This window comes from Taudactylus pleione, unplaced genomic scaffold, assembly GCF_031769625.1.
Source record: "Taudactylus pleione unplaced genomic scaffold, aTauple2 ptg000329l, whole genome shotgun sequence".
NCBI lineage: Eukaryota > Metazoa > Chordata > Amphibia > Anura > Myobatrachidae > Taudactylus > Taudactylus pleione.
In genome coordinates, this window is record NW_028284730.1 from 13247331 (window position 1) to 13391509 (window position 144179).

A 144179-nucleotide genomic window follows, 5' to 3' on the forward strand; every position below is an offset into this window, starting at 1 on the left:
CTTTACAATATTCTGGTATAATTCAGCATTCATTGTCCCATCAATGATGGCAAGTCATCCTGTGCCAGATGCAACAAAACAGGCCCAAACCATGATACCACCACCACTGTGTTTTACAGATGGTATGAGGTTTTTATGCTGGAATGCAGTGTTCTTCTTTCTCCAAACATAACGCTTCTCATTTAAACCAAAAAGCTCTATTTTGTCCTCATCTGTCCACAAAACATTGCTCTAATAAGTCTTCTGGCTTGTCCAGGAGATCTTTAGACCACTTATTGCCCACCCCTGCACTAGACGATGAGTGTACCCAGCGACGCCAGATGCGTCTGGACAACTTATCGGGCGGTTATACACACTGCACAATCTGGTGTACAACCGCCCGATATGTCGTTCCAACCCCGCAGCCAGAACCATGGTGTTATTTGTCAGTTCTGAGGATGCGACAAACGACACATGGGACAGTGGGCCTGATTCAGAGCCGGACGCTATTTGCGGACGGTCGTTCTGAAAAAGGGGCCGGATATTTAAATTAAGCGCTCGCTCTTTGCGGTCTGTTGACGCCTCTACACCTGCCTCTTGAGAAAGCCGCCAAGTGCGGAGAAACGCGTTGAGGATACGGCTGTGTTATCCGGTGGTGTGACTCCATCCATTACTGCATGCTGCAGTGTGAGATCTTTTGCCTGTTTATCCTTTCCTCCTCAGCGGCTAACAGACTGGCTGACACATAGCGGCTTGCCGGGATCCACTTCAGCAGCGAAGATGGTCTTCATCACGGGATCACTGCCTAAGAAAGTTCAGTCCCTGTTCCTTCTACCTCTCAAGGAAGCCTGACGGCTACGGACGTTGTAGACTGCAGACTGCCGGAGCGGTATAGAGAGAGGGCACTTGTTTCATTCTGCCTGGGACATTGCTAGTGACCACGGAGGCTGCTTATTACATAGCAATACCAGAGTGGCTTTGCTCACTATAGTACTGTGAGTACCGCTGAGCTTTTGTATATATCCACTATCAATATTGCCCCAGTATTGGGTGGCTATCAGTATTCATTCCATCTTGAACTCCAGCTCACCTGCATTGTTTTGACATCTACGTTGTTACAATTATCAGCTTGTGGCCCATCTGTTACATAGTATCATAACTATTGGGAACGATACCTTTACCGCTGGATCTTGAGCTTATACTGTGCACAGTTTTCTTGCTCTGGAAAGTGACTTTGGCACCCTTAATATAGGGGATTGGAGATCTTTATTCACCGGCTGTTATATTTATATTTTATTGTTATAGATGGTCTCTAGGAATTCTATGTAGGGACTATTCATATTATATGTGTTTATTAATTAATAATTATTTTTTTATATTGCAATTTTTATCTGCTGTCACATATCAGCGCCGTCTATCTATTTTCGTTTCTAGGTGTTGATGCCTCTATGTCTGAACGAGCGAACGAAACATGCGCTCGCTATTTTGAAAAAAACGCCCCCTGGCCGCTCGCATCATACGTCATGTCCGCTATATATTAGATTAATCGAGTACATCGAACGGCGTCTGAGCTGCTCGCTATTTTTGTGGTAGCATTTTCCTACCGCAATCATGCGAGCAGTTCAACCAAGTGACGTGGTCAATGACGCTGCTTTGTTAATTATGCACACCCTTAAAACGCCCGTTTTGACCGTTTGGCACGCCTGCGTTCGGATCTCCACTCCCCGTTTTCAAGCACCTTCCCCTGTTACCACCCACAAACGCCTCATCCTGTCACTCAAATTAGCAGACATTCGCTATTTTGCGAGCACACGATTTCCGACCGCACTGACTGGTTCGCGCATGCGTATTACAACCCATACGCATGCGCAGATGTGCGAACATCGCTCGGAGCGGCCGCTTACGAGCGGCTCTGAATCAGGCCCAGAGTATGTGATAGTGCTTACACACTGGACAATGTGGATGATTTGTTGTTCCGATTCGTCCCAAAACGATAACTTGTCCAATATATCATCTAGTGCGTACCCAGCTTTAGACTCTAAAGACCACCTCCCCAGATGGCCTAACATTTCTTCATTACAAAAAATATATTGAGGTTTTGCCGCTGCTCTACTCAATTTTTTTAAACAAAATTTTACAAGTTGCCCTTCTTGACCAGGCAACAATATTAGCTCACATTATGGTGATCCCCAAGCCCTGTAGGGACCCCACTTCATGTACTAATTATCGTCTCATTTGCCTTTTTAAACACTGATCTGAATGTTTATGCAAACTGCTAGCTACGTCCCCACCTGATTTACCCTGACCATCAGGCCTTATATAATATGAGATGGACCATTGACCTGATCCACTTCATTCCTCATTAAAAATGCTCCACAGCGGTCATGGTGTTAGATGTTTTTGATTGTAGTTAATCTCCTAGCCATTCATGGTTAGAGTGCTCAGATCGATGGGTTTTAAAGGGAAATTCCTCACCGTGATCTTGGCCTTATATCACTCCCTTATTGCAAAAGTGTCGGTCAAAGGAGCTACTTAATCACCCTTTAAAATCTTGTATGGTACACGTCAAGGTTGTGCCTCTTGCTCATTATCGTTTTGCTAAATTAACTCATTGTCTCCAAAATTCTATTTCACCCTAACACGTGGTATCAGGGAAGGCGGCATGGAACACAAAATAGCCTTATATGCAGACAATGTCCTCTTGAAATTCTGATCTGACCACATCCACCCCTCCCCAAGAAATTGAATCCTGTGGCTATGAAATCAAATGACCCCCCCCCCCAAATGAAAGTTTTCAATGCTTCCTCACTGACACCATGATGTCAAAGATTCCCTGGTCAAAGGCATTGAAACTATCACCAACTTTTTCAGGATAATTTCCCACGACTACTCTGTAAAGGTAAAGCTGATTTAGATAAATGGAAGCCCTTATAAATATCCTGGTTCGATAATTGTTGTTAAGATGGACATCTTGCCACACTAGTTGTATGTGTTCAAGAGCCACCTAATAAGGACCCTACGTTACATCTACAGCCCTAACCGTCGCTTTACATTTGGCAAAATAAGTGGCCTAGAATCCGACTCCAAATGTGTCAGTATCACCAACTACAAACACCTAAACCTGCGGCACAGCTCGCCCAGTGCATACAGTAGCATAGTGCCCATCATACCAGGGTCTGGTCGTTAATGGGGGTTGAGAACATCAGGATGTGGTCAGCATTCTCTCAACTCTGGATTCCCGAACCAAACATCCCTCCTCTTTCCAAAGTCGTTTGGAATAGGGCGAATGTACAATTTAGATAGTTTCCCTTTCCTGGTTCTATTGTTCCCTTATCTATACTAATATTATAACAATGGGCCTGATTCAGCATGGATCACAATTGCAACAGTGTATGCAGATCGGCCGATTGTTGCGTACTGCACATGCACTGCGATTATGGATGCACTGTGGAATCCATCGCAGAGTGAGTGGGGGGTGGTGACTTGGGAGTGATTGCAGGAACGCAGGCGTGGCTGTTTATTTGAACGTCATTGCATGGGCGTGCATAAATTAGCCACTGCGATTGCCTACGCAGCTTGTGTACTCACTGTGTGCGACGAGACTTGCAAATTCTGAGACAGGTCAGACCCGCTGTCATTGTGCATGACGGCCCGATGTATACGAAGGACTGCGAGGTATTTCGGATGTGATAAACCAGTAGTGGGCGTCTCTATACTGGCTGAGCGGTGGCAGACATTAGCATATTTTCGCAGCTTGATTGAGTGCGATTATGCAGCTGCGATCCATGCTGAATCAGGACCAATGTGTCTGTCTGTTTTATTGAACAAAATGTCATGAAAACTGCATCATTTTGTAGCACTTTGTTTCATCGCGATCTGCCAAGTTAAAGCTGAGCAATAACAAAAACAACATTTATTGACATCATCAATGCAAGAGATAGGTGTGACACCATGTATGTGGCCGGTAAGGGGTGGGGAATGAGGTCCTTTGGGCCTGCGTACACTCGAATAGGATAGGCTCATAGCAGTCTGTGGACAGGGCACACAGTGACATTGGGGTGAGTGATGGGTGAATAGGATAGGCTACATAGCAGTCTGTGGACAGGGCACACAGTGACATTGGTGTGAGTGGTGGGTGAATAGGATAGGCTACATAGCAGTCTGTGCACTGGGCACACAGTGACATAGGTGTGAGTTATGGGTGAGTAGGATAGGCTACATAGCAGTCTGTGCACAGGGCACACAGTGACAGTGGTGTGAGTGGTGGGTGAACAGGATAGGCTACATAGCAGTCTGTGCACAGGGCACACAGTGACATTGGGGTGTGCACAGGGCACACAGTGACATTGGGGTGAGTGATGGGTGAATAGGATAGGCTGCATAGCAGTCTGTGCACAGGGCACACAGGACCTCATTCAGAGTCGGTCGTTGCAGCCGCACGGTCGTAGGGGAAAGGGGCCGGATATGCAAATTAAGCGATCACAAGTTGCTGTCCTAAGATGAGATCGTTAGCTGAACGACCGAGGGTAAGAAGCGGCCGTAAGACTAAATAACGCCCCCTTCTCGATCACAACACACATCATCTCCTGGGATATAAGGATTAATCGCGAGCATCGGGAACCATCGGAGCTGGTCGTAGAGCTTAAGGTTGACCATACCCTCTCTTAAGCACTACGATCAAGTCAGTGTAGAAACCTCCCATGTCACATGTGCCATGACACTACTTTGTTAATTATGCACTCCCATTAAACGCTGTTCGCATAATTAGGCACGCCTGCGTCTGGATCTCCACTCCCCCGTTTTCAAGCACCTTCCCCTGTTACCACCCACAAACGGTTCATTCTGTCACTCAAACTAATGACCTGGCTGTGTTCAAGGAGAGAGAAATTTCTGATCGTAAGAGCTAGTTCACGCACGCGCCTTGCGAACTTTACGCATGTGCAGTTTAGCGAACATCGGTGGCGTACGACCGTGCGGCCGCAATGACCGACTCTGAATGAGGTCCACAGTGACATTGGGGTGAGTGATGGGTGAATAGGATAGGCTACATAGCAGTCTGCGCACAGGGCACACAGTGACATTGGTGTGAGTGATGGGTGAATGGGATAGGCTGCATAGCAGTCTGTGCACAGAGCACACAGTGACATTGGGGTGAGTGGTGGGTGAATAGGATAGGCTACATAGTAGTCTGTGCACAGGGCACACTGACATAGGTGAGTGGTGGGTGAATAGGATAGGCTGCATAGCAGTCTGTGCACAGGGCACACAGTGACATTGGGGTGTGTGATGGGTGAATAGGATAGGCTACATAGCAGTCTGTGCACTGGGCACACAGTGACATAGGTGTGAGTGATGGGTGAGTAGGATAGGCTACATAGCAGTCTGTGCACAGGGCACACAGTGACATTGGTGTGAGTGGTGGGTGAATAGGATAGGCTACATAGCAGTCTGTGCACAGAGCACACAGTGACATAGGTGTGAGTGATGGGTGAGTAGGATAGGCTACATAGCAGTCTGTGCACAGGGCACACAGTGACATTGGTGTGAGTGGTGGGTGAATGGGATAGGCTACATAGCAGTCTGTGCACAGGGCACACAGTGACATTGGTGTGAGTGATGGGTGAATAGGATAGGCTACATAGCAGTCTGTGCACAGAGCACACAGTGACATAGGTGTGAGTGGTGGATGAATAGGATAGGCTACATAGCAGTCTGCGCACAGGGCACACAGTGACATTGGTGTGAGTGGTAGGTGAATAGGATAGGCTACATAGCAGTCTGTGCACAGAGCACACAGTGACATTGGGGTGAGTGGTGGGTGAATAGGATAGGCTACATAGCAGTCTGTGCACAGGGCACACAGTGACATTGGTGTGAGTGATGGGTGAATAGGATAGGCTACATAGCAGTCTGTGCACAGAGCACACAGTGACATAGGTGTGAGTGGTGGATGAATAGGATAGGCTACATAGCAGTCTGCGCACAGGGCACACAGTGACATTGGTGTGAGTGGTAGGTGAATAGGATAGGCTACATAGCAGTCTGTGCACAGGGCACACAGTGACATTGGTGTGAGTGGTGGGTGAATAGGATAGGCTACATAGCAGTCTGTGCAGAGGGCACACAGTGACATAGGTGTGAGTGATGGGTGAATAGGATAGGCTGCATAGCAGTCTGTGCACAGGGCACACAGTGACATTGGGGTGTGTGATGGGTGAATAGGATAGGCTACATAGCAGTCTGTGCACTGGGCACACAGTGACATAGGTGTGAGTGATGGGTGAGTAGGATAGGCTACATAGCAGTCTGTGCACAGGGCACACAGTGACATTGGTGTGAGTGGTGGGTGAATGGGATAGGCTACATAGCAGTCTGTGCACAGGGCACACAGTGACATTGGTGTGAGTGATGGGTGAATAGGATAGGCTACATAGCAGTCTGTGCACAGGGCACACAGTGACAGTGGTGTGAGTGGTGGATGAATAGGATAGGCTACATAGCAGTCTGTGCACAGGGCACACAGTGACATTGGTGTGAGTGGTGGATGAATAGTATAGGCTACATAGCAGTCTGCGCACAGGGCACACAGTGGCATTGGTGTGAGTGGTGGGTGAAGGCCCTGCTCCTACCAGTCTGTATAGAGCTGCTGGTCACATAGTCCACTCCCATGACAAGGCCCCTATAACTAAGACACCTCAAATAAACAAAACGTTGTCAGAAGCAACTGCGCAAGCGATGTATGCAAAAACTCGCAATGTGCGTCAGTGCAGAGAGATCCGTCTGACTCAGGATCAGTCCCTGTGTGTCTGCCCTGCAATGAAATAAAGATCTTCAAAATCACTAAAGGGTTACTTTTGGTAGAAACAGTAATAAAATAAAAGTACTGTAGTCCTGATGAGCCGTCATTCTCATGACTAATGTAAATGATACATGGAACTGAAAGGGGTGTGTCTCATGTTGTAGGAGGTTGGACATTGAAGAGGCGCTCCAAGCAGAAGTGTTTCATCTCGTCAGTAATGACTCTTCTAGCGTACGGAGGCATCCCTGAGAGTACACCGGGCAGGTCAATGCACTCTGTGGTGTACATGAAATCCACACCCTGACATTCATATACATTCATCACCATAGGTCGTCAGTCTTCTCTCAGTTCACCAATATTTATAAAGTGCGAGCAGAGTTTTTGATTGCAACTACTGCATAGGCCCAGAAAGCATGTCGCTAACTCCGTTCCAATGTGACAGTGAAAGCTACTTGCATGGAATATTTTAGCTAAATAGCTGTATGTACCAAATGCCAGGACTTCATCAAATTCCGTCTTCTTGGAGGCCTTTTAGTTTTATTTTTACTAAACAATCCGCACCCACTGATCCAGTTCATACTTGACAGGTGGTAAAAAAAACCGAGTTCCAATATCAGTCAACGTGCCTGTGTGATGCATGTTCAATGTGCGTTGTAAACCCATGTAAGTGCATTCAATAACTGCGTATGTTTCAGTACATTACAGAAAATATGCCATAAGTCTTAGATGGATGCGATGCACAACCTGTAATCAGCTGCAAAATGTCAGACAGCAGAGTTGAAGACTTGTGCGCCCCATACATCTAACACAGTACAAGTCTGTCTAAATAACACTGAATACTCCGGAAGGGTCAATGTTAGGGATAATAATGTGCTGCTTTGTTAGTTAGTTAGTTAGTCCCGCACTCTAGCAGGGAGTATCTCATGGTGCCTGGATGTGAAGAATCCTCTTGCCTTTGCTGCGATGGTTACATGCAGTTCTGCAAATTGACTCTTTGAGAATTATTTTCATATTGCCTCCTACCAAAATTGGACCCATTAAAATTTAGCCGTACATATGGCAGACCACATGGCACATATTAAAGTCATACTTTAGGCACAATGTTTTTTTGTTAAGTAAAGACCACACCCACCAGCGGCCATGGTCACTGGGCAACAAGACATAACACTTGACTTGAGCAAACTTACATCTGAACAGATCAGGCAAATGGTCTTTAGGTCAGAAATGTAGTAACAGATGTGTCCACACACATCTTCCTTGTGCGTTAAACAGCCTTTTTAGTCATGCCGTGCCGTGACTCGGTAGCGCCGAGCGTCTTTTTGTGCGACTTTTTACCTACAAATGACGCACAAGCAGCTTTGATGATTAAAACAATATGGGGCATGCCTATATTCTGTGTGCCGCTGTGGTTATATCTGCATGTGAAGTGCTATGTTACGGTGTCTCTGTGCAGTGATGAGAACTCTTGCCTCTCTGCTATAGTGTGGAGAAAACGAAGGAGCAACATCTTTGATAAAAACAGAGCGCCAGAGTGAGAGTGGACCAAGTTGTAACGCACGGAGGTAAGATGTACGTGGACACATCTGTAGAGGCTAACTTGGCTAAAAACATTTTGGGCACAAACATTGCAGAATTTCTAGGTACTTTTCCGCAGTTATCAGTGTTAGGGAACCTTAGCAGAGTGCACTTTACCAATTCCAGTGTTTGCTATGTCAGTATTCATTCCCGCACAGTAAACACTGAACACCGTGGGCCTGATTCAGAGGTGGGCGCTGCTGCGTCAGCTCTTGCGTCTGTTGCCGGAGTCACCTCTGCGGTAATATGCGAATGTTAGTTTCAGCCCTTCCCCATGTGTAATAGCCTGCATCATTGTGCAAGCACTGAGATGCCCACGTTCTGCGTCTCTGCACTGGGCACTTGCACCCATCCTATGCCAGGTGCAGTTTCTCCATCTGAACTTGGGCGCTGCGGCTGTGCGTCTGAGCACTTAGCCGCTTTCACTCACACACCCGCGACACTCCCATCACACACCCATGAGACTTTTTTGTGCTCACTTCAGGCCGTCTCTCAGTCACCGCCCAGGAACGCCCAGCACTTTGCCTCCCCATATCTGATACTGTCTGTCAGCCTCTTTGTATGACGCATGCATCATAAGGGTAACCAGACCTTATCGCACAGATGCAAATAATCGCTCAACCACGAGAACATCGGCCGTGGTCCCATCTCTAAATCAGGCCCTAATTCCCGGGTAACTGAAGAGCTGCACTCTATGTGGTGTCGCTGATTACAGGGGCCAGCGGCTGGCACACAACTGTTGTGCATATGGGGACTTCAGCTTCTGTATATACAATTATCAATGTTGCAAGGAGTAAACTACTTTAGGTTTTGCCCTGTTGCTGTTGAGAGGCTCATCTGCATATACTGTATAACTGAATGCATGAATATCACATGTGCACCATTTACGACTCTGACACATGTATGTACAGTGCAAGTTTGTACACACACAAATACATTGACATGCCGGAAATCCGTGAAAAGGGACTTGCTCTGAAGACGCAGAAAGCAATGAAAACATAATTTTAATTAATGCAACAGAGCAATGTCTACTTAAGGGAAATGCTCACTGCTGAATAGGGATGCAGTCACCATTCCGGCACAGACAATACCGGCGGATACAGTGCTCATTTGTGTGAAAGTTTCCCCTTATAACCCAGGATAAATTCATGTGCCATAACATATGTAAGCAACATTCACTTATTATTTCATACGGGATGAAGTTAATTTACCGGCGGTCGGGATGCCGGCCATTGAACGCCCGACACCTATATTTAGCTAGACGCTGAAATCACGACAGCCACCATCCCGAATAAAGGTTTCGGGACCACCGGGGGGAGATTAGGGTTAGGCACTCCCCGGTGAGGGTTAGGGTTATGCTACAGGAAGGGGTGGTTAGGGTTTCGCACCACCGAGGGGATGTTAGGGTTAGGCACCTCCGGGTAGGGTTAGGTTTAGGGTGCGGGAAGGGGGGGTTAGGCACCACTGGGGGGAGGTTAGGGTTAGGCACCACTAAGGGAGGATTGGGGGGGAGGTAGTGGGGGAGGGTACTCACCGCCCCTGTCGGGATCTTCATCCATCGGGATTCCGCTGTCAGGATTTGGCCATTTCATACAATAGTGTTCATTCTAGCACCCTACACATCACAACCCATACAGTTTCTCTTTCCTGCCTGGGGTGCCGCTCTCTGCTCTGGTGCTTCTAGCACACTCAACTGCTGAGATACAGACCAGAGTGCGCTAGAAGAACCAGAGCAGAGAGTGATACTCCAGGCAGGAAAGAGTAACTGCACGTGTTGTGACAGGTGCAGGGTGCTAGAATGAACACGAATACATGTGTATAGAGAGGTACATTGCACTTATGAATGCACATTACAAGATGCAAGGAAAAGTGAATATAGACAGCAGTGAATATATTAACCCGCATTCTAATCACTTCAGCAAGGAGGAGACAGGTTTGGAGTTAGAAAATCACTCAGTATTCTGTGGAATAAGCCGCTTGGGGCTACCAGTGACGATAGGGGCCACGGGGGATCTTCTAACTTGATAGATCCTTTTGGCGAGGATTCTGGGTCATGAACTGAGTAGTGACCACAGGGCCAGCTAAGCTGTAGCGTAATGCAAATGTATCAATATCCCAGCCACCTGTAACAGAAGAATAACCTAATTATATCATTTATAAGTTCATGCTATCAGCATTATGGCATTTTTATACTCTGCATGATATTCAAGATATTTTATTTACATTGATCCAACGCTCTAGTAATTATTTCTCCAAGCAGCGTCGCCACTCCCTCTGTTTCTATATACATTTATTTTACATACATTTGTCACAGACTTTTACAACAGTGTATATATAGCAGCTCAAAGCTGCATCTCACTTTATATATTTTAGAAATGGTCATCAAAGGGTCACCATCAATGGTACCAATGGTTTGAACCATCGATAAGCATCTCTAATGAGGGATAAGTGACTGTGGCAGGCCAATCAGAGACCGGGGTGGGGCTAAACAGTACAATGCTGCATCTCTGCCATGGATAGTGGAGAAACATCCGATCTCCACCATCAATATAAAAACCATTGACCATCGGTGGCACTTGTTCTGTGTTTGCAGAATCCAGTTTCCATATTCTGGGTTATTATCAGAGTGGCATTATTTCTTGTGGCTGTACTTTATGCATCATTTTATGTATAGTTCGGAGGGGTTGTATATGGTCATTGTAACTATGGCTTTGTATTTTTTTTTAGTTACTTCATCATTTCTTTCATGTTTCAAAATTGCTAGTCTTGGGCTGAAGAGTGTGCATTGTGTACGAAATATATAAATATACCTGTATAAGACATTTAAACAAATTATTGATTGGAAACAGATGAACAAGAGAAAAGTAATATATAAAGGCAAAAGCATGGGGAGGAGAAGGAGTTAATAATGTCACCTCCATGAGGGAGGTGGATGCTGGGGACACTTTCTGCCATCCCTGCATTTCTCCCAAAGTTCAATTAATATCATGGCAGGGACACTGGAGATTAATGGGGCTGCACAGGGGTGGGTGGTAGTTATTAAAGATGGAATTGTTGTGTCCCTGCAAGACCCACCAGTAATCCCTAACATAACTGCTCCATCACCTTTATTATGTGACAATTGTGCTACAACTTTCCCGGGACGTATGAATAATCAAAGGAGAGTCCCACCGAAAATTATTATTTTAGAGAGGACACACCCTCCTCTGTAATGGTAGAAACACAGGGGTCCTTGTCTCCAGGACCTCTGCAGAAATGCACCTGGGCTGGCTCTGGTGAGTGAAACACCTATGGGTTTGGCATTCTGGTGAAGCTGGAATTAAAAGACTACTCTGGGCAGTGTGTATAAGAGGTTGAATGGATGCGATAATCTGCTTATTGACACATTGCACTAAGGGCCTGATTCAGCAAGGAACGCAGTTGCTAATACGCACGCAATCGGCCGATTGTTGCATACTGCGCATGTGTATGCATCGCATTGCGCAAACTAGCTATTGTGATCAGGACTGCGATTGCAGTGACTAAATAGACCCATTGCAGAGTGATTGAAAGGAAGTGCCATTTGTGGGTGGTGACAGGGGGGTGGTAGAGCGAACGCAGGTGTGCCAATGCGTTTCAACGCCATTGCCAGGGGCGTGCATAAATTAGCCACTGTGATGGCCTATGCAGTGTGAGCTCTTATAGCGTGCGTGGTTTTTAGCAATTTCTGAGTAAGGTCAGGACTTGTGCAAGTGTGTGTGAGGCTGCGATGGTACTCGATTGTACCGATGGCTTCACAGTCTTGCCAAACATTACGGATGTGTGGTAAGTAAAGTGGGCGTCCTTGTGCAGTGCTGCGAGGGAATAGCGATCGCAATGGATTACTATACTATCACAGATGAACTGCATACGTAATCGCTATTGCATTCGCAGTTGCGTATGGTAGTGAATCAGGCCCTAAGTGGTCTATGACCCGACTCCACTGTATCCGTCGTGGAGGAGTGACTGTTACCCCACACCTATAGCTGGGGGGAGGGAGAGATTATCTATAAAATAAAACATTTGAGTGGAAAATCCTAGGCCATATATACTGTCCCATTTACAACCTCCTCACTCCTGTACCCATCTGTAGTTTATTATACTTACCAAGTCCAACACTTTTGTACCCATATACAGTGTACTATATCTCCTCACTCCAACATTCCTGTACCCATCTATAGTGTATTATACTTACCAAGTCCAACACTTTTGTACCCATATACAGTGTACTATATCTCCTCACTCCTACATTCCTGTACCCATCTATAGTGTATTATACTTACCAAGTCCAACACTTTTGTACCCATATACAGTGTACTATATCTCCTCACTCCTACATTCCTGTACCCATCTATAGTGTATTATACTTACCAAGTCCAACACTTTTGTACCCATATACAGTGTACTATATCTCCTCACTCCTACATTCCTGTACCCATCTATAGTGTATTATACACCCCAGGTCCAACACTTTTGTACCCATATACAGTGTACTATATCTCCTCACTCCTCACTCCTGTACCCATCTGTAGTTTATTATACTTACCAAGTCCAACACTTTTGTACCCATATACAGTGTACTATATCTCCTCACTCCTACATTCCTGTACCCATCTATAGTGTATTATACACCCCAAGTCCAACACTTTTGTATCCATATACAGTGTACTATGGGCCTGATTCAGAGCCGCTCGTAAGCGGCCACTCGTTCGCTCCGAGCGATGTTCGCACAACTGCGCATGCGCGAACCAGTCATTGCGGTCGGAAATTGTGTGCTCGCAAAATAGCGAGTGCCTGCTAATTTGAGTGACAGGATGAGGCGTTTGTGGGTGGTAACAGGGGAAGGTGCTTGAAAAAGGGGTGTGGATATCCGAACGCAGGCGTGCCAAATGGTCAAAACGGGCGTTTTAAGGGTGTGCATAATTAAAAAAGCAGCGTCATCGGCCACGTCACTTGGTTGTCTTTTAGCCTGAACTGCTCTCGCATGATTGCGGTAGGAAAATGCTACCACAAGCACTGCGAGCAGTTCAGATGCCTTTCGATGTACTCGATTAATCTAATAAATAGCGGAGATGACGTATGATGCGAGCGGCCAGGGGGTGTTTTTTTAAAAATAGCGAGCGCATGTTTCGTTCGCTCGTTCAGACATAGAGGCGTCAACAGACCGCAAAGAGCGAGTGCTCTATTTAAATATCCGGCCCCTTTTTCTGAACGAGCGAGCGCAAATAGTGTCCGGCTCTGAATCAGGCCCTATATCTCCTTACTCCTACATTCCTGTACCCATCTATAGTGTATTATACACCCCAAGTCCAACACTTTTGTACCCATATACCGTGTACTATATCTCCTCACTCCTACACTCCTGTACCTATCTATAGTGTATTATACACCCCAGGTCCAACACTTTTGTACCCATATACCGTGTACTATATCTCCTCACTCCTACACTCCTGTACCCATCTATAGTGTATTATACACCCCAGGTCCAACACTTTGTACCCATATACAGTGTACTATGGCCCTCATTCAGACCCGGACGCAAGTGGCCGTTCGTACGTTCGGCGTACGTACCGAAATATGTTAATTTAAGCGCTCGCTCGTAATTTCGAACGCAGCTAAACTTCCTCCCCAAAGTCTACCGACCCCTCCTCTAACGAGCGTGCCAAATAGCGAGCGTACATCCCCAATGTGGCTTGCAGGGAAAGCACGCACAAGTACAAACCAGAAGTGGGCCTGTCAGATTCCGATTACCTGCTCGTTTATTCTGCCTACCTCCCTCAATCGTATCATGCCAATCAATATATCAATTAGCATAATTGCTCGTTACAAGTTTTTTTTTTTTATTTTGACATGCAATAAACTTTACTCTTGTCCGTGTTTGTGTTTACCCGCAGAATACGTACGGCTTAAACATTCGCTTTTATTTGTCAAAATACATGTTTGAGGCAATTATCCATTTGTTTTGTGTTTTTACCCACGCATATTTTACTGGGTTCATTTCTTTATTTAAATTAGCTTACGCATGTCACTGCATCAAGCCTATCATAACTCTCAATAGATTTGTGGCCCTGTCGAACACATGACTCATACACTAACCAATAGAATTGGTCCTGTTAATTACCCAAATACATTAGCCAATCAAAAATTTTTTCTGGTCTTTATTAAAATTGTTTTATTAAAAAGACACCATTGCCATCATGAGAGCATTCACCAAGCGCGAGCTCATGGTATTAACGGAGGTGATGGACAGGCGGATCACCAGCCAGCCTCCCCCCATCACCAATCGGGAAAAGCGTCCCGCATATGCGGAGGTACGTGGCCGCCTGCGTTCCTTCGGCTCACGCCGCCAGATCGGCCAGCTGGAGCGCAGGTGGTCCGACCTGCAACGGCGGACGCCCCGCTTGCTGGCATGCTTTCGCATGCAGATAGCGGAAAGTAAGTTTATTTGACTTTGTTTTTCATGTTTATCTTTGTGGCCCTAACTGCGTGTGCATGTTTTCATGTATGGCCTATTTATTCTTTGTACTCATAATGTGCATGTTTTCATGTATGGCCTATTTATTCTTTGTACTCATATCTGCATGTGCATGTTTTCATGTATGGCCTGTTTATTCTTTGTACTCATATCTGCATGTGCATGTTTTCATGTATGGCCTATTTATTCTTTGTACTCATATCTGCATGTGCATGTTTTCATTTTTTGGGGTTCAACAATTAGCATTTAACAAGGTGATGTTCTAAACTAACCTCAATTTGTTCTCGGCCCCTCTCCCCATCCCCAGCCAAACATCCTCTCCCCAAAATACCCTAAATTCCCCCTCCTCCCCAGACCCTGTCGCACATTCCTCTGTGCTACTTCCCCTCCATCCCAATTCCCCCTCCCCTCCAACCACCCCTCTCGTGACTACCCCCTCGCCGGAATCCTTCATCACCCCTCCCACCTCGTTGGGGAATTTGCCCACCTCTGAGGAGGACGAGGGAGTTGGTTCTGGGCCAGCCGTCATGCGTAACGGTATGTTTCCCTTTTATCCTTTTTTGTGGTTTAAAATGTTTTGATCTAATCCTGTGTCTGTGCCTTTTCCTTTTTTTGGTTTGTCAAAAGTTTTGGTATATCTCTGTTTGTCTTTACCTTTTACTGCTGATTTCCCCATACACATATCCCACATGGCAAAACAGTCAAACTTGTTTTTTTTTTGTGTCCATTTTTGGGGCCTTTGGTTTTTTTTGGTTAAATGTGCTTTTGGTCACACTATTATCATTTTTGGATAGCTCTGTTTTGCTTGTTTTTTCTGGGTGATTCTTAAATTATGTATTAAGCCCCACAATTTTTCAATTAGTACATTTTACATGTTCCAATTTTGGGGGCAACCTGCTTAGCCCGAGATTCCAAAGCATACTGATTCTACATAATACCTTTTGGTGTTGGTTTGGACCCAGAAAGCATATTTAAATTTTGAGCAAATTGCGACATTACAGGATTAACCCTTAAGCAATTTTAACGTGGGTGAACCTGGTTACACTTGCTTGTAATGTTCAAGAAAATTTGGGAAATTACAATCTCAAAAAATTTATTCAACACATAACTAAAAAACCAAAGTGTGGGCTCACAAACAATACACACAGTGATAACAAAATGTACAAACCATCAAACACCATATGAAAAAAGTAAAGAAAAATCAAGAACTGGTTGACGAATGAGCATGCCAACATGATTCCACAAATGTGGCGTTGCAATATTGGGTCCAGAATATACAATGTGTCCCCATGAAGGTTTGTTTTGGGTAGCAGGAAGTAGTCATCATTTCAGTCCAAAAGATTATGAAATCAAACAGAAGATGGGAAATAATAAACAAATTAATTAGATGGTCTCCCAAAATCCTTACCACATTGTGTCAAATAACTTCTTTTGTGCCAATAATTACCTAAAATATCTGGCCACCACATCATCGCGTATGGCCCCCCCACATACTGACCTCCGACCAACTTCGGGGGGGCCATCCTCAGGCAAGGCATCCTCTGGCTGCATTGGATCACCACTCCTTATGGCGATGTTGTGAAATATCCCACACAGGACCACAATTTTCGAAACCATATCCGGCAAATACATGAGCTCGCCACCAGAGCGGTGGAGGCATCTGAATCGGCCTTTTGAAAGGCCGATACAGCGCTCCACCACTTGCCTGGTGGCTGTAAGTGCGGAATTAAAATCACTTTGTGGCCCTGGTGTGGGAGCCAAATAAGGAGTGAGCAGCCAGGGCGTGCAAGGGTAGCCACTGTCTCCTATGAAAAAGAAGTGACAACATCAGGATCACTGTGTATCAAGCTTAACATTGTTATGTACTAAAGGTCTCCACTTACCCAGAAGCCACGCATCACCAGCTTGTAGGTTGTCTAATTTTTGCCATATCCCTGATTGCCGGATGACGAATGAGTCATGTGCACTCCCGGGTAATTTTGCATTCAGGGACAGGATCTGGAGGGAGGCATCACATACCACCATTACATTCAGGGAGTGATAGTGTTTGCGGTTCCTAAAAATGGCCTCCAGCCGTGCTGGAGGCTGAAGTGGTATGTGAGTACCATCCACAACCCCTATGATGTGTGGGAAGCCAGCTATTTGGTAAAAATTGGCCTTGGCCACACTAAGGGCACCCATATCCAAAGGCATTTGAATAAAATGATGGAGGTGCTTGAAAAGGGCCTCCATCACTGCCCTCAGGATCCTGGAAAAGGAGGATTGGGAGATTCCCGCAACTATTCCCACCGTGGTTTGAAACGATCCTGAGGCACAGAAATGTAACACCGCCATAAATTGCGTGAGTGGTGGTATTGCTGTAGGACTGTCAATTTGCCTCTCAAGATCACTCTCTATTAATGAGAGAGTGTCTATGATGATTTGGGGCGGAAGACGGTAGCGTCTTAACACCTCATCATCGGGCATTCCAAAAAGGGTGACACGTGTTCGATATATCTGGGGCCTTGCACGCCTACGATGCCTATGCCTGGGACGAGATTGAGGTTGGTCGGCTTCCGGGAGCATGACCACAACAATCCGACCAAGATCAACCTGAAATGGCAAGAATTGAATGTAAGGTTTTTTTGCCCCCCCAAAATTGAAAAGATACTTATCTTTACGATACAATCCAATGATGCTTACATGCCGGGGGATTGTCATGATTTACCAAGCCTAAAATTTTAAAAAAAAAAAATAATGCCAAAATTTAGGGTGGCCATTTAGGATTCTAAATTGGGTACAATACCAAACATAAAAGGGGATAAACACACATTTCGCCAAAGAGCAAAACGACAGTGCGCAGACTACCACAATTTGGGCCCCAAATTCTCAAAAAATTGCTAACAGTAAATCTCAACCAATTTAACTACAGAAAATAACAAGCCAAAAATGCGCTAATTAGTTCGCAATTACAATACAGAAAATAACCAGACAAAAATGCGCTAATTAGTTCGCAATTACAATACAGAAAATAACCAGACAAAAATGCGCTAATTAGTTTGCAATTACAATATAGAAAATAACCAGACAGAAATGCGCTAATTAGTTCGCAATTACAATACACAAAATAACCAGTCAAAAATGCGCTAATTAGTTCGCAATTACAATACACAAAATAACCAGACAAAAATGCGCAAATTAGTTCGCAATTACAATACACAAAATAACCAGACAAAAATGCGCTAATTAGTTCGCAATTACAATACAGAAAATAACCAGACAAAAATGCACTAATTAGTTCGCAATTACAATACACAAAATAACCAGACAAAAATGCGCTAATTAGTTCGCAATTACAATACAGAAAATAACCAGACAAAAATGCGGAAATTAGTTCAGACATTTAGGAATCACAAAACCAAAGGTAAAAACTGTAAGGTGAAACAAAGTTGCGTTAAAAAAAACATGAACATTTAATAAACAAGTGAAAAAACAAACTTACCAATAGAGGATATATAAGTCACCGGATAAAAAGGTCGTTGGGGCAGAGCCAAAAGAAACCTACCAAAGGAGAATTGTTAAAAATTTAGAGAACAAAATTTTTCTAAAAGAAGGATACACAAAGTGAACAAAAGGAAGACGGCCAAAAACTTACCAAAAAAAGACACGACAAATAAAAGAACCACACCAAAAAAAGCGAACGGAAAGATAAACTCCAAAAATACACACAGAAAAAAACGCCAAACACCGCCAAATACAATTCCCGCCAACAATCCACTCCGACCAACGTAACCTCCAACAACCAACACCCGTCACCTCGACTCGAGACGCCCAAAGCCATAAATAGTGTTTATTTTCCCGCTCAAATTAAGGAGGGATCATAGGAACGCACAATCAATGATGCAGACGAAAAATAAGGACGCATGTATAAATACGTCACGACCCAAAAAAAACGTTCTGGTATATTTCTTGTTTGGCTGTAAGAAATGGCTACAGACCAGGCAAACAATGGCCAAGAGGCGGCCGGTAAGTTTTTCAGGCATTTCCAAACAAGGATTATTTTGAAACATAATATAGTGAAAGTTTGCAAACTTAAATTTCTCAACGTTTAAAAAAATAGGTGAGGAGGATGACATGGAAGAGGCTGCTGGGAAAAAGAAAAGGCAGCCACAATTCACAAGAAAGGAGATGGAGGTTTTGTTTCAGAAGTGTGTGGACATCCTGCCACAGGCAGACAGGAATATGGGCGTAAGCCAGAAGTGGAAAATGTGGGAGGAGATAGCCAGTGCTGTCAATACGGTGGGTGATTATGTCCGTCTAGCGCAGGATGTCAAACGGCGGTAAGTAAAAACTTGACCACCCTAAAACCAAAAAAAAAACAAAATTCAGGAATAATGGTTACTTTTTCACCCACAGATGGCAAGACTTCAAATATCGCCTGAAACAAAACATGGCGGACAGGGCTAGGCATGCAAGGGGGACAGGTGGGGGTCCCACCCCTGTGTCATTGGAGTTGAATGATTTGGAAGAGCTGGCACAGGGGAGTGTGCAGGCTGTGGAGGTGTTTGGCGTGTCCAACATGGATACGGACATGCCAGACTTTGCGGCTCCTCATGTTGTCCCAGGTAAATGTTGTGATGTAACCAACTCTGAAATGTTATTGTGACAATATGTAGATTGCAATGTTCCTCTTTTCTCTTTTTTCTCACAGAGACACAGACGGATGAGTCTGCTCCAGAGGGGAGCCTTGGCCGGCGAATTTCTGCTGGCTCTGCAGGGGAGGAACCAGTACATCCGGTTGAGGACCCTGCAGAAGCCAGTCCTGGGCAATCCCCCTCGCAGGCAGTGGCACTCTTCACAGAACTCAATTTTAAATCGTATTCCCATACGGAGATTCTGCAGAGGATGGACGCCAGTCTGCTACGGGTGGCTGAGGCCCTGGAGCAAAATGCGGCGGCCAAGGTGACCATTGGTCAGGCCCTGGCTGAAAATACCAGGGCCAACATCCGAATCGCCAATGCCCTGGAGCAGCTCGTTCGCCAGCATATGGTGGAGCCGACCTCCCTTCCTGCCGTAACATCTGGCACAACAGCCATTCCTCCAAATGTGCCTAGCCCTGTGCCTAGTCCAGAGGCCACAACATCTGCCTCTGGACAGGCCAGCCAGAGGACATCCCGGAGCCGGTCTGGCGCCCACCCTACCGCAGCCAAACGGGGAAAGAAACGATGACAGCACTGGCTACTTTGCCCACACACCTTCTGTGCTTGCCCCATATTCCTTTCTTGCCAAAACTTCCCTCTCCTTTCTTGTGAATTGTTTTTTTATTTTTATTCGATTGTGTGCCAAAAATATCATTTCTTTCGAAAAAATGTGTCCAATATTAGTGGGTAACAAGGACCCCAAAAATGTACATGACAATGCACATGATTTGTGTAAAAATGTGTTTGGAAAATAAAACATACAAATTGTTCACAACTGTATTCTGACATTATTTGACAATTGTTTAAAGTTAATTCTGGCACACAAGGTAAAAACGAATTCGGAGTTTGGGACTTGCAAAAAATCAAGGGTTAAAAAAAACTGTTACTTTAAAAAACACTTTGGAATAAATGAATTTAAAAAAAAACAAAAAAAGGCAAAATGCTACAATACACACAAAGATGAATACAATCTTGTTACAAAATGCAAAAATACTAACCAAATTGTAAAATACATTACTACCAAAAAACGCTAATTGATTGTGTAATCCAGAAATTAGCAGCCGACATTTTCAGCTGCGTACGGTTTTGTGCTATTACAAAGTGAAACAAAAAAAAAAAACAAGCTGGTTTTCAATCCAAAGTTGATTGTTTATCTGACAAGCCGTGATAAATCGATGAAACATCGTGGAGTCCCGAGCAAAAGGACAAGGCCATCGCCATTGTGGTAGAGTAATCCAGACCCTAAACTGTGCGAGCAGTTTGAACGGAAAGAGGATCAGCCAGTGACGTATGAGTTGGTACGAACACATTGGACGTTCTCATGAGTTAATTTATGTACGCCCCAAAAACGCCTCGCCATGCCTGCATTTTTCCATCTCCTCCCCCGTGACTGCCCAAAAACGGCCTGTTCTGTCAATCACATTTGACATGTCACTTCCTGTTCGCAATTTGCCGAACGAGTGAAAAAAAGCTCGCAATATGCCGTACGCACATGCGCAGTGTTACACCGACGCATGCGCGGTTTCTCAACATCGGAACGCAACTGCTGTTAACGAGCGGCTCTGAATGAGGGCCTATATCTCCTCGCTGCTACATTCCTGTACCAATCTATAGTGTATTATACACCCCAAGTCCAACACTTTTGTATCCATATACAGTGTACTATGGGGGTCAATCAGACCCACTCGCGAGCGGCTGTCCTCTCGCAAGTGGGTCGATGGTCCCCACTGCGCATGCGCACGATGGAGGGAGCTCCGTCGTGCGCATGCGCGAGACCCGACGAGCGAAGGACTTTCCTTCGCTCGGAGTGTCTCATCAAAGGGGGCGTGCTGTCGATGGTGACTGACAGCACGCCCCCTTTGGTGGGCGTGCCGGGGGCGTGCCTGCCAGACAGAGTCTGAAGCCGGCCCCACTGACATCACTAGTGATGTCAGTGGGAGTGATTTTGGCTCTGATAGAGCCAAAATCACTCCTGGCCTTGCGGTTGAAAAACCCAACCGCAGGCTTTTACTCATAGTTCCGATGGTCGCGATGGTCAAGACCATCGCAACCATCATTCTGCACGCTCGTATACGAGGGTCCAGGAGGACGCTCCATATTAATGGAGGTGGGCCCTGATTCAGAGCGAGCGCTCTGGTCAGAGCGTCCGGCTCTGAATCAGGGCCTATATCTCCTCACTCCTACATTCCTGTACCAATCTATAGTGTATTATACACCCCAAGTCCAACACTTTTGTACCCATATACAGTGTACTCTGGCCCTGATTCAGAGCCGGACGCTCTGAAAGAGCGCTCGCTCTGAATCAGGGCGTTTTTTTTCTTTTTTGGAGCGGCTATTGCGAGCAGCCAGGATGATGGTCACGATGGTCAAGACCATCATGACCATCGGGCTTGCGACGAGACCCTTGTGGTGTGCGAGCGTGCTGGAGACCGTCACGATTATCGCGACCATCGGGCTTGCGATGAGACCCTGGGTAAGGGTCTCGGCTGCCACAAAGCCCGAGTGGACTCCCTGCTTTAATAGAGCAGGAAGTCCACTACTGACATATACTAGTGATGTCAGTAGGTCCACCCACAAACGGCAGGCGTTCCTAAGGGATCGCCTGCGTTTGTACTGCCACCCCTCCTACCCGCCTACAAAACGGGGCGAGCTGTCACTCACCATCGACAGCCACCCTGTCTTGCAGCGAGCCGGACGTGGCGCATGCGCAGTGGCCAAACATCGAGCCATTCGCTCGCGAGCGGCTCTGAATCAGGCCCTATATCTCCTCACTCCAACATTCCTGTACCCATCTACTGTATAGTGTATTATACGTCCCATTGCCAACACTTTTGTACCCATATATAGGGGGGTATCCAATTAGCGGTGGGAAAAGTTTTCTCCGGATAAAAGTTTTCGGACCATTCGCTCGTATTTGCCACTTATCACATGTTTGCGCATTCCCATTTAACGTGCTTTTCTTTTGCAAAACCGGAGATAACCAATTTGCACAATAATTCTTGCATGGTTGACAGGCGATAAGTACAGGTGAAAATGGGGAAATCAGCCTATACCCCCAAAAAGGTAATCTAAGGTAGGGTAATTGTATAGAAGTGTTGCTGGCCATAATCTAAGGGTCTGTGTCAAATGGCTGTTATATGATGTCTTTAACAGAGAAAAAATTACAGAAAGTAATATTTTTTTCCCAAAATAAATGCTGTAGTTAAATTAGGGGTACATTTAAATGGGTGTAAATATTTGTTTGTGTCATTATAGGGCACTTGCACCTGCAATTGTTAAATCGGTATGCAGTTATGAGACCAATACCGGCAGCATAATCCTGGCAAGGGATCTAACATAGGCGTCGAAATGCCGATGCCTATGTTAATCTCGACGCCACGACCCCGATAAGACGCCAGACCCATCGTCCAATGCCAGGGGTAAGTATGTATGTAGCCGGGGATGGGGGGGTTAGGTTTAGGGCAGCCCGGGAGGAGTTAGGGTTAGGCACCCCCCCGGGGAGGGTTAGGCTAGAGGAAGGGGGGGTTAGGCACTAGGGGGGGAGTTAGGGTTAGGCACCCCCCCGGGAGAGTTAGGTTTAGGGTGCGTGGAGGGAGGGGGGTTAGGTTTAGGCACTTACGAGGGAGGGTTAGGGTTAGGCACTCCTAAAGGAGGGTTAGGGTTAGGGGGGGGAAGAGAGTTGGGAATACTAAACTTAATCTGCTGTCGGGATTTTGTGCATCAGGCTGCCGGCATCGGGATTTGAACCACCGGGGTGGCGTCTGGCAGTCAAACATACTCATTCCGTTTAAAACACCTGTCCCATCCATACAGCCCCCCCCCCCATATATCTGTCCCACTACTTTAAACCCATTTTCCAACACTTTTTACAGTTTCACCCCAAAAATGTCATGTCTTTATTGGCCAAAATAAGTTTATTAAAAATGTATTTTTGCCAAATTAGTCATTAAGGAGGGTGTCTCAGTGATTCTGCAACAAGTCCCAACATTTTTAGCCAAAAATAAGGGTTTTGCACAACTTATCAAACAGGTGTTAAAAATAAATTGCTGATAAAGCCAACCTGAACCCACAAAAGTTTTTGCTCCTAAGCCTCGGTTAGCATAGAGAAAGATTCGTTGGACGTTTTGCTCAATTTAATGTAAAATTTTAAGTTAACACGTTGCTGTACATTTGAACTAAGCATTTTTATGACGCACAGGATAAACACAACTTCTTCGAACGCTGTGTGATAGCAAACTATCTGTGCGAAAGGGGTGAAACTTGTAAAACCGTTTTGGAATAGTTCAAGGTCACTCTCTTTTAACTCACACAGAATGTTTTTTTTTTTAAAACAGTACAATCTTGATATTTAATAGCCACACCTCGTATGGAATCAGTATGAATGACCGCCGGCCCTACGGTTCAAATCCAGACGCCGACAGACCGGCAGCAGTGAAGATACCGACAGGGGATTTAGGCAAGTATAACTAACCCTAACCTCCACCCTAGTGCCTAACCACAACTAAGTGCCTAAACCTAACTCTCCCCGTCCCCGCGGCCTAAACCCAAGTCTCCCGGGAGTGTGCCTTGGGTGTGCCTAACCCTCCTTTCCCCTACCCTGACCCTTCTTTCCACTAGCCTAACCCTAACCCTCCCGGGGGGTGCCTAACCCTAAGTCGCCCCCGGGGGCCCCTAAACTAACCCCCCCTTCACTCCTGTACCCATCTACAGTGTATTATTCCTCCTCACTCCTGTACCCATCTACAGTGTATCATACCTCCTCACTCCTGTACCCATCTACAGTGTATTATACCTCCTCACTCCTGTACCCATCTACAGTGTATCATACCTCCTCACTCCTGTACCCATCTACAGTGTATCACACCTCCTCACTCCTGTACCCATCTACAGTGTATCATACCTCCTCACTCCTGTACCCATCTACAGTGTATTATACCTCCTCACTCCTGTACCCATCTACAGTGTATTATACCTCCTCACTCCTGTACCCATCTACAGTGCATCATACCTCCTCACTCCTGTACCCATCTACAGTGTATTATACCTCCTCACTCCTGTACCCATCTACAGTGTATTATACCTCCTCACTCCTGTACCCATCTACAGTGTATTCTACCTCCTCACTCCTGTACCCATCTACAGTGTATTATACCTCCTCACTCCTGTACCCATCTACTGTGTTATACCTCCTCACTCCTGTACCCATCTACAGTGTATCATACCTCCTCACTTCTGTACCCATCTACAGTGTATCATACCTCCTCACTTCTGTACCCATCTACAGTGTATCATACCTCCTCACTTCTGTACCCATCTACAGTGTATCATACCTCCTCACTCCTGTACCCATCTACAGTGTATTATACCTCCTCACTCCTGTACCCATCTACAGTGTATTATACCTTCTCACTCCTGTACCCATCTACAGTGTATTATACCTCCTCACTCCTGTACCCATCTACAGTGTATCATACCTCCTCACTCCTGTACCCATCTACAGTGTATTATACCTCCTCACTCTTGTACCCATCTACAGTGTATTATACCTCCTCACTCCTGTACCCATCTACAGTGTATTATACCTTCTCACTCCTGTACCCATCTACAGTTTATTATACCTCCTCACTCCTGTACCCATCTACAGTGTATCATACCTCCTCACTCCTGTACCCATCTACAGTGTATCATACCTCCTCACTCCTGTACCCCCATCTACAGTGTATCATACCTCCTCACTCCTGTACCCGTCTACAGTGTATCATACCTCCTCACTCCTGTACCCATCTACAGTGTATCATACCTCCTCACTCCTGTACCCATCTACAGTGTATTATACCTTCTCACTCCTGTACCCATCTACAGTGTATTATACCTCCTCACTCCTGTACCCATCTACAGTGTATCATACCTCCTCACTCCTATACCCATCTACAGTGTATTATACCTCCTCACTCCTGTACCCCCATCTACAGTGTATCATACCTCCTCACTCCTATACCCATCTACAGTGTATCATACCTCCTCACTCCTATACTCATCTACAGTGTATTATACCTCCTCACTCCTGTACCCATCTACAGTGTATCATACCTCCTCACTCCTGTACCCATCTACAGTGTATCATACCTCCTCACTCCTGTACCCATCTACAGTGTATTATACCTCCTCACTCCTGTACCCATCTACAGTGTATCATACCTCCTACAGTGTATCATACCTCCTCACTCCTGTACCCATCTACAGTGTATCATACCTCCTCACTCCTGTACCCATCTACAGTGTATCATACCTCCTCACTCCTGTACCCATCTACAGTGTATTATACCTCCTCACTCCTGTACCCATCTACAGCATATCATACCTCCTACAGTGTATCATACCTCCTCACTCCTGTACCCATCTAGTGTATCATACCTCCTCACTCCTGTACCCATCTACAGTGTATCATACCTCCTCACTCTTATACCCATCTACAGTGTATCATACCTCCTCACTCCTATACCCATCTACAGTGTATCATACCTCCTCACTCCAATACCCATCTACAGTGTATCATACCTCCTCACTCCTATACCCATCTACAGTGTATTATACCTCCTCACTCCTGTACCCCCATCTACAGTGTATCATACCTCCTCACTCCTGTACCCGTCTACAGTGTATCATACCTCCTCACTCCTGTACCCGTCTACAGTGTATCATACCTCCTCACTCCTGTACCCATCTACAGTGTATCATACCTCCTCACTCCTATACCCATCTACAGTGTATCATACCTCCTCACTCCTATACTCATCTACAGTGTATTATACCTCCTCACTCCTGTACCCATCTACAGTGTATCATACCTCCTCACTCCTGTACCCATCTACAGTGTATTATACCTCTTCACTTCAACACTCTTGTATACACATAGTACCCATCTTCAGTACATATACTCATATACACATCCCAGTTCAATACTCCTGTACTAATCTATTCATTATTATATCTCTTCAGTCTAACACTCCAATCTATAATGTATATACAGGGGCAGATTTAGGAGTCAGGTCACTCCTAGGCTCAACATTATTGCCAGGTACAAAAAAAATGAAAATATTAATAATTAGGGGTGTGCACCGGCCACTTTTCGTGTTTTGTGTTTTGGTTTTGGATCTGGATCTTTCTTCGTGTTTTGGATCTGGATTGGTTTTGCCAAAACCACCCTTCCGTGTTTTGGGTTCTGGGTTTTGTGTTTTGGATCTGTATTTTTTTTAAAAAAAAGCATAAAAACAGCTAAAATCACAGAATTTGTTGGTTTCTCTGCTCCTATGCTATTATTAACCTCAATAACCTTAATTTCCACTCATTTCCAGTCTATTCTGAACACCTCACAATAGTGTTTTTATGTTCAAAAGGTTGCACCGAGGTAGCTGGATGACTATGCTAAGCGACACGAGTGGGCGGCACAAACACGTGACCCATCTAGGAGTGACACTGCAGTGGCAGACAGGATGGCAGTTAGAAAAACTAGGCCCCAAACTGTACATAATGCAAAGAAAAAAAAGAAGTGCAAGATGGAATTGTCCTTGGGCCCTCCCACCCACCCTTATGTTGTATAAACAGGACATGCACACTTTAACAAATCAATCATTTCAGCGCCAGGGTCTGCCACACAACTGTGGCTGAAATGATTGGTTCGTTTGGGCCCCCACAAAACAAGCTGGCAATTAATGTGTCCCTGCACAAACTGGCTCTACGGAGGCAAGATGTCATCCTCATCCTCCTCATCCACCGATTCCTCACCCTCTTCAGTGTGTACATCCTCATCCTCACAAAGTATTAACTCGTCCCCACTTGAATCCACCACCACAGGTCCCTCTGTACCTTCTGGAGGCTGGTCTCCCTGGAAGAGCTGATAATTCATTTTGATGAACATCATCTTCTCCACATTCTGTGGAAGCAACCTCCTACGCCTTTTGCTGACAAGGTTCCCGGCTGCACTAAACACTCTTTCGGAGTACACACTGGAGGGGGGGCAACTCAGGTAAAATAGAGCCAGCTTGTACAGGGGCCTCCAAATTGCCTCTTTTTCCTGCCAGTACAGGTATGGACTGTCTGACATGCCTACTTGGATGCTGTCACCGATGTAATCCTCCACCATTCTGTCAATGGTGACAGTATCATATGCAGTGACAGTAGACATGTCAGAAATTGTTGCCAGGTCCTTCAGTCCGGACCAGATGTCCAAACTTGGTCCTGCCTGCCCTGCATCACCGCCAGCGGGTTGCTTAGGATACCTAAGTTTTTTCCTGGCAGCCCCAGTTGCGGGAGAAAATGAAGAAGGAGCCGTTGACGTGTCACGTTCCGCTTCAGCTGACAGTGTGTTCACCAGCAGGTCTTTGCACCTCTGCAGGCTTGTGTCGGCCGGAAAGAGAGACACCACATAGGCTTTAAACCTAGGATCAAGCACGGTGGCCAAAATGTAGTGGTCTGATTTCAACAGATTGACCACCCTGGAATCCTGGCAAAGCGAATGAAGGGCTTCATCCACAAGTCCCACATGCCGAGCGGAATCGCTCCGTCTTAGCTCCTCCTTCACTTTCTCCAGCTGCTTCTGCAAAAGCCTGATGAGGGGAGTGACCTGACTCAAGCTGGCTGTGTCTGAACTGACTTCACGTGTGGCAAGTTCGAAGGGCTGGAGAACCTTGCACAACACGGAAATCATTCTCCACTGCGCTTGAGTCAGTTGCATACCCCCTCCTTTGCCTATGTCATAGGTGGATGTATAGGCTTGTATGGCCTTTTGCTGCTCCTCCATCCTCTGAAGCATATAGAGGGTTGAGTTCCACCGCGTCACAACCTCTTGCTTCAGGTGATGGCGGGGCAGGTTCAAGAGTGTTTGCTGGCGCTCCAGTCTTCGGCACGCAGTCGCTGAATGGCGAAAGTGGCCAGAAATTTTTCGGGCCACCCAAAGCGTCTCCTGCACGCCCCTGTCGCTTTTCAGAAAATTCTGCACCACCAAGTTTATTGTGTGAGCAAAACATGGGACGTGCTGGAATTTGCCCAGATGTAATGCCCGCACAATATTGGTGGCGTTGTCAGATATCACAAATCCCCAGGAGAGTCTAAGTGGGGTAAGCCACTGGGTGATGATTTCCCTCAGTTTCTCTAAGAGGTTTTCGGCGGTGTGCCTCTTACTGAAACCGGTGATACACAGCGTAGCCTGCCTTGTAACGAGCTGGCGTTTCTGAGATGCTGCTACTGGTGACGCTGCTGCTGTTGCTGCGTAAGGTGATACATCTACCCAGTGGGCTGTCACAGTCATATAGTCCTTAGTCTGCCCTGTTCCACTTGTCCACATGTCCGTGGTTAAGTGGACATTGTGTACAACGGCATTTTTCAGGACACTGAGGACACTTTTTCTGACGTTTCTGTACAGTCTCGGTATCGCCTGCCTAGTGAAGTGGAATCTAGACGGGATTTGGAACCGGGGACACACTACCTCCATCAATTGTCTAAATCCCACTGCACTAATGGCGGATACCGGACGCACGTCTAACACCAACATAGCAGTCAAGGCCTCAGTTATACGTTTTGCTTCAGGATGACTGCTGTCGTACTTCATCCTCCTCGCTAAGGACTGTTGGAGGGTCAATTGTTTAGTAAAAGTAGTGGTGTTTCTACTTCCTCTCTGGGATGATGAACGACTCCCAGCAGCAGCAACAGCAGCAGCGGCAGCAGTAGGCGTAGCAATGCAGGATCCTCCAGAGGAATCCCGGATAGGAGAGTCAGTCATGCCAGTCACATGGCCTGCAGGACTACTTCCGATCCTGACTAAGGAGGAAATTGACGAGGAGGGAGTTGACGGTGTGGTTTGCAGGCGCTTGGATACAACAGGACAACGGGATTTAGGTGTCCCTGGACTGCTTACGGTCTTAGCCAAAGTTTCTGAACTTGACAGTAACTTTTTATGAACGCGCTGCAGGTGCCGTATAAGGGAGGATGTTCCTAGGTGGTTGACGTCCCTACCCCTACTTATTTCACCTTTACATATGGTACATATGGCAAGACAGTTGTTGTCCGGATTTGGATAGAAATATTGCCAGACCAAAGAGGTGGAATGTTTGGTCTTCTGCCCAGGCATGACCGTGATGGGCTTTTTCATCCCACGGACAACAACTGTCTCCCCCGGAGCCTGATTTAAACAAACCACATCACCATCAGAATCCTCCTCGCCAACTTCCTCCTCAGCGCCAGCTACACCAGTATCCTCATCCTGTTGTACTTCAACAGTGACATCTTCAATTTGCATATCAGCAAGTGGACTGTGGGTGCTCCTTTCAGCACTTGCAGGGGGCGTGCAAATGGTGGAAAGAGCCACCTCTTCCCGTCCAGTGCAGGGAAGGTCAGGCATCGCAACCACCACCACACTTGGACTCTCCTTGGGGATTTGTGATATCTTCTTAAAAAGCACAGTTCTTCGCTGTGCTTTTGCCAGCTTAACTCTTTTGATTTTTTTAGTGGGAGGAGGGCTTCCATCGTCATGTGAAGCTGAACCACTAGTCATGAACATACTAGGGATCGACCTTAGCCGTTCCTTGCCACTCCGTGTCGTAAATGGCATATTGGCAAGTTTACGTTTCTCTTCAGCTGATTTAAATGTCTTTTTCAAGGTCATTTTCCTGAACTTTGCCATTTGGGATTGTATGTGCCCTCTACTATGACATTGGGCATCGGCCTTGGCAGACGACGTTGATGGCATGTTATCATCTATGTCATGACTAGTGGCAGCAGCTTCAGCACTAGGAGGAAGTGGTTCTTGATCTTTCTCTATTTTATTTTTATCGGAGAAAGTTTGGTCCTCCATTTATGTTATATCGATTTGATATATACGTGCGGCTAAACACAGAAAATAATTTTTTTTTTGGTTTGGACTGGAGTGTACTTTCGGGGGTTACAGCACCCTTAACGGTCAAGCCAGCCGGCCCTTTACTTATGACACAGGCGCACGCTTGGCACTACTTTGTTGATGCACGTGCGGCTACTGCGCACACAATTCACAAACACAGAAAATAATTTTTTTTTTGGTTTGGACTGGAGTGTACTTTGGGGGTTACAGCACCCTTTAATGGTCAAGCCAGCCGGCCCTTTACTTATGACACAGGCGCACGCTTGGCACTACTTTGTTGATGCACGTGCGGCTACTGCGCACACAATTCACAAACACAGAAAATAATTTTTTTTTGGTTTGGACTGGAGTGTACTTTCGGGGGTTACAGCACCCTTTAACGGTCAAGCCAGCCGGCCCTTTACTTATGACACAGGCGCACGCTTGGCACTACTTTGTTGATGCACGTGCGACTACTGCGCACACAATTCACAAACACAGAAAATAATTTTTTTTTGGTTTGGACTGGAGTGTACTTTCGGGGGTTACAGCACCCTTTAACGGTCAAGCCAGCCGGCCCTTTACTTATGACACAGGCGCACGCTTGGCACTACTTTGTTGATGCACGTGCGGCTACTGCGCACACAATTCACAAACACAGAAAATATATTATTTTTTTAGCACTTGGGGGAGCACCCCTGATGGACAGAGCACCCCCTGGACAACACTACAGCACCCCTTTAGGACTGGGACACTGCACAGGACTTTGGAGTGGACACAGCCCCTATGGAGAACTGACTGCACAACACAGTCCAGCCAGCCCCTATGGACTTTGAAGTAGTGGACACAGCCCCTATTAACAACAGCAGCACAGCACAACACAGCCAGCCCCTATGGACTTTGAAGTAGTGGACAACAGCAGCACTACACTACACTACACAGCCCTAACTCCCACCCTCCCTCTTCACTGTCCACAGCCGAGTGAGAAAATGGCGCCGACGCGGGTACCTTATATAGGATCCAAAACCCGCGAGACTCGGAAGGCGGGATGATGACGTTTTGCCTCGATTTCAGATCCGAGTCAGGCGGGAAAAGTCGAGCCTGACTCGGATCGGACTCGGATCGGGGGGCTCGGGGGGGTTCGGATTTCAGAAATCCGAACCCGCTCACCCCTATTAATAATCACCTGGTTTCATCAGGCCTATGGCCTAGCAAGGCTCTCATAAAGGGGAACCTGCTTTGCCACCCCCAGCAAGTGCCTCACTGTGTATATACAACAGTCCTATAACCATCTGTAATGTATGGGATGCAGTCAATATCCCGACCACCGGGATCCCGAAGATAAGTATTGGGGTTAGGGGGAGGGTTAGGCACTAGGGGGAGGGTTAGGCACTTAGGGGTGAGGGTTAGGTTTAGGGTGCGGGGAGGGGGAGGTTAGGTTTAGGCACTTGGAGGGAGGTTAGGTTCAGGCACCGGGGAGGGTGAGTTAGGGGTAGGGACAGAGGGAGGGTTAGGATACCGACGAACAAAGTGGTATTCTAACCCTGTGGGGATGCCGGCGTCGGGATTGTGACCGACATCTCGTATGTATTCCGTAATATATTATCCCCCCATATCAAACACATTAATCCAGCTAGAGTAGTGTATATACAGTATATCTCCACAATAGTCCTGTACTCATCGAAAGAGATGCAGAGAAGCAAAAACAAAGTATACCTCTTTTTCACACATTATTGTTAAATTAATTTACAAAATAACTTTTCTTAAATATATATATTTGAATATGGGCAAATACACAGGAAGAAAAGAAGATTATTCCTAGTAAATATAACCAATCTGGTCTATTTCCTCCTAGATCTCAAATGTTTTGTTTTATAACATACAATTTGTTAAAAAGTTAGCTAATTATCTGTGATAACGTCAACCAGGTGAAAATAAAATCACACTTCTAAGACAATTGAAATGAAGGATACAAATATCCATATTAGAAGTAAAAGATATTTGAAGTATATACAGTATAGTTTAAACATTTTCAAAGAATTCCCAATACAATACTGTATATATTGCATTTGCAACAAAAGTTTGTATATACTAAAGAGAGGAGAAGAGAAGAATCAAGTGTTAAGAAATTATTATGGTGATATATGACCTAAGTGGATATTTTGGTTCAAAACCGCGTAAATCCTTTAGCTATCTGTCCTTCTATATACATTTCAATATTCCGTTTACGGCATCTATCCCTCTATATGCATATGTGTATAACGTATACAGCACTACAATCAATGCAGAAAAGAGCTATATCTTCATTGTGAAAAATGAAGACACATAGGGCAGAATTCAATTGAATTCGCAGGTTTGAAAAGTCTTTTAAAAAAAACGGGGATAAGTTTTCATCATGTTTTACATGGCGAAAAAAAAGTGCAGAATTGGGGTTTAGGGGTGCAGGCTTAAAAAAAATAGCCTGCACCCCTGGGAATGTCATTTAAAAATAAACTGTGTCAAAAAAAAGTTGAAAAAAAAAAAAAATAGGGACACCCAAACAAAATGAATACAACATTTGGTGTGAAAAAAAAAAATTTGGAAACAGTGTTTAAAAATAGGGAAATAGCTTTTCGGGGTGTTCTGCAAATATGCAGCAGGTGTTTTCTAGAATAGGCTATTAGCGGAAAGTGCATTTTTGCAGAATTGAAAAAAAATTACTTTAGGGACTTAAAAATATGCTAGTACCCATTATCATGTACCCCAAATTTGATGGGACCACTTAAAAAAACGACACTTATTCAATGTCGGGAAAAAACACCTGCCGCGGCTATTTAAAACCCAGACTTTCTTTTGCAGGCAAAAACAGGGGTAACCATAGTTATCCCCCATGTCTGGACATCTTTAGGGGGGTCCTACAATTAATTCCCGAAAATTCTCATTTTTTTTCGTAGCTCCCAATTCGCCGGGTCCCGTTTTCGCTGATTTTAAATTGAATACGGGGTTAAAGCAGGCACGCGCCCGATACTTTATCCCAGGAAAATCTCCAATGTGGAGCGAAAGTCCAGCACGGACTTTTCACTCCCATATTGAATACGGCTCTAAGTCTGGGTGAAAACAGCCTGTACCCCCCAAAAAAGCAAGCTAATATTGGATAACAGTATAGAGGTCTGTTAGTGGCCAAAATGGCTGTTAAATGCATTTTTCAAAAACAGTGAAAAAATTATAGCAAGTGTTTTTCTGCAAAGTAAATGCTCTAGATAAATTTGTGGTGCATAAAAATGCCTGTACATAGAGATTTGTGTCATTAAAAGCTACTTTTAAAAATGTGTTAAAAAATACCTGTACCTCCCACCAGCAAGCTTAAAAACACCTGTAACTCCCACCAGAAACCCCGCATTTACTAACATCAGGTTTCTTAACCCGACAGAACCTGCACAAACCTCACAGCAGAATAGTAAGAAAAATTTACCTGTCTATGGCAGGCGTGTTTAGCCGAAGCACTGCACAGATGAATATGATCTGTGTAGGCTTCATTATGTGTAAAAGTGAAATAACCATCCCCGGACCTCTCAGCTTGGGGTGGTATATAGGGGTAAAAAACGGCGCCTGGTTCCCCATAATTTCCAAAAACCAGCACCAGGCTGAACCAGCTGGTGGGATAACACTATAGCCGATAGACACACACTATGGGGTCCTCCTGCCATAACGTTAACCAGTCACAAACTAGTTAGCACAGGCCTGGAATCCCTCTGAAAGTTGCCCCCCCCTTCCCCCCCAAAAATGGGGTCCACACTCCTGAGAGAGAACCAATCCTGATCTGACCAGTTTAAAGCTGGTTAACGCTATGGCAGTGGGACCCCACATTGTTTGTCTCCCTGCTATTAGCATTATCCCCCCAGCTGGTTCAATTTTTGGAAAATATGGGGTACCCCTCCACTCCGATTTTCCAATACCGGCCCAGGCAGAGAGGTCCGGGGTTAGTTATTGATTGGAGGGGGACCCCATACATTTTATATTTAACATTTAACCATTTATTCTATGCCAGGGAAGTGCGGTCAGGGGAGGCAGAGCCTCTCTTGTCATAAACCCGCTCCCATACATACTGCCTGTCATGCTCCAGAGTTTTTATATAAAAACTGTGTTTTTATTCATGTGTGTCTCCCCAGCCATTGACCTAAGCGCACGTCCGTCACTGATCTGTGCAGTGCTTTCAACCCACCACTCATTGACAGTGAATTCTATCGAAAAAGGGGTTCTATCCAATAGGGTTTTAGACAGAAAAAATACACTTGATTTCGATGTCAGAGTTCTAGTGACACTCAAATTGGATGGTTAGTAAACACTGTATTTGTTTTTTAAACAGCAATCCGATGGCGATGTCCAGCGGATTGCTATAAACGATACCCGATTTTTAGTCAATTTACCGTATTTAGTGCAAAGATCTAGCCGATGCTTTACAAACTGATATGCATATCTGGATATAGTTGGTATTGTGTGCACTAATAACCACATATAAAGGTGGTAGGGAAGATCTATAGTGTAGTATACCTCTCTCCAACAGTCCTGTATCCCTCTATAGTGTAGTATATCTCTATCTAACACTCGTGTACCCATCTACTACTGTGCCACAGAGAAACTCAGTGAGCTCCGGATGCTAGTACAGGACTGCTCTCTGGGATCTGGCCTTGTGGAACTGAATTGCTCAGTGGTAGCACTGGAAGTAATGTGGACCATAAAGCTACAGGCCAATTCACCATTCTGCCAACCCCGATCCGTAATCAAAAACTGCGATGTGTGGGCATTGATGATTGGCGTTCTGTTGAGAATTGGGAAAATTCAACATGTTAAAAATCCCAGACTCGCCGTTTACGACCATTTTTCGGTCAGAATCGGGGAATTGATATTGCCCAACATGTTGGATTTCTCCAATCCCCTGACCCCAGCATTGCCCTTATACAGGATAGATGTATGGGCCCCGTAAGTGTGGGTGGGAGATCTGGAGATAAGATCTGCCAGCCTACACTTAAAGGTGTCAGTGAAGACGGGTTCCTGAGACCCCTTGGCAGCTAGTTGCATGTGGACGGGGCAAATCTCCTCTGCCCTAAAGTAAAATTACCTAGCTGATCTGAGTATACAGATAAATAGGTCAGACTGGACTGGTTAGAGGGCCATCAGTCCATGCAAAGTTGTAAATATATTTACCTCCAACTGTATGCACATAAAGAAACAGCTCTTATAAGAGCTATATGACACAATAAACAGCATTACTCCTAAGAAGATCCTGCTTGCTCCTGGCAGATGCCTGGCCCAGCTACAGTATCTTTCTGTGAGCAACAGATCAAAGAGACCACTTTTAATCTATCTATATATCTCATAGATAGATAGATAGATATGAGATATATAGATAGATATGAGATAGATGTGAGATAGATAGATATGAGATATATAGAGAGATGAAATCATTCTATCTATACATCTCATATCAATCTATCTCATATATATATATATATATATATATATATATATATATATATATATATATATTAGGGGTGTGCACCGGCCACTTTTCGTGTTTTGGTTTTGGATCTGGATCTTTCTTCGTGTTTTGGATCTGGATTGGTTTTGCCAAAACCACCCTTCCGTGTTTTGGGTTCTGGGTTTTGTGTTTTGGATCTGTATTTTTTTTAAAAAAAGCATAAAAACAGCTAAAATCACAGAATTTGTAGGTTTTTCTGCTCCTATGCTATTATTAACCTCAATAACCTTAATTTCCACTCATTTCCAGTCTATTCTGAACACCTCACACCTCACAATAGTGTTTTTATGTCCAAAAGGTTGCACCGAGGTAGCTGGATGACTATGCTAAGCGACACGAGTGGGCGGCACAAACACGTGACCCATCTAGGCGTGAAACTGCAGTGGCAGACAGGATGGCAGTTTGAAAAACAAGGCCCCAAACTGTACATAATGCAAAGAAAAAAAAGAGGTGCAAGATGGAATTGTCCTTGGGCCCTCCCACCCACCCTTATGTTATATAAACAGGACATGCACACTTTAACAAACCAATCATTTCAGCGCCAGGGTCTGCCACACAACTGTGGCTGAAATGATTGGTTCGTTTGGGCCCCCACAAAACAAGCTGGCAATTAATCTGTCCCTGCACAAACTGGCTCTACGGAGGCAAGATGTCATCCTCATCCTCCTCATCCACCGATTCCTCACCCTCTTCAGTGTGTACATCCTCATCCTCACAGAGTATTAATTCGTCCCCGCTGGAACCACAGGTCCCTCTGTACGTTCTGGAGGCTGGTCTCCCTGGAAGAGTTGATAATTCATTTTATGAACATCATCTTCTCCACATTTTGTGGAAGCAACCTCCTACGCCTTTCGCTGACAAGGTTCCCGGCTGCACTAAACACTCTTTCGGAGTACACACTGGAGGGGGGGCAACTCAGGTAAAATAGAGCCAGTTTGTACAGGGACCTCCAAATTGCTTCTTTTTCCTGCCAGTACAGGTACGGACTGTCTGACATGCCTACTTGGATGCTGTCACCGATGCAATCCTTTAACAGACAGACGCACGCTTGTCGCTGCTGCTTTGAGGATGCAAGTGCGGCTACAGCCCACACAATTCACAAAGACAGAAAAAAGAAGAAGAATATTTTTATTGTTTGTGTAGCACACTTTGAGGGTGTCACCACCCTTTAACAGACAGACGCACGCTTGTCGCTGCTGCTTTAAGGATGCAGGTGCGGCTACAGCCCACACATTTCACAAAGACCGAAAAAAAAAGAACAATATTTTAATTGTTTGTGTAGCACACTTTGAGGGTGTCACCACCCTTTAACAGACAGACGCACGCTTGTCGCTGCTGCTTTGAGGATGCAAGTGCGGCTACATCGCACACAAGTCACAAACACATTAAAAAAGTAGTTTTTTATTTTTTGGAGCACTTTGAGAGTTACAACACCCTTTAACAGACAGACGCACGCTTGTCGCTGCTGCTTTAAGGATGCAGGTGTGGCTACAGCCCACACATTTCACAAAGACCGAAAAAAAAAGAACACTATTTTTATTGTTTGTGTAGCACACTTTGAGGGTGTCACCACCCTTTAACAGACAGACGCACGCTTGTCGCTGCTGCTTTGAGGATGCAGGTGGAATCTAGACGGGATTTGGAACCGGGGACACACTACCTCCATCAATTGTCTAAATCCCACTGCACTAATGGCGGATACCGGACGCACGTCTAACACCAACATAGCAGTCAAGGCCTCAGTTATACGTTTTGCTTCAGGATGACTGCTGTCGTACTTCATCCTCATCGCTAGGGACTGTTGGAGGGTCAATTGTTTAGTAAAAGTAGTGATGTTCGTACTTCCTCTCTGGGATGATGAACAACTCCCAGCAGCAGCAATAGCACTAGGAGGAAGTGGTTCTTGATCTTTCCCTATTTTATTTTTATCGGAGAAAGTTTGGTCCTCCATTTATGTTATATTGATATATACGTGCGGCTAAAGCGCACACAAACACAGAAAATATTTTTTTATTTTTGCTGGAGAGTAGTGCACTTTGTGGGTTACACCACCCTTTAAGAAATGAGCCAGCCGGCTCTTTACTTATGGGACACAAGCGCACGCTTGGCGCTGCTCCTTTGTTGATGCACGTGCAGCCACAGTGCACACAAGTCACAAACACAGAAAATTATTTTTTTTTTGGTTTGGACTGGAGTGTACTTTGGGGGTTACAGCACCCTTTAATGGTCAAGCCAGCCGGCCCTTTACTTATGACACAGGCACACGCTTGGCACTACTTTGTTGATGCACGTGCGGCTACTGCGCACACAATTCACAAACTCAGAAAATAATTTTTTTTTTGGTTTGGACTGGAGTGTACTTTCCGGGTTACAGCACCCTTTAACGGTCAAGCCAGCCGGCCCTTTACTTATGACACAGGCGCACGCTTGGCACTACTTTGTTGATGCACGTGCGGCTACTGCGCACACAATTCACAAACACAGAAAATATTTTTTTTTTTGGTTTGGACTGGAGTGTACTTTGGGGGTTACAGCACCCTTTAACGGTCAAGCCAGCCGGCCCTTTACTTATGACACAGGCGCACGCTTGGCACTACTTTGTTGATGCACGTGCGGCTACTGCGCACACAATTCACAAACACAGAAAATATATTATTTTTTTAGCACTTGGGGGGAGCACCCCTGATGGACAGAGCACCCCCTGGACAACACTACAGCACCCCTTTAGGACTGGGACACTGCACAGGACTTTGGAGTGGACACAGCCCCTATGGACTGCACAACACAGTCCAGCCAGCCCCTATGGACTTTGAAGTAGTGGACACAGCCCCTATTAACAACAGCAGCACAGCACAACACAGCCAGCCCCTATGGACTTTGAAGTAGTGGACAACAGCAGCACAGCGCAGCACAGCACAGCACAACTCTACTCTGCACTACACTACACTACACAGCCCAGCCAGCCCTAACTCCCACCCTCCCTCTTCACTGTCCACAGCCGAGTGAGAAAATGGCGCCGACGCGGGTACCTTATATAGGATCCAAAACCCGCGAGACTCGGAAGGCAGGATGATGACGTTTTGCCTCGATTTCAGATCCGAGTCAGGCGGGAAAAGTCGAGCCTGACTCGGATCGGCCTCGGATCGGGGGGGCTCGGGGGGGTTCGGATTTCAGAAATCCGAACCCGCTCACCCCTAATATATATATATATATATATATATATATATATATATATCTATCATATCTATCTGTCTATATTTTATCTATCTCTCAAATCCATCTCATATTTATCTATCTCATATCTATATCTATCTATAATCTATCTGCCTTTTATCTATCTACCTCTCATATCTATCTATCTACTGTATATATCTAATATCTATCTATCTAATATACTGTATATCTATCTAATAACTATCTATCTATCTGTTACTTCTTGCACCTGGTGTTAACCAGTTACCATGACAACTAACGCAAAACCAATACTTCAAACTAACAGAACTTTATCAAATCATAAATTGTCAATTATGACAACTGCCTTTCCTCAAAGTATAAATATCTCATGAGCCGATCACCAATGCTGACACATTAATAAACATTTTTATATAGTAGTTTGTACATTTAAATATTTCTGTATACTCAAAGTTTACTTATAGGGCAACCACACTAGTCAGGGGCAATCATTCAGCCCATTGCATACCCACCAATGGTTTTATACTTCTTTATTCAGTTAATTTGACTGTATCCAGTAGTAATGAGATAACATACCCAGAGATTTCTCCTCAGTGGGGAGGAGAGCGGGTCTAGATCCTGGTGGCTGCAGGTAGAGCAGAATTTGGTATCTGTGACTCCCTGTATTTGCAGGTGGTGACGGAGCATTGTAATCTGAAGAGAACAGAAAAAAGGAAGAAAAAAAATCTCAGTTGCAGTATTTAGTAATCAAGTCCTGAGTGATGTAGATGGACCATAATATTTACCTGATAAGATTCTTCCTGTTAGAGTTTGTCCAGTCATGAGATCCTGACCCTACATAAAAATAGAGACGGTGAGAAGAAGCATGACGGGTGATCACTGACAATATATAGAATGTAAGCTCTAACGCGAAAAATGCCGTCTCTCATTAAGACCGTTTGTATATATTGGTTTCTCTAGAGCAGTGGTTCTCAAACTCGGTCCTCAGGACCCCACACAGGTCACGTTTTCCAGGTCACCCAGCAGGTGCACAGGTATTTTAACTACTCACTGACACATTTTAAAAGATCCACAGATGGAGCAAATTATTTAATTTGTGATTCTGTGAGGAGACCTGGAAAACATGCACTGTTTGGGGTCCTGAGGACCGAGTTTGAGAACCTGTGCTCTAGAGCCAAGAAATACTTCTGATAAGCCATACTATTATTAATAAAAAAAAACAAGATAAAATTCATTTAGTAAAATGGTTTGGGTTCCACTTTAATTGAAGAATTAAAATTATGTATCACTGATTTGAAAATGCCACAAGGACCAGGACCGCAGCTTGGACACTGAGAAGAATTTGGGTCACTAATATCTACAATAAAACACACTAGTTGTACTAACAAGAATTTCAGTCAATGCTAAAACCCAAACTGTTCTAGGGATCCATTATCCGTACCTCCAACGCACCATAGGACAATGTAATGTAAAGGTGGAACAAACTCTTCACACTAGTCCATTGCAAAAACAGAACACATTTTTTAAACCGTCACATAAGATTTGTGACTGGGGAGATGTGTGAGAGCAGAGAGTAACATGAGCTTCTCAGTTAAGGGGGATACACACAAGACAAAATCTTTGAACGATATGAACTATATATCGTTCATATCGTTCAGTGTGTATGCAGTGAACGACCAACGATGCGTGCTCCCGAAGGACGATAACGATATCTTTGGTCGTCCGTACATGCAGGCCAATGTGGACGATATCGTCAAGATCTGCCTGTGCAGAGATGTGGCAGGATGACTTCACTGAGAGATATCCATCAGTGTGTACACCCAACATCGTTTGTCCTGCACTACAGGAAGTTCAAGGGAAATCTTTCACCAATATCGTTCATACAGCACATCGTCCAGTGTGTATGCACCTTGAGCGTCACACAAAATTCTTGTATAGCACTGATTGCTAATTATAGGGCAGGTTACTGTCAATGGGTGCTACCTACTGTAGTAACAAAGTGCCCGGGTGCAGTAACACCATATAAACCAACCAGCCAGTTCTGATCTAGTGTAAATTAGACCATACAGAGTACTTAGTAACCTGTAGTTAATACTCTTGTGTGACATTATGCACCTAGTTTTGTATAAATTCAACTTTGCAGGTCAAGATGGCGCATATGCGGTAGTCTGAAACAATTCCTTGGCCAGTGTGGATTAGGGAGGACAGGGTGTCCTGGTGATCACTACTAAGGCAAAGACAGATGTGTCAGGGCTGGGGACTCTGGTATGCCCGGAAGGGAGCTGGATACCAGTTTGCTGATGGTTTGTGAGGTTTTGAGTAAAGATGGTTTTATGTAACTTTTCCTCACAGATGTAAGAAATAATGTTGTGTGCAGCAGAACAGTATAAGAATACAAATGAAGTCAGCACTATATAATCAATGGACCCAGCCTGGGACTGAACTTGGAACACACAATGGAACTGGAGTGGAACTGGACTTGAAGTTAGCAATGGGCCGGAATGGAACTGTACTTGGACCTTAAACTGGAACCGAAGTAAGAGTTTACACTGGAGCCGGAATGGAATTGAACTTAGAAAATAGCTTGGAGCCGGAATGGGGTTTGAACTTGAAACATAGACTGGAGCCGGAATGGAATTGAATTTAGAACATAGATTGGAGCCAAAATGGGGCTAGTCTTGGAATACACACTGGAACTGGAATGGTGTTGAACTTGAAACATAGGGCCATATTCAATATAGGAGCGAAAAGTCCAGCACGGACTTTTCGCTCCCATATTGAATATGGCCCATCGGAGGTTAGAGGGGGGATAAAGTATCGGACGCGTGCCAGCTTATTCCTATATTCAATTTAATAGGAGCGAAAATGGGACCCAACGAAACTTGGATCTGCGAAAAAAAATGGGAATTTTTGGGAAATGTGCCTGGGACCCCCCTAAAGATGTCCAGACATGGGAGATCACTACGTGTACCCCCATTTTTGCCTGCTGAAGGAAGTCACGGTTTGTAATAGCCGCGGCAGGTGCATATTTGCGGCTATGAAGAAGTGGTGAAGAATAGCACTTAGATTTTTTTTATTTGAAAATTAACTATTCCTATCAAATTTGGGGTATATGAAAATGGGGGTAAGCATATTTTTAAGTCCCTAAAGTTAGTTTTAAAAATTCTGTAAAAATGTACCTGCCGCTACTCCTGCAATGAAGAAAACACCTGCCGCATATAAGGGAACCCCTCTGTATTAAATTTAGCTATTTTAGAATTGTGTTCCCTATTTTTTTATTTTTTTTTAAACCCCAAAATGAAAGTACATTTTTTGGGGTGTCCCGATTTTTTTTTTAAAAAAAACTTTTTTTTGACAGTTTTGTTTTTAAATTACATTCCCAGGGGAGCAGGCTATTTTTTTTAAGCCTGCACTCCTAAACCTCAATACTGCACTTTTTTTCGGCATGTAAAACATGGTGAAAACTTATCCCCGTTTTTTTTCAAAGACTTTTCGCACCGGCGAAAAGTCTTTGAAATTGAACACGGGAATGGTTGAAATAGGTGAAAATTATCGTCAATTCTGACATTTCGCTCCAAATTGAATAGACCCATAGACTGGAGCCGAAATGGAGTTTGAACTTGAAAAATAGACTGGAGTCGGAATGGAGTTTGAATTTAGAACATAGGACCTCATTCAGAGTCGGTCGTAAGCGGCCGCTCGGTCGTACGCTTAACGATCGAGAATCAGAAAAAAAAACCAATCGCACGGCCGGGCGATCGCAACCAAAGTGACGCCCATACATGAACAAAGCACCTCCTCTAGCTAATGAGTGATAGCAGCTAGCGATCGAGTCAGTCGCTGTCAGTCGCTGTATTTTAATTTTCTTATGATGGTTGCGGCCGCTTGTGTTGTGTGCAAATTACCTAAAAATTAACAAAAAAACGCATATAAATAACAATAAGCCATCCCCATGAAATTTATTTATTCTTATTATTCGCTAATGCTAACGCAACTGAATCAATTACATGCCAATTAGCAGTGTTATTAGCTTCAATAATCAATCGATTATTAGCTGCTTGCATTGTGTGGCACAAAATAGAAACATCAAACATAACATCAGTCACATTCGATAGTATTGATTGTACTCTGGGGCTTGAGAGAGCACATACCCAACCTCAAGCTGTACGATCAGCCAGGCCTCTAACCTGCTCGCAGAGTGACGTTTTACTACTTCCAAACTTCTATGTTGGTCGTAGCAGTAAATTTATGTATGCCCCTGAAACGCCCTGAAAACGGTGAGGAACGCCTGCGTTTTTAGACCACCATCCCCGTCAACACCCACAAACAGCCTTTCATGTCAATCAACTTTCGGAAGCCACTTCCTGCTCGTAAGCCGTACGCTCTACAGCATTTTGGATCACAAGGTCTAACCGTACGCATGCGTGGTTTGGAAACATCGGATTCGTACGACCGACTCTGAATGAGGTCCATAGACTGCAGCTGGAATGGGACTGGACTTGGAATACACACTGAAACTGAAATGGGATTGAATTTGGAACATAGGGCCTGATTCAGACCCGGTCGTAAGAGCTGTGCGCTCGCAACCGGGTCGATGGTGGGCCAGTGCGCATGTGCACGACGGAGCCGGCTCCGTCGTGCGCATGTGCGAGACTTGGATAGCGACAGGCACTCCGTCGCTCCGGGTCTCGCAACAAAGGGGGCGAGCTGTTGATGTTGAGTGACAGCTCGCCCCCTTTGGTGGGGGGGCCGGGAGAGTGGCTACCTAAACGGAGGCGTTCCCATGTGAACGCCTCTGTTTGGGGGCGGCCCCACTGACATCAGGAGTGATGTCAGTGGAAGAGATTTCGTCTCTGTTAGAGCCAAAATCTCTCTGGGGCTTGCAGCAGCGAGACCCTACCACAAGGGTCTCGTCGCAAGCCCGATGGTCGCAATGGTCTTGACCATCGCGACTATCTTCTTGGCCGCTCGCTATAGCTGGTCACCCACAGCTATGCGAGCGGCCAGGAGGCCGTTCTACAAAAAAAAAAAAAAGACCGGCCCTGATTTAGACCGTCCGGCTCTGAATCAGGGCCATAGACTGAAGACGGAGTGGGACCGGACTTGGAATGCACTCTGGAGTCGGAGTTGGATTCATCAGAATGTCTAAGACCACTAGCCTAGGAGCTGGAGCAAAGGACAAGTATCAGCAGCGATGCTCAGACTGCTGAATGCTGTCAGGATCAGGAATATATACAGTCAGGTGCATAAATATTGGGACATTGACAGAATTTTCATATTTTGGCCTTTGTTCACCACCACAATGGCTTTGAAATGAAGCAAACAAGATGTGCTTTAACTGCAGATTTTCAGATTAAATTTGAGGGTAATTACATCCAAATCAGGTGAACGGTGTAGGAATTACAACGGTTTCTATATGTGCCTTCCACTTTTTAAGGGGCCAAAAGTAATGGGACAAACTAAACAATCCTAAATCTATCTTTCACTTTTTAATACTTTGTTTCAAATCCTTTACAGGCAATTACAGCCTGAAGTCTGGAACGCATAGACATCACCAGACGCTGGGTTTCATCCCTGGTGATGCTCTGCCAGGCCTCTACTGCAAATGTCTTCAGTTCCTGCTTGTTCTTGGGGCATTTTCCCTTCAGTTTTGTCTTCTTCAAGTGAAATGCATGCTCAATCGGATTCAGGTCAGGGGATTGACTTGGCCATTGCATAACAATCCACTTTTTAGCCTTAAAAAACCCTTTGGTTGCTTTTGCAGTATGCTTCGGGTCATTGTCCATCTGCACTGTGAAGCGCCGTCCAATGAGTTCTGAAGCATTTGACTGAATGTGAGCATATAATATTGCCCAAAACACTTCAGAATTCATTCTGCTGCTTTTGTCAGCAGTCACATCATCAATAATTACAAGGGATCAGTTCCATTGGCAGCCATACATGCCCACGCCATGACACTACCACCACCATGCTTCACTGATGAGGTGGTATGTTTTGGATCATGAGCAGTTCCTTTCCTTCTCCGTACTCTTCTCTTCCCATCACTCTGGTACAAGTTGATCTTTGTCTCATCTGTCCATAGGATGTTGTTCCAGAACTGTAATGGCTTTTTTAGATGTTGCTTGGCAAACTCTAATCTGGTCTTCCTGTTTTTGAGGCTCACCAATGGTTTACATCTTGTGGTGAACCCTCTATATTCACTCTTGTGAAGTCTTCTCTTGATTGTTGACTTTGACACATATACACCTACCTCCTGGAGAGTGTTCTTGATTTGGCCAACTGTTGTGAAGGGGTTTTTCTTCACCAGGGAAATAATTCTTCTGTCATCCACCACAGTTGTTTTCCGTGGTCTTCCGGGTCTTTTGGTGTTGCTGAGCTCTCCGGTGCATTCTTTCTTTTTAAGAATGTTCCAAACAGTTGATTTGGCCACACCTAATGTTTTTGCTATCTCTCTGATGGGTTTGTTTTGATATTTCAGCCTAATGATGGCTTGCGTCACTGATAGTGACAGCTCTTTGGATCTCATATTGAGAGTCGACAGCAACTGATTCCAAATGCAAATGTCACACCTAGAATCAACTCCAGACCTTTTACCTGCTTAATTGATAATGACACCTGTCCATGAAATAGCTTTTGAGTTGATAGTCCCATTACTTTTGGCCCCTTAAAAAGTGGGAGGCACATATAGAAACTGTTGTAATTCCTGCACCGTTCACCTGATTTGGATGTAATTACCCTCAAATTAAATCTGAAAGTCTGCAGTTAAAGCACATCTTGTTTGTTTCATTTCAAAGCCATTGTGGTGGTGAATAGAGGCCAAAATATGAAAATTCTGTCAATGTCCCAATATTTATGCACCTGACTGTACCCTGTGATGCACAGGGATTGGCTGATGCGGTCAGTTGGACAGCGGCCTGGCTATCACTGGAGACTTAGTTGTCAGCTGAGTGGGACCAATATGGCGGCACCCAGTGTCCAGGGCCGGCGGGATTGCCGCCAAAGCCCAGAGCTTCCTGAGACCACCACCACACAGAAAACCCACGAGCAACCCACCTGGCTGAGCAAGAGCCGCCAATGGTTGCGCCCAGTGTCCGCTGCCGGAGACCCGGGCCCATGGGACCACCATCATGCCGGGAACTCACTGACAGCACACTATGGGAACCACCAGGCCGAGCCCCCCCACCGAGACAGAGCAGCATGACTCCGAGGGTAAGCCAGATTCCTGACAAGGGGAGAATACTTTGTAAATCTCTATTAATGATAAGGATGGAGGAAAATTCTCTACAGATCCCTTCTTTTACATAATACAGGCAAACATGATCTGCCAAGTACAACATCAGACTCAGGACCTCATTCAGAGCCGCTCGCAAAATGCGAGCGCTCGCTCTGAATGAGGGCGGCCGCTTTTCTTCTGAAAGGCGGCCTCCTGGCCGCTCGCTAAGCTGTGGGTTACCACCCACAGCTTTTGCGAGTGACTAGGTGATGGTCGCGACCATCGGGGCTTGCGACGAGACCCTTGCGGTAGGGTCTCGTCTACTGCAAGCCCTAGGTAGCTTCCTGCTCTAACAGAGAGGGAAACACCCTACTGACATCACTGGTGATGTCAGTAGGGCCGCCTACAAACGGCAGGCGTTCCTTCCGTTTGTCTGGCCACCCCCCACCATGCCTACAAAACAGGGCGAGCTGTCGATCAACATCGACAGCCGCCCATTTTGTAGCGAGCCCCGGAGTAAGAGAATTTCTCTCTCGCTCCGGGGCTTGCACACGCGTCGCGTGTGCAGTGCCCCACCATCGACCCGCTTGCGAGCGCATAGGCGCTTGTGAGCAGGTCTGAATGAGGTCCTCAGTCGTTTCATGGCCCTTGCCAATAAAATTGTTTATTCTTAATACAATATGTGACAAAAACAGGCAATAGGTAAAAATAGCAGACTATCCAAATATTCTAACCAGAAGTCTGACTGCAAGAAAGTGATAGGTGCCCCCGGAGTGGTGTTATGGGGCACCTTGTGAATGGAAGTAGTAATCTTCATGCATTGCTGGAACTTTGCAATGATCATTTTTGCAGCACATGTTTAATACAATTACGCTACTACCACGGCAGCAAGGAGAGTGGGTACTATGTGGTCAGCAGCCCAGAGGCACCTATCTTCTTTGTGAAAGTCACATTTGAGCAGTACTCTTAATAATGTTGCTATGGGCCCACGAATGTCTAGTTACTCCTCAAACTTTATGCCTGGACACAGGACCGGTGCAAGGTATCTTGGCACCCTAGGCATTCCCTCAACCTTGCCCCCCCCATTCACCCTCAGATACCTAAGCCCTTATGCAGTGCCCCTTTTACAGTGCCCCCAGTTAGGGCCGCCATCAGAAATTGTGGGGCCCGGGACTGACAAAATAGGCTGGGCCCATCCCCCCTAGTATTAAATACAGTCTGTGCACCCAGCCTTTTTTTTTTATCACCTCGGCCACCCCCCCATGTTAGTAAATAGTCTGTGCGCCCAGCCTTTTCTTATCACCTCAGCCCCCCCCCGCATTATTAAATACAGTCTGTGCGACCAGCCTTTTTTTATCACCTCAACCCCCCCGTTATTAAATCCAGTCCGTGCGCCCAGACTTTTTTTTTTATCACCTCACCTTATTTCCTGCTTCCTCCACGGTCCCCCAGCACTGCAGACATGGCTGCTCCTCTTCATCCGCGGCTCCAACGTTGACCTCGCCCTCCAGCGGCGCGCCTTGATGTCGTGATAGGCCCGAGCGGTCCCTGGCTCCCTCATCCAGCTCCCTCCTATGATGATGTTCCATCCAGGTCGGCGGGCGGTAGCAGCGGCAGCCGGGCCCACATCTCTTCAAGAGGGTAGTTCAAGCTGCAGGCTCTGCAGTGGCTGTAGTAGTGAGTGGGTCCCCCCCGTTAAGCCAGTGGCCGGGCCCGGAACTCCAGTCCCGGCAGTCCCCTCCTGATGGCGGCCCTGCCCCCAGTAGTGTTCCCCCTATGCAGTGCCACTTATATAGTGCCCCAGGTAGTGGTCCCCCTATGCAGTGCCCCTTATATAGTGCCCCAGGTAGTGGTCCCCCTATGCGGTGCCCCTTATATAATGCCCTCAGCAGTAGTCCCCCATATAGTGCCCCCAGTACTAACCCCCAGGTGCAGTGCCCCCAGTAGTGGCCCCCCCGATGCAGTGCTCCCAGTAGTAGTCGCCCCCAGTAGTAGTCCCCCCCAGCAGAGCCCCCAGTAGTAGTCCTCCCCCAGCAATGCCTCCAGTAGTAGTCCCCCCCAGCAATGCCCCCAGTAGTAGTCCCCAACCTATGCAGTACCCCCAGCAGTAATCCCCACCTATGCAGTGCCCTCAGTAGTGGTCCCACCAGTGCAGTGCCCCCAGTAGTGGTCCCAACAGTGCAGTGCCTCCAGTAGTAGTCCTCCCGGCAGTGCCCCCAGTAGTAGTCCCCACCCCAGCAATTGCCGCAGTAGTAGTCCCCCCAGCAGTGCCCCCAGTGGTAGTCCTCCCCAGCAGTGCCCCCAGTAGTAGTCACCCCCCCAGCAGTGCCCCAGTAGTAGTCCCCCCCAGTAGTAGTCCCCCCAGAGCAGTGCCCCCAGTAGTAATCCGTCCCCTCTCCCCCAGCAGTGATCTCAGGGCCAGACAGACAAACACATAATAAAAAAAAACCCAAAAAACCTCCACTTACCGCGCCGGCATCCGCTTCTCTGTCCCCCTGGGCCGGCCCGCTCTGCATGACGTCTCTCCCATCACCCACTGCGGGAGCCGGAAAATGGAGCTCATGAGTGAGCTCCAGCCCGGCTCCAGCAGTGGGCGCAGCAGCCGATGAGAGTCTCTGCCTTTTTTAAAAAGCCGATGAATGCAGTGAAACGCGTTAAGGATTCACAGAAATAGTGCCTACTACCTTGAAACCACATTTTATTGAACTATACTTCCTGGATTTACTTTCCTACGTGGACTACATCTGCTCCATTTCGGCTCCCGTATCATTTGGGTCTGCATCAAGCTCCACGGCACCACCCAGCCACGGCTCTCTCTAATTACTCAGCCTGACACTGCACCACGAGTCTGGAGAGGGAAACACTGCAGCTGGGAGACAAACAGCCACAGAGGTGACCTGGCTAGCAGGAGCAGTGATCCCACTGCGCTGCCGGAACGGACCTGCTGATAGCTACATACATAATATATATTGTTGGTGATACATCACTCATTTATTATTCACCATGCCATATGCCATCTATTGGAGCACTATCCTCTGGGAATTATTGATAATCTTCCTCTTTTTCTGTCAAGTGCAAATATCAGTCTACATCGCTATATGCACATTAGTGGTTTCAACCAATATTGACCTGTTTTTGACTTTTTACCTTGGATACCATTTATTACCAGCATTCTCTGGAGTGAGACATTTCTTCATCGAGTAGATACTGTTAGAACTTTATGTCTTTACTCACCTGCATTTCATGCGGACGTCTAGCATACACTACTCATGATCTAGATTACAGTTTATACAGATTGTTCTATGTCTTGCTTTGTGCATCTGCTACCATTTTAATATTTATATTATACATTATCAGTATTAAATTAATTTTTTACGACTTTCAGTGCCATTTGTGTATACAGCGCCTTCCCACCTATTTATTCTCTTGCGCTTTCCGGCACTGCTCGTGCTGTTTGGGAGTGGTGGCATTACTCCCAGGTGGTGGGCAGCTACTTACACAATTGGATATTTGTTTAAAGATATTTGTCTATTGAGATATACTTCTTTCTGTTGCTTGTTTTTTCCTTTTTTTGTTCGCCGATGAGTGTCTTTCTGACTCTCTTCGGCTGCTAAAACAAACACACTACTGCCGGCGCCGGCGGCTGTGTGTTTGTTACTAGTAGTGTAGTGTGGGCTGCACTTATGTGCGGTATGCACTACACATTATTCCAGAGGCGCCCTGCAGTGGCCAGCGCTCTTAGGCAGCTGCCTAAGTTTGCCTAGTGGTAGCTCCGGCCCTGCCTGGACAAAAACATTATTTCTCGTTCCAGCCACAGGGGCGGCTGTCACGGTCCTGCGGGCCGACCCTCCAGATATGCCAATCTGAGAATCGCCGCCGTGACTTTACTGGTTACCTCAGCACGTGTGGTTACTCAAACACGGTCACTGCCACCAGCAAAGGGGAACTTAGTAATAAAACACAAGGTAAGCCTTTACCGCTACCTGCACACACAGTTATGAACACTTCAAAAAATAGGTAACATGGGCCACATGAGGCCTTGGGTCTAAGAACACAGAACCAGAACTAGAATTTGAATTATTTAATTCCAAGAATATCTTCAAAGCTTAGATGATAACAATTTTAAAAGGTCACACCAGTTACTCACAATTTCAAGAAATAAGAGAAAATAACAAACAAGGGAAGAATCACAGTTCAGATCACCTGGACAGGGCCAAACGATGGCGGAAGTGAGGTCTCTTCCTACATGTATGGTCACACCCTGGCATATGTTCACCTCCTCAAGTGTAATGCACAGTGTTTCAAATCAAACACACATTTTTATGACCATAGCGACCATCTTTTTGGCCGCTCGCATAAGCTGTGGGTGGTCACAGCTATGCGAGAGGCCAGGAGGCCGCTCCATTTTTAGGTAGGAGGGCCCTGATTCAGAGCGAGCGCTCTTGTCAGAGCGTCCGGCTCTGAATCAGGCCCACAGGGTCTCCGGGTCGCATGACCAGTGGTTAGTTAATTACTCACTCCATCCTGTTTGAAGTTTAGAGACCAGGCCTGTGTCAGCAGACCTGGACAATTCTACAGCTTGCTAGGAAAAAGATTTGACACCTTGCTGGCCGGTCTGTCTCTCCTTGGCCTGTAAGCCTGACCCCCTGTGGGGTTATAAACAGACCCCAGTCTATGATCAGAGGGCCTGGTTCAGACCCGCTCGGAAGCGCACAGCGCCCTCAAGCGGGTCGATGGTTCCTCACTACACATGCCGGAGTGCTTATGCGCGAGACCCGGCCAGCGACAGGCGCTCCGTCGCTACGGGTCTCGTACCAAAATGGGGCGGCTGTCGATTTTGACTGACAGCTCGCCCCATTTTGGAGGCTGGTAGGGGGGGTGGCTGGCCAAACGGAGGCATTCCTGAAGGAATGCCTGCCAATTGGGTGCGGCCTCAGTAGTGAGCTTCCGGCTCTATTAGAGACGGAAGCTCACTGGGGCTTGCAATGGACGAGAGGGTCTCGTCACAAGCCCGATGGTCGCGACCATCACCAGGCCGCTCGCAAAAGCTGTGGGTGGTCAGCCACAGCTTAGCGAGTGGCCAGGAGGCCGGCACACCCAAAAAAAAATGCCGCCCTTATTCAGAGCAAGCGCTCTGAAAGAGCGTCCGGCTCTGAATCAGGCCCAGTGTTCCAAGCAAGAAAACCAAAGATATTAACAACTTGTACATTGAGAGCCTAGTGCAGGGATGGGGAACCTCCTGCCCGGGGGCCGTTTAAGGCCCGCGGAATCATTTGGTCTGGCCCTCTGAGCTTTTTCCTGCTATACTCATCTGGCTAGCAGGCTGCCTAGAATGGTGCAGCCAGAATCTATGTAGCAATGTCCTTAGGACACTTCACACAGTCACACCGCTGCCCTTATAGCTCCCCAGAGCATCCTCAGGATATTCCGGGCATTGCTGTAATCACCGGCGATTGTGGCCCCGCCCCTTTGTGGCATCACATGGAGGGGGCGTGGCCTGCAACAGGCCCGCGAACAATGTTATCTATATCAAATTGACGCTCAGAAGAAAAAAGGTTCCCCACCCCTGGCCTATAAGTAAACACTAGCCAGTCAATTACCTCCCAGCCATCTGCCATACAATTTGAAAGACATATTTTTTCTACACAATATACAGGAATAGGTGCCGCCTATGAAGATGACATGTTCATAACCAGGGCGCTGATTTTCAATTGTGCTATTTTTTATCTATATTTATCATTGTGTGCTGCACTTAAGCTTCTAATCGTTTTTGTTTTTCCCCTTTTATTGGAGGAGAGTACCAGTGGGTAGAGATGTCCATCGGTGGGGTGGTGAACCATCAATGGTTTGCACCCCGTCAATGGCCGCTGCTGCTGGGGGATGCCGGGCGACGGGTCAATCAAAAATGGGTGGGGGATCACTCCTAGTCATCCATCGATGGCAGAGAACCATTGGCTCTCTACAATTGATGGCAAAACTAGTTAACATCGGCCAGCCACCATCAATGTTTTGAAAACATTGATGGTCAATGGCCATCCCTACCAGCTGGCCCTGTGGCCACGATCTGGAGATATGATGTGATGATCTGGCTTTAGCCTCTGCTCCCTGAACCCTTTGAAGGTTTCTCCTAAGGAGAGTGTTCAATATTCTGGCACAGATGGAACCTTATGCTGACCCCAGGGTAAAGGGTCTCCCGCTTCCGATGGGGAGAGGGTCTTAAGAAGAATCTTGACATCCAAGAAGCCATTTGTTTCAAGGGGTCTGGGATAAACTGGAGTAAAACTACATCAGAACCTGTAGCTTCCAGACAGCTCAGTGGTCCCAGTATACGTTAGTAATGGTGGCAGGGGCGTTTATGTAAGTGCTCCCCACCAGTGTTCCCTCTACACTTTTGTAAGTTACACTTTTAACACTATAAATACCAGATCTCCCAGCTTAGAGGGAGCAGCTCTCCCCTCCCATGTGCAAACACAATAAGAAAGGCCTATATGAAGTATTAGTATGAGCAGTGCCCTGTAAGAGAAAGTTGTCATCCTGATGGAGGCAGCTACAGAAAGTTACTGAAATCTCAGGGTCACAACACATTATTTTTATTATATTTTATAAATAAAAATACAACATGTAAAATGCACCAGAAACTATGGGCCTCATTCACTACGGAACGCAACTGCGAATGCAAAAGCAATTAGGCACGCAGTTCAACTGTGATAGTATGCTAATCCATTGAGATCGCAATGCTGCCGCTGCACTACACAAGGACGCTTTACCTTACACACATCCATAATGTTTAGCAGGACTGCGAAACCATCGGTACAATCGAGTACCATCGCAGTCTCACGCACACTTGCACAAGCTCTGACCTTACTCAGAAATTGCTAACAACCACGCATGCTATCATGCAGCGTAGGGCATCGCAGTGGATAATTTATGCACGCCCCTGCAACGGCGTTGAAACGCACTGGCATGCCTGTGTTCGCCCGACCACCCCCCCGTTACCACCCACAAACGCCACTTTCTGTTAATCACTCTGCAATGGGTCTACGTAGCCGCTGCGTTAGCAGTCCCAATCACAATGGCTAGTTCGTACACGCGCACTGCGATGCATACACAGAACACAACAATCAGCCGATTGCGTGCATATTAGAAACTGCGTTCCTTGGTGAATCAGGCCCTATGTCAGAAGATTGGGTGCCAGATTGTGAAGACCAAGTCACAAACCTCTGTGTGTGTGTACAGTATGTATGAATTTATATGTGTGTGTGTACAGTATGTATGCATTTATATGTGTGTACAGTATGTATGCATTTATATGTGTGTGTGTACAGGATGTATGGATTTGTGTGTGTGTGTACAGTATGTATGCATTTATGTGTGTTTGTGTACAGTATGTATGCAGTTGTGTGTGTGTGTACAGTATGTATGGATTTATATGTGTGTGTATAGTATGTATACATTTATATTTGTGTGTGTACAGTATGTATGCATTTATGTGTGTACAGTATGTATGCATTTATATATGTGTTTGTACACTATGTATGCATTTATGTGTGTGTGCAGTATGTATGCATTTATGTGTGTGTACAGTATGTATGCATTTATATGTGTATGTGTACAGTATGTATGCATTTATGTGTGTGTACACTATGTATGCATTTATATGTGTGTGTGTACAGTATGTATGCATTTATGTGTGTGTGTGTACAGTATGTATGGTTTTATGTGTGTGTGTGTGTGTAAGTATATACACACACAATGTACAGGTAGTTTTTTGTTACAGATTATATTGTTTATTGATATTATATTGTTTGTGAGTTGAAATGAAAGTAAGCACAGTTAATGTGCATATTCCCCTTTATATGGGCAGCAGTCACAAGACAGAAAGGAAGACTGTGATAGAATGAGCCGGGGAGGTGACAGGAGGATGTCAGACAGACATTCATGCAGAAAGAAGAAGCCACAGTGTAATGTGGAGGCAGCGATGGCTGCATCATACAAGCAGGGGATCCCTGACACTGGCTGTGTGGGTGGTATGCAGGAAAGCCCCATTGTGGTGGCCACATCTCTTTATAAATTGGACAATTACAGTACAATAAATTGAATAGATTTATCTTTATGAGTCTATGTGCTTATCCAGTCACTGTGAATTAATAGTTTCATATATAATAATAAATCGCACATAGCTATGTATCATTCTAGCTGTTTCTTTCAGAATCCATTGTCCTGTTAAGGGTACATACACATATAGGCAGCATGACACGAGCCCATAGTGCATTACCTGCTGCTGCGTTCACTATGACAAACACTAACCACACTCACAACAGAATTACATCTTCCAGACAATACATATGTGTTGTTGTGTCTGTATTCGGTTTAGGTAAAACCTTATCTACGGATAAAACAAAGGTTGTATTTTTTTTTCATGAATATTGGTTTGCTGGACAAAATGGCTGTATATGTGACAAAATGGCTGTGCAATGCTGTGTATGTGACAAAATGGCTGTGCAATGCTGTGTATGTGACAAAATGGCTGCATAATGCCTACTCTCCAACATGACCCCTTCCATCAGGTACAAAATACTCTGCTGCTGGACTTCCCACCTAATTTATGATTGTTGTCATCTGTGTTGAACTAGGTAATTGATGGGAAGGGTGTTTTAATACAGGTGTCTGCACTCAAATTAAGTTGGAAGTCCAGGAGCAGAAGATTTTGTACCTAATGGAACGGGTCATGTTGGAGAGTCTGATAATGCTGTGTATGTGACAAAATGGTCACGTAATGCTGTGTATGTGACAAAATGGTCGCGTGATGCTGTGTATGTGACAAAATGGCTGTGTATTGCTGTGTATGTGACAAAATGGTCGCGTAATGCTGTGTATGTGACAAAATGGCCGTGTATTGCTGTGTATGTGACAAAATGGTCGCGTAATGCTGTGTATGTGACAAAATGGTCGCGTAATGCTGTGTATGTGACAAAATGGTCGCGTAATGCTGTGTATGTGACAAAATGGTCGCGTAATGCTGTGTATGTGACAAAATGGTAGCGTAATGCTGTGTATGTGACAAAATGGTCACGTAATGCTGTGTATGTGACAAAATGGTCGCGTAATGCTGTGTATGTGACAAAATGGCTGTGTATTGCTGTGTATGTGACTATTGCCAGTAGCACCTTATGTAAATGAGAGTTTGGCTAGTGGGAGTATTACAAATAAGAAAAAAATTAGATTTCATATTTTGTAAACACTGATATTTCCATGTGACGGGTGCACTATAATGCCTCCATTTGTATATCTGCATGCATATGGTATAAAATGTGTGTCCCTTGTAACAATGTTGAAAATAATTGAGTAGAGGTGCAAAACAAAGGCCACACAAAATCAGAAGAAAGAAAGAAACGGCTCCGTCAACTGATTCATGGAAGCAACATTCAAAAACATGTTTGATCCTAAAAATGTATATAAATCCTATCTACAATGGAAAGCTGGACAGTGCAGGACGTGCAGCAGTATAAACTGCTGTGTGCAAGACAAGTTATGTATCTCCGTTATTATAGCACTAGCCGAATACACCAGGGCAGTATAAATGTACACGATTTAGCCTACTATACGGAGACAGTGGGGTTATTAAAGTGTAAGCTGTATAGGGCAGAGTGTAATACTGATGAGCTGGATCTCGGGGAAGCTCTGGCAGGCTCCCACTCCCCGGCCACGTGTGAGAAGGAATCTCCCACTCAGACACCAAGAGAATAACAGGAGGAAGACCAGGCGTGGGTGACAGGGAAAGGGGAAAGCAGAACACAGGAGAGAGAAAGGAGATGCAGGGGGAGGACACCAGAGAGAAGGGAAACACAGGATGTGAGATCAGAGAGGTGATGTGCTGGGAAGGTAAGGGAGTGAGAACAAAGTTCTACAACTCAGACTCCTGCCAACTCAAATGCCCCTCTGTTATAATGTCAGTCACCCCTTGTGCCCCTATACTACTCCGAGTTACTCTGAGCCCCCATTACGCTCTCAGACAACACCCACACTCTGCCTATAACTAATTCTGATGGTTCCCTTGGTAACTGCATAGAGTTTGGCTTTTGGGATGAGTCAGTGGTGCGGTGATATCTGCTTCTGGGACAGGACAATACTGAAACCCTCTGTATAATAGTCAATACATAGTATCCCTATAACTGGAAAGTAGTAATGTCACCTGTGTCACATGACTCACCTGGTACACTATAGAGTTCCGTGCGGGAATGTTCCTCTGCCTTAGGATGTAAAACATCTGGATCACCTCATACTAACATCCTGATTTTTTCATCATGAGACTTGTTCATTATACAGAATAGTGTTACTCTTATCATAAAATGAAGGGACCTTGCAGATCCATAACCAGTAGTATAAAAGTACCACGTCTGCCGATTTGTGCTCACATTAACTCCTTGATGGCTTCTAACATTAGTATTTTCAATATTGGTACACTATTCCCATTATTGAAGAATGCTGCACTTATGGGGGGGGACTCTGGGCCTAATTCAGACCCGCTCGCGAGCGCTCAGCGCTCGCAAGCGGGTCGATGGTGCCCTAATGTGCATGCGCACGACGGAGGGAACTCCGTCGTGCGCATGCACGAGACCCGCATAGCGACAGCCAAGCTGTCGCTATGGGTCTTGCACCAAAGGGGGCGTGCTGTCGATGGTGACTGACAGCACGCCCCCTTTGGTGGGCGTGCCGGGGGCGTGGCTGCCCAGACGGAGGCGTTCCCATGGGAACGCCTTCCATCTGGAGCCGGCCCCACTGACATCACTAGTGATGTCAGTGGGAGTGCTTTTGGCTCTGATAGAGCCAAAAGCACTCTTGGCCTTGCGTCAGCGAGACCCTACCGCAGGGTCTCGTCACAAGCCCGATGGTCGCGATGGTCAAGACCATCGCGACCATCTTTTTGGCCGCTCGCATATACTATGGGTGGTCACCCACAGCTATGCGAGCGGCCAGGAGGCCGCTCCATTTTTAGGTAGGAGGGCCCTGATTCAGAGCGAGTGCTCTGGTCAGAGCGTCCGGCTCTGAATCAGGCCCTCTATCCTTTCTATTAAGAAGTAGATGGAGATATGATCTGTAACAGATGCCTGCCCAATCCTTTCACCTGCTCATATAGTAAACGGTCCCCACATAAGGGCATGTGTCTGAAAAGTAACTGTCTGAAGAACTTGGGTGTAGGTAACGAATCAATAGAAAAAGCTTCTTCTACATCATTTATGGGACAAAGGGTCACCCATACCGGGCCTCGAGGATCAGAGGGGCCCCAAGGATCAGGAACAGAAAAAATGGGACAGCAGCACCTATTAAAAACTTGTTAAACAGCTGCTGTGCTGTTACAGTAGCCGTCCAGTCGAAGCCCGGCCCCCTGACATCCTTCCCCAGACAAACACAGGCTCACACCGTGACACGCAGGGGCCTGGCTCCTCCTGCTCCTGGGCCCCTCTTGTTTCTTTCCTGTTCCTCTCCTCTTCCATCATCCCCTGTTGTTCAAATTCCCTCACGCGGCAAAGCCCACCCCACTTCGCGGCACCCCGACCCCCCCCTCGTGGCACCCCTGACACCCTCATGCACACATTCCTCCTCCTCCAAAGTGGTCCAGCTGAAGAGTGTAGGGACAAACCCAAACCTCAGCATGAAGGTAAGTGACTATGTTATTGTCAATTTTAACATATTGTTTGTATATGTGTGTGTGTGTGTATATATATATATATATATATATTTATATATATATATACAATACACACACGCATAAGTATATATATATATATATGTATGTGGTCCTGAGGGAGGGGCTGTGACCCCGAAACGTTCGTTGACGTGAATACACTGCATCTTTGTTTCATCAAGTCTCTGAGTGCCGTTTTTCCAGTGCACTGGTATATATATAGTTGGACTAACTGCGTGTGGTAGCAGTTTTTTACATTGACTACAAGACCCGGAGTGCCATCCGATATTACTTCTATATTATACGATCATCTCGTTTGGAAGGGCACCCAGGCAACCTATATGCTATATACTAGAGTGCCGGTTCTGGTTGCTGACACACATATATATATATATATATATATATATATATATATATATATACATACATACATACACACACAAATATATATATATTGTGATAGAAGCACTGGAGAAGTCTGGGATGGCATATATGTTTGTCCCAGATTCCTATCATATGTGTTTTAAAAACCCCGGGAAAAGTCTGTTATGCCAAACAGACCAGAAGTGTCGGCTTTTGGTAAAAGCCGGATAATGGGTCCTAGGGTTATGGATGTGAGAAGAGAAGGGAGGGCTCCATCCACAGGCGGTGTTAGGTTTTGGTTCAGTGTCTCACATACCCTGGGGAGAACAGACATTGAGGTTTGTTCAGAGACACTGTGATATTTGAAAGTGCTGTGTTTGTGTTAAGGCAGTAGGCCCTGCCACTTGTAGAGAGGGAATAACCTGTCTAGTTAGTGCCCAGATGGGCTAGGATTTATTTTTATGATTTGTTTATTTAGTACTTTATATTGCACAATAAAAACTGGTTCTGACCAGCTTGCACGAAAACCCTGGACTGGTGTGCTGTTTCCTGGCTGCTGTGTGTAAGGAGGTGTCCATCTACCCCAGGAGAGGGACCCCTATCCCGACTGTATCACAAGTGGTGGAGAATGCAGGAAGACACACGGAAAACTGCAGCAAGAAGAAAAAAGTTTTGCATTGAAAATTTAAAAGGGACAGACACCAATTTGTTGTTTGGATGTCAAACTGTGTTTTGTGGAATCCACGAAGGTTGCGTTGGTAGATGCTTAGAGAAGCAAGATTCCACTCCCAACCTACACCTAAAGACAACATGGAGGACATTGTTAAGGCCTTGCTCCAAGCTACCAGAGCTCAGCAGGAAACTAATAAAACTCAGCAAGAAGCTACCAGAGCTCAGCAGGAAACTAACAAAGCTCAGCAAGAAGCTACCAGAGCTCAGCAGGAAACTACCAGAACTCAGCAAGTCGACATAGAGGAAACCCGCCAGTCCTTAAGAGAGGTGGTACAACAGCTAGTAGTCCGGTCTGGAGATGCTTCCCCTGCGCTTCCAACTCACACTCACACCATACAGGCCGGTCACTTTCTGCAAAAGATGACCCACAATGATGATGTGGAAGCGTATCTTACGGCCTTTGAAAGAACCGCAGAAAGACAGAATTGGCCTAAAGAGCAGTGGGCAAGTCTTGTGGCACCCTTCCTGTCTGGAGAATCACAGAAAGCCTACTATGAGTTGTGCCTGACTGATGCGAAAGACTATGTTAAATTGAAACAGGAAATCTTAACTCGATTGGGAGTCACAGTGTTTGTTCGCGCCCAACGAGTCCACCGCTGGGAGTTCCAAATAGAGACGCCTCCACGCTTGCAAATGCATGACCTCGTCCATCTTACCACAAAATGGCTGCAGCCAGAGACTCTAACGGGACCACAGATCGTGGAAAGGGTCGTTATGGATCGGTATCTGCGGTCTTTACCTGCAACTCTACGCAAGTGGGTGAGCCATGCAGAACCTAACACAGCAGACCAGTTGGTTGAACTCTTAGAGAGGTATATGGCGGCTGAGGAACTGTTGAGTGGGCCTCACTGAGCCCCGATTCCGCAACGGCGATCTCCCGTGATCACTGGTAAGACTGTTCCAGGGGAGAAGGGTACTGGGCGGTGGAATGTACCTAAGACTGAGGGTTTGGAACCTGGAGATAGGCCAGCCAGGCCAGGAAGATTCCTACCCAGTAACAGACTTGATAATAGTATGATTCAATGTTTCCAATGTGGCGATTTGGGCCATATTTCTGCTAATTGTTCACTTACCTCTGAACCTATGCAATGTGATACTGCTTACGTCAATCGCAGAATGTCTTTCTTTGCAGAGCCAGCCTGCACTGCTGACCGACAGGCTGGGACAGAAAAGCAAATGTGTATAGTTACTGTAGAAGACAACTAGTAGAGGCTCTATTAGATTCTGGTTACACTTGTGAAAGCTGAACTGTTGAACCCCTTGAAGCGTAAGGGAAAAACTGTGGGTGTGACCGGCATACATGGGGATACTCGCTATTATGTTACGGCAGAGGTGAACATAGAAACACAATGTAGTTCCGCGATAGTCTCTGTGGGTTTGGTGCATGGCTTGATGTATGATGCAATATTGGGGAGAGACTTTGGACCTCATTCAGAGCCGCTCATAAGAGGCCGTACGCTCGTTCCGAGCGATGTTCGCTCATCTGCGCATGCGTACAGTTTGTAATACGCATGCGCGAACCAGTCAGTGCGGCCGAAAATCGCTTGTTCGCTATATAGCGAATGCCTGCTACATTGAGTGACAGGAGGAGGCGTATGTGGGTGGTAACAGGGGAAGGTGCTTGAAAACGGGGAGTGGAATTCAGAACGCAGGCGTGCTTAAAGGTCAACACGGGCGTTTTATGGGTGTGCATAATTAATACAGCAGCGTCATTGACCACGTCACTTGGTTGTTTTATAGTCAGAACTGCTCGCAATATAGTGGTAGGAAAAACCAGCCACAAGAATAGCGAGCAGTTCATACGCTGATCGAGGTACTCGATTAATCTAATAAATAGCGGACATGACGTATGATGCGAGCGGCCAGGGGGCGTTTTTATAAAAAAAACGACCGCATGTTTTGTTCGCTCATTCAGACATAGAGGCGGCAACAGACCGCAAAGAGCGAACGGTTCATTTGAATAGCCACCCCCTTTTTCTGAACGAGCGAGCGCTAATAGCGTCCGGCTCTGAATCAGGCCCTTTGCTCACTTCTGGAAGTTGTGGGAAAGCCGATTTGTTGTAGAAGTAAATAACCCCGACCCATTTGAGAAGGTTACTGATGCAGTAGCAGAGGGAGTGTCTTCAGAGTCTGAGTATGATGGTGGCTCACCAAGTGATGTGCCTCCTACTGAGATGGGAAGTGTTATTGAGCCAGCTGGTCGTCTGCCTGATCTTGAAGTTAGAAAAGAGGTCTTTGCCGTGGAGCAGTTAAATTATATTATATTAGTGATTGATGGTAAATCCGTGGGCCCTGATAGTCTGTATAAAACTGTTATTGAGCATGTTTCCCAAAGGCAGGAAAGAATTGCTGATGTGGTGCCGATAGTGAGAGAGCACTTGGAACAGGCACAGCAGAGGGTCTACAACCACAATGCTCAGTTACGCGTCTTTGCTCCTGGGAAAAGAAATCCAGAACAGATATACCACGTAAATCTTATAAAACCTTGGAAGGACAGAGCAGCTCTGTCAGCCCCTCCAGTAAACCCAGGGCCCTTGGTCCCCGAAGTGACGGTAGCTAAAACTTCCTTAACTTTCTGCAGTTCAACAGCAGGAAGTTAAGGAATTCCTTACCAGAAATAGAGTTTTGTTTTCAGATAAACCGAGCAAAAGCACAGTCATTAAACATGACATAATCACTGACCCGGGGGTTAAGATTAACCTAAAGCCCTATTGGTTACCAGAAGCCCAAAGAGAATCTCTATCTAAAGAAATGAAAAAAATGTTGGAATTGGGTGTAATTGAAGAATCGCATAGTGAGTGGTCAAGTCCCATTGTGCTTATTCCAAAGCCTGACGGGAGGGTGCGTTTTTGCAACTATTTCCGAAAATTGAACAGTGTGTCAAAGTTCGATGCCTACCCTACGCCTAGGGTGGATGAACTAATTGAAAAACTAGGAACAGCCAGATATTTAACCACTCTCGACTTAACCAAAGGGTATTGGCAAGTGCCATTAACTGAGAATGCCAAAGAAAAGACAGCTTTTTCTGTCTTTTCTTTGGCATTGGGGCACCGGCTACCTTTCAAAGGATGATGGATATAGTTCTAAGGCCCCATAGACAGTATGCTGCTGCTTATCTAGATGGTGTCTGATTGGCAGTCTCACTTGCCCAGAGTGCAAGCAGTGTTGGACTCCATCTATAGGGCAGGATTGATAGTCAACCCAAAAGGATGTTGCCTAGGGATGGAAGAAGTAAAATATCTCGGATACACCATTGGCGGAGGTTTGATAAAGCCACAGCTTAATAAAATTGAGGCAATACAAAACTGGCCATGACCCCTGAATAAGAAGCAGGTGAGGGCCTTCTTAGGGATTACTTTGTATTATAGTATATTTATACCCAATTTTGCCACCATTGCAGTCCCACTGACTGACATTACCAAAGGCAAACAGGAAGTCATGGTAAAATGGAGTCCTGAAGCAGAAAAGGCTTTTCAGGGGTTAAAAATTGCATTGTTTATCCAACCAGTTCTGATGACCCCTGATTTTGACAGGGAGTTTGTTGTGCAAACTGATGCATCAGAAGTAGGCATAGGAGTGATCCTGTCCCAGAGTAAAGAAGGTGAAGAACACCCTATTTGTTACTTAAGCAGGAAGTTGAATGTACATGAGAGAAACTATGCTACGGTCGAGAAAGAAGCGTTGGCCATAAAGTGGGCATTAGAAACTCGCAGGTACTACTTGATGGGAGGGAAGTTCAGGCTGATCACTGACCATGCCCCTTTGAAATGGATGTCAGAGAACAAAGTGAGCAATGGGAGAATAACAAGGTGGTTCTTGGCACTGCAGAACTTTAAGTTTACAGTCGAACACAGGCCAGGAAGCCAGCTGGCCAATGCAGGTGGTTTGTCGCGTGTTCATTGTTTGGGGGCTGCAGTTGTTCCGCCCCACAGGTCGAAACAAAGGGGGGGGGGATATGTGTGAAGCACTGGAGAAGTCTGGGATGGCATATATATGTGTGTCCCAGATTCCTATCATATGTGTTTTAAAAACCCCGGGAAAAGTCTGTTATGCCAAACAGACCAGAAGTGTCGGCTTTTGGTAAAAGCCGGATAATGGGTCCAAGAGGTGTGGATGTGAGAAGAGAAGGGAGGGCTCCATCCACAGGCCATTCTAGGTGTTGGGCCTTTCAGTTTGAGAGCAGGCTGATTAATAGTTGCACCTGGAAGTGGCTCAGATAAGCTGTGTTAGGTTTTGGTTCAGTGTCTCACATACCCTGGGGAGAACAGACACTGCGGTTTGTTCAGAGACACTGTGATATTTGAAAGTGCTGTGTTTGTGGTAAGGCAGTAGGCCCTGCCACTTGCAGAGAGGGAATAACCTGTCTAGTTAGTGCCCAGACGGGCTAGGATTTATTTTTATGTTTTGTTTATTTAGTGCTTTATATTGCACAATAATTGCTGGTTCTGACCAGCTTGCACGAAAACCCTGGACTGGTGTGCTGTTTCCTGGCTGCTGTGTGTAAGGAGGTGTCCATCTACCCCAGGAGAGGGACCCCTATCCCGACTGTATCACAATATGTAATATATACAGTATGTGTGTATGCATTTCTCTATCTGTAATAATTGTGTGTGTCTGCGTGTGTGTGAACTTGGGCATGTGTGTTTGGAGGAGGGGTCAAGGGGGGGTTTGGGGGCCCCAGAGATATAAGATTTCTGTTGGCGACCCTGCTTATGCTCCATGTTACTTGTAGAGTTTGTCAAAATTATTTTGACTATCAGTATTCTCAGTGCCTAGAGTGTGCACCTGCATTTTCTTTTTCCCACAATCACTGTGGGCAAAGCACCTCCACGCTGCAACCACTATACAGCCATCATGGGGAGATCAATGATCACTTTGGCAAGAGCCCATAGCCATATGAAAACAAATTAAAGGGGTTCCTCAGTAAAAAAATAAATAAAATAAAAATTATATATATATATATATATATATATATATATATTATATACAGTCAGGTCCATAAATATTGGGACATTGACAGAATTTTCAGATTTTGGCCTCTATTCACCACCACAATGGTTTTGAAATGAAATAAACAAGATGTGCTTTAACTGCAGACTTTCAGATTTAATTTGAGGGTAATTACATCCAAATCGGGTGAACGGTGTAGGAATTACAACGGTTTCAATATGTGCCTCCCACTTTTTAAGGGGCCAAAAGTAATGGGACTATCAACTCAAAAGCTATTTCATGGACAGGTGTGGGCTATTCCCTCGTTATTTCATTATCAATTAAGCAGGTAAAAGGTCTGGAGTTGATTCTAGGTGTGACATTTGCATTTGGAATCAGTTGCTGTCAACTCTCAATACGAGATCCAAATAGTTGTCACTATCAGTGAAGCAAGCCATCATTAGGCTGAAAAATAAAAACAAACCCATCAGAGAGATAGCAAAAACATTAGGTGTGGCCAAATCAACTGTTTGGAACATTCTTAAAAAGAAAGAACGCACTGGAGAGCTCAGCAACACCAAAAGACCCGGAAGACCACGGAAAACAACTGTGGTGGACCTGACTGTGTATATATATATATATATATGTATATATATATATATATATATATATATATACACATATATATATACAGTCAGGTGCATAAATATTGGGACACTGACAGAATTTTCATATTTTGGCCTCTATTCACCACCACAATGGCTTTGAAATGAAACAAACAAGATGTGCTTTAACTGCAGACTTTCAGATTTCATTTGAGGGTAATTACATCCAAATCAGGTGAACGGTGTAGGAATTACAACGGTTTCTATATGTGCCTCCCACTTTTTAAGGAGCCAAAAGTAATGGGACAAACTAAACAATCCTAAATCTAACTTTCACTTTTTAATACTTTGTTGCAAATCCTTTGCAGGCAATTACAGCCTGAAGTCTGGAACGCATAGACATCACCAGGCAGTGGGTTTCATCCCTGGTGATGCTCTGCCAGGTCTCTACTGCAAATGTCTTCAGTTCCTGCTTGTTCTTGGGGCATTTTCCCTTCAGTTTTGTCTTCATCAAGTGAAATGCATGCTCAATTGGATTCAGGTCAGGGGATTGACTTGGCCATTGCATAATATTCCACTTTTTAGCCTTAAAAACTCTTTGGTTGCTTTTGCAGTAGGCTTCGGGTCATTGTCCATCTGCACTGTGAAGCGCCGTCCAATGAGTTCTGAAGCAGTTGACTGACTATGAGCATTTAATATTGCCCGAAACACTTCAGAATTCATTCTGCTGCTTTTGTCAGCAGTCACATCATCAATAAATACAAGGGAACCAGTTCCATTGGCAGCCATACATGCCCACGTCATGACACTACCACCACCATGCTTCACTGATGAGGTGGTATGTTTTGGATCATGAGCAGTTCCTTTCCTTCTCCATACTCTTCTCTTCTCATCACTCTGGTACAAGTTGATCTTTGTCTCATCTGTCCATAGGATGTTGTCCCAGAACTGTAATGCCTTTTTTAGATGTTGTTTGGCAAACTCTAAGCTGGTCTTCCTGTTTTTGTGGCTCACAAATGGTTTACATCTTGTGGTGAACCCCCTAAATTCACTCTTGTGAAGTCTTCTCTTGATTGTTGACTTTGACACAGATACACCTACCAACTGGAGAGTGTTCTTGATTTGGCCAACTGTTGTGAAGGGGTTTTTCTTCACCAGGGAAATAATTCTTCTGTCATCCACCACAGTTGTTTTCCGTGGTCTTCCGGGTCTTTCGGTGTTGCTGAGCTCTCCGATGCGTTCTTTCTTTTTAAGAATGTTCCAAACAGTTGATTTGGCCACACCTAATGTTTTTGCTATCTCTCTGATGGGTTTGTTTTGATTTTTCAGCCTAATGATGGCTTGCTTCACTGATAGTGACAGCTCTTTGGATCTCATATTGAGAGTCGACAGCAACTGATTTCAAATTCAAATTTCACACCTAGAATCAACTCCAGACCTTTTACCTGCTTAATTGATAATGAAATAACGAGGGAATAGTCCACACCTGTCCATGAAATAGCTTTTGAGTTGATAGTCCCATTACTTTTGGCCCCTTAAAAAGTGGGAGGCACAGAGGCACATATAGAAACCGTTGTAATTCCTACACCGTTCACCTGATTTGGATGTAATTACCCTCAAATTAAATCTGAAAGTCTGTAGTAAAAGCACATCTTGTTTGTTTCATTTCAAAGCCATTGTGGTGGTGAATAGAGGCCAAAATATGATAATTCTGTCAATGTCCCAATATTTATGCACCTGACATATATATATATATATATATATATTGTTAATTCCCCCATGCCCATAGCCCCCGATAGTGGTGAATTGTTGTTATTATTTGTGTTTATTCATAATAAATGAGCCTGCAATCCATCAATGACCATGTGCATTCCAGATAGTGTATTATAGTACATAAAGCATATTAAAGTGTATAAAAAAGGAGTCATGCCTGGAAACGTGGGTGTACAGAGCTTTTACATTCACTATCATGCCCACGGAGTTCAGTCTCTGCCCTACTCACTCAGCGCTGCATTGCCGGCTGGCTAAGTATAATTAAGGATCATTTATTACCATTGTGGGCGGCAATAAATGGTAAGTCGGTCTAAATTTTATACTTTTGTTTCTCTTTTTTTAACTCTTTTAAAGTAGAAACATTGCAGGTAAGAGGCAGGGAAAGTGGTGGGATCAGGTAGAAATGATTGCCAATGACTTCAGTGACCAATAGGACTGCTGTGATTTATATGCGACTGGTCATGTGAAATGCGCACTAGGTAACACTATGATAGAGACTTATATGATAATACACCTAATAGCAAACTTTATTTTATTTTCATTACTGTGCACGGTGTCATTTTTTTTGTTATATTATGACTTGTAAGCCAAATCCTATAATATCTCATTAACCTGCGATGGGAGAAGCAGAGATCCTATAATATCTCATTAACCTGCGATGGGAGAAGCAGAGTTGGTGCTAATTTCTCCAGGAACAAACAGAATAAAAAGATGTAATTAGCAGGTTGGCGTAATTAGAAACTATTGTAATTATTAACGGCTCGTGATAATGTAAGCTGAAATAAAATATAAATCTCTCTCCTCATTATTATCCCCACTACCCCCAATCTATTATAATAGATCAGTAGAATGCATTATCTCAAGCTGGTCTCCTTTTTTCCACTCAGCTGCTTGCTGCATTTATGCTACTCATCTATTCTACTTCAGTGTCTCGCTCACCTGTACATCAGCCACCAACCAATGTCTCCAGTACCTGTATTTTGGATTGGCTCTGCTGGGAGCGTCAGGATCCACCATCATCAGAAGATAAGTCTTATCCTGGAACGAGATAACACATAGCTGAAAGTGCAATATAGCTCAGACGCAGTCACACATGACCGATGCATGTAGAGCAGCCTAAACACCAACAATCATTCTTGCAGTTGGCCCAAAAAAGTTTAAATACAATATTGTTTGAAAAGCAAAGGAACAAACAGAAAGAGACAGCCACAGACAGAGAGAGGACGGGACATCCAGAGTGTTTGGTTACCCATGAAAATCAGAAACATACACATAACTTACACAGGGCTGATTAATAATATGTATATCTTTGAGTAGATACAGGAAAGGGGCAATATGATTGAAACTTTCAAATATATCAAGGGTTTTGCCAAGGTAAAGGAGGGAAACATTCCTCAAAGGAAGAGAGGTATTAGAACACGAAGGACAGGCACTGACAATGCAGGTAAATAGGAATTTAAGGAAGAATTACTTCACAGAAAGGGTAGTGGATAAGTGGAATAGGTGCACATCAGAGGTGGTAGAGGCTAAGACAGTAGAGCAATTTAAATCTGCTTGGGAGATATATATATATATATACACTATATATACTTGTAAACATCAAGTAGGGTTGAGGTTACCATAAGACTAAAAAAGGGTCAGATGGGACTCGGGGGGAAGCAGTGGGTTGAACTGGAGGCCCTCTCCATTTAATCATGTTCCTGTGGTGCTCCGAAATAGAGAGCGCAACCCATCCGTTGGTTGGCCCTGTGCTAGAGACATGGAGGAGGTTGTGCACTAGAAGTGGGGTTTCCTCAGTAGTATCCGCCCTTATTCCCATTTTGCACAATCTCCTCTCCCCCCCTGGGGTCTCATAATGGTTGGTATCTACTTGGTCAGAAGCTGGGATCAGTAGAATGGGCCATGTAATCTCAGATGGCAGTACAGAGCTCCTGAAAGGACAGACACCTGCCACCTCACTCACTGACCGGGGTTATTGCTTCTTTCTACAGATACAACATTTTGCTTCTTCTCTTGGGAGACTCTCTGTAGTCACTAGGGACATGACTCCCTTCGAATCTATGTGCTCCCAACACACTGCTCCCACTCATACGATCTCAGGTATTTATAAAATTCTGCTGAAGTTTGTCTCCTTTGCAGAGACCTGGGACGGGGAACTAGAAACTAGAGGAATACAGGTAAACTGCGGAAGGGATTACCAACATTTGTTTCTCTAGTCTAGAGGTGCTGGAAACTCAGTATAAGGTACTGACCAGGTAGTATCATTGCCTGGTCACTCTTCACAAATTTTACCCTACTGTATCCACTCTCTGCTGGAGGTGCCATAAGGAGACAGGTACACTGATTCATATTCGGTAGAATTGCCCATTGATAACTCCATTTTGGCATAAGATTATAATTTTGGATTTTTCAAATTCTGGATTACTCTGTTCCCTCCAACACTGATTTCTGGTTACTTTCTCACTCGCACATTCCTGTTTCCCAGTATAACATAATCTCTCCTCAAACACATTGTTCTCCCGGTTTGTTGGTGCTCTCATATCCAGGGCCGGTGCAAGGTTTCTTGGCACCCTAGGCTTTTCTTCAGCCTTACGCCCCCCCCCCCACACCCTCGATAGCTACACAAGCCCTTATACAGTGCCCCCAGTAGTGGCCCGCCTATGCAGTCCTCCAGTAGTGCCGGAAGCAGTGGTCCCACTTATGCAATGCCCCCATTAGTGGTCCCACCTATGCAGTGCCCCCAGTAGTGGTCCCCCAATATAGTGGTCCCCCCATGCAGTGCCCCCAATATAGTGCCCCCAGTAGTGGCCCCCCTATGCAGTGCCCCCAGTATTGGCCCCCCTATGCAGTGCCCCCAGTAGTAGTCCCCCACCAATGCAGTGCCCCTTATATAGTGCCCCCAGTAGTAACCCTCCCTATGCAGTGCCCGCAGTAGTGGTCCCCCGATGCAGTGCTCCCAGTAGTAGTCTCCCCCCCCAGCAGTGCCCCCAGTAGCAGCCCTCCCCCAGCAGTGCCCCTAGAAGTAGTCCCCCCCAGCAGTGCCCCAGCAGTAATCTCTCCCTATGCAGTGCCTCCAGTAATCTCTCCCTATGCAGTGCCCCCAGTAGTGGTCCCACCAGTGCAGTGCCCCCAGTAGTACTCCTCCCCCCAGCAGTGCCCCTAGTAGTCCCCCCATGCAGTGCCCCCAGCAGTAATCCCTCCCTATGCAGTGCAGTGCCCCCAGTAGTGGTCCCACCAGTGCAGTGCCCCTAGTAGTACTCCTGCCCCTAGTAGTAGTCCCCCCCTATGTAGTGCCCCCAGCAGTAATCCCCCCTATGTAGTGCCCCCAGTAGCAGTCCCCCCCAGCAGTGCCCCCAGTAGTAGTCCCCCCAGTAGCAGTCCCCCCAGCAGTGTTCCCAGTAGTAGTTCTCCCAGCAGTGCCCCCAGTAGTAGTCCCCCCAGCAGTACCCCTAGTAGTAATCCCCCACTAGGCAGTGCCCCCAGTTTTGGTCCCACCAGTGTGCAGTGCCTGCAGTAGTCCCCCCAGCAGTGCCCGTAGTAGTAGTAGTCCCCCTCCTCCCAGCCAGACACACACACACACACAAGAAAAAAAACAAAAACAACCTCCACTTACCTTAATCCCTGCTCCGGCATCTGCTCCTCCGTCCAGTGTCCTCCCGGGCCGGCCCACTCTGCATGATGGGAGAGACGTCATGACGTCTCTCCCATCACCCACTGCGGGAGCCGGAAAATGGAGCTCATGAGTGAGCTCCAGCCCGGCTCCGGCAGTGGGCGCAGCAGCCTATAAGAGTCTGTCTGAGTCTCATCGGCTGCTAAAACAAACACACAGCTGCCGACGCCGGCTGTGTGTTTGTCTCTAGTAGTGTAATGCGGTCCACACTACACATCAATCCAGTGGCGCCCTGCAGTGGCCGTCGCTCTTAGGCAGCTGCCTAAGTTTCCATAGTGTGATGTTCTGGGTTGTTTGTGGACCCGGGGTGGTAGCAGGAGCGATCACAGAAGCAGATTTGAAAATAAAACTAGGATTTTTAATAAATGCTTGATTAGACATATAATGTGGCAGTAAATAAAAGTCCAGGAATATATAAATGTGCACAAGAGTTCTGTGGTGGGAGTAAAAGGGTTAATGTCCAAGTAGAAACAATTAGAGCTGTCCAGGTGTGCAGGTAGTGAAACTGAAAATAATCAAACCAGGTTTGCAGGTAGTGAACTGAAGCGCAGGATGTCAGCAGGCTCAGGCACTCAGGTATGGGCAAGGGTGATGGAGGAAGCGGGGTAGTCCAGTGGGAGATAGGAGCTGACAGGCAGACTGGCAGACAGCGAATTCACAGGAACAGGATAAGCACAGAGAACTCCCTCTCAGCTAGGCTGAGATACACGTTGCACTGGCAAAGAAGGAAGGCACTGACCCTTCCTAAATACCCCATGCCGTGCTGTTACTGGCCGTAGGGAACATGTGACTCACCAGGATTGGCCAGCCGCATCACATGGCCAGAAGGCAAGATGGCGGTGCCCATGCCAAACGGAATGGAGACGCCGCCAGGCCTTACCAGCGCAGAGTGACAACATGCCCGCACAACAACACGCGCAGCCAAAGCCCCCCGCCAGACACCAGCTTCGCCACCAGACAGCCCGCGCCACAATGACCTCACAGGTAACACTCGCCTAGCGCCATGCTGAAATACCCTGGTCGTGACACATAGGCACGGAACTGGTGTCAGCGCCTTGACTTCTATATGGCTGTAATTTGGAAATACCTCTTCTACTAATATCTCCTGGAGAGACACTGACCTCCTCTTATTGGCTTTATGTCTGCACAACATCCCGTCCTCATCTCCCCCTATACTCTTCTCCCTTTTCTCATTCTTTTTCTCTGTCATTTTCTTTCTTCCTTCAGGTATTTTTTTTTCTTTTTTTGGATACTTAGGGGTCAATTTATCATGTTAATTATTGGGGGCCGGGCGGCCTCTGATAATTAAGAATCCAATTTGTGGCGAGTAGCAGCGGTAGATACAACATTGCTCCTGTGCGGAGACAGCGGACACACAACAATCATCTGTCTCCGTGATCACTGCTACTTCCACAGTCTGACTCAGCAGTGCTAGTGCGCCCGCCTGAACTGGGCTTCACGTAGGCGCACAAAGCCCCAGCGTCAGCAGAAGCAGCTGGACAGGGGTGGAGGAACAGAAAGGATCCCTCTGTGCAACCTGGGACTTCTTCCCATAGGGAGTAGCGGGGGTGCGGGAGCAAACGCCATCTCAAGATGGCGATCCCACAGTCAAGCTCTGAAAATATTATATTTTTGGAGCTTGATGAATTTAGGTCCCCATACTAGTGTATGAGGACAGATCGGGATTGAAAAGGTAAGCAGGAGATATCACATTACCTTTATAATGAATAGCCCGATCCTTCATTTCTACAAAAGTAGATGAAAATGTTAATTTGTCACCTGCTTTTGTAGAATTTAAGCAATGATAAACCCCTTAATGTGCTTATGCTTGGAGCAAATTGTATTTCATTATGCTTTGATATCACGGATGTACGGAATCGATCTGTCTATTTACTATTTCATATTTTCTATATTTGTACTTTTGCTAAAGGTTGTAAAAATTTCTTTGAAAAGAAAATGTAAAAAAGGGGGCAGACTAGATGGGCCCATGTGGTTCTTATTCGCCATCAAATTCTATGTCTCTATGATTGACAGAATTATTTGCAGCAGCCGAGGCACTATAGCAGCACAGCCAGCCCTAAGGCCCTTGGGGGCCCATTTATCAAAGGGAATTTGAGGTAAATTCCCCGAAAAAACACCTGTTTTCGGGGGTTTACCTCAAATACTAAGTATCCCCCGGATGTATGAAGGAGGGACCGCAGCAGGTATCTCCGATACCTGCTGTGATCCCTCCATTGCCGCTGGCAGCCACCTCCCCCATAGGTTTCTATGGGGGAGGCGCTGCTGCCAAATGTATCAATATCGGGAATGCGAAGCCATCTGAAGATAGCGTTAGCCGCTGTAGCCTATGGGGACTTACCGCAAGTCAGCCGGCGGAGGGATCTCCCTGATCCCTCCGCCGGCAATGGGCGCCGCTCATGTGCAGTCCGCGGGACTGCGCATGCGCAGCAGCCTCTGGCCACATCGCAGGAACGGCTCCTTTCGGAGTCTGTCACCCTGCATGTGCCGGATCACACATTCGGCCGCTATGATCGCATTTTGCAATGCGATCATGGGCGGTACTGCACGTCCTGATCGCATTGCAAAATGCGATCATTAATAAATGGGCCCCTAAATCTGGGCTAACAGTGATATTACAGACTGGCCGCCATGTAGCAGATACTGACGAGAGTGAGTGCGGCAATATAAATGCATTCTGTCACTGTAGTCTGGAGACCACTGGCGAGCAGGAAGGTAAGATGTCACATATAAAAGCACATGGCTAGTGAGACAGCACAGAGCATTGCTTTCTGGTAGTGGGTACAATGCCCTCTTCCCTGAGACTACAGAGGGCTGATAGAGAGATCTGTGAAATACACACAGCGCAGAAATGGTTAATGAAGTCATCTTGGAATACATGGACCCAGTAACTGCCAGCTGGTCCCTGCAATAACTCAATAACAGAAACAAAGATATCACAGTTAAGGAGGAGAGTAAACGTTAGGAGGATCGGTCTCTACCTCTCTTTCCTTGTTCTACAGTAATTGCATTATTTAAAGCCCTGTTTCTGTGACAACTGCTCAAGCTGACACATGCAGAGTGTGCGGCTCGCAGGCAGTGCATGGCAACACTGCAAGGGATTCTGGGAGATGCTGGAGAATGGCATCCTCACTCTCACCCACTAACTTGCATTAACCGCTTCTCTACTGGTCACAAAGCAGTGAAGAAATAATGAACCCTTTCAGCTAGGCTGCAGTCCTATGCAGTTCCACTAGCTCTAACACTCCATTAATCCTTTACCATCAGAGGTTTAACATGTACACAGCCTATATATACGAAGGTGATCGAATAAGCTGCATGTCCAAAAGGTGAAGAGCTCACTCTGGGGCCTATTTATCATTAAATATGTAGCCTTAATTGGCTGCAAATGAGGGCCTAACAACATCCACCAATCAGTGACTGATCTGGATCTATCAGATGTCTGTAAGAAAGTGCAGAGAATGCAGCAGAACAGTGACCATGTGTCCGGCTCATTGTGAGTCAGACACAGGCTCCTGTATTGTGCACTTGAATGGAAATGCCCATGCGTTTATTCCTATTAGGATATTTGCACATCCCTGACTTACACCTGGAGAGCTGGGAAGCGGGAGGGAGGTGCGTGCTGCCCAGGTAGAGTACAGTAATGGCGTGGCCAGTGACCGCTATACAGTATACAGTAGCAGCTTATCTGTTATGGGTGCTCTATACCTGAAGCAACTGTCCAAGCTGATGATCATCAGATGAAGAAAGAGGTTCTGAGCAGCGTCCGTATCGGGTTGCGCACGGGATGCCGGCGTTCGGTATCCCAGCAGTCAGAATTTCCGACACCGGCATCTCGACTAGGTTAGCATCCCGACGGCTCAAGGTAAGTATTCCTAACCTAACCCCTAACCCTCCCTCCCTGGTGCCTAAACCTAACCTCCCCCTTAGTGCCTAACCCTCCCCCCAACCCCGCTACTTACCTTCGGGATTCCGGCGGTCGGGATGCCGGGGTTGGTATTTGGATGTGTTGGGATTGCGGCGTCGGCATTGTGACCGCTGCAATCCCCGATGACGGGATATTAAACATATCCCGTACTCAAACCTCTACTCTGCGTAGATTTGGTGTAAGCTGCCCCGTTGTAGTCTAAGCAAATAGGCGGGCTGGTTCCTCTGTACTCACTACAGCCTGTCCCGAAACACAGAGCCCTGCTGGTAGGTAGCTGGTACCCAATCACTTTAGAAAACTTTTTTTAAAGCAACTAATGCTCCACTTTTGAGTGACAATGGCACAGCAAATGTCCTCCCTAGCAGCAAATGGGCTGCAGTCTTCTCTTGTATGCATAGTCTGCACCAGGGCAACCTATACCAGATAGAAGCACAGGAAAGGCCTGAGTAATTAGGGAAGCTTCTGCAGAACCTCTTTGGAAGTCAAGTTGTTTCTCCCCCATTAGGTAGCTAATCAGTCTCATGCATACACCAACGCATGACACTGTATGGGTGCCAGGGTTGTTCAAAGTATCTATACATGTGTTGACCTCATTCCTGCTGGTAGTTGTACAATTTTATGGCAGCTCTGCAGGCTATGAGGTCCACACATAGAAGTCACAAGAGTAATCTACTCATCTTCTGCTATTGCATTTGAGCCAGACCTGCACACACAGGACCATCTAACAATCTCATACTGTCTAATCTCTAGTATGTATCATGGTATATGTCCTTTCTGTACTCCAGTCATTCTGTGGATGTGGCATCTGCTGGTACTGGATCTACCAATATACATTTACTAAGCGGCGGGTTTTACAAGCTCCCACTTCTCGGTGGGGTTTGACCATTAACTTTAAAGCAGCACTGATATTAACAGCAAAACACGTTCCCCAGGCTTTTGTATTGGAGCAAAAAAATTGACTGAGGAACCATAGAAAAGACAAAATAATGGATAAGGCCTGATACATTAAAGTGTGTTGTCTGCTAGCGATTTTGAATCCATTCTATTCACCGTGCCCATGCCATTTGGTTTTTTACTTGAGTTTTTTACTTGAGCTAGACGCATTCCATCTCCATGGCAGTGCTTCCAGCATGTGTCACTGCACATACCACAGAACTCATTGGGCCTGATGCCTGTTGGTGGAGCGTATCCTATGTGGTTTAGCACTGTGCATGTCCCGGAACGGAGCATCTAGTATAGGGCTAGTTTACACAACCTAGCATAAGGAGAGGGGGTAGGTACATAGCAAGATACATACAACTCCACATACAGGAGCAAATCTGTGCATGCCATGCAGGGGTATGTAAGATTCAGCTCTGCCTCACTGTGCACCAGGCCCATGTCTACTTACTTGTGTTCACACATACAATTTGCTAGGGAAAGATGAAAACGTCCTATTTTATCACAAACGCATGTTATATAACACAGAATGAACGCTCAGCAAAAGTAGCAAAACGCGTCACCCGCTAGTACAAATACATAATGAATGTGTGTGAAACGCGTTGTGCAGGAATGAGACATGTCCCATGCAGCACTAACCAGCTTCATTCTGCTTCTGAATCATCTATTCTTCTTCCATAAAATATTCATGTTTTTCAGTATTTTGCCTAGGATAATTTAGAAACATTTACATGTTTCTCAGGCTGCAACACCTACATAGATCATGTTAGATTACATTTCCAGAGAGACTTCTCTTTAATATTCCTTTCATTTTTTATGTTTTCCTTTTTAAACATTTACATTTTGTATTGTATTTTTGTATTGTATTGGAGTGGAAGTAACAAGAAATCTGTAATTATCGACATGCTTGCATATATAAAAGATATGTGGTTACATCTCATTGCAAAGTGTGATATCATCCTGGATTCAGCATGGCAGAAAAGAGACCTTATGTAGTCATCATGTGATTGCTGCTTTATACTATATGCATGAAGCCCAGCGAGTTCTGTACCTACTGTTCCAAATATAACCTGGGACGGAAATCAGCAGCAAATCATATCAGCCTAAAATGTGTGTTATACAGCAAGAGCCAATAATATACACTCCGGATACATTAGGCACACATGGGCAATCTCTCATACCGCTGTTAAACATACGTAAAGAACAGAACATCAGATACAGTATATTCTAGCACTCTAGCTTTAGGCAGGGTTCTATAGATCACAGAGATTCCAGTGAGGAGATTGCAATATATGTGCATCATGGGTCCTAGTGTGTAAAATAACCACTTAACTGGCACGGTCATATGTGTGACAACGGTAGCAGGTAGCATTGGTGTAACTGCCATAGGTGCAAGGGGTGCAGCTGCAATGGGGCCCAAAGCGTAGGGGGGCCCCATCTTCCTTGTCAAAGTTACATGTGTTATATACATTGGGTGGTACATAAGGGCTCCAAACTTTTGCTATGGGGCCTTCAAATACCTAGTTACGCCCCTGGCAGGTAGTGTTTAGGCTGACCTGGTCGTCACACATACGACCGCGCAGCCACGCCCCTTGCCCTGGCAGAACAGATCTCCTCTGTCTCCTAGGCATCACCCCTAGGCAGTGATGTGGCCGCCTACATCATTGCCAGAATCACGCACCAGAATGCAAACGGGGATCACAGTGTGAGGAGGGAAACATAGCTCCCCTCCATACACTTTAGGCTGATCACTGTGTGTACAGAGATCAGCAGCAGAAGGGGGGAGTAATGATCTGTCCACAGTGCACAACGCTCCGATGCACTCTGCATGTGGGGGAGAGGGGGTGGAGGTGGGATGCCTATGTGGGTAGGAGGGTAACCACCAGGAGGGTAGGAGGGATCTGGCATAAGTGGGGGAGGGATAAAAATAAAATTTGATGACGCTGAGGTGCAGAGACCCCTCCTATCCCAATCACACGGGCTGCAGCAGGGTACAGCCAGCCATTAATATGGGGCAGAATGTGAGGTGCAGAGACCCCCCCCTCCCCACTTGTCCCCATCGCACTGGCTGCAGCAGGGACACACACAGCTTATTAATATGGGGGCAGAATGTGAGGTGCAGAGACCCCTCCTGTCCCCATCACACTGGCTGCAGCAGGGGCACACACAGCTTATTAATATGGGGGCAGAATGTGAGGTGCAGAGGCCCCTCCTGTCCCCATCACACTGGCTGCAGCAGGGACACACACAGCTTAATAATATGGGGCAGAATGTGAGGTGCAGAGACCCCTCCTGTCCCCATCACACTGGCTGCAGCAGGGACACACACAGCTTATTAATATGGGGGCAGTATGTGAGGTGTAGAGACCCCTCCTGTCCCCATCACACTGGCTGCAGCAGGGACACACACAGCTTATTAATATGGGGGAAGAATGTGAGGTGCAGAGACCCCCCTGTCCCCATCACACTGGCTGCAGCAGGGACACACACAGCTTATTAATATGGGGCAGAATGTGAGGTGCAGAGACCACTCCTGTCCCCATCACACTGGCTGCAGCAGGGACACACACAGCTTATTAATATGGGGCATAATGTGAGGTGCAGAGACCCCCCCCCCTCCCCACTTGTCCCCATCGCACTGGCTGCAGCAGGGACACACACAGCTTATTAATATGGGGGCAGTATGTGAGGTGTAGAGACCCCTCCTGTCCCCATCATACTGGCTGCAGCAGGGACACACACAGATTATTAATATGGGGGCAGAATGTGAGGTGCAGAGACCCCCCCTGTCCCCATCACACTGGCTGCAGCAGGGACACACACAGCTTATTAATATGGGGCAGAATGTGAGGTGCAGAGACCCCTCCTGTCCCCATCACAATGGCTGCAGCAGAGAACACAGCTTATTAATATGGGGCAGAATGTGAGGTGCAGAGACCCCTCCTGTCCCCATCACACTGGCTGCAGCAGGGACACACACAGCTTATTAATATGGGGCATAATGTGAGGTGCAGAGACCCCTCCTGTCCCCATCACACTGGCTGCAGCAGGGACACACACAGCTTATTAATATGGGGCAGAATGTGAGGTGTAGAGACCCCTCCTGTCCCCATCACACTGGCTGCAGTAGGGATCACACACAGCTTATTAATATGGGGGCAGAATGTGAGGTGCAGTGACCCCTCCTGTCCCCATCACACTGGCTGCAGTAGAGAACACACACAGCTTATTAATATGGGGGCAGAATATGAGGTGCAGAGACCCCTCTTGTCCCCATCACACTGGCTGCAGCAGAGAACACACAGCTTATTAATATGGGGGCAGAATGTGAGGTACAGAGACCCCTCCGTCCCCATCACACTGGCTGCAGCAGGGAACACACAGCTTATTAATATGGGGCAGAATGTGAGGTGCAGAGACCCCTCCTGTCCCCATCACACTGGCTGCATTAGGGAAACACACAGCTTATTAATATAGGCAGAATGTGAGGTGTAGAGACCCCTCCTGTCCCCATCACACTGGCTGCAGCAGAGAACACACAGCTTATTAATATGGGGGCAGGATGTGAGGAGCAGAGACCCCTCCTGTCAACATCACACTGGCTGCATTAGGGAAACACACAGCTTATTAATATGGGGCAGAATGTGAGGTGTAGAGACCCCTCCTGTCCCCATCACACTGGCTGCAGTAGGGAACACACACAGCTTATTAATATGGGGGCAGAATGTGAGGTGCAGAGACCCCTCCTGTCCACATCACACTGGCTGCAGCAGAGAACACTCACAGCTTATTAATATGGGGGCAGAATGTGAGGTACTGAGACCCCTCCTGTCCCCATCACACTGGCTGCAGCAGGGACACACACAGCTTATTAATATGGGGCAGAATGTGAGGTGCAGAGACCCCTCCTGTCCCCATCACACTGGCTGCATTAGGGAAACACACAGCTTATTAATATGGGGGCAGAATGTGAGGTGTAGAGACCCCTCCTGTCCCCATCACACTGGCTGCAGCAGGGAACACACAGCTTATTAATATGGGGGCAGAATGTGAGGTGCAGAGACCCCTCCTGTCCCCATCACACTGGCTGCATTAGGGAAACACACAGCTTATTAATATGGGGGCAGAATGTGAGGTGTAGAGACCCCTCCTGTCCCCATCACACTGGCTGCATTAGGGAAACACACTGCTTATTAATATGGGGGCAGAATGTGAGGTGTAGAGACCCCTCCTGTCCCCATCACACTGGCTGCAGCAGAGAACACATAGCTTATTAATATGGGGGCAGGATGTGAGGAGCAGAGACCCCTTCTGTCCCCATCACACTGGCTGCATTAGGGAAACACACAGCTTATTAATATGGGGCAGAATGTGAGGTGTAGAGACCCCTCCTGTCCCCATCACACTGGCTGCAGTAGGGAACACACACAGCTTATTAATATGGGGGCAGAATGTGAGGTGCAGAGACCCCTCCTGTCCCCATCACACTGGCTGCAGCAGAGAACACTCACAGCTTATTAATATGGGGGCAGAATGTGAGGTACAGAGACCCCTCCTGTCCCCATCACACTGGCTGCAGCAGGGACACACACAGCTTATTAATATGGGGCAGAATGTGAGGTGCAGAGACCCCTCCTGTCCCCATCACACTGGCTGCATTAGGGAAACACACAGCTTATTAATATGGGGGCAGAATGTGAGGTGTAGAGACCCCTCCTGTCCCCATCACACTGGCTGCAGCAGGGAACACACAGCTTATTAATATGGGGGCAGAATGTGAGGTGCAGAGACCCCTCCTGTCCCCATCACACTGGCTGCAGCAGAGAACACTCACAGCTTATTAATATGGGGGCAGAATGTGAGGTGCAGAGACCCCTCCTGTCCCCATCACACTGGCTGCATTAGGGAAACACACAGCTTATTAATATGGGGGCAGAATGTGAGGTGTAGAGACCCCTCCTGTCCCCATCACACTGGCTGCAGCAGGGACACACACAGCTTATTAATATGGGGCAGAATGTGAGGTGCAGAGACCCCTCCTGTCCCCATCACACTGGCTGCAGCAGGGACACACACAGCTTATTAATATGGGGCAGAATGTGAGGTGCAGAGACCACTCCTGTCCCCATCACAATGGCTGCAGCAGAGGACACACACAGCTTATTAATATGGGGGCAGAATGTGAGGTGTAGAGACCCCCCTGTTCCCATCACACTGGCTGCAGTAGGGAACACACACAGCTTATTAATATGGGGGCAGAATGTGAGGTGCAGAGACCCCTCCTGTCCCCATCACACTGGCTGCATTAGGGAAACACACAGCTTATTAATATGGGGGCAGAATCTAAGGTGTAGAGACCCCTCCTGTCCCCATCATACTGGCTCCAGCAGGGACACACACAGCTTATTAATATGGGGGCAGAATGTGAGGTGCAGAGACCCATCCTGTCCCCATCACAATGGCTGCAGCAGGGGCACACACAGCTTATTAATATTGGGGCAGTATGTGAGGTGTAGAGACCCCTCCTGTCCCCATCACACTGGCTGCATTAGGGAAACACACAGCTTATTAATATGGGGGCAGAATGTGAGGTGTAGAGACCCCTCCTGTCCCCATCACACTGGCTGCAGCAGGGAACACACAGCTTATTAATATGGGGGCAGAATGTGAGGTGCAGAGACCCCTCCTGTCCCCATCACACTGGCTGCAGCAGGGAACACACAGCTTATTAATATGGGGACAGAATGTGAGGTGCAGAGACCCCTCCTGTCCCCATCACACTGGCTGAAGCAGGGAACACACAGCTTATTAATATGGGGGCAGAATGTGAGGTGCAGAGACCCCTCCTGTCCCCATCACACTGGCTGCAGCAGGGGCACACACAGCTTATTAATATGGGGGCAGAATGTGAGGTACAGAGACCCCTCCTGTCCCCATCACACTGGCTGCAGCAGGGACACACACAGCTTATTAATATGGGGGCAGTATGTGAGGTGTAGAGACCCCTCCTGTCCCCATCACACTGGCTGCATTAGGGAACACACAGCTTATTAATATGGGGGCAGAATGTGAGGTGTAGAGACCCCTCCTGTCCCCATCACACTGGCTGCATTAGGGAAACACACAGCTTATTAATATGGGGGCAGAATGTGAGGTGTAGTGACCCCTCCTGTCCCCATCACACTGGCTGCAGCAGGGACACACACAGCTTATTAATATGGGGGCAGAATGTGAGGTACAGAGACCCCTCCTGTCCCCATCACACTGGCTGCAGCAGGGACACACACAGCTTATTAATATGGCGGCAGAATGTGAGGTGCAGAGACCCCTCCTGTCCCCATCACACTGGCTGCAGCAGAGAACACTCACAGCTTATTAATATGGGGGCAGAATGTGAGGTGCAGAGACCCCTCCTGTCCCCATCACACTGGCTGCATTAGGGAAACACACAGCTTATTAATATGGGGGCAGAATGTGAGGTGTAGAGACCCCTCCTGTCCCCATCACACTGGCTGCATTAGGGAAACACACAGCTTATTAATATGGGGGCAGAATGTGAGGTGTAGAGACCCCTCCTGTCCCCATCACACTGGCTGCAGCAGGGACACACACAGCTTATTAATATGGGGCAGAATGTGAGGTGTAGAGACCCCTCCTGTCCCCATCACACTGGCTGCATTAGGGAAACACACAGCTTATTAATATGGGGGCAGAATGTGAGGTGCAGAGACCACTCCTGTCCCCATCACACTGGCTGCAGCAGGAAACACACAGCTTATTAATATGGGGCAGAATGTGAGGTGCAGAGACCCCTCCTGTCCCCATCACACTGGCTGCATTAGGGAACACACACAGCTTATTAATATGGGGGCAGAATGTGAGGTGCAGCGACCCCTCCTGTCCCATCACAATGGCTGCAGTAGGGAACACACACAGCTTATTAATATGGAGGCAGAATGTGAGGTGCAGAGACCCCTCCTGTCCCCATCACACTGGCTGCAGTAGGGAACACACACAGCTTATTAATATGGGGGCAGAATGTGAGGTGCAGAGACCCCTCCTGTCCCCATCACACTGGCTGCATTAGGGAAACACACAGCTTATTAATATGGGGGCAGAATGTGAGGTGCAGAGACCCCTCCTGTCCCCATCACACTGGCTGCAGCAGAGAACACACACAGCTTATTAATATGGGGGCAGAATGTGAGGTGCAGAGACCCCTCCTGTCCCCATCACACTGGCTGCAGCAGAGAACACACACAGCTTATTAATATGGGGGCAGAATGTGAGGTGTAGAGACCCCTCCTGTCCCCATCATACTGGCTCCAGCAGGGACACACACAGCTTATTAATATGGGGGCAGAATGTGAGGTGCAGAGACCCATCCTGTCCCCATCACACTGGCTGCAGCAGGGGCACACACAGCTTATTAATATTGGGGCAGTATGTGAGGTGTAGAGACCCCTCCTGTCCCCATCACACTGGCTGCATTAGGGAAACACACAGCTTATTAATATGGGGGCAGAATGTGAGGTGTAGAGACCCCTCCTGTCCCCATCACACTGGCTGCAGCAGGGAACACACACAGCTTATTAATATGGGGCAGTATGTGAGGTGTAGAGACCCCTCCTGTCCCCATCACACTGGCTGCATTAGGGAAACACACAGCTTATTAATATGGGGGCAGAATGTGAGGTGTAGAGACCCCTCCTGTCCCCATCACACTGGCTGCAGCAGAGAACACACAGCTTATTAATATGGGGGCACAATGTGAGGTGCGGAGACCCCTCCTGTCCCCATCAAACTGGCTGCAGCAGGGAACACACAGCTTATTAATATGGGGGCAGAATGTGAGGTGCAGAGACCCCTCCTGTCCCCATCACACTGGCTGCAGCAGGGAACACACAGCTTATTAATATGGGGACAGAATGTGAGGTGCAGAGACCCCTCCTGTCCCCATCACACTGGCTGAAGAATGGAACACACAGCTTATTAATATGGGGGCAGAATGTGAGGTGCAGAGACCCCTCCTGTCCCCATCACACTGGCTGCAGCAGGGAACACACAGCTTATTAATATGGGGGCAGAATGTGAGGTGCAGAGACCCCTCCTGTCCCCATCACACTGGCTGCAGCAGGGACACACACAGCTTATTAATATGGGGGCAGAATGTGGGGTGCAGAGCCCCCTCCTGTCCCCATCACACTGGCTGCAGCAGGGAACACACACAGATTATTAATATGGGGGCAGAATGTGAGGTGCAGAGACCCATCCTGTCCCCATCACACTGGCTGCAGCAGGGACACACACAGCTTATTAATATGGGGCAGAATGTGAGGTGTAGAGACCCCTCCTGTCCCCATCACACTGGCTGCAGCAGAGAACACACACAGCTTATTAATATGGGGGCAGAATGTGAGGTGCAGAGACCCCTCCTGTCCCCATCACACTGGCTGCATTAGGGAAACACACAGCTTATTAATATGGGGGCAGAATGTGAGGTGCAGAGACCCCTCCTGTCCCCATCACACTGGCTGCAGCAGGGACACACACAGCTTATTAATATGGGGGCAGAATGTGAGGTGCAGAGACCCCTCCTGTCCCCACCACACTGGCTGCAGCAGGGACACACACAGCTTATTAATATGGGGGCAGAATGTGAGGTGCAGAGACCCCTCCTGTCCCCATCACACTGGCTGCAGCAGGAACACACACAGCTTATTAATATGGGGGCAGAATGTGAGGTGCAGAGACCCCTCCTGTCCCCATCACACTGGCTGCAGCAGGGACACACACAGCTTATTAATATGGGGGCAGAATGTGAGGTGCAGAGACCCCTCCTGTCCCCATCACACTGGCTGCAGCAGGGACACACAGAGCTTATTAATATGGGGGCAGAATGTGAGGTGCAGAGACCCCTCCTGTCCCCATCACACTGGCTGCAGCAGGGACACACACAGCTTATTAATATGGGGGCAGAATGTGAGGTGTAGAGGCCCCTCCTGTCCCCATCACACTGGCTGCAGCAGGGACACACACAGCTTATTCATATGGGGCAGAATGTGAGGTGTAGAGACCCCTCCTGTCCCCATCACACTGGCTGCAGTAGAGAACACACACAGCTTATTAATATGGGGGCAGAATGTGAGGTGCAGAGACCCCTCCTGTCCCCATCACACTGGCTGCAGCAGGGAACACACACAATTAAAGTTCTTCTGCTTCTTCTTTTGCAGGTATGCTGTCAGAGTGGAGGCGAAGGGGCCCCGAATCCTCCCACTGCCCCCTCCCTCCAATCTCCTGCTCATCATCCTCCCCCGCTGTGGAGAAAACCATTTGGGCTTCCCCTGCCTGCGGGGGCTGCAGGGAAGATACCGGAGAAGTGTGGCTGCTAGAAAGGGGAAGTTTAAGCAAATAAATGTCTTCTTACGTAATGCACGATTTCCATAATAAACAAGCTCACTGGGTTATAGAGCAGGGAGTGATGATACTCTAATACTGTCACTACTGTGACTGATCTCCCCAGCAGCCAATGACACAGGGATGCACCTGTACCCAGCTCAGACAACCTGTGGCTCTCACAGGTCAGGGCGCTGTTGCTGTACAGGCTGGTGGAATCTTGCCCGGGAGAGAGCACCGCATGCTCAGTAACATGCTCTCTCCCAGGTGAAAAGAATTGTAGGAGGCTCCCATATTGTGCCCACGACATAGGGCACAAAAACAAATGTTAGAAGACCTGGTAAATTAAGGGGCCTATTCCGCGCTCAGCGATGTGCTGATGGGAATCACCAGTCTCCATCAATGCACACTGCCATTTCATACGGTAGGTAACTTTAGCTCATTTCCCTGCACACCTCTATGGGGACGAGGAAGAATGAGCTACGATACCATAGAGTGCCTTCAGCTGACCGCTCTGGAGGCCCTTTGTACACATTGCTAGTAAGTTACTGAGAGCGTGATGCCCCGGTTAGACGCAGTAGTAGTAGCGTCTGTAATGCTGTGCCCAATAACTGTCCTATTGAGACCCCACCTACCGCAAAGCGAATTTACCGATGTGCACCGAAAGATGCACCATTGATTGGACATTGGCCCCACCACCGGGCATTAGAGCAAGCCTATGGTTGCTCTGAATGTCCGACGGTACCTTGCCACTAGTGCCAGTGGAACTGCGTCTTTCTATACAGTCCCTGACACCGACAAGCCCACCGCCGATAGCCACCTGTCCCGTCACGCCCTTAGAAATTGCATGGATTCGATTTGATGAAAGTACATACTTCTTACGCCCTTCGAAATTTCATGGATCTCCATGGAATTCCGATATGCATCCCCCGGCAGTAACCTTCGGGACGCATGTGCAGAATTAATCGCAATCAGCTGCTTGCGTCCCATGTTTAATTCCGTCCACCTCTGAATCAAGCCCTAAATCGCCATATAAGCTTTTGACCACGTCGCTCTCTCTCGGTTGGCTGCCTCCTCCTCTCACACCTCCTCACACGTCAGATTTAACTAGGGAATGGGGCATTTATTTCAGGTAAGTTACTTCTTATTGTGCTGTATGATTAAAAAGCCCCAACATTTTACACAGCTGCACATTAAAGAGATCTATATATGATGTACAATGATACAAAGCTGAAAGTGGAGCTGATACTTACCAAACAAGCTTACAGTAAGTGGCCTAGCAATGCACAAACTTCCATATTTATCAATGAAAAACAGCAGAAGTAATGGCTTCAAAGATTACAGAGGAAGTTGGAGCATGGTCTGAAAATAATAATGACATCACCAGAACAAACGCCAGCGGGTCACAAATACCGAGCATAGGTTGGAGATAAAGGGGCGACAATGATTCAGGTGAGGTATTTTCTGTGTTCTCCTTATTTGTTTACATTAAAATCAACTCTTTCCACCTCTACAAATGACTGATAATAATATCAATGATGGGAATCTCATCATTTACATACAAACGGTATGAAAGGACATCGCTGAGTGATTTAATTGAAGAATAGACCAACAAGTTAGCAGTGACCACGTCCTAAGTGTTTGTTGTATTGTATTATCACAGCACGGCACTAGTACATGACTATCCCCAGTACGTCTCCATGGCTCCGGTGGTGGAGATGGATTGTGTCAGCGTCCGGCACAGAATAAAGTAAGCTCAGCAGCAGTGTTAATGTGACCCATACATCAGGGAGCGGACTCGGGGAATAGTACCATTTATCAGCCCTGAGTGGTGACTGCTGAGCTTGGCAAGGCCGATAGGGTGAACTCATCATTTTACCACTATGTGCGCATTACCAATCTACTGAATGGTGCAAAACGGAGACCAACTTTAACTTTGTTTTTATTGAAAAATAATATATATAGCTATATAATCCTTGCTTACAAAAGTAATTTGGGAAACAATCCCTGAAAGGGGCTATAAAGAGTTAATACAACAATAAGGCATGTCCCTGTTTTGTAATCAGTGCACATTTTTTCCACACTGTACAGTGCTGGGGAATATGTGAATGCTTTATAACAAATAATACTGGAGTATTAGAGTATTAATAATAACGCTCGAGCAAGCAGATCTCTTATGATCCTTTGCTGGGATCACCATTTCTTATATTCATCTGACGACAAAAAGACGACACAATGCTCAGGTACAATTCAGTACAGAACTAGTTTATACGCTGCATGTCCACAATGTGTCTTACAAAAGGCTCACATAAGGAATATATTTTTATTAAGAAAGAATATACCTCCTTATTCACTATAACATATTCCGAAGTCAGCCCAGAATTCTGTAACAGGTATAATAGGCCTCTGCCTACAGCCTTGTGCTGTATAGTCACAGAACTCCTCTGTAACGTTTTATATCCTTACCATTTAAACTTAGCAGTACATTATCCCATAGCTAAATACAGAGTAAAGGTATTTGCCAATGATCCAACATAGCAGACATAATACATAGCAATGCTGCCATCTAGTGGATATACTGAAATACTTCTTATGGCTGATTCTAATAGCAGTTATTTATATAGTACACACATTTTATGCTTCACTTTAAAGAGAATATTTAGCCACTATCTTTGTGGAGCAGAAGAACATACAAAGTCCACACAGATATAATTTAGATAGCAACTTTATAGAATTTATAGTGTACATTAAATATTTCTCTAATGAGTAACTGTACTAAACGGCACCTTTCAAAGCTGCTGCATCTTGGACTATAATATTAAACAGAAAACATCCTTGGTTTTTGTATTTAATATTATTGCACCTTTAATCCAGGGGCCAAAAACTTAGCGATACTTTACACGATTTGCCCGATTCCGACGCATCGTGGCGACAACTCGTGTAAAATATGCCCAAATCCTGAGTGTCTACTCACGATCACGATGCGCGTCCCTGCAGGACGTACATCGCATCTTCAGATCTGCTGTGCTGCAGGGCAGATCTGACAATCTGGTATACGATGCACTGGAAAAAGTTAAGGATACACGATAGATAGTTTGTCACATTGGACACTTTTTACACCAAATCGTGTGCAGGACTGCCGGGGAGCTGCCGGGGGGAGAGTTCAAGGGAAATCGTACACGATGTCGGATCGTGAGCACATCGCCAAGTATGTAGGCACCTTTAGGAGCCAGGAGCAAAGCTTAGTAAGAGGCAATTTCATCCTACAGCTTCCAGCTACTTACAGTGATAGAGCTCCCAGACATCAAATATTGTTATATTTTATGGAGAGGAACACAATTCCCTACGTCCTCCATTCATGGAGAGAAGAAAGTGACTAACAAACATAATTGATTTCTCAGACTGGGAGCTAATTGGAGACACAAGGAATACAGCTAGAAGTACCTTGTTTTAAACTAGAGCCATAAATCACCAAAGCCCAGATTATTGGGGGAAGATCACACATGGAAACAAAGTATAACTGAATGTCTGCTGATGTACGGGGATAAGAGGATACTTAGAAGAACTAGTCACCTATATGACAATCCTCTCTAAGGGGCATATTTGTTAAAGTCTGCCCCCAAAATGAAGAATCCTTATTGCTGGAAATCTCAGCAATAAGGATTTTCCTTTCTTTCAAATGTATCAATTTGAGTCGCCGGGAGACAGGCTGCGATAAGAGCCAGTCCGGGCAAACAGGAGGACGTAAAGTGATGGCACCCATGCTCACTTTAGTTCTACCTATGGGCCCCCTCATGGCTTTCCAGCTGCGCACATGCAATGTGGCAAAAGCCGTGATGTGCTTCAGGACATCCTGCAGCCCACTGGAGAGGGATCAGAAGATCCCTCTCCTGCATGGCAGTCCCATAGCAGGTAATAAGCTACCACCGTCTGAATATAGTGTTAGTCCACATAGACAAGATCCAGCTTGTGGATCTTGCTAAATAGCGTCCCCCGTAGGAAATCATGGTAATGGCAGCTGCAGGAGTCGGGGGACAGAAAGCAGGAGACATCTCCGATAACTCCTGCTTTCCTCTTTGGGACATCTCAGGGATACTTAGTTATGCCCTTAAACATTTAGAAACAACAGTTTCCACATATTTTAAGGGGCAGAATTGATTAATAAATATGCCCCATAGAGATGTAACAATAAAAGTCTAATACATCCCTATACAGATTTCACATAAGCAGAGAGGTTGCTGTAGGTGATGCTCAGAGGGTGGTTATCAGGGCTGGATTAAGGCAGAGGAGCCATGGCTGTGAGCGATTACAAACCATTGGGGCAGCTAGAGGCCGAGGTTGCCATGGCAGTTAGGACGCTGTCATGGAGGCTCGGCCCTGGCTTGGGAGCAGCTGGAGTTACGCGTTTCAGGTGGGAAAGCTGCCCAGCGAGAGCCAGCGGATATAAAAGGAGACACCTCCTGACCATTGGGGTTAGCTGCACCTTTTGCTAACGTTGGGCTGAATTCAATTCAATGCGAAGCTGAATAGCCGCGGGAGGGAGTTCCAGCAGCTACTCAATACTCCGCGCTGTTTGGGCGGGCTAAAGGATTTCTTCTCGCGCCCCCCTGGAGATGTGAGGAGAAATCCGACAAAAGTGCTGGGCGGGCAGCTGTTTGCTGACTTAGCGCGGCGCTAACAGCCGCGCGGCCGGCACTTTAGTTGGAGAATGCCGGTTCTCGCGACTAACCACCCAGGTTAAGTTGCGAGAACCGAATTGTCTGACTTAGTCAATTCCCAACTAGGTAAACAGCGCGGTGTATTAAATAGCTCCAGGAGCTCCCCCCGCGGCTATTCATCATCGCATTGAATTGAATTCAGCCCACTGACAGTATCTAAGGTGGGATTCTGGGCTGAGTTTACTAACGTGCTGAATGAGAATGGTGGGGAGAACTGTAGAGAACTGGCCCATGCTACTGTGAGCTGTCTGTCAGGGGGAGGAGGCTTCTGCTGAGGTGCTGCAGAATAGCCGACTGCTGCTGAAAGTGAAAGATGCATCCTGTCTTCAAAGGTCGATGTGAGAAAATAAATAATATTTTACTCCACACACCAGCATCCACTTCTATTATTTATTTATTACCAGTTATTTATATAGCGCACACATATTCCACAGCGCTTTACAGAGAATATCTTACCATTCACATCTGTCCCTGCCCCAGTTTAGCTTACAATCTATATTCTCTACCACATGCACACTACGGCCAATTAAGCTACCAGTATATTTTTGGAGTGTGGGAGGAAACCGGAGTACCCGGAGAAAACCCACGCAAGCACAGTTAGGACCATAGTGGGAATCGAACCCATAACCTCAGTACTGTGAGGCAGTAACGCTAACCATTACACTATCTGTGCTGTTTGTAAACAGTGATACTATCAGACTGCTGTTTCTAAACAGTGATACTATCAGACTGCTGTTTGTAAACAGTGATACTATCAGACTGCTGTTTGTAAACAGTGATACTATCAGACTGCTGTTTGTAAACAGTGATACTATCAGACTGCTGTTTCTAAACAGTGATAGTATCAGACTGCTGTTTCTAAACAGTGATAGTATCAGACTGCTGTTTCTAAACATTGATAGTATCAGACTGCTGTTTCTAAACAGTGATAGTATCAGACTGCTGTTTCTAAACAGTGATAGTATCAGACTGCTGTTTCTAAACAGTGATAGTATCAGACTGCTGTTTCTAAACAGTGATAGTATCAGACTGCTGTTTCTAAACAGTGATAGTATCAGACTGCTGTTTCTAAACAGTGATAGTATCAGACTGCTGTTTCTAAACAGTGATACTATCAGACTGCTGTTTCTAAACAGTGATACTATCAGACTGCTGTTTCTAAACAGTGATACTATCAGACTGCTGTTTCTAAACAGTGATAGTATCAGACTGCTGTTTCTAAACAGTGATAGCATCAGACTGCTGTTTGTAAACAGTGATAGCATCAGACTGCTGTTTCTAAACAGTGATACTATCAGACTGCCGTTTCTAAACAGTGATAGTATCAGACTGCTGTTTCTAAACAGTGATAGCATCAGACTGCCGTTTCTAAACATTGATAGTATCAGACTGCTGTTTCTAAACAGTGATAGTATCAGACTGCTGTTTCTAAACAGTGATAGCATCAGACTGCTGTTTCTAAACAGTGATAGTATCAGACTGCTGTTTCTAAACATTGATAGTATCAGACTGCTGTTTCTAAACAGTGATAGTATCAGACTGCTGTTTCTAAACATTGATAGTATCAGATTGCTTTTTGTAAACAGCGATAGTATCAGACTGCTGTTTCTAAACAGCGATAGTATCAGACTGCTGTTTCTAAACAGCGATAGTATCAGACTGCTGTTTGTAAACAGCGATAGTATCAGACTGCTGTTTCTAAACAGTGATACTATCAGACTGCTGTTTCTAAACAGTGATACTATCAGACTGCTGTTTCTAAACAGTGATAGCATCAGACTGCTGTTTCTAAACAGTGATAGTATCAGACTGCTGTTTCTAAACATTGATAGTATCAGACTGCTGTTTCTAAACAGTGATAGTATCAGACTGCTGTTTCTAAACATTGATAGTATCAGATTGCTTTTTGTAAACAGCGATAGTATCAGACTGCTGTTTCTAAACAGCGATAGTATCAGACTGCTGTTTCTAAACAGCGATAGTATCAGACTGCTGTTTGTAAACAGCGATAGTATCAGACTGCTGTTTCTAAACAGTGATACTATCAGACTGCTGTTTCTAAACAGTGATACTATCAGACTGCTGTTTCTAAACAGTGATAGCATCAGACTGCTGTTTCTAAACAGTGATAGTATCAGATTGCTGTTTCTAAACAGTGATAGCATCAGACTGCTGTTTCTAAACAGTGATAGTATCAGACTGCTGTTTCTAAACAGTGATAGTATCAGATTGCTGTTTCTAAACAGTGATAGCATCAGACTGCTGTTTCTAAACAGTGATAGTATCAGACTGCTGTTTCTAAACAGTGATAGTATCAGACTGCTGTTTCTAAACAGCGATAGTATCAGACTGCTGTTTGTAAACAGCGATAGTATCAGACTGCTGTTTTTAAACAGTGATAGTATCAGACTGCTGTTTCTAAACAGTGATAGTATCAGACTGCTGTTTCTAAACAGTGATAGCATCAGACTGCTGTTTGTAAACAGTGATAGCATCAGACTGCTGTTTGTAAACAGTGATAGCATCAGACTGCTGTTTGTAAACAGTGATAGCATCAGACTGCTGTTTCTAAACAGTGATACTATCAGACTGCTGTTTCTAAACAGTGATACTATCAGACTGCTGTTTCTAAATAGTGATACTATCAGACTGCTGTTTCTAAACAGTGATAGCATCAGACTGCTGTTTCTAAACAGTGATACTATCAGACTGCTGTTTCTAAACAGTGATAGTATCAGACTGCTGTTTCTAAACAGTGATAGTATCAGACTGCTGTTTCTAAACAGTGATAGCATCAGACTGCTGTTTCTAAACAGTGATAGCATCAGACTGCTGTTTCTAAACAGTGATAGCATCAGACTGCTGTTTCTAAACAGTGATAGTATCAGACTGCTGTTTCTAAACAGTGATAGTATCAGACTGCTGTTTCTAAACAGCGATAGTATCAGACTGCTGTTTCTAAACAGCGATAGTATCAGACTGCTGTTTGTAAACAGCGATAGTATCAGACTGCTGTTTGTAAACAGCGATAGTATCAGACTGCTTTTTGTAAACAGCGATAGTATCAGACTGCTGTTTCTAAACAGCGATAGTATCAGACTGCTGTTTCTAAACAGCGATAGTATCAGACTGCTGTTTCTAAACAGTGATACTATCAGACTGCTGTTTCTAAACAGTGATACTATCAGACTGCTGTTTCTAAACAGTGATAGTATCAGACTGCTGTTTCTAAACAGTGATAGTATCAGACTGCTGTTTCTAAACAGTGATAGTATCAGACTGCTGTTTCTAAACAGTGATACTATCAGACTGCTGTTTCTAAACAGTGATACTATCAGACTGCTGTTTCTAAACAGTGATAGCATCAGACTGCTGTTTCTAAACAGTGATAGCATCAGACTGCTGTTTCTAAACAGTGATAGCATCAGACTGCCGTTTCTAAACAGTGATAGTATCAGACTGCTGTTTCTAAACAGTGATAGTATCAGACTGCTGTTTCTAAACAGTGATAGTATCAGACTGCTGTTTCTAAACAGTGATAGCATCAGACTGCTGTTTCTAAACAGTGATAGCATCAGATTGCTGTTTCTAAACAGTGATAGTATCAGACTGCAGTTTCTAAACAGTGATAGTATCAGACTGCTGTTTCTAAACAGTGATAGTATCAGACTGCTGTTTCTAAACAGCGATAGTATCAGACTGCTGTTTGTAAACAGCGATAGTATCAGACTGCTGTTTCTAAACAGCGATAGTATCAGACTGGTTTGTAAACAGCGATAGTATCAGACTGCTTTTTGTAAACAGCGATAGTATCAGACTGCTGTTTCTAAACAGTGATAGTATCAGACTGCTGTTTCTAAACAGCGATAGTATCAGACTGCTGTTTCTAAACAGCGATAGTATCAGACTGCTGTTTCTAAACAGTGATAGCATCAGACTGCTGTTTGTAAACAGTGATAGCATCAGACTGCTGTTTCTAAACAGTGATACTATCAGACTGCTGTTTCTAAACAGTGATAGTATCAGACTGCTGTTTTTAAACAGTGATAGTATCAGACTGCTGTTTCTAAACAGTGATAGTATCAGACTGCTGTTTCTAAACAGTGATAGCATCAGACTGCTGTTTGTAAACAGTGATAGCATCAGACTGCTGTTTGTAAACAGTGATAGCATCAGACTGCTGTTTGTAAACAGTGATAGCATCAGACTGCTGTTTCTAAACAGTGATACTATCAGACTGCTGTTTCTAAACAGTGATACTATCAGACTGCTGTTTCTAAATAGTGATACTATCAGACTGCTGTTTCTAAACAGTGATAGCATCAGACTGCTGTTTCTAAACAGTGATACTATCAGACTGCTGTTTCTAAACAGTGATAGTATCAGACTGCTGTTTCTAAACAGTGATAGTATCAGACTGCTGTTTCTAAACAGTGATAGCATCAGACTGCTGTTTCTAAACAGTGATAGCATCAGACTGCTGTTTCTAAACAGTGATAGCATCAGACTGCTGTTTCTAAACAGTGATAGCATCAGACTGCTGTTTCTAAACAGTGATAGCATCAGACTGCTGTTTCTAAACAGCGATAGTATCAGACTGCTGTTTCTAAACAGCGATAGTATCAGACTGCTGTTTCTAAACAGCGATAGTATCAGACTGCTGTTTGTAAACAGTGATAGCATCAGACTGCTGTTTCTAAACAGTGATACTATCAGACTGCTGTTTCTAAACAGTGATACTATCAGACTGCTGTTTCTAAATAGTGATAGTATCAGACTGCTGTTTCTAAACAGTGATAGTATCAGACTGCTGTTTCTAAACATTGATAGTATCAGATTGCTTTTTGTAAACAGCGATAGTATCAGACTGCTGTTTCTAAACAGCGATAGTATCAGACTGCTGTTTGTAAACAGCGATAGTATCAGACTGCTGTTTGTAAACAGCGATAGTATCAGACTGCTGTTTGTAAACAGCGATAGTATCAGACTGGTTTGTAAACAGCGATAGTATCAGACTGCTTTTTGTAAACAGCGATAGTATCAGACTGCTTTTTGTAAACAGCGATAGTATCAGACTGCTGTTTCTAAACAGCGATAGTATCAGACTGCTGTTTCTAAACAGCGATAGTATCAGACTGCTGTTTCTAAACAGCGATAGTATCAGACTGCTGTTTGTAAACAGTGATAGCATCAGACTGCTGTTTCTAAACAGTGATACTATCAGACTGCTGTTTCTAAACAGTGATACTATCAGACTGCTGTTTCTAAACAGTGATAGTATCAGACTGCTGTTTCTAAACAGTGATAGCATCAGACTGCTTTTTGTAAACAGTGATAGTATCAGACTGCTGTTTCTAAACAGTGATAGTATCAGACTGCTGTTTCTAAACAGTGATAGTATCAGACTGCTGTTTCTAAACAGTGATAGCATCAGACTGCTTTTTGTAAACAGTGATAGTATCAGACTGCTGTTTCTAAACAGTGATAGTATCAGACTGCTGTTTCTAAACAGTGATAGTATCAGACTGCTGTTTCTAAACAGTGATAGCATCAGACTGCTTTTTGTAAACAGTGATAGCATCAGACTGCTGTTTGTAAACAGTGATAGCATCAGACTGCTTTTTGTAAACAGTGATAGTATCAGACTGCTGTTTCTAAACAGTGATAGTATCAGACTGCTGTTTCTAAACAGTGATAGTATCAGACTGCTGTTTCTAAACAGTGATAGCATCAGACTGCTTTTTGTAAACAGTGATAGTATCAGACTGCTGTTTGTAAACAGTGATAGCATCAGACTGCTTTTTGTAAACAGTGATAGTATCAGACTGCTGTTTCTAAACAGTGATAGTATCAGACTGCTGTTTCTAAACAGTGATAGCATCAGACTGCTGTTTCTAAACAGTGATAGCATCAGACTGCTTTTTGTAAACAGTGATAGTATCAGACTGCTGTTTCTAAACAGTGATAGTATCAGACTGCTGTTTCTAAACAGTGATAGTATCAGACTGCTGTTTCTAAACAGTGATAGCATCAGACTGCTTTTTGTAAACAGTGATAGCATCAGACTGCTGTTTGTAAACAGTGATAGCATCAGACTGCTTTTTGTAAACAGTGATAGTATCAGACTGCTGTTTCTAAACAGTGATAGTATCAGACTGCTGTTTCTAAACAGTGATAGTATCAGACTGCTGTTTCTAAACAGTGATAGCATCAGACTGCTTTTTGTAAACAGTGATAGTATCAGACTGCTGTTTCTAAACAGTGATAGTATCAGACTGCTGTTTCTAAACAGTGATAGCATCAGACTGCTGTTTGTAAACAGTGATAGCATCAGACTGCTGTTTCTAAACAGTGATAGCATCAGACTGCTTTTTGTAAACAGTGATAGTATCAGACTGCTGTTTCTAAACAGTGATAGCATCAGACTGCTGTTTCTAAACAGTGATAGTATCAGACTGCTGTTTCTAAACAGTGATAGCATCAGACTGCTGTTTCTAAACAGTGATAGTATCAGACTGCTGTTTCTAAACAGTGATAGCATCAGACTGCTGTTTCTAAACAGTGATAGTATCAGACTGCTGTTTCTAAACAGTGAGAGTATCAGACTGCTGTTTGTAAATAGTGATACTATCAGACTGCTGTTTCTAAACAGTGATAGCATCAGACTGCTGTTTCTAAACAGTGATACTATCAGACTGCTGTTTCTAAACAGTGAGAGTATCAGACTGCTGTTTCTAAACAGTGATAGTATCAGACTGCTGTTTGTAAATAGTGATACTATCAGACTGCTGTTTCTAAACAGTGATACTATCAGACTGCTGTTTCTAAATAGTGATACTATCAGACTGCTGTTTCTAAACAGTGATAGCATCAGACTGCTGTTTCTAAACAGTGATACTATCAGACTGCTGTTTCTAAATAGTGATACTATCAGACTGCTGTTTCTAAACAGTGATAGTATCAGACTGCTGTTTCTAAACAGTGATAGCATCAGACTGCTGTTTGTAAACAGCGATAGCATCAGACTGCTGTTTCTAAACAGCGATAGTATCAGACTGCTGTTTCTAAACAGTGATAGTATCAGACTGCTGTTTCTAAACAGTGATAGTATCAGACTGCTGTTTCTAAACAGTGATAGCATCAGACTGCTGTTTCTAAACAGCGATAGCATCAGACTGCTGTTTCTAAACAGCGATAGCATCAGACTGCTGTTTCTAAACAGTGATAGTATCAGACTGCTGTTTGTAAACAGTGATAGCATCAGACTGCTGTTTCTAAACAGTGATAGCATCAGACTGCTGTTTCTAAACAGCGATAGCATCAGACTGCTGTTTCTAAACAGTGATAGTATCAGACTGCTGTTTCTAAACAGCGATAGTATCAGACTGCTGTTTCTAAACAGTGATAGTATCAGACTGCTGTTTCTAAACAGTGATAGTATCAGACTGCTGTTTCTAAACAGTGATAGTATCAGACTGCTGTTTCTAAACAGCGATAGTATCAGACTGCTGTTTCTAAACAGTGATAGCATCAGACTGCTGTTTGTAAACAGTGATAGCATCAGACTGCTGTTTCTAAACAGTGATACTATCAGACTGCTGTTTCTAAATAGTGATACTATCAGACTGCTGTTTCTAAACAGTGATAGCATCAGACTGCTGTTTCTAAACAGCGATACTATCAGACTGCTGTTTCTAAATAGTGATACTATCAGACTGCTGTTTCTAAACAGTGATAGTATCAGACTGCTGTTTCTAAACAGTGATAGTATCAGACTGCTGTTTCTAAACAGTGATAGCATCAGACTGCTGTTTGTAAACAGTGATAGCATCAGACTGCTGTTTCTAAACAGTGATAGCATCAGACTGCTGTTTGTAAACAGTGATAGCATCAGACTGCTGTTTCTAAACAGCGATAGTATCAGACTGCTGTTTGTAAACAGCGATAGTATCAGACTGGTTTGTAAACAGCGATAGTATCAGACTGCTGTTTCTAAACAGTGATAGTATCAGACTGCTGTTTCTAAACAGTGATAGTATCAGACTGCTGTTTCTAAACAGTGATAGCATCAGACTGCTTTTTGTAAACAGTGATAGTATCAGACTGCTGTTTCTAAACAGTGAGAGTATCAGACTGCTGTTTCTAAACAGTGATAGTATCAGACTGCTGTTTCTAAACAGTGATAGCATCAGACTGCTTTTTGTATACAGTGATAGTATCAGACTGCTGTTTCTAAACAGTGATAGTATCAGACTGCTGTTTCTAAACAGTGATAGTATCAGACTGCTGTTTCTAAACAGTGATAGTATCAGACTGCTGTTTCTAAACAGTGATAGCATCAGACTGCTGTTTGTAAACAGTGATAGCATCAGACTGCTGTTTCTAAACAGTGATAGCATCAGACTGCTTTTTGTAAACAGTGATAGCATCAGACTGCTGTTTCTAAACAGTGATAGCATCAGACTGCTTTTTGTAAACAGTGATAGCATCAGACTGCTGTTTCTAAACAGTGATAGTATCAGACTGCTGTTTCTAAACAGTGATAGCATCAGACTGCTGTTTCTAAACAGTGATAGTATCAGACTGCTGTTTCTAAACAGTGATAGCATCAGACTGCTGTTTCTAAACAGTGATAGTATCAGACTGCTGTTTCTAAACAGTGATAGTATCAGACTGCTGTTTCTAAACAGTGAGAGTATCAGACTGCTGTTTCTAAACAGTGATAGTATCAGACTGCTGTTTGTAAATAGTGATACTATCAGACTGCTGTTTCTAAACAGTGATAGCATCAGACTGCTGTTTCTAAACAGTGATACTATCAGACTGCTGTTTCTAAACAGTCATATACAGCACTGCAACATACTACAATCTTGGGCCCCAGCGTGCACACAAAGACTCTCATCTGTGAGACACCTATTTAGGGACTACAATTGTCTTTAGTGACCGGGATGTTTAGTAAGTTTAGGGATGTAGATAGTTATTTAATAGAAGTTATTTTTAAGCGAAAGGTGCTTAAGGTAATAAGAAGGTGGAATTACATTTAGGGGTTTACTATCTAAAACCCGGTGAGTCCGATCATGTTTCTGCACGAAATGTAAAAGGGAAATGATTTCACAAGCCGTATTTTGGAAAAGCATTGGCCTTTTCGTCCATAAACACAACCAGAAGCGCCGGATTTTAGAATACGATGCTTAGTAAATAAACCATCCTAGAGTAACAGAACTTTAGTGAATTTTATATTTGTGATTGATTTTGACAGTATTGCCACCTAGTATAATACTGTCGTAGTAAATATTATTATTGAGCTAAAAGAAAACAGTAAAGTCGTTGGTGGGATTAAAATAGGGAATTCACTGTAAGGAATAACATTACCTAAACTACTTTAGTGCATGTGATATTGTTTAATTTTGAGCTTCACTAATCATAATTGTTGTACTTGTTGTATTTATGCAAGCCTGGTTGTCATTTTACCTTTTGACCCGTACTAAAAGGAAACAGGCCTGTCCATCTTGATTAAATATAATCCTTGCCCGGTCAATATAAATCAAGTAACCTTTTGCATTATCCTCTCTGCTATTGTGTGGAGATAAGGAATGAGCAACATATCTGATAAAAACAGAGAGCCAGAGAGAGAGTGGCCCCCATTCGTCCACCACAGTCATGTGATAAAGGGGTACCATACAATCTCATTCCATAGAACATACTCACAATGTCCACTTCTGTCTTAACTACACAGCTCCTAGAGCACACTATTGATGAATTATTAATATCATCTTTTATTTATATATTGCCACAAGGGGTCCACGGCTACTTACAAAGGGCCTGATTCTATAGAGGACGCAGGAAAGCATCCTCAAGCAGATTCCCAATTATCGGGGATCTGCGCATGTGCAGGACTCGTGCAGAATGGGTCCTGCAAGAAGGCACGAAGGCCCCCCTATGGTGACATGAGGCGTCTCTTCGCTTCAAACGCCTCCTGAAGTATTTGAATTTTAGCAGGACAGAATTGCTAAGCCTCTTGTGTGCGGCTCTGAAATTCCGACCACTGCTGAACCAGGCCCAAAGTACATAAACAGAAACAGTGCAAACATAACAAGAAAAAAGTACAAAATACTTACAGTATAAAACATTACAGAACATACGATACAAGCAATATAAACAATGCTGATTCAACAGTCATAATACATACAACAGCTAGGGCCAGCTGAACCCAAAGGTTCGGTGCTGCTGTTGGCAATGGGGAGAAGATGTAATATATGATACAAGTGAGGGAATAAACAGCAGATGATGAAAGAGGGCCCTGCTCAAGAGAGCTTACAATCTAAAGAGAACAGTAAGTGAGGAGCATGGAGCAGTGAGTTAGTATAAGAGCTGGACTGCTTTAAAGCAGTGGGTTTTGAGAGCCCGTTTAAAGTTGGTGAGAGAGATGGAGAGTCTGATAGTAAGAATCCCAGTGGTGGGGAGCAGAACAGGTGAAATCTGGGCTTGGTTGAAGGTAATCAGTAGTAGGGGAGGCAGTCATTGACGGAGAAAGGTGGGAGTATAGAGGCAGATGAGGTTGGAAATGTATGGGGGAGGATTAGGTGAGGGCTTTATATGTGAGTGTGAGGAGCTTAACTTGGGTTCTGAAGGGGAGTCAGTGAAGGACCTAGTGGTGAAGAAAGGAAGAAGCAGTTTATTTGGAGAGGAAGATTAGCTGAGCTGCAGCATTGAAGACAGAATAGAGAGAGGCAGGGAGGCCAGATAAGAAGAGGTTACAATAATCTAGTCTAGAGATGACCAGTGAGTAGAAGAGAGTCATGGAAGGGGAGATATATCAAAGTATCATCAGCATAGGTCAAAAGAGGTGATGAACTCACCTAAGGAGGAATTATAAAGGGTGTATAGAAGGGGACTATGACCAGAACCTTGAGGAACACCAACTGATAGTGGATGAGGGTGTGAAGTGTAGTCATGAGAAGAGCCAGAGAAAGAGTGGTCAGAGAGGTGAGAGGACAGCCAGGAGAAGACAATGTCATGCACTTATGGAGTGAAGGTTCTGCAGGCGGAGAGAGTGGTCCATGGTGTAAAAGCTACAGAGAAGTCAAGGAGAATGAGTAGCAGCCTTGGATTTAGCAGCAAGATAATTACGGACTTTAATGAGGCCAGTTTCAGTAGCGTGGAGATGGAAAATGGAGATAGGCTGTAGGGAAGGAGGCTGGATGGGATGGGGAAGAGTTGGACCTAGTGGGAGGTAATATCCTGATGGGTGGATTTAAGTTTGGATGTGAAGTGGGTGGCTTAGTCAAGGGCGGAGAGTGGGGAATGAAGGTGAGGTGTGGAGGTTGCAACTCCAAGGATGCTTTGCAGTTCCAAAAGTTAATGTTCTTATAAAACCATATATACACTTCACCCGATTATTCCATATAACATTCCCTTTCATACAAAAAACAACACTTCTGGCATTAATCTTCATAATATCTGAATGAATAATTCCATCCAACAATTCCTCACCTCACTCCATACACTGTGTCCATAAATGCAAGGAAGATGCCTACCTGCTGGGCCTTGGAGTATGTGATCACCGGAGGACCCCAGACCTTTGTCAGGCTCTGAGAGTAATTAAGACATAAGGGAATGTGCTGGCAGGAGACATCGCCTATTTCTGGATATACAACATGAAGGTCATCACTATAAGATATAAAATGGTAGAGATATGCTTTTATTTTGGCATCTAAAGAAAAATAACTATCTCTGCCAGTCAACCTGTTCATTATAAAATGTAGAATACTGTAGTATTTCCTATTTGTTTGTTCATGAGGTTGGGGTGGTTGCCGTGATTATGGCCAAAACTAGAATAATTAGTACCATATGATATATATATTTATATAAATAACAACAGAATTTATTGATTACCGTTACTCCTATCTGGTCCATAATGTCTTTTGAATGTCCCAAAAAACTTGAAATGAACTCCCCTCAATTCAGATGACAGCTGTCACCAACAATCCACATGTTCACACACACACACACACACACACACACACACACACACACACACACACATCAACACGTGAAAACATAATATATATTGCGTACCAAAAATGTGCCTCAAAAAACACCTGCCTCACAATTTTTTACACCGGGAATGAACACGGCCGCTATAACCAGATGACCCGTGCCGTCTCCTGCATTGTCATGGCACTCTTCATGCTACGCAGGTGACTGAGGTAAGCCACAGCCTTGACGCTGTCTGACTGGACCTTCACTGGACACCCCTGCAGATGCAGCTGAGCTATCATCAAAGCACTGAAGATTGCACTGAGTTCCAGGACACTGATGGGCAGCAACTTCTCCTGACAGGACCAAACTCCTTGAAACTGGAAAACTACCGCTCCCAACCCTTGAGATTCGCATCTGTGGTCACCAGAGTCTAGAACATGACTAGCTGACCGGTGCTGAGATATTTGTAATCCAACCGCCAGAGGAGGGACAGGTGATGAATGACCTGAGATGTGAAAATTAGAGACATCCCACTTAGACAGCAGATCCAACTGAAGATCCCTTGAATGGAACTCCTAACGGAACCGACTCGAAGGAGGAATCAAGCTTCCCCTACAGACGGAATCAGTATGAAATCCTGACAGCGGAAGCCCAGCAGGGGTGAAAATCCCAAAGCTACAAAAAGTAAGTATTAACTAACCTTTTTTTACCCCCTAACCCTAACCTCCCCCCCAAGTGCCTAACCCTAACCCCCCTCTAAGTGCCTAAACCTAACCCCCCCATTTCCTGCAGCCTAATCCTAAATCTCCTGGGGGGGTGCCTAACCCTAATCTCTCCCCAGGTGTGCCTAACGCTAAACCCCCCTTCCCCTAGCCAAATCCCGACAGCGGAAGCCCGGCAGGGGTGAAAATCCTGAAGCTACAAAAGGTAAGTATTAACTAACCTTTTTTTTACCCCCTAACCCTCCTTTAAGGGTGCCTAACCCTAACCTCCCCCCACGTGCCTAACCCCCCTCTAAGTGCCTAAGCCTAATCCCCCCCTTTCATGCAGCCTAAACCTAAGTCTCCCGGGGGGGGGGGGGGGGGGGGGAGGGGGTGCCTAACCCTAACCTCCCCACGGGAGTGCCTAACCCTAACCCCCCCTTTCCCTAGCCTAACCCTTACCTCCCAGGGGGGATGCCTAACCCTAAGTCCCCCCCGGGAGCCCCTAACCCCCCCCCCCCCGGGAATTGGTATGAAATATGCTACGATCGGGATGCCGGGCGCCGGTCACCCAGCGTCGGGGAAATGCCGGGCGTCTAGACGCCCGGCATTTCACCCTTGCCGGGATATGACAGTCGGGAAGCCGGCTGCCGGTATCTAGGCAGTCGGCTTCCCGATTGCATACCCCCCCCCCCGCGTGGCTGTCCGCGCGCGGTTAGCCTTCGATCGGTAAGCCCGGTGTTGGGCTCCCGGCATAGGTCTAATGGCAGGCGTCGGGATTTTGACGCCTGTCATTAGTACCTTGCTGGGATTAGACAGTCGGGAAGCCGGCTGTCGGGATTTCGTCCGTCGGCTTTCCGACTGCTTCCCCTAAAGACACATGCACAAGTGGACTGAAACTGTCATTTCCTCGAAACCAAGAAACGGGTTGGATGGCAAGATTTGTTGAAAGAAACATTTTCTGCAAGGACGTGCTGAACAGCATGCCCAGGAAAAGCAGCCTCTGCCACAGAACAAGATTGGATTCTTAGAAATTCACAATCCAACCATGATATATGAGAGTTTGATGTGTCAGAAGGACTTGGGGGTGAAGGTCCTCCGGGAATGGGGCCTTTATCAGAAGGTCATTGAGATTAGGGACAATAGTCAACCCCAATAACTGAGAGTGAGCCACCGTGACTGCCATCACTTTCGTAAAAAACCCAGGGGGGGCGAAAGAGAGACCAAAGGGCAGAGCTCTGAACTAGTAATGGTAGTCCCATATCATGAACCGAAGGTGGGATTGATGAGTCTCCCAGATAGGAATGTGGAGATAGGCATCCCAAATGTCCATGGATACCAGAACTCCCCCTGCTCCATGCCCGCGATCACTGAGCTCAGGAATTCCATCTTGACTTTCTGGAACCTTAAGTGAATGTTTAGAGATTTGAGATTTATGATGGGCTGTACAGAGTCATCTGGTTTGGGTACCACAAAAATATGTGGCCTACCAGGACAGGTACTACCACACTGAATGCAAATGGGTTCCTCTTCGTCCCCTCGACGTCTGAAAGTAAAGCATTTTTTATACAAGACAGGGAGACCCGTGGAAAAGATTCTCAGAGGAGGAAGACCCAAGAGGTCTATTGTACCCGATGGAGAACATACTCCATACCCAGTCATCAGAAGAGGCCTGAAACCATTTAGAAACAGTGATATTGAGTAGCTCAGGAAAAAAATAGAACCTCCACTGAAAAGGGAAGAGCCTCCAAAGATCGCTGGGATTCTGCATTGGCCTGCCAGGCCTGCAACCAGAGTGCCCTAATACCAGCTATAGCCAGAGGTTTTATCCGGTTATGTTCGGATCTCAAAAACAGCATCATATTGGCTATCCGGCCATCACGTGTTTTTGATAGACAATAAGATAAATCTAAACTTGTGCTAATTTGGTGAAAAGAACAGAGTCAAAACCAAACCGCTCATCTTTACTTTAGAACAGACCTGCATCAATAGCAGCCACACCCAGGTAAGTAGTCAACTTTCTGATGTGCTCAACCAGCAGGAGCAGATCCGCTCGAGGTGTTCCAGAGTGTAGACTGTCCGCTAGTAGGTCGGTCTATATTTCATCCACCTTATTTTCCCAGGTGGAGGCCAAGATTGGCCTAAGGGATGACCCTGGTGCTACGTAAATCGATTTCAGAGTAGATTAATGTTTGCGATTGGAACTGTCCCTGGGAGAGGTTCCTGAAATAGTAGTCTTTTTAGACAACCTGGCAATACGGGGATCCACCAAAGATGGGGAATCCCACTTAGATACATCCACAGCCGGCAGTGGATACAGGATAAACAAGTGCCTGGAAATGTGGCACTTGCGATCTGGATGCACCCACGCCATGAAAAGCAGATCCCCCAATTGAGGAGAAGAGGGAAAGATAACTGACTGATTAAGTTTCCTCTTGAAATAATCAACTTCCTAGTCAGAATTTGAGATATGCAAAATCTGTTGGACTGTATTGATTAAGACTTTGAATCCGGGGACATCAACAATTAGCTTCTGTCACCGAGATCCAGGTCCGACTCATCTAGATGATCTTCTTCACCTTATGATGAACCCTCCAAATTCAATTCCTCCCAAGACTGAACGATACCCGATACCACTCCGACTGGACGCCTCCCTTGAGATCTGGGGGAAAGGTCAAGTAATCGCTCTATTAATGGATAGACATGCACCAACCCTTGCACCGAGTGAGCCAAGCCCTGAGTCCAGGATGGCTCAACAGACTGAGAAAAAGGGAAAACAGGCGGACTTTCGAGTACTAACCCAGAGGAAGGGCCTCCCGAGGGTCAGAGGGGCACAGAGGAGCCTAACAGCCAATTGTGCGACAGCTCTGACATCACCCTGCCAAATGCCACAGCCGCTGTGTTCACAGGCGGGCTCCCACTTGCAGGCACTTCGTTACTCTGAGACTCTGCAGCACAAGCCCCGCAAACAGTCCTCCAGTCAAGACCGTGGATGAAGAAATTTGGTTTTACACTTTGCACAGACAAAAACTTTTTGTACTGCCCCACTCTTATATGGTAAAAGGGCAGTGAACACAGGGAATTGCAATATTCAAATAAACACAGCAAAATGCAGCAGACAGTTATAAATATAGAAGATACAATAAGAGTGCAGCATATGACAAAGTAATGACAGAGGCGCACAAGCAGTAGAGATATGCACACTATCAGAAGTGTTTCAAAGAGAGTCTGACTATGCTAACAAGTCACCACTGACTGGCAACCTCATGCATAAACACATAGGAATGTACAGAAACCCCATTCAGAGGAATACACACATCGACAGCACTGTATCAAAGGAAGAGGAAGGGGGTAGATAGCCTGTTTCAGGGCCCCATTAGAGGAGTCTCAGCGTCCTGGATGGCTGATAACTTTTCAGTGTGTATGCTGCCGCTGCTGGCGGTAGATGACAGTACATGTGCTCTAAGGGGAGGGAGGAGCAGCTCCACCTCTCGGGCTAACAGGCAGGCTTCCTTGCAAATAGGAGAGCTCCCCCTCAGCGAGGGCAGTCTACAAGTGAAAGCTACCATAAAATTAACTGTTGCTAAGCCCCACCACATCCTCCTGCTGCGACCCATTTGTTAATAGGCGCTTAACATGCGACAATAGTGGGATGGCGGTGAACCACGTCTTTAACAGGTGCTGAACCATTGTCCTTTAGCCCGGAGAACGGATCCTACTTACTGCCACTGTCCGCCTCCAATGCACGGTGGAGCTGCACAGTCGGTGGACACTACACTCAGGGATCCTGGACACAAACCTATGTCTGCAGTGGAGATCTCTCCATTGGCTCCAATGTACCGGGCAGACTCCCGTAGCACAGATACAGGAATGGAAAAAAGAAAAAACGCTTGGCTCCATCGGGCACCTAAAGTAAACTGAGGTCAGGTGGGGTGTAGAGTGGGGGGAGGAGTCAAGTTCAAATCAATCAAGATTTAAAGTGCCAGGCTCCACACACCACCATCTACATTCCAGTGTTTCCAGGTTCCACGGTGAAAGATGTAGAAATATGCAGATGTTAGATGTTCATGGGGCCCATTTATCAATAATTGCATACTCAATGCGATCTGGGCGTGATATTAGTGCCCATAATCACATTGTAGTATGCAATCATACCGCTCGGTTGTATTAAAGAGCACCCGCAGGGACAGAGGCTCCAAAAGGAACACGTTCCTGCGATGAGCTGGGACCATGTCAGCAGTCTCCTGTGCTGGGACTCCTGCGCATCCGTGGTGACCATTTCCGGGGAGAGCTCCTCCGGTACCCTCACCCAGCTAGTTTTGCGATGTGTAGCTCATTGGTTACAGTGGCACAATGCCATCTTCAGATGAAAATGTGAATAGATGATAAAGAGATGGCAGCTGCAGTTCCAATATTATAATAGTTAAGAAACTGTGAACAAAACCAAATCATACACAGGAACAGTGGTATCACAAGGGGAGTGCGAAGAGTGCAGGCTACACCCAGGTGTCACCCGCTGAGGGGTGACACCAAAGCGCCAACAAAAAAAAGCAGAGTGCTGCATTATGAGCAGCAATTGGCTCCTAACACAGTGAGGGAGCAGGCACTGCACACAGACTGGTCCCCAGGGGCAGTCCACATCTCCGGGACCCCTGGAGTGACTAAAACGGGGGTTCAGGACGCCAGGCCATGCCTCTACCCATGAGGCCACACCTCCTTTTTGAGAGATCACACCCTTTTTGTCCCGTTGCACGGGGTGTCACCATGGGAGGGAACGCCACCGCACACTAAAAGGTAACTCTCCTGGCCTTAATGATGTATTTAACACATTTATGTTACAACACAATGAATATTCATTTCAAAATTAGTTATTTTAAGTATGTCACATTAAACAGTCTGAAACAGATAAGAATCTTTAATCCCACTAACCTGCAGAACTGAGCGTCATCGCCAGTGATGGCCTGCAAGGCACATGAATCATGGCGTGCGGAGAATAGGGGCGCCAATGACAGCAGCAGGCATGTGCAGAGACACCACGGCTTCAACATTATAGCCTGATGAAAGCAAGCACATATTTATTAGTCTTACTACAGCTAACCAAGTAATGTGTTCATGTTGTGCCTGCTTAAATATGCATACATGCACTGTGGGCTTGATTCAGAGGCACAGGTAATGTCGATAGCGGCCGATGTTTCCAGTTTGAGCATTCATCCGAGTTGAACTGCGCATGTGACCCAATGGTTACCTCTCTAAGCCACAGAACCACTTTCAATGCAAGACACAGTTGCAGTGACACAGATGGCCATGTTGAGATGGACATCTGAGACTCCATAGGGCTGGAGCAGAAAGCCACCAGGGTGAGGATTGAGGAAGAGGTTACAAGATGATAGGTAAATTTGAGTGTCATCAATGTAAATATGATATTGGAGCCCGAAGGAGCAGATGAGTTTTCCAGAGTCGATGTAAAGGGAGAAGAGGAGAGGGCCAAGGGTGGATCCTTGGGAGACACCGACAGGGGGAGGTAAAGGCGAAGATAACATTAAAGGCACATACAGAAAATTAATGGTTAGTGAGATAAAAGGTGAACTATGGGGGAATAAATTCAAGGAAATCAATGGAAAGGAGAGGCTGTAGGAAAACTGCTGATCAATAGCGTCAATTCATCAGATAGATCTAATAGGATGAGAATTGACGCTTTGGCAGTGAGAAGGTCGTTGCTGTCAATTGTAAGGTGATTTCTGTGGATAAAACAGGATGGAGACTAGATTAAAAAGGGTTAAGGAAGGAGCAGGAAGAGAGGAATGAGTAATATATAAACAATAGGCAGAAGAGAGTTAGGGTGGTAGTTAGAGAGAGAGTTGAGGTTAAGTGAGGGCTTCTTAATGATGGGTGAAACAAGTGTCTGCTTGATGAAAGAAGGTACAGTGCCGAACAAGAGGGGAATGTTGGAGAGATGGGCAGGTGGCAATGGGCTTCAGGAGAGAGGAAGCAAAGGAGGTAAGAGGGAATGGGCTGCAGGAGTAAGTGGAAGTGTTAGATGATGAGAACACACAAACTTCATCCCCACTGGAGGGGGACAAGGAAGTCAAGGCGGGAGAGGAGGGATTGGAGGAGGACAGAGGTATGAGATGTCCTTGCAGATGGTGTCCAACTTAGAGGTGAAGTAGGTGGCACATACAAGGACAATGGAGAAGAGGGAGTAGGGAGTAGAAGGTGGTGAGATTTGGGAGGAGATTAGTGCCTTAAGGTAAGACTGTTTAGTGTGGGTAAGGATAGAGCTATAGAAGGAAAGTATGAATTTGCAATGGAGAAAAACGGTATGAGAGCGTAGAGTGCCATGGTTGTTATGCAGATCAGTAGAGGCTGAATGTAACAGCAGTGGCATCAGAATCAAGAGCAGAGGGGAGGGAGCTGTTCTAGAGGGAGACTGTCACGATCCGGAACAAGGAATTCCTCTATGGAGGACAGGGAGCCGGGGGGTTAGGATGGCTAAGAGACAGCTAGAGGAGTGACAGTACTTGTGACTTCAATAAAGGTCAAACCCAGGTGTTGGCTAGACCTAACCAGAGGCGCGGAGTCTAACACACTCGGTGGTCTTCACCAGTGACCCCTCCTATTGGGATTTGGGTTTCGCCGCACCGAGTGAGTAGATCGCGGCCCTCTGGATAGGTAACTGGGAGTGACGAGACTAGTGAATTAGACTAAATCAATGAATGGAATGATGCACTATGAAGTGTTGCAGGATTTAGAGGCAGGATATACCAGGAAGTGACACAGGAGATCCAGGCACAGACTAGTTGGGAGTGACGAGGAATAATGGAAGGTCAGATACTGGATGTTTTGGGTAACTTGGAAGATCTGGACGCAGTGTAATGTAAAGGAAGCTCAGTAATCCAGACACAGAGAGACACTGAGTATACAGTGAACCCAGACTCAAGGAAGTGAAAAGACACTCTGTACATTCAGTCGTGCAATGGATATAACTATACAGGTAACTTAGATTGCAGGTTATTGTATAGGCACTCTGTAGATCCAGTCACGGAATACAAGTAACTGTGCAGGGAACTCAGAGGCAGGTTAGTGAACTTGATACACTTTAGCTTCGGTCACGGAATACAAGTAACTGTGCAAGGAACTCAGACGAGAGTCAGTGACCTTGATACACTGTAGATCTAGTCGTGGGGATAACGGAAGGTGCTTTGTGAATCCAGACGCAGGGAAAACTACTGAAACTAGTGCTTGGGAATAGTACAGGAGGAGACGCAGGAAACTGGTAAATGAGCCGGATCTGGGTAAACACAAGAGGATTAACTGAAGCAAAACTTGAGGTTAAACAAAAGTAAGTCACTAGGAATCCAGACACGGATATGCTAAAGATGGCACAGTTGATGGAGACGCGAGCTGGCTCTAATAGTTTTAAAGAGCCACTCGCAGACTAGTTGTGGTATACGCTATGAAAGTAACCTAGAGCCATGAACAAATACTGGCATCATAATCACTGGGAAAGCGAAGTTGAACAGCAACTTCCTGTTCCTGGAGTCAGACTAAATACCCTTAGGTAGTTGGACATTGGATCAGAGGATCAGCTGAGTGAGGGCAGGACTACCATTGGGAGAGACTAGTCAGGTGATATGGACCAACATGGCTGCTTCCATGCCCGCCACTATGGGAACCAGGACGCAAACACGGAAGCCCTAGCAGACCCCAGGGAGAATACTCAGCCACCACTCACCTCCACTCCCGGCGACTGACCACCTAAGCCCAAGGACGCTGGCGCGGAGGTGAGTAGCGGCCGATCCCAGGCCACATCCTGACAGAGACAATTTGCACAGGACATGAGAAGTTGGAGATAAGAGAGGTGAGAGAGTTTAGAAAGGGGAAGAGTAAGGCCACGTCAAGACAGTCAAGCTTATGGCAAAGGGAGTAGATGACAGGTGGTGAGAGAGTCTAGAGATGATGGTCAGAGATAGGGTAAAATGGAATTGATGAAATCCTAGATGGCACAGTAGTAGAAATGTAGATCCAGGATGGGAACATTGGAATGGGAGGAGGTGGTCATTAGTTGAGGCCAAAAGAGGATGAGAGGAAGAGAAGTTTGGAAGCAGGAGCTTCAATGGGGTTTATAACTGGTATATTAAAGTGACCTGGCTTTTTAAGTGGTATATTTAAGTGACCTGATAACAGAGATGAAAAGTCAGTGAGGTAAAAGTGGGGCAGTCAGGCAGCTAAGTTAAATAGGAAGTGGGAGGTGGGGCCAGGGGTAAAGTAGATGGCTGCTACATGAAAATAGTAAAAAGCAGATTGAGTGGACCTCAAAGGAGGAAAGAGAGAGAGAACTCTCACGCCAACCCCTGGCGGCCTCCAGAGCGAGAAGTGTGGGATAAAGAGAAACTCCCCAATGAGAGATCAGTGGGAGAAGTGGTGTTGGACAAGAAGAGCCAGATTTTAGTGATAGCTAGGACATTAAGCATCAATATTATGCTTAGTGTCAGTATATTTAGTGATGGGATCAGTGCAGAAGGAATGGAGAAACTCAAGGAAAGGAGGTTGTAATCATAGAGCATGAAGAGTTAGATGGAAAAAAAAGGAGAAGCTTAAGGACGAAGACAGGAAGAGAAGTTTGACAGCAGCAGCATCTAAGAATAAGCAGTGGGGGAGTAAGGCAGCATAGTTATCAAAGTACTAGGAGACAAGACAAGGGGGACGATAAATGACCACAAAAAAAAACTGGATTGGGTCCAAGATTCTAATGTAGTCAATCTCAAAGGAGAAGAAGAGAGAGGGTTCAGAAGGAATGATCTGGAAGGTGCATCGGGGAGACAGTGGGATGCCTACACTGCTGCCTTACCAACCTCCAGGTCTGAGGTTATAGAAAAAAAAAAGAGACTCCCGTAAGAGAGAGCTATAGGTGAAGTGATGTCACAGGAGAAGAGACAGGTTTCAGTGATGGCAAGGAGGTTAAAGTAGTTGTAGGTGAAGATATTAAGAATGAAGGTCAGTTTATAATATTTCAAAGTGCCAAGGGGGCCAAGAATATGCTACTGTGCTAATGACCTCCCTTACAACTGACTGTGGTGGGGAAAAGTATCTGGCCTACATGCTCATTATTGTACGTGAAAAGCATGGCCTAATCCAGCAACCAGCAGCTCTGCAAGGAAAACTTTAGTGCCTCAGTATCTGGGAGGCATTGATGAGCAAACAGAAGACACTCTCACATTGCTTGCCGCCTTCTGTTTGAGATTTATAATAATCTGTATATAATACAGTAGTTAGTCAACACCCTCTCACAGTCTGGGATCACTACTTGCTAATCTGCCTACACTCCTACAGACAATCCTAGCTATGGTGCCCATGGCACTATGGGACTCCTTATGGAGAATCAGTAGAAGCAACCAGGATTGTATATAGGAAGAGAGAGCCAAAACATGTGAAATGATCTAATCCTGGGCTTTTACACAGATTTGTTTATGAAACATGTATGAATGTGGATTTAAATAGCATTTATTATAATGGACTGCGTTATTTTGGAAATTTAGTATTACCCTGGCACTCCGTAATCAAAGCACTTGTGTATGAAGTATGTACCACCACAAGCTTTAATAGCTGTATGGAGAGACAACAAAGATTTACTGTGCATATGTGCAGATACATTTTCTCCTGAATGTATTTGTAAAATTATTACAACCAGCACATTGTAATAAAATAAAATATTTTTAAAAAGACCAATACGTAGAAAATACGATAAATATACATCATATAAAAAGCTGTCCTGTGAGCTTGAGCTGTTCATACTAATTTCATCTCACTTCTACTGTATTTGACCAGTGTATGCATCAGACTGTCTCCCTGTCCCTGTGTAGGTGTGACCAGGAGGCTGCCTCTCTCTGCTTAGATGTGACCAGTTGTCAAACTGTCTCTGGCTGCCTCTCTCTGCGTAGATGTGACCAGTAGTCAAAATGTCTCTGGCTGCCTCTCTCTGTGTAGATGTGACCAGGTGGCTGCCTCTCTCTGTGGTGATGTGACCAGGTGGCTGCCTCTCTCTGTGTAGATGTGACCAGGTAGCTGCCTCTCTCTGTGTAGATGTGACCAGGTAGCTGCCTCTCTCTGTGTAGATGTGACCAGGTGGCTGCCTCTCTCTGCGGTGATGTGACCAGGTGGCTGCCTCTCTCTGTGTAGATGTGAACAGGTGGCTGCCTCTCTCTGCGTAGATGTGACCAGGTGGCTGCCTCTCTCTGCGTAGATGTGAACAGGTGGCTGCCTCTCTCTGTGTAGATGTGACCAGGTGGCTCTCTCTGTGTAGGTGTGACCAGGTGGCTGCCTCTCTCTGCGGTGATGTGACCAGGTGGCTGCCTCTCTCTGCGGTGATGTGACCAGGTGGCTGCCTCTCTCTGCGTAGATGTGAACAGGTGGCTGCCTCTCTCTGCGTAGATGTGAACAGGTGGCTGCCTCTCTCTGCGTAGATGTGACCAGGTGGCTGCCTCTCTCTGCGTAGGTGTGACCAGGTGGCTGCCTCTCTCTGTGTAGGTGTGACCAGGTGGCTGCCTCTCTCTGTGTAGGTGTGACCAGGTGGCTGCCTCTCTCTGTGTAGGTGTGACCAGGTGGCTGCCTCTCTCTGTGTAGGTGTGACCAGGTGGCTGCCTCTCTCTGTGTAGGTGTGACCAGGTGGCTGCCTCTCTCTGCGTAGGTGTGACCAGGTGGCTGCCTCTCTCTGCGTAGGTGTGACCAGGTGGCTGCCTCTCTCTGCGTAGGTGTGACCAGGTGGCTGCCTCTCTCTGCGTAGGTGTGACCAGGTGGCTGCCTCTCTCTGTGTAGATGTGAACAGGTGGCTGCCTCTCTCTGTGTAGATGTGAACAGGTGGCTGCCTCTCTCTGTGTAGATGTGATCAGGTGGCTGCCTCTCTCTGCGGTTATGTGACCAGGTGGCTGCCTCTCTCTGTGTAGATGTGATCAGGTGGCTGCCTCTCTCTGTGTGTAGGTGTGACCAGGTGGCTGCCTCTCTCTGTGTAGGTGTGACCAGGTGGCTGCCTCTCTCTGTGTAGGTGTGACCAGGTGGCTGCCTCTCTCTGTGTAGGTGTGACCAGGTGGCTGCCTATCTCTGTGTAGGTGTGACCAGGTGGCTGCCTCTCTCTGCGTAGATGTGACCAGGTGGCTGCCTCTCTCTGTGCAGATGTGAAGAGGTAACTGCCTCACTCTGTTTAGATGTGAACAGGTGGCTGCCTCTCTCTGTGTAGATGTGATCAGGTGGCTGCCTCTCTCTGTGTGTAGGTGTGACCAGGTGGCTGCCTCTCTCTGTGTAGATGTGATCAGGTGGCTGCCTCTCATGTGACCAGCTTGGTTTTGACATTAAAATGATCGCTGCTTTCAAATGCGGGAACACTCGCAGGAGTTTCCACAGCAGCTGCAAGTCGTACCCTATTACATAAACCTCCAGGTGTCAGACTGACTCGAGTTATCTCTCTCTAGGTGTGACCAGGTGTTAGACTATCTCTGGTTATATATCTCTCTGTGTGTAGATGTGACCAAGTGTCGCTGACAACCCGCGAGAGCGCGCATCGTCAGTGACATAGTGGGTACACACTAGGTCTGATACATCTCCCCTCTGGTGCCAGACTGTCTCTTGATATCTCTCTCTCTCTCTGTAGATGTGACCATGTGTCACACTGTCTCTGATGTCTTTCTATGTAGATGTGATCAGGTATCAGATTGTCTCTGGTTCTCTCTCTATGGGGCCCATTTAGCAAAGTGTATTTGAGGTAAAATCCCAGAAAACACCTGAGGGTTTACCTCAAATACTAAGTAAGCCCTGTATGTATGAAGGTGGGACTGCAGCAGGTATCTCCGATACCTGCTGTGATCCCTCCATTGCCGCTGGCAGCCACCTCCACCACGGGGGATGCAATGCTGCCAAATCTACTAATATCCGGAATGCGATGCATTCCAGATACTGGCCCCTGCAGCTAACGCCATCTGAAGATGACGTTAGCGGCTGTAGCCTATGGCCTACACCACACACTATTAGCCGGCGGAGGGATCCGCTGGAACACTTCACGGCTATGGCGGATGTGCATGTGCAGTCGACGGGACTGCGCATGCACACCACCCCCTGAACTGGCCGGCAGCTCTCCGGAGACATCGCAGGGTCTTTCGGAGCCCGTGTCCATGATGATGCATCCGTCGATAGGATCACTTTTTGCACTGTGATCAGGGGCGTTACTGGCATGCCCTGATCGCATTGCAAAAGCGATCCTAGATAAATGAGCCCCTATTTGTCAGACTGTCTCTTATTTCTTACTGTGACCAGGTGTCAGAGTGTCTCTGGTAAATATCTCTCTCTCTCTGTAGCTGTGACCAGGTGTCAGACTGTCTCTGGTTCTCTCCCTCTCTCTCTCGATGTGACCAGGTGTCAGACTGTCTCTGATGTCTTTTGGTGAAGATGTGACCAGGTGTCAGAGTGTCTCTGGTAAATCTCATTCTCTCTATGTAGCTGTGACCAGGTGTCGGACTGTCTCTGGTTCTCTCTATCTTACTATGTGACCAGGTGTCAGACTGTCTCTACTTCTCTCTCTCTCTCGATGTGACCAGGTGTCAGACTGTCTCTGGTTCTCTCTCTCTTGATGTGACCAGGTGTCAGACTGTCTCTGGCTCTCTCTCGATGTGACCAAGTGTCAGACTGTCTCTGATGTCTTTCTGTGTAGATGTGAATAGGGGCAGGATGCAGCAATCTGAGAAATGTAGTCAAACCCCAAAATGCGGGTTTGACCACATTTCTCATATGCACCAAGCCCCGGAATGGCTTGGTTGCGGTGGGTAATGCCATCTTCCTTATGGCATTACCCATAGAAGCCTATGGGCTTCTATCAGGGGAGAATGCTGAGATCCCTTCCACCACCCACCGCGGCGCATGCGTCCTTCTGCACATGCGCAGAAGGACACTAGAGGGGCTTCTGGGTCATAGACCCACAAGTCTGCCTGCAATGCATCATGCATCCCGCCCCAGGTGTCAGACTGCCCCTGGTAAATCTCGGGGGAGAGATGCACTAAGCCATGGAGTGATAAAGCAACAACTAATCAGCTCCTGTCATTTTTCAAACACAGCCTCTGTAAACTGACAGTTAGGAGCTGATTGGCTGGTACTTTATCAGTCTCCACTTTATCTCTATCCAAGGCTTAATGTATCTCCAGGTGTCAGACTGTCTCTGGTTATCTCTCTCTCTCTCTCTCTCTATAGATGTGACCAGGTGTCAGACTGTCTCTGATGTTCTTCTATGTAGATGGTGACCAGGTGTCAGACTGTCTCTGGTTATCTCTCTCTCTCTCTCTATAGATGTGACCAGGTGTCGGACTGTCTCTGATGTTCTTCTATGTAGATGGTGACCAGGTGTCAGACTGTCTGGTTATCTCTCTCTATCTGTAGATGTGACCAGGGGCTAAATTTACTAAATTGAGATTTTTTAGAAGTGTGTTTTAAAAGTGATGTTGCCCATAGCAACCAAACAGCTTCTACTTAACATTTAACTAGCACCTTCTAGAAGATAATAGTTAGAATCTTTTAAAACTCACTTTTAAAAACTCTCACTTGGTAAATTTACCAAGTGTCAGACTGTCTCTGATGTTTTTCTGTGTAAATGGTGACCAGGTGTCAGACTATCTCTGGTTATATCTTCCTGCCTGTCAGAAGTCCAGTGGATATGGATAGGGATAGGTATGGATAGGGATAGGATACCTCGGTGTAGAAAGTCCCACAGGTCACAGGTCACAGGTCACAGGTTGCTGTCTCTGCTGTAGCTGCCTCACTGTTACTGTTCGGCTTTGCAGCTTTTCTTGCGTGGCGCAGAGGTTATTGGCTGTGAGGATCCTCTCACCGATTGGCAGTTGCTGCTGCTAATCAGGAATGGGAAAGGGGCGGGCTGTCATGTGCTTAATAGTCTCCTGTATTTACTTCAGTTACGCACACACTGAAAGGGCCTATCCTTTAGAACACACACTACAGTAACCAGTGGTAGTGTCATATGTGTGTGCAGTACCTGCTGCAGACTGGCTGATACTTTTACTTTGTATTTTGTTACTCTCAGGTATATATAATACCATGTATGCCGGATACCGTGAGTATCTATTTAGTGAATTAATAAGAGTAGTAACATGGACCTTTGTATTATGTTTTATGGGAACAATGTGTAACAATTGTCAACAATGGTGTTTGCTTACTAATGAAGCGTGAAGATGGGAATACACATAACCAATCAGACAATTGCTTTCATTATTACACTAGATCTATGAAAGCCAATTGCTTGTTAGTTTATAAACTGGACAATGGATATTTACTTTGTTTAGTACCTAACTCTGAATGGATATTAATTACAGATACTGGGGTAGATGTATGATAGCGGCACTTAACGTGCCGCTATACCGCTTCCTGCTTCGCCTCTTTACCGAGACGAAGCAGGAAGCACTACCGATGAGATGCAAGAACATCTCATCGGCCGGAGAGGGGGAGCGTTAACTCCCCCCTCCGGCGCTACCCGCTAGAGACCGCAGCGCATCAGCCTAGTGCTGATGCGCTGTGTCTCTGTCCCGGCCGGCTTCACTGAGCATGCGCGGGATCTCGCAAGTATCGCGAGATCCCCGCGTGCAGCCCTGGAGCCAGCAGCAGCCCCAGCAGGGACAGCGCTGGGGCTGATACCGCTTCTAGGCTTCGTACATCTACCCCATTAAACGTAATCTATTTTACCCAGGAAACAATGCTATGGTCTTTTTTACAAATTACTTTCTAAAAGAATCTGAAACTAATAATTATTGGACATATATATATATATAGGTACATGGAGGTGCAAGTGATGGGTGACAGGTACATGGAGGTGTAAGTGATGTGGGACAGGTACATGGAGGTGTAAGTGATGTGGGACAGGTATGTGGAGGTGTAAATGATGTAGGACAGGTATGTGGAGGTGTAAATGATGGGGGACAGGTACGTGTAGGTGTAAGTGATGGGGACAGGTACGTGGAGGTGTAAATGGTGTGGGATAGGTACGTGGCGGTGTAAATGATGGGGGACAGGTTTGTGGAGGTGTAAATGATGGGGGACAGGTACATAGAGGTGTAAATGATGGGGTACAGGTACATGGAGGTGTAAATGATGGGGGACAGGTACGTAGAGGTGTAAATGGTGTGGGATAGGTACATGGAGGTGTAAATGATGGAGGATAGGTATGTGGAGGTGTAAATGATGGGGGACAGGTACGTAGAGGTGTAAATGGTGTGGGATAGGTACATGGAGGTGTAAATGATGGAGGATAGGTAAGTAGAGGTGTAAATGATGGGGAACAGGTATGTGGAGGTGTTTTAATGTAGGACAGGTGCGTGGAGATGTAAGTGATGTGGGACAGCTATGTGGAGGTGTAAGTGAGGTGGGACAGGTATGTGGAGGTGTAAATTATGTAGGACAGGTATGTGGAGGTGTAAATGATGGGGGACAGGTACGTGGAGGTGTAAGTGATGGGGATAGGTACGTGGAGGTGTAAATGGAGTGGGATAGGTACGTGGCGGTGTAAATGATGGGAGACAGGTTTGTGGTGGTGTAAATGATGGGGGACAGGTACATGGAGGTGTAAATGATGGGGGATAGGTTTGTGGAGGTGTAAATGATGGGGGACAGGTACATGGAGGTGTAAATGGTGTGGGATAGGTACATGGAGGTGTAAATGATGGAGGATAGGTTTGTGGAGGTGTAAATGATGTGGGATAGGTAAGTGGAGGTGTAAATGATGGGGGACAGCTATGTGGAGGTGTAAGTGATGTGGGACAGGTACGTGGAGGTGTAAATGATGTAGGACAGGTGTGTGGAAGTGTAAGTGATGTGGAACAGGTATGTGGAGGTGTAAATGATGGGGGACAGGTATGTGGAGGTGTAAATGATGCGGGACAGGTATGTGGAGGTGTTTTAAAGTAGGACAGGTACGTGGAGATATAAGTGATGTGGGACAGCTATGTGGAGGTGTAAGTGATGTGGGACAGGTACGTGGAGGTGTAAATGATGTAGGACAGGTGTGTGGAGGTGTAAGTGATGTGGAACAGGTATGTGGAGGTGTAAATGATGGGGGACAGGTATGTGGAGGTGTAAATGATGGGGGACAGGTATGTGGAGGTGTAACTGTTGGGGGACAGGTATGTGGAGGTGTAAATGATGGGGGACAGGTATGTGGAGGTGTTATAATGTAGGACAGGTACGTGGAGATGTAAGTGATGTGGGACAGCTATGTGGAGGTGTAAGTGATGTAGGATAGGTATGTGGAGGTGTAAGTGATGTGGGACAGGTATGTGGACGTGTAAGTGATATAGGACAGGTATGTGGAGGTGAAAGTGATGTGGGACAGGTATGTGGAGGTGTAAGTGATGTGGGACAGGTATGTGGAGGTGTAAATGATGTAGGACAGGTATGTGGAGGTGTAAGTGATGTGGAACAGGTATGGAGGGGTAAATGATGTGGGACAGATATGTGGAGGTGTAAATGGTGTGGGATAGGTACATAGAGGTGTAATTGATGGAGGTCAGGTATGTGGAGTTGTAAATGATGGGGGACAGGTATGTGGAGTTGTAAATGATGGGGGACAGGTACGTGGAGGTGTAAATGATGGGGGACAGGTACGTGGAGGTGTAATGATGTGGGACAGGTATGTGAAGGTGTAAATGATAGGGGACAGGTATGTAAAGGTGTAAATGATGGGGGACAGGTAGGTGGAGGTGTAAATGATGGGGGACAGGTACGTGGAGGTGTAAATGATGGGGGACAGGTATGTGGAGGTGTAAATGATGGGGGACAGGTATGAGGAGGTGTAAATGATGGGGGACAGGTACGTGGAGGTGTAATTGATGTGGGACAGGTATGTGGTGGTGTAAATGATGTGTGACAGGTACGTGGAGGTGTAACGATAGTACAAGGGTTTTTGAACTTGCAGATGACAGATAAAAGTGTTTATTCCAAAAATGTTCAAACTTGTATAAAAAAACACTGAAAAATGACTAGACTTTCATTTGCTGAAAAATACTTGCTGTCATTTTTCAACCATTAACATAAAGTGCAAAAATCAGCCATTTAACACCTTTTAAGAACCTCCAGTACTTTTCTTATGGCCACTAACAGCTGTCTATATGGTCCAACTAGTTTAAGGATCATGCACACCTAACGATATGCTCCATGAGCGATATCGTTAAGTGTTTCCCCTGCACTGCTGGGCTAAATGTCGTTCCCGACATTGAGCACACACACTGAATGATATTAACGATATCGTTCAGTGGCGGCACCCTCGCTCATCTCCGAACTTGCATAACCTGATGATATCGTCAGGTTGCCCTGCAAGTACGAGCGATGACATTTTTAACGATCTGCGGGAGCACGCATTGTTATCAATATCTTGCATACACACTGGACAATATTGAACGCAATGAACAATAACAATATTGTTATTGTCCGTATCGTCTAATTTATCGTCTAGTGTGTATGAGGCTTTAGTTGTCACTTTTTTTGGGCATGGATGGTTTCCCCACTTTTTCTTGCACTTCTCCAGTTCACTATTGCATCCCTCCGGTATCTCTGGTTTGGTGTATAAGCGGGCAGTTTGGTACCTCCCCAACCTGGAACTAATCTGTTTACTCCACGGCTCTCTCCAAATGGTGGACAATGGTAGCTGAAGCAACTGCAATAAAGGTAATGACCAGCTGGAAATAATTAATGATACTGCCTCCTCAAAGGAAGACCAATAGCATTGCAAGTCCCACAATAAATAGTGCCAGAGGTTGGTACGGTATGTAGTCAGGAAGCCGATTGTCTAAATGCCGACCGCTGATTTCCCGACTGTCAAATCCCGGTAAAGTACTAATGACAGGCGCCGAAAACCAGACGGCTGTCATTAGACCTACGCCGGGAGCCCAACACCCCCGGCATACCGAACAAAGGTAAGCCGGGCGCAGACAGCCGCCGGGGGGGGGTTAGGTTTAGGCTAGGGGAAGGGGGGTTAGGCACCCCCGGGGGGAGGTTAGGGTTAGGCACCCCCCGGGAGACTTAGGTTTAGGCTGCGGGAACGGGGGGGTTAGGTTTAGGCACTTAGAGGGGGGTTAAGGTTAGGCACTAGGGGGGGAGGTTAGGGTTAGGCACCCCTAAGGGAGGGTTAGGGGGAAAAATAGGGTTAGTTCTACTTACCTTATTAGCGATTGGGATCTTCACCCCTGCCGGGCTTCCGCTGTCGGGATTTGAACTGACGGCGGTAATAACTACTACACCCGTTGGTACAGCTCCTCAGGATGGTCCGTTGTGGACCTCTCTGCCCTCCAGTGATAGTAGCTCCTTTAGGGGGCATGTTAGGGATTATAGCGGTGCCTATAGAACCTACCTGGTAACATTAAAGTAACTAGTAACCATAATGTCTACATACATTTAACAAATATATCAGGTATATGAGTACTGGTGAAAGGGGATAATGAGTAGTCTTTTTTTTTTTTTTTTCATCAATGAATTTTTATTGAATATCTTGCAAAATATTTATGGGGGTACAGAAAAAAGAAAAGGGAAATCATAGTTAAAGTAAAATACAAGGGTGGGGGGGTTGACAGTACATTCATAGACATTAAAAAAAAACAACCGTAAATATAGAATTGCATAATATGCTAAGTACTATGGTCCGACTGTGGAAGCTCATTGAGATCAAAGGGAGAAGGACTCTGCGGGTTTTGTGAAGGCATGGACAAAGTTGCACCCCCTCCATCCGTAACATATAGATACCAGGGGTTCCATTTCGTAGTGGAAGGTGAAGTGGCCATAGAATAAGTGACCTCTCTTGTCTCCATCTCAAAATTAAATTGTGTTTTTGTTATAACTTTATCAAATGGAGGAGGAGAAGGGGACTTCCACTGCTGGGCTATAGTGGCCTTAGCGGATATCAGGATATGGCCGAGAACATACCGGTCAGATTTGGGAACAGTAGTTGGGTACCAGTGGAGAAGAGCGAGGGAGGGGTCTAGGGTCAATGTGAGGCCCAGTACCTCATTAATGAGACTGAATACCTCCTCCCAGAAGCGGCGTATATGAGGACATTCCCAGAAAACATAGAAAATGGAGCCCTCAGAGTTACAGAGGCGCCAACAGAACTTTGAGACAGTGGGCCATATTTTATGTAATCTAGAGGGGGTTAAATATAATCTATTTAAAAGTTTTACATACATTTCAATATGATTGGTATATGTGGATATTGAGAAAGAAGAAAAATATATAATCTCCCATTGTGAGAAGGTGAAGGTACGCTGGAGATCTGTTTCCCAGTGAAGTTGAGCGGGGGATTTAATTGACAGAACTGTGGGAGATAATAAAGAATACCAGTAAGATATGGCTCCACTAGAGGAGGGTTTAGAGAATTTACTCAGGATTTTGTGTGGCGGTATTTGGAATACTGTGGAATCTGTATTCATCTTGGTATACCAATGTATTAATTGTTGGTAGAAAAACCAGGCTGAGGGTCCTAGTGGGTATTTAGCACGAAGATCTATATATGTTAAAATTGAGGACGGGGAAAAGAAGCCTGCTAAAGACTCTGGGCGTCATTCAGACCCGCTCGCGAGCGCAGGACGCTCGCTAGCGGGTCGATGGTGCCGAATTGCGCATGCGCATGACGGAGGGAGCTCCGTCGTGCGCATGCGCGATACCCAAATAACGATGGCCAAGCCGTCGTTATGGTTCTCGCACCAAAGGGGGCGTGCTGTCGATGGAGAGTGACAGCACGCCCCCTTTGGTGGGTGTGCCGGGGGCGTGGCTGCCAGACGGAGGCGTTCCCATGGGAACGCCTACCGTCTGAGTCCGGCTCCACTGACATCAGTAGTGATGTCAGTGGGAGTGATTTTGGCTCTGATAGAGCCAAAATCACTCCAGGGCTTGCAGTCACCGAGACCTTACCGCAGGGTCTCGTCGCAAGCCCGATGGTCGCGATGGTTTTGACCATCGCGACCATCATCATGGACGCTCGCTATAGCTGTGGGTGGTAACCCACAGCTATGCGAGCGTCCATGAGGCCGCTCCAAGTTCAGGGAGGAGGGCCCTGATTCAGAGCGAGCGCTCTAATCAGAGCGTCCGGCTCTGATTAAGGCCCTCTATACCCAAACTCATCCAGTAGGACATATGAAGATTAGGCAATACTATATCCAATGCCCAAAGGGAAACAGTTCCAGCGGGAAGGGTAAAATCGAAATGAGCTTAGAGGTTAAGATCCCAAGCTTTTAAGGTATCTAAGATTGTTTTAGGTAGTAGGGGGAGTCGTGGATGATATTGTTGGGGCAACCATAGAAGATCAGGGAGAGGGAATCGCCGGAGAAGGGCACGTTCTAAGTCTACCCAAACTTTAACAGAAGGGGGAAGAAACCAGTCACATATGTGAGATAGAAGGGGTGCTTCATGATATCTATTCATATCAGGTAGGTTAAGGCCTCCCTGGGGTTTAGGCCGAACCATACGACTATAAGCCATCCTAGAGGGCTTACCCCTCCACACATAAGAAATCATCAGATGGCGCATCTGCTGCAATAATTTGTGGGGAATAGCATAGGGAATAGCCCGAAATAAATACATCAATCTTGGTAAAAACATCATTTTGAACGCCGCTATGCGACCCAACCAGGAGATCTCGTAACTCATCCAAACAGTGGCCAAAGAAGACAATTGGGTCAGGAGAGGAACATAATTTATCATTTTCATTAAATACAGCAATAATAGAGGATGTTATATTAATTCCTAAATCAGATATGGACGAATTCTTCCATATAAACGGAAAACGTCTCTTTAAAGAACATAAAGATGAAGGTGGATTATTAATAGGTAAAGCTTTGGTTTTTGTAACATTCAATTTATAGTAGGAAGCTGCACTATAATTATCTAAAATAGTGTAAAGAGGAAGCAACGAGATCTCCAGGTCGGTTACAAACAGCAAAACATCATCTGCAAACAGACATAATTTGTGGGAGGTGTTATAGATGGAGAGCCCTGGGAACTCGGATGATTGGCGGACTTTTTGAGCAAGGGGTTCGACGGCCAGCACATATATCAGTGGGGAGAGAGGACACCCCTGTCTGGTGCCGTTAGAAATTGAGAAGGGTTGAGAGAGAAACCCGTTACTAAAAACACGGGCAGAAGAGCCAGAGTAGAGGGCATTAATGGACCGAAGGATGTCACCCTGGATTCCATATTTGTAAAACACCTGGCGCATGTAATCCCAATGTAGCCGGTAAAACGCTTTTTCAGCGTCAAGAGAGAAGAGGAGGAACTGCAACTTATTGAAAACCACCCATTCAACCAAATCTAAAACCTTACGGGTGTTATCGGGAGCCTGTCGCCCATGAACAAAGCCCACCTGGAAAGGATGAATCAATCGTGGAGGCATTGGATTCAGACGGTTAGCTATCAGGTTAGCAAAAATTTCACGTCTGTGTTAAGGAGCGCAATGGGTCTGTAGTTTTTACACACTGAGGGGTCTTACCAGGTTTCGGAATGGTGACAATTTGTGCTTCTACCATTTCGGGTGGAAAAGAACCTTTATTAGAAGCTTCTGTAAATAGATTTAGAAGAATCGGGGACAAGGTCTCAGTGAATATAGAATAAAAAGAATTTGAGAAACCGTCAAGGACCGGGGGCTTTGCCCTTGGGTAATTTCTGAATTACTTCCTGAATTTCCTTCAAAGACCAGGGGGCATTCAGGGACGCCAGGCCATCCGCATCTAAGGAGGGGAAAGATAGATCATCCAAAAAGGAGGAGATAACATTAGCCGAGGGCTGAGGGATTGAAGGGTCACCACATAAATTGTATAGTTTTGCATAATAGTCCGAAAATAAATTAGCAATATCAAGGGGGTTAAGACATTTCGAACCAGAGGGGGTTAAAATATACTTAATTCTATTACGAACTTGATGCCCACGAAGCTTACGTGCTAAAAGACGAGAGGCTTTATTGCCTGCCGTATAAAATTTATGGCATAGGCGAGTAAAAGCCACTTGCATACGTGATAAGAAAAGTTTTTGGAGCTGTGATCGCACCTCTTGGAGTTGTTTGCGTAACACTCTAGTAGGGCGTAGCTGATACTGGGACTCCAAGGACCAAAGAGTAGATTCTAAACCTATCTGTAATTTGCGAGAGCGAGCCTTAAATTGAGCACCCTTTTGAATAGAAGTACCACGGAGAACCGCTTTTAAGGCGCAGCAGTGTGTGAAAACAGAGGTGTCAGAGGGAGAATTAGTCTAAGTATATAACATAAGGGAGTCGATAAGGGCCTTCAAAATCTCAGGGTTTTTTAGTTGATACTCAGGAAGACGCCAGGGACAGTTGGGAGTAAGATGATGACCTATATCCCAAATCCATAAAACCGGCGCATGATCAGACCAGGTAATCGGGAGGATTTTAACCTTTTTTGTAGATTGGAGAATTCTTTTATCTAAAAGAACAAGGTCTATACTGGAATAGCTATTATGAACTGAGGAAAAGAAGCTATAGTCTCTCTTGTCCGGTAGTAGGGTGCACCAGGCATCATACAAATCATACTCTGCCAACAATTTCTTAAAGGCCAACGAGGGGCCTATATCACGAGGGGAGGAGGAAAGGCCCTGGGGGGAAGATCTGTCTATTTTGGGGTCTAGGACTAAATTAAAATCTCCCAGCACAATAAGTGCTCCCTGTCGAACTTTAAATATTTCCTCAAAAGTTTCTCGTAGAAAGTGGATCTGATGAGAATTAGGGGCATAGAGGGAAACCAGGGTGACAAGAGTCTCTTCAATTTTACCAATAAGAATTAGAAATCTACCGTTCCCACCCTCGATCTTCCTATGTAGTACAAATGGGGTATTAGCGTGGAACAATATAGCAACGCCATTACGTTTAAGTGGACTATTAGCCGTGTAACATAAATGATATCTATGGTCCTTAATTATGGGAGGAGCCAAGGATGAGAAGTGCGTCTCCTGAAGGGCAACAACATTAGCCCCATGTTGGTGGAATGTAGAAAGGGCCAGGCGTCTTTTATGTGGGGAATTAAGGCCCTGATTCAGAGACGGATGCTCTGACAGAGCGCTCGCTCTGAATCAAGGCCGGTCTTTTTTTTCTTTTTTTTTAGAACGGCCTCTTGGCCGCTCGCATAGCTGTGGGTGATCACCCACAGCTATAGCGAGCGGCCAGGAAGATGGTCGCGATGGTCAAGACCTTCACGACCATCAGGCTTGCGACGAGACCCTTGTGGTAGGGTCTCGTTGCCGCAAGCCCCTGAGAGATTTCGGCTCCCACAGAGCCGAAATCTCTCCCACTGACATCACTCGTGATGTCAGTGGGGCCGCCCCCAAACGGAGGCGTTCACATGGGAATGCCTCCGTCTGGGCAGCCACCTCCCCGGCCCGCCCACCAAAGGGGGCGTGCTGTCACTCAACATCGACAGCACGCCCCCTTTGGTACGAGACCCGGACGACGGATTGCCCTTCGCTATCCGGGTCTCGCACATGCGCACGACGGAGCCGGCTCCGTCGTGCGCATGCGCTCTGGGCCACCGTCGACCCAGTTGCGAGTGCTCAGCGCTTTTGACCGGGTCTGAATCAGGCCCTAAGTCCCTTAACATTCAATGAGAGGACATTAACCATTGGGCATAGTAAAACAGTGGATAAATGAGAATGTCCCAAATGTACATGTCATATATATATATATATATATATATATATATATATATAAAAAAGGAAATGAAAACATAAAACACAAAAATAAAAAGAAAGGGGAAAGAAAACAGCAAAAAAGAGACAAAAACACATAAAAGAAATATAGAACCCAAAAGGCCCAGTATATCGGGCCTTAGTAGTTGCCGTGAAAAAACAATACGGCAAAATAGTTAACATGTGGGGGAAGACTGTGTCATTCCTCATCCCCGAGACCTATTATAGAACATATTATAACAGAGACCAATAAATCGCATTCACTATCCCTCTCTTAACCTAAATATATAGAAATAATCATAGTAAAAACTGTAACTTAGAAAGAGGAAAAGGAGAGGGGGAGATCTATGGTCGTAATTCAGTAAACCATTTACTTTAAATGAAACATTAATCAGAAATTGTAAGGATACAACCAACCTTACACCGGGAGCACTCGCATTGTACAGAGTGCAGCAGAGAACATCCACTTTAAAGATCCGAGGCTATGTATACAAAAACAACAGTGTTCTTGAGGAAGGACCTTATTCGTAGCAAATGCTAAAATAGTCCATAATGGCCCAGTGCAGGGCAGATTCAGTTTTAGCCAATAGAAAGCCAAGAAGTATTGAAGAAGTCCAAAAAGACCAGGCGACACGGCTTCATCCCACTCGAGTCCATTCCAGTTGGAGAAGGGGACTTTGGGAGGATGTAGGGACCGAGACAGATACTGTATTTCCCATTCTGCCAGTAAGTTGACGCCAGCCTCCAAGGAGGAGATAATAAACGTGGAGCCATCCTTTCGCACCAAAAGCTTTACCGGGAATCCCCATCTATATTGGATATCATTATCCCGGAGTGCTTTCGTGAGAGGTTGGAATGTTCTTCGCTTATTAATAGTATGGACCGAGAGATCAGGGAACAATTGAAGGTTATTAAGAGCTTCCGCATCCTCCGACTCACATGCAGCCCTTGATATATCTTCTTTAATATGAAAGAGATGAAGCTGTAGAAGGACATCTCTAGAAGAACCTGCCGGAGCTGATCAGGGCTTCGGTAGGCGGTGGATGCGATCAATCAGCAAATCGCGAGCTTCCACGGAGGGCAACAATTTTTGAAAGATATTCAGAGCAAAGTTCTGAAGGTCAGCATTAATGATTGATTCCGGGATGCCTCTGATTTTAATATTATTCCTCCTGGATCTGTCTTCCAGGTCTGCCAATTTGTCTTTAACAGCAACCAACTCCGTTAAGGCCGAGTTATGGGATGTCAGCAGATCATTGTGGGAGGAAACTAATTCTTGCATCTTAGTCTCCAAGTTATTCGTGCGATCTCCGATACAGGTCACTTCACTGGTGAGCTGTTTAATGGAGACTTGAAAATCGAAGGTAAGGTCTGTATGGAATGCCTGAAGCATTTGATGAAGTGTACAGACTGTAAGCGGAGCATCAGTAATGAGATCAATGGTATCTACAGGGCTAGGAGAGGGAGTAGCCTTGGTTGTCACTGAGGATCTCCCTGCAGACATTGAATCAGCGGTTTTCTGGGGTACAAATTTGATTGGAGGCGCAAGAGTAGATAGCTTACTCCGTTTGTTGGGCATAATGGCTTCTTCGGTTAGTAAATATAAACTATGATAAAAAGGCAAATGGTTTCTGTTGCGGTCAGAGCATTAAGTAAACATGAACTGTGGAGGTCTCATAGGGATGAGTGATGGATATCACTGAAAAAACATGGCAAAGTAGAGTGTTATTACCTTGCTGGTAGAGGAGCATTGAGGAGCTATATATTCAGCCACTAATAGGAATGCCATATTTTGGTAAAGCAGCCATTCAGACAGGATGATGGAGGCAGGACAAGCTGTATGCTGATGGTAGGTGAGCAGTGGCTGGGATGCCCAAATCTAAGATGGCGCCCACAGCCTCCCAGAGAGAGTCCCCGCAGTCCCCAAGTCCAGCAGACCCTGAGAGGGAAGGACACAGCTCAGCAGGTCGTCAGGGAGAAGCGGAGGCAGTGTCAGGTATGGCCTCTGTCCAGGGAAGCAAGACGGTGTCCGCGGGGATGACGTCACGCGGGCTCCCGCTGGGGCCTCAGACTCGAGTCCGCGGAGCGCCGGAGTCAGCGGGGTATCAAGGGGCACGTAGGGCTAAGCAGGGGGGATCCGGAGCAACCAGGGAAGGAGCCAGCGAGTCTGCGTTCGCGGCTCGAGCCGCACTCGGATCACGGGCAAGGCCCCAAACTCGAGGCCGTGGCTTTTGGGCGGCAGGTAGGCAGCGAATCAACGGAGGCCATAGTCGTCCCAGGTGGCAAGGAGAGCTGGGCAGGAAGACAGCAGGCACCCCCAGGCAGGTATGGGTACAAAGCTGGTCGCCAATATAGGTGGTAAAGGCACCTTTATAGCTGTTTTTAGCTTGAGCTCCAGCAAGGCACATCTGTGCTAGAACACAGTCAGGCCCCGCCCCGATAATGAGTAGTCTTAACCTATTTAGTGGACTGGCACTCTGCTATAGTCACACCTTTATTTGGGATGGAATATATTTCCAAGCTTTGTCCTGGATGATCATTTTCCTGGAACTAGTCTTGCTACTTACTGCGCCCAAGTTCTATTTTTATTTATATTCTGATTTATTTCTCCACTTTTTGCCGTTACTCTCTTCTTCCCCTCTCATTTCATGTCTCACGGTTTCACTTTTCCTTTAGAGATTGTGCACAAATCAAAGCACGTTCTTAAAGCCTGCTAAAACATAAAGTAAGTAAATGGGCCTGTGCACACACGCGCTTCCACACAAGTCATCGTTACAAGTTGCTTTGCTGCAGGAAGACTTTGAGAACAATGTAAGCACTGTTAAAGGTGAGGCCAAACTGCAAGGTTTCGTCTTTGCTTTTAGCGGGCATTGGTGGCAACATCTGTGTGTACAGGAAGTTACATGGTAAGCACATATGTTTTCTTTTGGTTAATTTTTTGTTCTAGAATTGTCACTTATTTAGCAGCATTGTGAAATAACGTAGCGGTCTACTTGTTTTAAATAATAATAATAATAATAGATTTTCTCTTTCATCTTATCGGGGGGACACTGCTACCTTGTTTTAATGTGTTTATGACTAAAGGAGCCACCTTTGGATGTAAAGGTGTTGCAGGTCGCTGCGCCTGTAAGTTCCCACCCTTAAAGAGCTGCTTTGGAAACTCCCCAAGGTTACAGTGTCCCCCAGATAGGATGGAAGAGAAAAATTGTCTTTTTTTTGAAGGTCGGTCTATGCTCCTCTTTTTCATGTGTACATGATGGTTAGTATATTAATCTATGTTCATTCCAGTTTCAGTACAATTCCTGCCCAGGCTGATTGGCCAGATCACTTCCAGAACAACTGAGGAAAGATGACTAGATTTATGGGCATATAGTGAGCCAAACCTTTACAACAGTGTCAGCATTGTGTATTGTGCTCATTGTGGGCTAGAGGCTATGTTACAGCACCTATAGCCAGCATTACACTCATTTTTTTTTATTACCCAAGAAATTAAATTGTTTCTGTAATCAGTAGAGAAGTTCAACTAATTATCCTTGTATGCTTCAATAACATTATCACCATAGCATTGACATTATTAATTAGATATACTCATGGTTGCCAAAAGCAGGAAATTGTTTTTCTCTGGCTGCTCAAACTTTCAATGTTTCTGTGCGGCAGAGAAACCTGTTGTTTTGATATCTATTTATCTATGATTATAGATAATAGGAACAAGGACAATTTGGATGTGTTACTTACATGAATTGGGATGTAGTTAGTAGCCCAGTGCTCAAGGGTGTGATATAAGAGATAGACAATAATTAGTTAGACAATGTCTAGATAGACACCAGATGTTAGACAGTCAATAGTTAGACTGGGAAAAAAGTTTGACACAGACAAAAGTCAGACACACTAACGTTCAGGTGGGTACACACCTGACAGATATATCTGCAGATGATGGTTGTTCATACACACTGAACGACCATCATCTGCTGCTGAAGCGGATCGAGCCGGACTGGGGGCGGGTAGGGGGCGTGGCCTAATTGCGGGAGGCGTGGCCATGCCCCCTTCGGAGAAAACCCCCAAAACATTTCCGACACGGCGCTGCGCGCTGGGGAGGGGGGCGCTGTGTGCTCCTCAGCCTGGCGCACAGCCAAAGGGGGGCGCGATCAGCATGATCGCTCCCCCCTTTCGCATAGGAGACTGCTCGTGCTGCTGCTTTAGCACCCTCGGACAGTCTCTCAGTGCAGCCCAACACACAGCAGCGTGTGCTGGGCTGCTGTGGATGGGGAGCTGTGCCGGACCCGGGTAAGTAGTACCCGCTCGCGTCTCCCCCCCCTCTCTGCACCCCTGTGTACGGCCGATCAGCTGATTGCCCGTACACACTTGCCGATGACAGCTATGTCTGCAGATATATCTGTTCATTGGCTGTGCAGCACAGCCAATGCGATATGTTTGTGAACGACGTAGTTCACAGACATATCGTCTGTACACACTGGCCGACGGAGGCACGATACACTGGCCGATCAATTGATCGGCCAGTGTGTACCCAGCATTAGACATGTAAAAGGTTTGACAGGGTCAAAAGTTCGACATGAAAATGATCGACACAAAAATAAACTTTTATTAATAAAATATGAACTATATTGGAATTATCTTTAGAAAAAAATAAAAGTTCAGATTGCTTGCTGGGACTTGCGAGGCCCCATAGCAACTGCACCCTCCATAGTTACGCCACTGGGTAAGGCACTAGGGGGGAGGGTTAGGTTTTGGCTACGGAAGGGAGGGTTAGGTTTAGGCATACATGCCTACCCTCCCGGTTTTCGCGGGAGGCTCACGATTTTTCGGGTAACCCCCCCGCACCCCCGGAAGGGTAGGCATTTCTCCCGCATTCTGCCCACTTCCTAGTGAAGTGGGCAGAATTAGGAGAATACCCGCGGCAATCGCGGGTCTCCGTGAAGGGGGCGGGGCTTAAGCTGTGATTCTGCATGAATCACAGCATTTGGCCCCGCCCCCTATGTAAATTGTGCCCAATCGCGGCAATTTTACCGCGAGCGGGCGGGGCTTAATGACGCGAATCGTCAAGCCCCGCCCCTGTCGGCCCCCTGCTGCATCTCTTACCCGGGCTTCTCCCGGGAAGAGAATGTTAAAGGTAGGCAACCCTGGGTTTAGGCTGCGGGGAGGGATAGGTAGGGGAAGGGTAGTATTCTTACCTCCTTGTGTTGGGATTGTAATGCAGTCCGGATGCGGGTGCCGGGATTATGACCGCTGGGATCCTGAGCGCCGGCATCCCTTACTCAACCTAATGAATTACCTGTTGGTCATTACATAATGAAAACTGTACCCTCACTGGTCATAGGGCCTGATTCAAAGTTGTACGCTATCCCAATGTTTGTGGAGTTGAGCGATTATCAGTAAACAAGGACAAGGACCATTACCGTAGTCCCCTTGCAGCAACTATTTATTACTAATGTGATTAAAAATCAGGGAGCGTCTGGGGGAGCTAAAAGGGAGTGGCGGCACAGAACCCAGATGTGTTGCAGCAGTTCTGGGGGTATGTATCACCCTGCAAATGCCATTCCGTACTCCAGGAATATGGCTCTGGCGCCTCAATTCCCACGGCTATTCTGCACGACCATAGACTCTCTCAGGACTGCGATAATGGAATGTTCTGTAGCCGATGCTGTGTCTGCGTATGCGGATGTTTCTTATGCGGATGCATGGATTTGCATAGGCGCATGGGGGCGTCTCAATACCTTTGCATATTTTCGCACATCAGCTGCTTACAAATTTGCAACCGCATTAGGGTACAACTCTGAATGAGGTCCATGGTTCCTCCCTGGCAGCAGGTGCTGTAATGATTGGCCCATTCGGATACATTCATGCATCTGCTCATGCGGTTGGACACATGTGATGAGTACATGAGGAGTGGAATTTAACAAAAAAACAAACCTGATTTGAGGCATGTAGATCTCACCTGCATGGCTTATGTGGTGCTGAGAATTGTGGTAGATCAGGTTAGTTATAAGGGCTGTCCACACCCACTAAAATCCATTTGTCAGTGTGTCCAATACACGTCTGCATGACGTTTCTTGCTGGGGGTTGTACAAGAGATTTGACCTAGTACACCTGTCATTCTCCTTGCTTCAGTACACACCTGTATACATCTGTAGAGCTACACAACAAGGCACCAGTCTGCAGGCATTTATCTGTCTTGTGCATGGCCAGGAATTTTCAGCGTTAACCTTGGAAATCACAGTATAAACAGGTACAGTATGTAAAAATCTACCTTTTACCAGTTCTTGCACTGTGAACTAATTACTGTGTATCAGTTTTGCATACCATATATGCAGCTGTGCTCCGATTGTCTCACACTGCGTTCTTTGTACAGACTCCTGGAAAATGGAGGAAGAAGTAAGAGAGCTGATGGAGTTAACAGACTTCCAGTATGATGAGTGAGTATTGTGCCACATTCCTGACTTACTCACAGTAATGTTCATATACAAATGTTATGTGATGTCACAGAGCCTGTTATTGTGCAATGCCCCCGTTTTATAGGTAAAAGTCTGAAGGAGACAGTTTTGCCCCTTCCAAGGCGCTCTGTATATGGGAATGTGTATTTTCAGACTTACTTCAAGAAGTGCAATCAAAATTCGGAAATGTACAGTAATGGCACATGTAGGAATGACGGCTGTGACGTCCCCTCACTCACATGATTAGTTTATTACATAAATGATGCTAAACTTAGCTGTATTTCGGGAGAAAAATATAAATGTTTGAAATGGAAATAGGTTAAACTTTGAATAGACCGTGTTTATGTTGGCCATATGCATTTTAAGGTTTCCGAACACTTAGCAAAAGCTGGGCATTGGTGCAAGGAGCAGTGGGCATCAACATTTTTTTCCCAAACTATTATGTATAAGATTATACATAATCAAAAGCAATACACAGAGTCAGATGTACTGTAGCACATAACAGAGTCAAAATCGACAATACATGGGATCGAAAGCACTTATTAGCTGATACAAATGTACAGAAATGTATCTTAAGAAATGGATACCTCTTACTGTATATATAGGGGCCTATTCATCAAAACTAAAATAACGTTTTTAAGGACATTTTCCTTAAATACCGTTATTTTAGTATTAATGAAGTATCTTAACACAGGAGATATCACTGATATCTCATGGTTCAGTCCCCCTGCATTAATTTCCACACTCCCCATACATTAGTACATTAGTATGGGGATATGGAAATTATGGTATTCATCAAAGTCCGAAAATTATGTATTTTCGGAATTTGATGGAGTTACTATCTGCCACTGTGAGGTGGCGAATAGCAGGTAACACTTACCTGTGTCAGTGTGGGCAGGTCCCCCGGCGTCTTCCCCCAGCGCTCTGGTCCCTCCTCCGGTTCCGGTGTCTGCTCTGACACTGTGTACTCCCAGCAGAGCACAATACAGTTTAGAAATAAAAATAAAATATATATATTTTTTTCTAAACTGTACTGTGGTCTGCTGGGAGAACACGTGTCAGAGCAGACACCAGAGCCGCAGGCGCTGCAGCGGCCAGGTGAGTGCAGGATGGGGGGGAGCTTAGCGGAGGGGGGGGGGACACAAAATTACCGCAGCTGTAGGCAGTGCTGTGCATGCGCTGGTTTTACGAATGTAACAGCGCATGCACAGCACAGATTACAGCTGCGGTAAGTTAGTGTAGAAAGGGATAACTATTTCCCGAAAAGCTGTCATCGCAAAAATGACAGCTTTTCGGAATAGATAGTTATGGAGAGGAGATATGATGAATTCCTCCGGTAATTAGGTAGAACTCCATGCAAGTTCTAAACCTAATTACCTCCATCGAATTTTAAGTTATGATGAATAGGCCCCATAATATCTAAAACAGTATATGTACTAAACAAAAATATATATAATTTTAAATGATAAAATTAAAATAACATGAGAGTACAGAAAGGGAGGAGAGAAAGATTAGGGAATGTCTGAGGGAGGGGCATCAACATTTTAATATTTTGTAAATTAGTCTTCGGGATTATGAGCAACATTGGCACAATAATAAACAAGGGCAACAGTGTAATATAAATAAAATGCAGACTTTTATGTACCTAAATTAGTCAATAATCAAAAGAATTCACATTTTGATGTACACCTAGGTGACATCAGAGGGAAGCGGTCTGTTTTTCCTCTCCTGTCCTGGTGTCCTGGTGTAGGGATTATATTATGGGAGTCTTCAGAGGCCAATAGATATTGGCCATTACAGTTTTCTTGCTGAATCAGCACTTTTATAGAATGGAACTGCCTAGGCTGAAATATAGTAACACAGCAGCTATACACCTGTCATTGCATTCTCATTGGAACGGAACTTTATTCCTAGTTCACACTTACACCTGTGGATCTAATACGTGGACCTTATAAATTATCTCTACACACAATGGATTTGTGCCCCAGACTAGTTCCTAGTTAATGGATAGTCTGCATTTCCACTGGTTTAATAGTGCTGTATATATACTAAATATATTGCTTATTATAATGAGTGTACCCATTGCTGTACTAATGTGTATAGTGTGGGGCAGAAGTACAGCTGAACACTAATCTTTCGTAATTGTTTCCAAATTGTGTGACCGCACCTGAATGCACATATTCGCCTGCATGCTGAGTTGTAGGCATCTATGCGACCGCCCCTAACTTGGGTTCATATAGCCAACATTATCAGTGGGCACTTGTACCAGATCTATCCCTTAAGAAGGAGATCCATCTGAAAACAGGTGTAATTACGTGTACACACAAGTCTGTATAGCCCTCGCCAGACTTTATTTACGCTGGAATACCCTGTTACCTCCCAGTGATGCCCCTCCAGCCGCCAGTGGGGATGTGACTGAGTGTCCTCCGGCTCTAACCACCCATACTCGCGTGCTTTCGGCACGTCCAGGGTGAAAACAATTAAGATCCGCCCACAAAACTTATCAGCATTCAACCCTGCGTCAGACCCCTAGGACTTTATTATCCTCTAGAGATCTAATCAACATTTCTCTGATTCAATCACTCCTTGAGCAGCGTTTATTGCTAGGGGGCATATTTACTAAAGGTGGCTGTGAGCGCTGGATCTAAATGGGCAGTAGTAATGCACGCAAGACCAGTCTGGTTTTAAATCCTTCTGTAAATTTACCCCAAGGAATAATTCTAAAATGGATCAACATATTTTTTACATATCTGGATTTAATTTCATTGGGGATTCACAGAATCCAAGAGTTGGTTCCGGATTTGGCTAAATCCTAAGTATTTGTGACTTGTTTTGCAAGATTGGTTGGTGTTGTGTTATTTGCCCAGGACACCTTTCATATCTATGGGGTATATTTGCTAAAGTGCGGGTTTTAGAAGTGGAGATGTTGCCCATAGCAACCAATCAGATTCTAGCTATTATCTTCTATAAGGTGCTAGATAACTGTTAAATATAATCTGATTGGTTGCTATGGGTAATATCTCCACTTCTAAAAACTTTCACTTTAGTAAATATACCCCCTAATGCTCCATTTTGATGTGTAAATACTCCACTCGCCGGCCGCAGATGTTACACATAACGCTCTGTTGTGTGTTATTAGTGTCACAGAGCAGAGGTTACAGCTCCCCTACACCGCTCATCCCCATCTCAGTTAAAATTGCATCATTTTGATTTTTCTATATTTGTTTGCAGATGAAAGAGAAAATGTTAGACTTAGGAGCTGTGCAGAGAAAGAGCCGTCTTATAATCTCTGCTACTCACCGGACGTCTGTGTCTAATGCTAAATGTGGCAGTGCTCATTTGCCTAGGCTATTTCTAGAGCCAGCGGCTCATCCGCCTGCACTGTGTTTACCATCCGGAACTCAAAATAGGAACATATTGATCTCCCTGATGAATGGTTTGTACCCATTGGTCCCTGAAGTGAGTATAGACAAAGTGTCCCTCAGTGATTAATAGATCACCATCTTCAGGTCAGCTTAAACTGAATTCACCTTAACGACTGCAGATCAGGGCAGCACACATTATAGTTGTTAGGAGGATAAGTAGCCGTAACAATTATGGGCCTGATTCAGCAGAGCATGCAAGTGCACTGCTGATTGCAGATTCCTGATTCAGTATGGATTGCAACTGCGATCGCAATAGCGATTACGCATGCAGTCTCACTGCGCAGGTATGCTAATCCTCTGCGATCGCTATGCCATCGCAGCACAACATAAGGACGCCCACCTTACCTTACACACATCCGTAATACTTTGCAAGACTGCGAAACCATCGGTAACATCGAGTACCATCGCAGCCTCACGCACACTTGCACAAGTTCTGACCTTACACAGGAATTGCTAACCTCATCGCACGCAGTGAAAGCCCAAGCTGCGTATGGCATCACAGTGGCTAATTTATGCATGCCCACACAACAGCATTCAAGTGCACTGGCACCACTGTGTTTCGCCGACCACCCCCCTGTCACCTCTCCCAAATGGTACTTCCTGTCAATTACTCTGCGATGGGTCTGCGTAATCACTGCAATAGCAGTCCCGACTGCAGTGGAGTGTTGTGCAGAACGCAACAATCGGCCGATTGCGTGTTTAATCGCTGTTGCGAACGCTGCTGAAACAGGCCCTATGTCAGAAAAGCAGCATAAGGATTTGTCTGAGTGGTGGTATGTTAGAGCCACTTCCACCCATTTATTAACCATCTTGCAACCCCATGTTTATAAGAGGAGTACATTTAAAGTTAGCTACTGTATCTTACCCAACCCCCCCCCCTTTTCTTCTTACCAACAATTTCCTTTACTGCTCATTTGTTTTTATGTTCACATATTTGCCTTTGTTTTTAAAAATATAAAAACAGGCTTTGTATCTCTAGCCTATACTGATCTTTGTACCTATCACTTGTGTCCGTTCAAAAATAAAGAGTTAAAAATAAAAAGTGAACTATCATTATCAGGACGATGTCATTCAAGATTTGTTAGATATATTATGGAATGTTAATGTAGACAGTGATCCTTACTGACTATTGCACATAAAGCCCAGGTGCTCATACACTGATCTGTCAGCCTAGCCACACCCACACTCTAATCAAGCCACACCCACATTCTAATCAAGCCACACCCACATTCTAATCAAGCCATGCCCACATGAATGAGATAATACATAGATACCCAATGTACACAGGTTTAACTAACCTTCAGGCAAGATCTATATTAACGGGTTTTTACAGAGCTGTATATATGGGCATGAGAACTAATTGTATATATACCTTAAAAAAGAAAAACAGTGTGATGGGGCTACACATATTTTGGACACTTGTACCAGTACTGGGGGAGCGTGTCCAAATAGTGGATGTGTGACCACGCACCCTACACACAAAGTATGTGTGGTGCACACTGCACCGGATGGCCAGGGGCAGATCGCAGGGAGAGGGGGCTGGGGAGATCCATGCGATCGCCCTGCCCTGCACATCTTGCAGCAGCTGCCACAGCCCAGCACACGGCAGCATGTGCTGGGCTGGAGAGAGAGGCTGCTGCCGCTGACAGGTAAGCAGTGTTACAGGGGATGGTGTACCTGGGCTCTGCTGCTCCCCTCCATCAAGCCTGGGCAGTAAGTACCCCCCTCTCTCTCTGCTCCCTTGGATATCGCTGGCAACTCACTGCTTTTTATCTGTCTAATGAGTTGCACCGTTACCTACACCTGGTAGAGCCAATATAGCATTCCCGCTTGGCGCCCTGTCCCTTTACCAGCACCCTGCTGGGATTGCCGCGCTGACAAGCTGCAGGGTCGTTTTAGCTCACTCCGGCTGTCAGTTCTTCCCGGCTGCTTGAATTTAGTTACATGACATTAACAATCGGTTACAGATAACCTACGGCCGTTTCACTCATGCCTTGAGAAAGCCTGACCGGTGAAACGGCCGTAGGCTATCTGTAACCGATTGTTAATGTCATGTAACTAAATTCAAAGCTAATATGTTGCTAAATGGATATAAACCCCAGCCATTGATGTCTAAGTTAAAATGATAAATGCGCTATACATAGTGCTGAGACTAATTGCTATTGCCTATGATTATTGAAAGCTAGGCTAAATATATGAGGCCTGTGCTCCAGCTACTGATGTATAAAATGATACATGTGCTATACACAGTGCTGGGAATGATTGCAATTGCCTTTTTTATGGTGTGTGATTCACACACATATGATACAGATGGTGTAATGGTTAGCGTTACTGCCTCACAGCAATGAGGTCATGGGTTCAATTCCCACCATAGCTGTAACTGTGTGGAGTTTGTATATTCTCCCTGTGCTTGCGTGGGTTTCCTCCGGGTGCTCCGGTTTCCTCCCACACTCCAAAAATATACTGGTAGGTTAATTGGCTCCCAACAAAAATATACCCTGGTGTGTATGTGGGTGAACATGTGGTAGGAAAGATAGAGTGTAAGCTCCACTGGGGCAGGGACTGATGTGAATAGCCAAATATTCTCTGTAAAGTGCTGCGTAATATGTGTGCACTATATAAATAACTGGTAATAAATAATAATATAATGGGAACTACTAATATATATATCACATGTAGTGGATACCCATTAATACTAGGTGTGTTGACCAACTATATACTAACATAATATACCTGCTGTGTGTGATTAAACCTTATAGATAAAAGACTCAGAACTACAACATATATTTGTGTATACTGCATAGCTAAGAATTATACTATACTGCATTGCATGGCAATACATAAGGATAAGACATCTAAGAATAGGAAGAGAAGACCCTGTATCAGTTTGGAATACTGACTATACACAATATTAGTCACTGCATTGTTTGATACAATTTGCTACTTCCTTCTAGGAGCTGATGAAGGTATTTAGGGGCCCATTTATCAAAGGGAATTTGAGGTAAATTCCCCGAAAACAGCTGTTTTCGGGGGTTTACCTCAAATATTAAGTATCCCCCGGATGTATGAAGGAGGGATACCTGCTGCGATCCCTCCATTGTCGCTGGCAGCCGCCTCCCCCATAGGTTTCTATGGGGGATGCGATGCTGCCAAATGTATCAATATCGGGAATTCGAAGCATTCCCGATATTGGCCCCAGCAGCTAACGCCATCTGAAGATAGCGGTAGCCGCTGTAGCCTATGGGGACTTATCGCATTTCAGCCGGCGAAGGGATCTCCCAGATCCCTCCGCCGGCAGTGGGCGCCGTTCATGTGTAGTCCGCGGGACTGCGCATGCGCAGCAGCCTCCGGCCACATCGCAGGAATGGGCTCCTTTCGGATGGGCCTTTTTTTGTTCCTACGCTATTAATAACATCAATAACATTAATTTCCAGTCTTTTCTGAACACCTCAGAATATTGTTTTTAGGCCAAAAGGTTGCACCAAGGTAGCTGGATGACTATGCTAAGCGACACAAGTGGGCGGCACAAACACGTGGCCCATCTAGGAGTGGCACTGCAGTGGCAGACAGGAAGCCAACGTTATGTTGCCCATTTGTATGTAGCTCGGACTCGGGAGATCCATGCTACATGCATCTGTGTGACTGACACAGACCTCGGACGGGTCAGTGAGACCAGTCTGTGCTACTGTGTATTTCAATTGCACAGATGCACGCACGGACCAGGAGATCCGTGCTACTTGCATCTGTCTCATCGACACAGAGCACTGACAATGTTTGCTATTATTTATTTACACCACACCACACAATCAACCCGCCACACACCGCCACCTGGGGTGGCGGGGATAGCCCCGGGCTATCAGCCTGGGCCTGGGGTGCCCTGGAGAGGGGGACCCCTTTATTGGGGGGGTCTCCAGCTCTCCAGGGATCCTCGGCCTGGGCTGACTAGCGGTCAGGGCTGTGGCTGCGGCTGGGGGCCCGGTGAAAGGGCTCCCCTGGCTGTGGCATCAGCCCCCTGCTAGAAAAAGTTTGGTGCTGGTTCTGGAAGACACAGGGGAACCCTACTTATTTTTTCCCCCTGTATTTCCAGAACCAGGATCGGATCAGGGCCCAGTGCTCTGATCCGATATTTTGGCAACCAGGGCTGGTTCTGACTAGCCCTGTGCTGGTTGTGCTTAAGTACGGGGTACCCCTACGTCATTTGTCCCCTGTATTTAAGCACACCCAGCACTGAGTCAGTAATGCCTGGGGCTGGTTGCTCTTTTTTTTTGGGGGGGGGGGGGCACGCCATTTTTTAATTTTTTTCACACAGGTTTTTTTTTTTTTTTTACTGCGGCAGCACAGACGGGTCTCACGGACCCGTCAGTGCTCTGTGTCAATGACACAGATGCAAGTAGCACTGATCTCCTGGTCCGTGCGTGCATCTGTGTCATTAAAATACACAGCAGCACAGACGGGTCTCACTGGACCATCCGTGCTCTGTGTCAATCACACAGATGCATGTAGCACGGATCTCCCGGGTCCGTGCTACATGCAAATGAGCACCATAACGCTGATTGGCTGAGAGCCGTGACAGATGGCTCTGTCAGCCAATCAGGCATTTTTAAAAATGGCCACTCGAGGCAAAACCTCGAGATCCGACACAGAGGATCTCGAGGCTTTGCCTCGATTAGGGATCCGGGGCAGGAGGAGAGATCCGAGGGGCGCCCCGGATCCCCGAAATTTGGGTGGGTTCGGTTCTCAGGGAACCGAACCCGCTCATTCCTACTAAACACTGATCATATTGAAAGAATGACAAATTGACAACGGTTTTGTTTTGCATATTTTATTGTACACGTTAATTTTCCTCTCTTTTGCACAATTCTATCTTTTTATATTTCACCATTTTAATAAATGTAATACAGTGAGATATTTTAATGCATACCTATTAAAAATATGAAATTTTAAATTACCAACGTGGGTCCCAGTGCACCCAATAAAACTACTTACTTTTCTTCTTTGTATATGTGATTTCTATAATGTTTAAGTAGTGGGTAGCACCTCAGTAAGCTTTATATTTAATCTGTAGATACAGATGAACTGAGTAACAGCTAATTGGAGAGAGGACAAACAAAACTATAAACTATAAATGACATAATAGATGGCTGGTGCGGGATTGGTGCTCTTTGTAACTACTATAACATTTCTTGTCTAATCTTTCTGACCATCTGACATGTGTGTTTATACATTTAGAAAAGGGTAACAAGTTACTGAGACAGAGCATTGCTAGTTTAGTGATGCTTCACTGATTGCTACAAGCTATGGTTGCCTGGTATCTTGTAATGTGTCTCACAAAAAGAGTGTAAGTGCTCAGGGTGTTTTGTATACTTTAAATCCTGTGCCTGTAATGCACACGGCTGTTCAGATTTAATCCTTTTGTAAGTTCACATAGTGACCTGGTGGTGCCTCCTGGGGAAAGTCGCGGGCAGGCGGTCAGAACAGGTTGTGCCTTTGGCATGGAACAGAATGTCACTTGCCTGCTTCTGTTCCTGATAAGATCAGCTGAAGGAGAAAAACAGTTTTACCTTGGACCTATCACCTACATCTAGTGGAATTGCTAATTTTGTTGAATCATATATTAATTAGGAACTAAAGGGTCTATTAATCAAGCAGTGATAAGTGAAAATTCCAGCAAAAAGGTCAGTAAATGGCTTACTCACCGCATCTCTTTATTTAACTTATTTATAAACAATTAACTAGGTTGTGAGAACTAACATATTATTAATAATAATAGTCCACAGCGTCGTACAGAGGGGAAAACAATAAGACAGAATAGGGTAAAACAGTGCAGGACAATACAGTAGACAAGTAACAAATAGAACTATAATTCTCAACACAGCCACTGATGTAAGGGGTGCGGTGGAAATATTCAGCATAAGCTGAAACCTGGACCTATTAATGTGGGGCGCATATAACGGGTTTAGGTCATCTGAAGAAACGAAAACAACGGAGGACTGGAGTCCAGGGGCAGAGAGCCCAAGAAGGAGGTGTAGAGTGTAGCTTGTGTGCAAGAGAAATAGGAAATGAGAACAGGAGGGAGGAGGGCCCTGCTCATGGAGCTTACAGTCTAAAGGGAGGGGGGAGATAAACGAGAGACATCAGGAGTTGGCCAGTGTAAGGGGAGGAAGCAGGAGTGGGAGAATTGGAGGGTGCAAGAGGGTGATTGAGACCACGTGGTGACATGGTTAAGTGATGGACAGTTTGCGTTTATGACAAACATTTTTCAAATCATGTAGTAATTCAAAGATTAATACTTGTCTTCTGGTGTCTTCAGATGTGCTAAGGACAGACTGGGGGCAAGAGTTGGCCCCCAGTCTGTCCTGTGTGTGTCATAGGCATGGGAAAATCATGGAGGCATGACCACAGATCATGGGGGGGGGGGCATTGTCACGGGGTGTTGCCTCATGCAAATCGCACATGCGCAGCTCCAATTTTGCCCAGGGCTGCAGGTCGCGGGCAATAAAATACAGCGTACCGCAATCCTGAGGTGGCATTATGTTTTCATCTTCATACTGCGGTAAAACAAGGAGCTTATAGCAGTTTAATGAATTGCCGACCGGTCGATATCCCCAAACTTTAGTATCGGGAAGCAAAAACAGAAAATGGGGAGCTCACAAAAGAAATCCGCTACATGAATAGCCCAAAGCTGGGAAAAGACTTTTTATTCCAGTTCTTTTAGATGCATCCATGTAAAGATCGGTTTTGGTCCCTTATCAATAATTCAGGATATAAAAAACTGAGCTTATTACTTTATAATGATGTCACCCCATTCACATACACGTTACTTGTATTTATAGAACATGGATGTAGGCTACAACTGTCTTTTTCTCCTTTATGATTGTCTTGCCACTCTCTGACCATTTCCTTAGCTCCGATGCTTGTCTGAGACAGGAGCAGACTGTTGTATTCTGGGCAGAGCAGGATAAGGGTGTGTGATGTACTCTCCTATCACAATCAGAGAAGAGACAAATTGTACAGACTGGTGTGTAAACCCGCATGTAAGAAACATTGAAGAACCAGTTTCACAAAAATGTTCGCTACAAACAGGTGATAAATTACATCAGCGGAAGTGTAAAATGGCAAATAGACATCACTTACTGTATGTAACATAGTATAGGGGCTGAACATGGTCCCAAGAGCACCAGTCACATACAAGCTGTTGTAGTTTAATGTAATCAGAGTAAGTAAAGATAATGTCTTATTGGTTGCTATCGGTTACAGCACTTTTCTGCAGCTTGCACCGTATTAATAAATAAGCCCATTATTCACCACCCGTAACTAGTGGCAGTACTTCTGTAGGCTCTTTTTATATCTCAGATTCATATTACTTGTGTCGGTATTTGGCAAACCAATGTGCAGTGCAATGAAAGCTGATACGTAGCACTCGTTCCACGGCTTCTTTATAACCCTCATGGACTTGGAGGGAAAGTTCTGATATACTGTAATTCAGACTAGTGTAGGACTATTTAACAAGTCCCATTATCCGCTATGCTCATATGGGGCCTGATTCAGAGGTGGACGCAGTTTCCATGTCGGACGCAAGCGGACAGTTATTTCATTCTGCGCATGCGTGCGAGTTGTTCTGCGCATGCTTTCAGATGGTGACCGTTGAGGGACGCAGAGAGAGTTATTGTCAGTGGGCATTCCTGGACGGTAACAAGGGGTTGGCTAGCCAGATGCAGGCTTGTCATGGTCAGCGACTGCGTCTCTTTCCTCAGTTGCACTGATTTCTGTGGCCATGTACAGGCAGACATTCTGCACCTCCATAGGGCTGGTGCAAAGTTAGTTTTTGTTCTGCATCTTAATTCGTAAAGCAGCAGATTAGTGCCGCACCTGGTGAGCTTCTGTGCAAGTCCCATCGGCTGCGCCATTCGCATAAAGATGCAGTTGTGCTGTGGAAAAAGACTCATTCGCAGCTGCATTGAGGCCCATGATGTTTATTTTTCTACCAATAATATGACTTAACCAAAAATGTGTCAGCTTGTGTCCCTCTGCAAGAGCTGTAAGAGTCCATTTATTGGCTCCTCATACCTAGGTGTGTTTACTTTTAACCTCTTCAGTGTGTACAAAAGATAGGACTCGTCTGTATATACATCAAAAATGTGGATGAGGAGTCATGGAGGAAGACGGACATTAATGACGATGTCGCGCAGATGCACGATGATGTCACCGAGGGCCTCATTCAGAGATGTACGCTAACCCGATGGTTTGTGTGCATCAGGGGTGTATCTAGAGATCCAAGCGCCCCTGGCAGTGCCCCCAGTAGTAATCCCCCCTATGCTGCATTGTCCCCAGTAGTAGTCCCCCCTATACAGTGCCCCCAGTAGTAATCCCCCCTATGCTGCAGTAGTAGTCCCCACCATACAGTGCCCCCAGTAGTAGTCCCCCATATGCAACATTGCCCCCAGTAGTAGTCTCCCTATACAGTGCCCCAATGATGCATTGCCCCCAGTAGTAGTCCCCCCTATACAGTGCCCCCAGTAATAGTCCACCTATACAGTGCCCCAGTAGTAGTCCCCCTATACAGTGCCCCCAGTAGTAGACCCCCTTTACAGTGCCCCCTGTAGTAGTCCTCCTATACATTGCCCCCAGTAGTAGTCCTCCTATACAGTGCCCCCAGTAGTAGTCCACCCATAGTGTGCATGACGTATGACGTCTCTCCCATTACATGCTGCGGGGGGAGCCAGGAGACGGAGCTCATGAGTGCGCTCCAGCCGGCTCCCTCCGCGGATGATACAGCAGCAAATTAGAGTCTGTCTGACTCTCATTGGCTGGCTGCTATTACAAACACACAGCCGC

At 45.8% G+C, this 144179-nt stretch overlaps 1 protein-coding gene across 1 annotated transcript; it reads right to left on the bottom strand.

Moving 5' to 3' along the window:
- Positions 1–10090: 10090 nt before the first annotated feature.
- Positions 10091–115609, bottom strand: PEBP4 (phosphatidylethanolamine binding protein 4). The gene is made up of 7 exons (XM_088443269.1): positions 115481–115609; positions 106688–106812; positions 100613–100745; positions 67346–67444; positions 39891–39939; positions 39682–39798; positions 10091–10476 (listed from the first exon to the last, which is right to left on the bottom strand). Exons 2-7 carry the CDS (start codon positions 106804–106806, stop codon positions 10370–10372), a joined length of 624 nt encoding a protein of 207 aa, XP_088299395.1. The 5' UTR covers positions 106807–106812; positions 115481–115609; the 3' UTR covers positions 10091–10369.
- Between the last annotated feature and the right edge of the window lie 28570 nt (positions 115610–144179).

Bases quoted from the DNA above. Each gene is read 5' to 3' on its own strand.
- PEBP4 (XM_088443269.1), bottom strand. From the start codon at position 106,806: ATGTTGAAGCCGTGGTGTCTCTGCACATGCCTGCTGCTGTCATTGGCG. The intron at 100,746-106,687 runs GTTAGTGGGATT...TATATCTTATAG, and splicing joins GATGACGCTCAGTTCTGCAG to TGATGACCTTCATGTTGTAT. The intron at 67,445-100,612 runs GTAGGCATCTTC...ATCTCGTTCCAG, and splicing joins CATACTCCAAGGCCCAGCAG to GATAAGACTTATCTTCTGAT.